The sequence below is a fragment of the Hetaerina americana genome, unplaced genomic scaffold (assembly GCF_022747635.1).
Source record: "Hetaerina americana unplaced genomic scaffold, ioHetAmer1.1.p SCAF_1, whole genome shotgun sequence".
Classification (NCBI taxonomy): Eukaryota; Metazoa; Arthropoda; class Insecta; order Odonata; family Calopterygidae; genus Hetaerina; species Hetaerina americana.
In genome coordinates, this window is record NW_027286069.1 from 63,050,978 (window position 1) to 63,195,156 (window position 144,179).

The window sequence follows — 144,179 nt, forward strand, 5'->3', positions numbered from 1 at the left end:
ACTTTCGGGTTCACGTTGGTAAAAAGATCTTTTACGTCAAAAGACACTAGAGTGCACTTTTTGTGAATTGTCATTCCCGAGAGCTTGTTCACCAAGTCCACTGAGTTTAACACACTGTACTTCGCAGAAAATTGAGACAAGTCTCTAAATAACACATTGAGTTTTTTCGCTAGCAGGTGGTTGGGGGAAGACACCCTTGAAACAACTGGTCTTATCGGAATGTCTTTCTTATGCACTTTCGGGAGTCCAAAAAATCTCGGAGCGGAAGGATTCATTTGGAAAAGTTGAAAAATTTCTGACCATTTAAACAGTCCCTCACAGGCTTTTAACTCTTTTTTGCACTCTTGTTGGAATTTAGGGGTGGGTGATGATGACGTGCCACGTCGAAACCTAGGTCGTCCGTCGAATAAATCTATGTGGAATTACAAAGTTTCTCCTTTCATTATGTTAAGTCGATTCCATGAAGTCACGCCTGAGACAACGAATTATCCCATAGATCTGGTAAGCGGCAACGAAGGATAAACATGGATACTCCATGTCTTAAAAAAAATCTTTTTACATTGGAATAAGAATTATCCCAAAATGGTGAACATTTAGAAAAAAATGCATGTGATATCTTAATTAAAAAGAAACTGATTGCACCAAAAACATATCGATTTCAAGCTGTTCTGTAATCATAGAAACAACAGATCGTAAAAATCAAATTAGAGTCAGACATTATGATAGAGAAAAAGATTCATCAGCTAAGATAATTACTCGGAAAGATAAGGAGTTCTGTTGGTATCCACGGCAATACAGGGGTTAATCGCACTATACGGAGTATATACGTATTTATTAGGATTCATCCTTTTTTACAACCTTTTGCTTGTTTTTCCCTGTCCCATTCACCGCTCGCCTCCACCACCGGCCACTCCTACGCAGATGCAGAAGAGGAGACACTCTCGCAGATAACCCAATGGCCCAGTGACCTCATAAACATCTGAGTTTCAGCGATTGACTGCTGTCGAAGGGCGGTATATTGGGCCAGGGGATTCGAGGAGAAGGCACAGGTCCATCTAAAGGCGCTTAATTGAGTAGGGCGAAAGAGGGAGTGCTGCGTATGATCAAGAAAGATTTCAGGAAGGAATAGGGGTCGCCGCCACTGGGAAGAGGGAACAGCTGCAGAAAAGAGCGAGATTTTTAATAATGCTTATATATATATATATATATATATATATATATATATATATATATATATATATATATATATATATATATATATATATATATAAGCAATCAACCCGAAGGTCGGTTTGGTAGGTGATGATAGAGTTCACCCAGTACTTAGCCCGACGGCGTGTGAAATTCACACATCAGGGTAGGGGGGCCAGTTCCTTTCCCTGTGCCGGTTATGGTTTCTCAGGAAGACCTGGTACCCGAGAAATCACATAGATTGCGTGGAACTGCAGGTGTCCAGAGTGGCTTGCCCGGGAATCGAACCCGGGACCCACCGGTCAGTAGTCCAACGCTCTACCCACTGGACTACCGCGACCCACATATATATATATATATATATATATATATATATATATATATATATATATATATATAACATATCTTCGAAATGGAACGCTCTTCGGCGACACACAAATATATAAAAACACAGATGTAGATTTTTAGAATATAGAGACACAAAGAAAGGACACTCACAATTTGTTATTTTACGTTTCGACAGCACGGCTGTCGTCTGAAGATTCTGAAGACGACAGCCGTGCTGTCGAAACGTAAAATAACAAATTGTGAGTGTCCTTTCTTTGTGTCTCTATATTCTAAAAACCTACATCTGTGTTTTTATATATTTATATATATATATATATATATATATATATATATATATATATATATATATATATATATATATATATATATAGACGTAGCTTTCGTAGACGTAACACGGAAGTGCCGAATAGTACAATACACAGTAACACACAATATAGATACACAAAAAAAGAACACTCACACGTATTTTCTTGATATTTCGACGGAAACAATCCGTCTTCCTCTGAAGATATAGAAGTCAAGGGCGGTATATAGTATTGGGCCAGGGGAATCGAGGAGAAGGCACAGGTCCATCTAAAGGCGCTTAATTGAGTAGGGCGAGAGACCGACCAATAACCAAGAGTATCTTCATTTCGACAGCTGCCACCCTTCTCATACAAAACACTCCATCCCCTTCTCACTCTCAGTCCGTGGCTTCCGTCTCCGCAACACCTCCTCTCAACAGAAATACATGGACCAGCTACATGACTCTCTCAGGAAATGTGGGTACCCTGAAAAACTACTGAACAGTAGAATTCTCAACTCGTCAACCCGATACACTCTTCTCCTCAAACCAAACCGCCCAAAATGCCATAATCTTATCACCACTTTCTTCCCCGGAACACACAAAATTAAACATTTGAAGCGTGACCTCTTCCCAATTATTAATAACAGCCAGTCCACATCACTTTTATTCCCACATTGTCCCTCCGTTTCGTTTAAACGTCCGTCGAACTTGCGAGACATCTTCAAGTCTACAAAACCAACTGCGAGCATCCCCGTCTCTTCCCCACCCCTATCCGTACCACGCAACCGCCCACGCTGCAAATGCTGCCATCTTCTAAGACCCTCCCCCACACCTAGTACCAACTCCCAACCAGTCGCCGCCTGCACCTCAAAAAACATTATATATCGCCTCTCCTGTAACTTCTGCCCTGCCTTCTACGTGGGCGAATACACGACCACCCTTTCCCTCCGCATGAATAGCCACCGCTATTACACCAAATCGCCCACCTTTCTTAGTTATCCCATCCCTACTCACACTGCTTCCCACAACCTATCTTTTGATGACTCCTTCTCCGTTTCGGTGATTGAAACCATTCCCAAACCTGCAAGTATCATAGAGGTGAGAACCCGCGATATGTCGCATACCTGGGTGTCCCAGTCATTTAAACCCCCCGGACTGAACCAAGCCCACTGAATGCATCCAATAGCTGCCTATATATCCCCTCCCACCCCCTTGTTAATTTCCTATTGGTCCCTTACTGCTCCTTCCCTAACCCCTCCCCCATGCATGCCCTCTCTGCTCTTCCCCGAGAACGCCATTCTGATGACGACGGGCGTGCCGTCGAAACGTCAAAACTACATATGAATGTCCTTCCTTTGTGTTTCTATGTTTTAAAAACCTGCATGTGTTTACATATAAATATATATTTTATGAATATAAAAAATGTATGTATATATATATATATTATTACATAAATATACATATTTATACATACATATTTTCACCATAAGGAACAGGGACACGATCGCATATGAAAGACAACACAAGAATTAAATTATAATCACTGCTCGATGCAGGACTGGCATGGTACAAGACGCATGCAGAAGCAGTTTTCCTACATTTGTAATCTTCTTCGATAGATAAATATAGTAAACATAAAAATGTACATGCCCTCATATGTGCATGTATGTGGCAGATACTACGCGCGCACACACAAGATTAGGAATGCATATGCATATATATAACAAGATACCCACGGAAATCATGACTTTTATTATTAAAATGTTAAAAAAAATCATCGGCATATATGCCGGATAGTGAGAAATGAACGATAGGAGATATAGAGGCGCGTAAGTTAGGTGTAGCAGACAGAAGGAGGAAGAGATTGATCTGGGAGTGGCAGATGGATCCTCTCTCCCTTCTTGCCACGGGCGAATTTGGATTTAATTGAAGGAGGGGACAGAAGAACTGGAGAGGTGAGGTGTCTTTGGCCACGGCGATCGGTGGAGAGGTATGTACGAGGATGTGGTGCCGGAGAGGCGGGGGAGTTCTTTATTATCCGAAGGGAATTATGATAATGATGGCTGGCATTAGGGATCCATGATAAAAGAATTCAGGCATTTCCTTGAGGCCTTATCATTAGTTTGATTATCTGATGAACTGCCGAGGGACATAGGGCCACGGGCACAAACGCAACGACTCCATACATTTGCGAGATGAGACCAACCCGAAATATTTGGGCGATGCTTATTTAAAGACTTGATCGTAGCACTGGTTTTATGCGGCGGTGGGGTCTCTTAATGATTCATAATGGAGTTTGAAACACAAAATATTTCAAACGTCAGTTCATATAAGGGCATAAAAGTATGTTATTTGACCGTATATATTAAAAAAATAAAAAACAAACACTAATTCACTATATTACAACCAGCTATTCGATTTCAAGGTAAATGAATATATTTTAGGCAAACATTTATTTTGCTGTTATGTATCTTTTGCATTAATTCTGTGAACTCATTATAACAGTAATTTAAGAACTTAAACAGATACGAAATGCGTTTACAAGAACTACGGCAACAGAGACCCATTTCTTAACATCATAATTAATTAATTAATTGGAAACCATTCAGTAACTTAAGAATTGGGGATTTCTACTTGGGTGAAAGGCTAAGTGAAACGCTAAACAATTTCATCATTACCTAAGGGAATAAAAATCCACCTATGTAATTGCATAGAATAGTTTAACAATCAAACATTGAGAATAAAATAAATATCTCCACGAAAGCTTAATATAAAGAAATATATGAGCATGTACGAAAAATTAAAATTATGATGTGCAATCTTAGAATTAATTTTATGAAGCACTTAAAACTCTGTACTTAAAACAAACATTGCACCGATCAACAGCATGTCATGATACTGAATTGGAATAAACGTTATATTAACTAATTTCAATATTTGTAATATGATATCTCCACCGTGAAGGTAATTATTTCGGATGTTGTTGTCGGTAAAAAATATTTCCGTTTGATATACACTCAATTCTGTAACCCTACTAGTCGAAGAAGTTAACCAGATTCATGATCCCGCTAGTCAAGAGAGAATAAGACGTTCTGGATTATATTGCAGTAGGAAGTAAAAGCAACTTAATAAGAAAATAATGAAGGGCGAAATGTATTTGAAAGTGCAAAACCATTTAAAAGTCCATGAGAATATGAAATTGTTTTCAGGGCCCATCTAAATGGGTAGTCAACTGATATCGATTAACTTCCTGGATCAATAATAGGCCAAGATAAAATTAAAACTTGGAGGACGTTGATTACGAGTAGATTTGTTCCGCAGCTTAGTACTTGATTTTGTCTTTATAAAATGTGTTCAGGCTAGGAATAATTCTGAAAAACTCATAAGCATACTTTAAAATCATCATCTAAAGCCAAAATTACATTTTAAAATATATCTTCTAGGTCTACTTCCAACTAAGCGTCTTCTATCAGCACATCAGAACTTGAAGTTTACTTATCTGTGAAGACAATAGGATAACCAGAATAGAGCACATATGCCCTCACTTCAGACAAACAATGCCGCTGAAAATAAAAAAAACAATTTACGGAGAAATTGCTATCAAATACTCTATTCGCATGAATACAATTTTGGTTCTGCTGCGCAAGATATGATTCCGACTACTCCTTCGATACCTTCTATCAACAAAAAAATTACCTGAGGTATGTACATTCCAGTCTTCTCTTTCTATCCCCCTCCATTTTTTTCACAAAACATTATAGCTATTCCCACCCTTCTGCCAAATTCTTATCTCCCTTTGGCCTCTTGTTTTCTTCCCTTTTCTGATACCGTACTTGGAAACACTGACGCGGCCGGCAGGGGCAAGATAACATGCTGTCCACGTTCAAGGGAAGCAAGAGCGTTTTTCGATATGCGTACTCAGGCAATGTTTTTCCTGAGAAATAAGCTAAGATTAAGAATATAGAACTTACATCAAGAAAGTGACGCGCAAAATGGATGGGAACAAGGATGGAGTTCGAATAACTATAAGTTTTCCTAGAGGGCACCATTAGACATCATGGCCAGCCAAATATTTCATGGTTCTGTGGAATCAGAATCGTTCAAACCGATAACTTCCCTCTCGTAGTCTACGTAAAATGGGGAAACAAGATACTTGAGTCATTAACACGCATTCTTAAGCTTATATATCCATTAAAAATATTATTTGACACTTACAATTACAATCCGAAACGTCTGAGAAAAATTCCTCTGAAGCATCAGTTCGATGGATTTGGAGAGACCGACATAAGAAACTCTATACGTGTAGGTTTTGATTATGCAATACGAGATTATATTCGTATTATAAAAAGAATATTAGCAATTAGATGTCGGTTTTAAAAGGGTTCTGAAAACAAATGCACGATGTGATGACGCAAAAAGATTTCGGCACAGCCTAAACAACTTTCTAAAAAATGCTCAATTCTTCAACTCTGCATACTTTTTATCACTCAAAATGCTTATTGCTTGCTTCCTTGCTTGCCCGGCATTCTATTTTTTATCGCGTACCCCAATATCGTGTTATTTATCAATTCCTCATCCACTTTTTCTAGTCATAAAATTCCTACGAACAGCAGCTTTCACTAAATTATCATGTAGGTTTTGGAAATACTTCCTAATGATTACAACGATATGAAGTCCGAGGCACAACTTCCTTCTATATTTTTTAATACACATTAGTATAATTCGGCTGGGCCATTACTCCAACATCCTTGGTCTTTTTTATTGTCTGCAGTGCAATTAACTATCTTGTTATCTAGTATTCCTCGATCCGAACAATCTTTTATAATGCTGCATTTCCTCTCTATTCCTTAGCATACCTATTAACTATTAGGTTTTTCCGTACACTATTTCAATTTCCCTGAGTCCCTTTCAATTCGATTGACGAATTTTCCACGTTATCTCTCAGAGATTATAGTTGGTATTGTTTCCCATGTTTAGGCACAGACAAATATTTAATTTTTCTCTACGGCACAACTCTTTCCCTCATTCCGTACCATTTCACGCATTCATACTCCTTCATTTTCTTCGTCTATCTACCCTCATCATTTCTTATGCAATCTAAGCCTTACGTATTTCTTTTCACATGTACCGAATTATTCATTATATTGAACCGTATACAAAATAAATAGTTAGAATCCTGGATGATATGATTTTCTTTCATAGGGTGCCATTTGATGAAACATGATGCCCCTTAAAGTAGTACCTCCTAAGTATGGAACTCGATTAAATGTTGGCAATTGCTTCGATAGCTCAACAGGTTAAGATCACCGGCCCAGCAAGTCGAAGATGTGTTCATATCCCTTTTCCGTGAATAAATTTCCTTGCGAAAGAATAGTATATGTTAACGGCAACAACGCTGAATGAGCCGTACGGCATCCTTCCAACGATGTGGCCGCTTATGCCAGAAGAAAAAACTGCTACCGCAATGTCCGATCTCGCACGAACAGTGTTCAAAGGCAATGATATGAGGAACGTCTTTGAACAGAACTCTGAGTGAATAGGACAGAGTTCTGCCCTTCTCTTCCTGGAGAAAGGTGGCTTGGGCAAACGAAAATTTGAAACCGAGTGAGTTTTTTTCTTTTTGTTTATTTCTGTATTTTTGTCTTTGTCCAGTAGTGCTAACTTCATATGCATTATTATTCATGTCCACGAGACTTTCACAAAAGTGTTATATATATATATATATATATATATATATATATATATATATACATATATATATGTATGTTTCTATGTGTGTGTGGGGGGGGGTTGCGGCAGTCCAGGGATGGAGTTTTGTACTAATAAACCAGAGGGCTCGGGTTCTTTTCCCGGGCAACCATGAATAAGCACCGTCAGCTCCAACTAAGCTATGTGCTTTTTCGAGTGCCAGATCTTCCTGGGAAATCATAACTGGTACAGGGAAAGGAACTGACCCTGATGTTGGAATTTGTGAATTTCACACGCCATTGGGCTTAGCATTGGGGGAACTCTATCATCAACTACCAAACTGACCTTCGGATAGATAACTGTGTCAATTGGTCATAAATAAATAAATATATATATATATATATATATATATATATATATATATATATACACACACACACACACACATATATATATATATATATGTGTGTGTGTGTGTATATATATCTAAACACAGATGTAGATTTTTAAACCAAAGAAACACAAAGAAAGGACACTCACATATGTCGTTTTGACGGTTCGACGGCGCGGCCGTCGTCTTCAGAATCGAAGACACTTCAGTTCGGCTTCTGAAGACGACGGCCCAGCCGTCGAAACGTCAAAACAACATATGTGAGTGTCCTTTCTTTGTGTTTCTATGGTTTAAACATCTATATATATCTACATATATATACATTTTCTAAACATGCATATATATATACATATATAAACAATTGTAGATTTTTAAACCATATATATATATATTTATTTATTTATATTGCGCTAAAACTTTGATATGGAGCGTAGCTATGTACGGTGCGGAAACGTGGTCATTGAAGCAGGAGGATAGACGTAGACTGGAGGCTTTTGAAATGTGGTTGTGGAGAAGAATGGAGAAGGTGAAATGGACAGAGAAGAAAACAAATGAGGAAGTACTTGGTATGGTGGGCGAAGAGAGAGGTTTGTAGGGAGAAATCCTATGGAGGCAGGAAAAGTGGATGAAGGGGGTGTTGACCGGCAGTGGGATGTCGAAGAATATGATAGAGGGGAGAATGTTGGGCAAAAGAGGAAAGGGAAGGAACAGGATAGGGATGTTGGACGGGATGAAGGGAGGAAGAAAGTACTCAGAGATGAGGAGGGACCTGATTTAGAGTAGGATGATGGATTTTGTGTTTTGTTAGGAGTAATAAAATATTTGTTTGGTAGTTGTGTCCATCCAAAAACCTAACTTAACCGGTAGATTACCTTAAAAAAAAAAAAAAAATATATATATATATATATATATATATATATATATATATATATATATATATATATATACACACACACATATATATACATACATACATACACGAGTGTATAGAGATGTACTTTCCAATGCCATGGGTACTTAGAAGTGATAAATATTTGCGGAGCCATAACATATTTTTTTTCTTATTTGAGGCGATTACAGAGAGGAGGCTCGGGATAGGGACGCTTTGTTTTTCACGCTTCTATAACCCCTAAGCCAAGTCTAACGTATGTTTGGCCGAGGGGTGATCGAAGTGAACATAGGCTGAGCGCTAGCATGCCAACCCACGATAATAGGCCGAGGGTGGGAAAAATATTTGTGGTAGCAACATTAGAGTCCGCTACATGGACCCTTCTCTTTCCCCACATGTATGATTGTCTGAGACGTCCCAGTTCTTCGTAGCCCGATCGCCTTGCAATTTTAGCTCCAGCTCCCGTAATGCTGTTTCGGAGGTGATGATGCGAAGGCTCTTCGTCGCCGTGGAATCAATGATCGCCCCGGGAATTACAAAAAAGAAAAAAAATACCGAGAGTCTCTATGCGTGAGGGAAGCGGGATAAGACTTGCTGCCACTTTTCATCCACACTTGCACGATCTGCCCATACCACAAGCACTCCCACAAGGGGACGCCGTTTCACTCCCACGCAAAAGATTCCGTAGGGGGAAGGGCCGAGTAGAACGGGTTGTAGGGGAGGATGCTCGGGAGCCGGAGGCGTTGGTTAGCTATATACCCACGCCGCGGAGAAAAAAGGAGAACACTCGAGAAGAGGGAAGGCATAGTTCGCGGCGTCCTCGTTGGGCGCCACGCAACGTCGCCGCAACTCCTCGGATCTGGTTTGAAAACAATCACGGGCGAGGAAGGGGAAGGAAGTTGTCGTCACATTTCCCACCACCGTCTCCCACCGCATCCCTAAAAAGGACCAAGATGGGAATGCTGTGACGAGGGGTTGATGTGGGGAGGTAAGATTGAGCGGGGGATGTAGCAGACCCCGAGGGGAGGGGACATGGGAAAAGACGGGAGCCTAGAAGGGTGGGAGGGTGAGTGGGCGGGCGGAGGGAGGATGGGGGTGGGAGAGACAACCGGATGACCAAGTAGTGGATGTAGGGGCGGCCGTCGGTTCTCTCCGCCGCAAAGAAGGTTCGTGAGGAGACGGCGACCTCCTGAGGAAAAGGAGACGTTTCAATCTACCATTCTAATTTCATCCCTGTCATACGAAACTAATTACGTCCCGTCTCTCCTTCCTCCAAATCCCGTTCCCGATCCTTTTAGGAGCCTTCACGCCTCAAAATTTCTCGACCTGACAGATGGATATCATGCACACATTCGAGTTTCGGAAGGGCAGAGAGAGTGGATCGGAGGGTATGGGATTGGGGAGAGGGCTGGTGAGGGAAGTGGCATATGCCTCTCTGCACTGGGAGTGAAGTTATGGAGATAAAAACGCCCTCACGCAGTCGCTGGACGTCATGAATGAAATCTTATCTCTCACGAGGATTGAGGGAGGGGGGTATTTGTAAGTGACTTTTCCAAAGCAATTCTACTGTGATTGTCCCTACTCCCTCTCCTCTCCGGCCCCTGAATCCCCGGCCCCGGCCTCTCGAGATGAATCCCTTCCTTATTTTTCCTTTTTTTATCGAATGGAAGTCATTTTGCGAGTGCATGCTATTAACATAGCCATCAGATTCTTCCCCGCGAACGTCGCTTGTACCCTTTGTTTCTCCCAACTCACTTACAAAACAGTACTGAGGAAGAAAACTCATTTTCTTATCGGCCCCAATGATCCCTGTGTGATCACTTGAGAAATTTTCTCAAATTTTAATGAGCCTATGCCGGGGAGTAGAAAGAAATGCACCCAAAAGCTATTCAAATGTGATTAAGGGCAATTTAGCCACTTGGGAAGCAAGTATTTTATTGGATATAATTCTTTTCAAGGCAGTTGCAAATTCTTCTTTTTCCTTGGTAACCATAACAAAAGAGTACAAGAATATGATAATGTGGGCAGTTAGTAGTTTAGTTGGTTGCGTGATGCGTTGTCCTCCGTTACAAGGTGCATGCACGACTCATTGGAGTTTGAACAGAAAAATAATATTGTTTGACTATACTGGCTGAAGAGAGTTTTTACTAAATAGGTATCAATTGGAAAAAATAATGAATTATTACGAGTGCACCTGTAAGACCTAGCATCTAGCCACCTTAGCGTAAACTTTTGAAGACAATGAAATACTAAGCGGTAATACAAAAGTAAATGAAATAATGAGGTATATCTCTGAGCAAGAAATACTATAACTTTCGTTTTATCGCGAAAATTTTAATTAATTGATTGATTCGTTGAGTTGAGCCATTGAGGCTCTCCTCCCTAATGCGTCGCAGTTAAAATACATATTTCACTGAGTGACAGGTTTATGATTTACGAACTGGGTGGAATAATGTCTAGTTAACTATGATTAATTGATGAAGGCTTGGATTTATCCCTAATTTAGATCGCGTGGGAACGGAACACTTTACGAAAGGTTAAAATCCACAGGGATTCAGGATAACTACGAGGATAGGATAACTCGTACTACACCTTTATTTCTTATTTAAATATTAATATTATCTACACGAAAAGAAATACCGCATGTTTTTATTCCAACTAATGACTTATATTCACCATCCACTGCTTTAATAAAAAATCTTGGGGATCGCTTCAGACGCTATTCCTCTGGTGTCTCCGATCTGATCTCCAAATATATTCCGATTATCTCTCGAATATAATAAAAATGTATTGCTTAAACCACAATGATAAGTCATAACCCTCATTGAGTATAAAGAAAAATAATTCTATGGCTTAAAATCTTTATCCTAAATTAATTACCTTTGACTTCGTTCATTCATTTCATTATCTTCACAATCGCTCTACATTTATTGGGCGACGCGGCACCTTCCGACCACGGAGAAAAATATTAATTATTTATTCTACTTCGACAGATACGAGCGCAAACTCAATAAATAGTGGCTGCGCTTTGGAAAATGCAGTTGCCAGGAAACTACAAACAAAACCACTAAACTCCCATCTCTCACTCACAAAAGAGCAGGACGACCGCAAATTTAGCAGCATTCAGGAGAATAATTCCACACCCAATTACCGCTAATTCTCTGCTTTCACTGTAATTTTAACTTTAAAAGCGTCACTCTCCTCTCGTGTCGACGAAACGGCATAACCAGACGGCATTTCTCCTCACGTCATTTGCCTCTTTTGCGCCGCCGCTCTGGGAAAACTGAGGATGCTCAATCAAACAAATTCAAGCGGGAGAACGGACCATGACCTAGGGGCTCAATATACACATTATTATTAATATACCGTAATCTTTGAGAATCAGTCGCCTTGCCATGCAATTCTGCATTAAATAAACGTAGATGCCACAATAGCATGAATAACAAGCCGTATAGAATTATACAAATATAGAATAATTTATTACTCAGAAGTTAACGCAGGATCACTTGAATTCAACTATTTATATAGCTCGCTGAAGGAGTTTTGCGCTGAAGTTGCGTTAGTTGATAATTCTTTGAGGGAAAATTTAGCTTGGATTGATAAAAGAAAACTGTCTTAGAAATGAAATAATTTTATATGAAAATTTATCCGTGGGTAGCAAAACAATAACTTGTCTCGCTCTTGTAGCAATACTGATATGCAAAATGGCCAATCCTAAGGATGAGTCAGATCTGAGTTATAGCGATGAGTGCTCGACTATCTTTTCGGGTATAAACACAGCACTAATGCACCAAACGCGACTTAAAAGAGACAGCTAGTAAGACTTACCGGTTTTACGAATCAAACTCTCAACTTATTAGGGCAAATAAAATAAAATCCGACCTTATGGTGCCATACGGCGCAAGAAATCTGTCGTAAAACCTCCCATTTATACTTCGTTCGGCCATACGATGTGATCTGGGGTCATCATAACCAGACACCGAGACACAAACGATCGAGATACACCCGTGACCTCTGTTCAGCGTCCTTACAATACAATGGAGTCATGCGAATGGTCAATTTATTTCTGGTTTGGAGAGGAGTCATTCTTAAACACGCACTACATCGGACGAACTGGTGGCTGAACCCCTAAACCATATCTTTGACACCCACAAAGAGTCGAGGGGGAGAGCGATTGCTAGAATGAGTAATAGCGAGAAGGAAAGAAGGATAGGAAAAGAAGCGGGGAGGGCGAAGGAAGTGGGAAAGAGGTCTATTTGCGTGGGTGGTGCGTGAGAGATGGCTGCTTGGGGTGAGAGGAAAGGGGAGAGGTTAAGGGGCGAGGGAATTCATAGGCAGATGGCACCGACCCGACTTCCGGTAGGGGTAAGCTAGCTATCCTCCTCCTCCCTTCCTACGCCCCCACAGTACTACGCGCCCTCCGCGCTCTCATACGTACACTGCCGAACTCACTGCGCACTCAAAGGTACCGGACGTAAATCAAGTTGAGAGAACACTCAATAACTTCGTACGCTGACATATTTACGTGTGCTGCTCTGGTTCCTCCCCACAGAATCTTGACTAAAGATGGCTTTATCATATAATAATTGCAAATAAGACCACAAACTTATTAAACTCAAGTTGTAGTTTTGAAAGTAAAGAGGAAACACCCAGAGTATTACATGAAATGAATGAACTTAAGAGTTATTAAATGAGGTGTGGTGAAATTTAATCGGCGAACCACGCTTTAATATGACCAGTTTGTGATACTTCTGCAATGAAAATAAATATAGGAGGATAGACGCAACCAATTGGTCGCAACTATATATTCAAGTTAAATTCAATTCGTATTGAATAACACTCGATTTCAACATAAGTTGGTAATTCAAAAGTAATACAAATATGGAGTACAAAAGGTAGCATTTTTTCCATAAAATCCTTAAGGATGATTTATTAGAAAAGTCAAATCTTAATGCCATGTAATGTTCGTAATGGCGGTTAATTTTCTGCGACGTTGCACAGTACTCTCTTACTTGTACCTCATTGAAGACCCCGTTTCGATTCCAGGTGGTTGCAGTATTTTTTATTAAACTCCGTATGGCCATTGAGGATACTTCAACTGCAATACTGCTTACTTCCATGAGGGCTTTAATATGCGTACGAGCGAACTACAGGGTACTTTTAGTAAAGAATAGGATAGCAATAAACGCGGCCCCGGCTACTCCTACTGTTTTTTGCCTCTTTTGGAGGGTTTATTACTGTAATCATTTTTAGCCGCGTCAAGCAAGTTCCCAAAATCATTAAATTATTAATTCATAAAAGTTGGAAATACAATTCATACTTGACTACAAGATGATCCACGAGCTCAGGATTTTGAGTTATTCATATCATCAACCATATGCACTTGCGTGCGTTTGAAAGGCAGTATGTGGACGAATAAAGCTTACACTGGGGGCCTAGGTCCCACTAAAAAGTCTCGTGGCCATAAAATATGGGTGGTAAATGGATTGCGAGCCGTGAAACTGGAGCCTGATCCTCGAGGAACGGAAGCCGGTATGAAGTGGACCTTTCTCTTCCGCTCAGTGCCCTTATTTTTTTGGCTGCTGGCACACGGAAGATGCCGCCGGGTCCACTGTCACGTGCCGACATGAACGACTGAAGGTTCTCTCCGCATGGAAGCAAGGGGGTGGTGCTTTAAATAATTGCCTATTAAAAGAAATATTTTACGGTCGAATAAATTTAACTCCTTTTAGTAAAGGCTTATGGTTCTCTTATGGGCTCTTTTAAGTAACCCGAGTGCCATAAATCTATTTAATTATCCGCTCGTAATCGTGGGCACGACTTAAAAAAGAACAAAATGTGTATCGCTCTTGTCTCTCCAGGCCCGCGGCCCACCCTCCGGTCCAAATTTCTCCCTTTTACTCACTCATGACTACCATAATTCTCCTCTACGAATAAAACAAAATATTCAAAAGCCTTCGTTATCGACCCTTCCTGGTTGGTCTTGATCCCAGGTACAGAATGTTCCCAGTGTCAGACGATGATAACTTAATCGATGCGATCTGCGCCGTGGAAAATAAATTTTTTTGCGAGAAATAGGAACACATTAAAAATGTTGCCACTCCATGAATTGTTGACCCTTGGATTCAAAGTTTTACCGAAGAAAATTTACCAAAATTTCAGTTTTTTTAATGTTTCGAATATTTCAGTTTCTTTTTATCAATTTTAGTACCCTAATCTTGAACGGGGTATTAATCAACACGAATCTCCTCAACAAAGCAAACTCTTAAGCAAATGACTGACAACGATTACATTATTTTTTTAGAAGCCGTAGATATTGCAGTCGTTCATTGTTCTCCTAATTTCTCCTTCATCTTATTTACAAAATAAAGTATCCTACATTCCTCTTCTTCTTCAGACATTGTAAATGCTTACCCATCAGCCACTAAATTATTAAATCTTCAGCAGATCCGCTGAGCTATTTGTCAACGAATCAAAATTCCATTATTCCGAGAGCGCACAAATTCAATGCAAAGGCACTGTGACAATGCCTCGCGACGCTGATATCTTCTGACCGGCACTTATATTGTAATAATTTCTGTTCACTCTGACACTCTTAACTTGGAATAGATAAAATACACAATAACATCGTCGGATCCATTTATTGGTAAAGGAGGGTTTCGTCTCCAATGAATTATTATCTAAAACAGCTTTGGTAAAACGCGAAGATAAATTTCAATGTTGACATTTTGGACAGTGAATGAATACGAACCAAACACAAGGAAATGCACATAGAAAAATGAAATAAAAACACTCCAGGAAGCTTTAAATATATCAATAGCTGACATATATATTCCACGTACATTTCACCAGGACAGTTACCAGCGAGAACAGTGAACAAAAAAAGCCGGAAGTCGGAAAAAATTGGCTTCCTCGTAACTTTTGTCACGGCTGCAATTTCTCAATGAACCATGAAGGCTGAACATACGCGACAGGAGTGATAGCGAACATTTTAAGAGCCGATATCAGACTTACGCCTTGAATATTAGAAGGCACATTTTTCTCCCGCCCCCGTGTGCCCCACAGCTAGTTCCCCTTCTCCGCTCATTTTTCTATAACATCCGCCACCGGCTCTCCCGCCTCCCACCGACCGCCCCCCCACCCGCCTCATTCCCTCCTCGCCTCTCCTTCCACCCTCTTCTTCCCCTCCTCCACCCACATATGCACACATTCACACACATGCAGCCTTGCCGCCGCGTCCTTCGCCCCCTCCTCCCTCAACCCTTTTCCCGCCTCACCACTTGCCCAACCCCCACTTCCCCCTTCCCGCCCTCCTCGAACACACTCCCTCCTTCCTGTCCTACGCGCCACACTGTCAGCCTTCGAATGTTATCTTTGCTGCCACACGGACCTTCCCCCCCAATCCACAACCTCCCCTCCGCCACACTCACCCCCATGCCCAGCCGCGCCTCCCCCTTCTCACATCTTTCCTCGTTCGAGTTCCTCCGCTCCCCTCCCCCTCAAAACCCCATTCCCGAACCTTCTCCACTCCCCTCGTCGATGTGTTGTCTCATCCCGGCGTCGTCCCACGGCTCCCTCCGACCTTATTGTATTTTATTTAGTTCCACCCTTGTTTGTTCCCTACTTCTCCTCCCCCCTGCCCATTGATACGTCTTAAAGAGTTCCATTCCATGCGAATCCCTCGAGATGACCTCTTCCACACGTGTATCGGACCGGATAGAGCCGATCGGATGTGGAGGGCTCCGATTCCCACCCCCGACGCGAGTGGCTGGGGAAGGAAGGTGAATGACACTGGTGGAAGGAGAGGCAGAGGCCGCGCCCATCAGTCTGGATCTGCAATGTTCTCTTTCCAATATCGACTATTAGAGATATATCTAGTAGGTGATGGCAGCGTGTAGGCCGGATATTTCCATCCCTACCGATATGTAGGGGGGGGATGGGTAGGAAATAAAATGAGTAATGAAAGACAACTATTCCACAATGGTGAGAAAATAGGGTATAAAGGTAAACATCCAATCCACGTTTTCTGGCTGCACATGGTGATTGTATTCCTATTGGTGTAGACGTTTTCAATTTGCCAAAGGCATAGTGAAGCATCATCGGCGATAAATTGGCTGAAGGCAATATATTTCATAATGTGCATACCATCGTACATCATATCAAAACTATTCATCAGTTTCTGGCGCATCGGTTCCTTCCGAGTCTCCATATCAACACGGCCGACACTACAACATCCCACAGCTCATTATGTGGACGAGAAGACGTATTTTATTGCTCTTGAGCCTGGCAGAGAGGGGATAGGGGAGTAGAATGATGATCCAGAAAGAGGGTAACACTATTCCCTCTTCTCTCACCTCCCTTGAACGCGGGCCTCGAAAAATTCCCTTCCTTCTCCTCGTCCACTGAGATATTGAACTCGAACTGAGGTTACTCATTTCAACAACAGAAAAAATGGTGAAAAGTTTAGAGAAATGAAGGTTAGGAATTAGGTTCAAAAAGTGAATGGAGATTCACTTTTTGAACATTTCTCAAAACATCTTATAAGAGAGGAGAAAGTTTGAATCTCTGGCTTCGGGATAAGCTGATATTTTTGATAGCGATAGAAAGTTGCACGCAAGGCTACTTCCATGGATATTGTAAAAAGTACCATTTGAAGGCCAAACGAAATTATCTATGTAGTGTTTCCGTGTGCATGACATTTACAATTTCACGAAATCAAATGGTAAATCCAACATTATTTAGGCATGCCGTCGCCCATTTTTTTCATTGCCATTAAACTTGAGAACAGATGGTTTAGGAAGAGATACTAACACTAAAATATGCGTGAATAAAAAACTCTTCATTAAGTAACATAAGAATTTTCGGTGATATTGATGAAAGTAAAATTATATGTCAGCATTTTAAAAGCAGAACAAACTATATCACAAAAGTTAGTTAAAGGAAAATAGCTTTGAACGATTTGAAAATTAAATGTTGGAGAACTTGCTTTTTTATTTTTTCTATAAAACACTGGTAGTGACTCTGAAACGGCAATTATAAATGAAGAATATCCACTTCACAATAGCGAGAAAATAGCAAATAAATATCCAACCCATATTTTAACGCTATGAATGGGGCATGGTTTCCCAATTGTTAAAGTTTTTTTCAATCTTTCAAAGGCAAAAGGTAAACTTAGAAAAGACGCTATGTCGAAGATTTTTGAGAGGAGCACGAGGATATCGTTTCACTGGATGCTATAATAGTCGACCGGTCAAAAGCCTTTGACAAAGTTGACCACGATCGCTTAATGCTTAAGATGGGCCAATTGCCACAACATACAGATGGAAGATAGCCCAAGAGATTTTATCCAATTCTTTTTGACCCAAGAGATATAATCTCTTGGGTCAAAAATTTCATGGAAGGTCGAACACAAAGGGTCAAATTAGGAGAAGTGTATTCTGAAAAAACAAGGGTAACATCGGGAGTCCCACAAGGAAGCGTACTTGGCCCGCTTTTGTTTTTAATCTATATAAATGAACTCCCAGTAAATATTAATTCTCAGATAAGAATTTTTGCAGACGAATGTATTATCTACAGGAAAGTCGAAAATGACAGTGACCGCGACATACTTGAAAGGGACATTAACAAAATGGCGGATTGGGTGACAGATAATGGGATGGATATAAATGTTAGAAAATACAAATCCATCACTTTTATTAACACGGTAAATGGAAACAATAGGGAATATAAATTCTCAGAAAATGTCATTCCTAGAAGTGATAGCTGCAAATACTTAGGTGTATGTTTAACCAAGGATTTAGGGTGGGGGCTAAACGTGGAGTACATTTTTAAGAAAGCTTTCAAAACTTGGGTGATGAGAAACCTCAAAGGGAGCGTTAAAGCAACTAAGGAAAAGGTGTATCAGACCCTGGTAAGACCAATTTTAGAGTACGCATCTCTTGCATGGGACCCTCATGAAGAAGGACATATCAAAAAACTGGAAAAGGAACAAAGAAAGGCTGCCCGATATGTACTGGGGAAGCATAGGAGGATGGAGAGCGTGTCTGACATGCTAACAACGCTGGGCTGGGAACCTCTACAAACTAGATGGAAAATAAGCTTAATATCTTAGGAAAGAGGCGGGGAACTCAAATTTTATAGGGAAAAATGACCACAAATTCAAGGTAATATTCCGGGCACAAGAACTAATAAAAAAGAATTTTATTTTATAAATAAAACAATTGTTGATTGGAACACCTCACCTGCAAAAATATTCGAGCCCTTTTATAACAGAGTGAATACTTTTAAGAAAATATGTAAGGGATATATGTAATAATTTGATTGATGTGTGGTGTAAAATTATATGTAACAGCTTAATTTTTTAAAATTTATCTTTTTTTTTCTTGCTGATTGATTGATGTTAATTAGATGGGGATTTTCTTGCTTTGTGAAAGAGATTTGTGTTTTGAAGTTCCCTTTAAGTGTGCTTTTGTTTGATGACTGATTTTACCTTTGTGATTATTTGGGACTTCTGTGCCACCTGACACTGTCTATCAGCACATGCGGAATTTTAATAATAATAATAAGGAACAGCACACGCACTATTCGAGGTTCCCTTGGGATAAAAGAGAGTCCTAAATGTTGTTGAAACTTGGTAGACCAAAATTCTGTGGCGTAAGAAACTTGTAGACGAGCTGTTGGTAAATGATGTAAATAATTTGAAGCGCTGTCTTCTACTTATGAATAAACATATGAAGTGAATATTTAAAATTTGAAAAAACTTACTTTAAGATGGTTAAAAGATGTGATTTTCTCTTTTTCGGCATCATCTGAAAACAAAAAAAATAACAGTTAAAAAATGAGAAGAAACAATATTAATCAAGACAAATAGAAACTGCTGCATATTGCCTTCAAAAAGATTTTTAAGAAGGCAAGCGTATACTTCTAAATTGTTAGTATAAAGCCTAAAAAATTCAATACGATACTAATACGCTTGTAAATTGTGTTGACTATTGACGAGGTCAGTATATTTCAAACCCCAATGAAACAGAGAGGCCAACTACCCTTCTATCTCTTTATTCTTTTTGAAATAAAATATTACCCTAAAAGTAGTCCGATGAATTTTAATTGAAAATTAATTAGTGCATTTGATGATGGATAGAAGAGATTCGATGGTAAATTCTGCACTTTATGCCATCCGCAAATACGCCACGAGGCAATTAGAATTGACACTTCGAAAGCCAAAATCCTTAAAAACGCTTATTGGTTATACTCAATATGTGCGTATTAACACGTAGGTACCTATTTTTCTTAGGGATTATACAGAAATTCTCGGGACTTTTTACCAACTTAAGTTGAATGAAGGGGACATTTTAAGTTAATTGAACAAGTAGACCAACAGAATTGCAGGTAATTGCCGTATTTTAAGTAGCAGTCACTCAATACCAAGAAAAAAATAAAATTATCACCGAAAACAAAATTATATTCTAAGTTGTCAAAGCCATCTAAAAGTTGTATCCTAAATGTACTGATAACACACACACATAAAAATTTGTACTCCACGAACAGCAAAAAAAGGTTTCACAATCACATTTTCTTACCATTACGAAGTAAATAGTTAATGTTAGCACTAGTAAATAAAGTACATATTATTATGCTACAGAACTTCTTCTCTAATTAGTCCACAGCTACAAGTGGTAACGCATCATATTCTACGAAATAATTGAGACGACATCACGAGTATACCTACCAAGTATCAGAATTTATGCCAGTTCCAAAATTTTCAATGATTCGACAACGCCTCAAGGTTGTTAAATACTAGGCATGAGGTAGTAGAGTACTTTATGTCCTTTCAGTCTCATAGCGCTACGTAAAAGAGGAATAAATGACACAGTGAGGGGGGAAAATGGTAATTAAAATGTATTATATAGACGTGAAGCATGTGGTGTACTTTCTCATTTTGATATGCAGTCGGGCCATAAAAATTCCTGGTGCATTATGCGGGCAGTGCGCACGGTGGAGACAAGCGGCGTGTGACGAGGCGACAGGGGAGCGAGCGTAAGCGTAGTCCAGAGATTGATGATTGGCGCGCGGCTCACTTGTTGGTCCATCGGTGCAGAAGACATGAGCCGTTATATCCGGCCACGTCACCGGGCACATCAATGGCGCCTAGGAATGTGAAAGGCGGAAGTTACGTCAGCTCATTCAATTTTCGACGCGCTGTGGGAATAAAATCGCGGAGTCCTTTCGCCCTTTTGAGAAGTTTAAACCATATTTTACGATCCCCGTGAGGAATCACAGAACAAAGAGACCACCACTTCATTAAACACTTTACTTCCAGTCCGTTAGTTTCATTAAAAGGATGTTGTGTGTCACTGTCACTACTGTTTCGTGCTTACGTTTTTTTTGCTATCCAGTTAATAGTAAATTGTTCCAGGGGAGAGACGCAAGCGCCACAGCATAGAAATTTTTCATAAAAGTAAAAACGAATTTAATGCGCAGGGGACGCGTATTGTTTTTTGCAGATTTGTTAGGATAATTTTATGTAATTAAGGCATTAACAGGGAAAAAATAGAATATTTTTCACGGCAGTGGGCTTTGAATGACGGAAATACCATTAAAGAAGAAAAATACATATTTAATTTAAATCAAACCTTTTATAATATGTAAATTTGGCTTGAATTACACAAATATTAACATGGCATTTTTTTCAATTCTATATTATTCCTTCTAAAATATCGAGGTTAATGATGCTTTATGCAGCATAAATATTGTATTAAGGATTAATGACTACATTTTAAGTGTCTCCTAAAGGTAATCAGTAGGGGAAATATGTGGTCAAAGTAAAGGATTAGCTAGAGTAGTGGTTCTGAAACTCGAGTTGCTAAAGGGGAGGCAAGAGGTTACGACAGGAAAGGCATCAACACATGTCAAAGAGAGATTCTGCATAGGAAAAATGAATTCATTTCAAATTTTTAATATTAATTCCAATTCCAACGACACTTCAAAATTATAATTGATCTGTTTCCTCTGATGTTTTACATGAACTGAGCTCTTGCTATAAAAATGTTTATTACTGTATCCACTGTTAATAAGCACTTCTGGTATAATTCTTAAACATATGCTTTACGTTCATCAAATTCCACAACTCTAACATAACATTCTTCCAGGTAATTAATAATAATCTTAATTCGACTGGGCTGGACTGGGCTAATTGGGCTGACGCGTGAAAATTTTTGTGTAGTTGTATTCAGAAAAAAATACATGAATACTTAAGCTGTGCTAGGTGGTTATAAAGAATGTTCTAAAATTAAAAACTGAAACAAAAATCCTCGCTGGTTCATGGTCAATCCATATTTCAGGGATTAACCGGAAGGGTAACTTAAGTTATGATGTTTAGGATTGGAAAATTGGATTGCCGATACGAATGTAGGCAGGTTAATGATTGAGGTAGGTACACTTAAGTCCAATCTGCGCAGGAGTGTCCAAAGTGTTATAGGTTACCGCTGACGATAGAATACTTCTATAAACATTACAGTCGTACATTAAGACAGTGTCAGAAGATCGGATCCAAATATTAAATGATATATGGACAAAGACTTAGAAACGGCATTATAAATTCTTCAACCACGGACATATTAACAATAAAAACCGACGATTGTGTCAAATTTCCAGAATTTAATCGAGAAACGACCAACCCCAGCCGCATTATTGCTCCAGATACATTATTGGGACGATTAGGAACAAACACTGTTGGGTCATCGAGGCTTTTTCTTCACCGCCCGTCTGTCTCCCCTGACAACCCGTTTTTCCAACGCAGTTCACACTTCCTGTCTCTCGAGCATGTGACAACTCTTTTCGATGGCTTCCTCCAATATTATAATTATTCGTGTTAGGCTACCGCCACGTTAAGAAATGACCACTATAATTATCTCTAGTTTGTATCTTTGCACAGCTCCTCGGCTACTCATGTCGTAGTCGCCTTGGTCAGGCTGATTGTTTCAGATTGATGAGAGGATGTTGTCGAATTAACAGAGTGAAAAAATAGTTCTCAGGTAGAATAGTTCTCAAGGAGAAAATATGGACGATATCTTAAATGATTCTTTTACTAGATAGCTTTATTCGTATTCTTTATTCGTAAGACAACCACTTCTGCGGATCGGTATCGGAATATATTACGTAATTCGTTAGCACAACTATACAACTATAAGAATGCATCATGTTTGCTGGTGGCAACTGGTGATTACAAGATTAAATTTTGCGACACCTGATTTTATCTCGCATTTACTCATTATAAACAAAGAAGTACGAGCATCAAGCCATAGGCAAGGCCTTAATGGGACACGAGGATATGGTGCCATTATTTCCACAATCTGTAGGCATTCCCCTTGGTTGCTTATTACGCTGTTATTCGTTGACTGGAGGTATCTGAGCTGCAAAAGTTCTATGCCGCGGTGAGAAGCTGGAGTGTCTTCCAGCCTAAGAATAACAACAAAACAAACGTTTTCACCAGTCCTCATTTCTCGGTGCACCGTTGACTGCCTATAGACTCTTGGAAAATCTAGTTTACGTCTAATGAATGACTAATGGAATAAGCTAGATTATTATTGTATCAAAACCTCATTTTGTGTTGAATTGTATCAAACTCTCTGAAAGAGAATGTCGCCACTAAAAATCTTTCGTGATTGTGAAAAATTGAGTTACTAAAGCTAAAATTTAATGTAAACAACGATCAAATTCAGTAAAATGTACACAATTGGACAATCGTATTGTAATTGCTTGATTCTAAATTATAGAATACCGTATTTCCTTAATCTATTGAAAGATAAAAAATATAATAACAGAAATAATCGTCCAGAAACAGTTTTCTCTAATGACAACGATTCCTCCACTCAGTTAAGTGCTGAAAAAAGGCACATCAACGTCATCGAGACACTGTTGTGCCTTTTAACGAGGAGAAGAGCTCGAGTATTCGAACGGAAGAGGCAGAAAGTTGGTTCCACAGTCTCTGGAGAATCTGGCCGATATTACATAGCATTAATTATCACCGTCTCCCTAAATCCACTCCGCATTAAAGCTCCGCTCGGAGCATATACTATATTTATTTTGTATACACGCACAAATCTCCCTACCGCCACGCTCTTCCGCACCTCACCCATTCCTCTTCTTCAGTCTGAGAGACCGGGGCTAGGCACGCCCGCCTCTTCACGCAGGATGCGATCTTTTCCCCTCCACCTCTTCTTTATCGACTCGCGTCTGAGAATTTTCGGAGGAAACAGGAAGTTAATCAGAATGGGAGTGGGGGAGGAGGGTTTAGGAGACTCACGTATTTCGGGACGAGACGGTAAGGAGGAGGAGTAAGAGGACAAGATTGCCCTCCGAGCCGCCTCACTCCCAGCACCGCCCACCCGACGACCGAGACGCGTAGGGGAGGTGAGCCCTCCACAGCCACCCACGCCCCTCCACACCACGACCGCCTTCCTTCCACCCCTCGCCCTGCTCCCTCGTCTCTCACTCTTATCTCCTCCTCTCCTTACGAAAGACTTAGCTGAGAAAAAAATGGGAATCTCTCGCGGGAAAGACGAAAATTTGGCTCTGGGGAAAGGTGAAGAGAGTTTCGGAACTGAAGGTTTAAATGTTGATGAAGGTTCGGCCCGGATTCTATTGCCGAGGTTTACGCAGCTTTAATGAATGCATAGTATTTTGATATGCTGTCTATGTATTAGGGCGCTCTCCATTTGTCACTCGAGACGTGTGTGCTATCCTGATTAAAATCTGAATGAAATTCTGAAAATAACATTAAAAACACGTCATCAGGTGGGTATAAATCCAAAAGTTTCTCCGTCATACTTCTTAAATCGTCTAATGTGTTTTTTTCAATAAGTCGCAGACGCTGCTGAGCGAATTGACGGGGAAAGAAATGCTCACTCTGAGAGAGAAATCAAAAAGAAAAAGAATTGAAACTATAGGCAATAATACCGAACAATTTTCGCCAACAAGAATAAAATTACTAGCTAACAGCGAACAGGTTTGGTGAGATGATATTTTTATGTTTTATGCCTATTCAAAATAACAGTACTAATTTGACAAACAATGCCGGTATTATAACTAAAAAGCTGACCAAAAACTTACCCTACACATCGTAATCCTTAAATGATGTAACGTGCTCACTGAGCCATACTCGGCCATATCATATAATGTGACTCATTGGTTACCAATTGCCAGAAATTAATAAGGATGGTTGAAGTTCCCATTTAAATTCTAGTTTTAGACCGAAATAACCGCGTATCGCCACTTCCCCTCACCACACTCGTGGGTTATAAATTCCTCACTAAGTGACCCCCAACACGGTTCAACACTATGCCACAGCACTCTAATCGCGATACATAGTTCGTCTCACCTTTCTCCCGAAGTTCCATCCCTTCTCATTCTCCTACCCGCAGGGAGCATTTCTGACCGTAGCAGCTCCCGCACCAAAAGGGGATAATTCCTCTAATCGGAAGAGGATAAGATTTGAAGACACTCAAATGAAGAAAGAGGTGTGCAGTTGAAGAGGGAGAGAGAGATGCTATGGTAAATAATGGAAGGAGTGTGAAAGGAGGTAAGAAAGAGATGCAGAGACGCATAAAAATGGAGAGGGAATCCGAGAGCCGACAGTGGGTGCACCCAACACCCTTTTAGCCTTCAAAATTTATTGGAGATGCAGGAGAAGGCCGCGCATAGGTCTCACGCGTCGGGTACAAAGAGTATGTGATCAGAGGACGTAGTTGAGGGTTCGTGAGGAGAGATAGGAATGACAGTGAATCTCGGGAAAGAAGAAATACTTTTAATAGGCGGGGCACACGAAAGGTGGCTTATAAGAAAGCTCCTTTTCGGTCATCTCCTTTATTTAGAGATAACTTTGCACAATTTAAAGGTTTTACAAACACAAATATACTGGATAATGAAATTTATCATCAGCTTTCTCCGCTAAAAATCATTACACGCATTTCCAAAAACATCACGGACAAATGAGAACGACGATTCAACATATGCAGTTGGTGTTATCAGGATGTATCTCTCATATTTCCCAACAATTTCGTTATTAGTGCTGTAAAATTTGAGCTCATGATTTTGACTAAAATAATTTTGGGATCTACAAGTTGATTGGTTAGTATCCTGATTTTTTCACATTATTTGATTATACTGTATAACTTGTTTTAACTTAGCATGGTCTTGTTGAAAAAATCAAATTCATTCCAATCTTACGGCGCAGAAATTTGAATAGATTAGGCACAAAAATTTGACGATTTCTTATACACCTTCCGAATATTTTTAATGTTCTATTCATTACTCTACATACTTTCCAATTCAAGAGACATTTTCTAATTACTAATTCAGTAATAATAAAAAATTACATCCACCAACCTATCACGCGTTTCTGAACAAGAGAAAATCGGGAATGAAATTTCTACTGAACGCGTGGAAATCAGGAACCACGACGGGAGATTGTTGATGAGGCCCCGAGAAATATCAAACTAAAAAATTCAGCTTCGGTTAATGAAAGCCAATTTCACTCAGAGATAACAGAAAAAACATATTTATTTGAAATTTCACTTTGATAAAAACTCCTTTCTCCCTCATGATCCATTGTTCCTCGTGTCTTCATCGCGTGGCTTTAAAGAACAATAGTAGATGTAATTCCTGCCTCCATATTTTGAAATTCTAATGTAACCTAATTAGTTTCGGATGGGATTTTTCCTATTTTATTCAGAAATATTCCTGGCTTAAGCATAAGGATACTGGTGATTTTAATCAGATTACTTTTTATAAACTGCTGCTTAGAATCCTCTTCCTTTTGGGGAGTCTGCGTTCCAGGAAAGTACTTCATATACCGTTGGCTGATGAAAGGGAGCCTTGTTTTTATTTTCCCTACGGACAGAAATTCATCGTTATAGATCTAGGAATAATTAGCTCTGTTTTTCAATACGTTTAAGCTCATGAAAAATGTAATGAAAAGAAATTACCTCTGCGATAATCGTCGAAAAGACATTCAAAGATTCACCAATTTGACGGGAAATAATATGGGAGAGACTTCTTCAGACAATCAGGCCGGAATTCAGCGCTTTGCCATTTCCCTTGCCTTCATATAGTTCTCTAAATGCAACCTGGGTACTTTCGGAATGATTCAGGAAGATTTTGCCGATTACATACAGATTTTAATCAATTGTACTAAGTAGTAGCATGAATTAATCTTCTAAAAATGGCGGTATCGTGATGTCAACCAAAAATAGCCTCTTGACATGGAATAACTAGGATACACTGAAAGAACATGATTTAATATATTTTAAGAGTTCCTACCGGAAACGGAAGCTTTGGAATCCGGAACAACCATCTAGCATTACCCAACGCTAGTCGAAAGCAGTAATTTTAGGGAGAAACGTTTCGGTAGCTCATGCATTTTGTGTTACTATGACTTATTGCATATTACTATGCATCGGAAATATCCTTTCTGACCAATTGATGAGACATTTTTCCGTAGACACCTTTCGAAATTGAGGCAGGTGTCATGACCCAAACTTGGCAAGTTTTATTTTCAAACTTGCGATAAATCTCACCGTGGAAAAATCAGCAGCTTCGTTACTCATAGTTTTTCCGATTTTATTTTCAGACCCACCTAGTGAAAACTCCATTCACCTTCTTGCTACTTTCTCAAGAGTTTCAATTTGTCTTTGTGGCAATGTGGTTGCTACCACCAAGGAATGAATTCTATTGAATTCGGTCGTTTTCACTTTTCGTGAATACGAAAAAAGGGCGTTCGGCATGACCGCGCAAAAAGTTAGTTTCATTACACAACCCTCCCGTCAAGATCCCGACTTCCCTCCGCCTGTTTGCACGTGAGAATGAGAAGGGAAGCAAGTAGTGTTTTCACTCGAAAGGAGCAAGCCGCATACATAAAACTACCATTAAGCCGTAAAAGACTTTAGCCGCACTTGTGCGCATCTCTTCCCTCCACTTGAAACCCATTTACGGCGGCGCAACTAGATCGCTTCTTTCACACTCTTAACGGCTCCCACCCCTTTCCCCATACACCGCCTGGCGCGCGTGAATGCAGTGAACAGCGCCCCGCGCGAGTGATTGGGCCGGAGGGAGCTGGAATGGGATATGGCTCGAATTCCTCGGAGGTGTCCGCAGATATATGCGCGAGCCGGATTGATTGGACGCGGGGAGGATGAGAATTGGTTGCACCTACGCGACGGGAATGCAGCTCGGAAACTTGCGCCATTTAACCGGATGGCCCTTTAACTCCTCTCTCTTCCATTTTTGCCCCATTCTTGTGCGCGTAGTTCTCTACAGCTCCGTTCTCCCCGGGGGGGGGGGGATTTCCCTGCCCCCACCATTAGCCCTCTTCCCGATATAATATTTTCCCAACTATTCTCTCTCCCCCGGTCCTCCAACCGAACCGAGGCTGATGGTTTTTGATTCGAAACCCGAGACTCAAATTGTTCCCCATGATTCTCCATCAGACACGCATGTCTACATTCAGATGAACGAATGTCAGAAATCAAAAACGCACAGGCTGTAATGAAGGTCACATCTACGAATGAAGACGTTTTAGAATACTTCAAATTCACTGAAAACGTTATTTATTAATGACACCCGAATTAGTAGTTGTACCTGAAAAGGCAAAAACATACAATTTATCTCTAAATCCTTTGGTTGAAAAGTTTCATTGAGTAGAAAAAGAGTCACGCGCGACATTTATAGACTAGACTATGACTAAACGTTGGGCAAGATTAAGGAAATTGTTAGTAGTTTATTAGGGAAATAATTCTGCCATATATATATATATATATATATATATATATATATATATATATATATATGTGTATCTATATTTGTATATATATATAAATAATAATGGACATACTTAGTATAAGTTACTTAGTATAAGTTATACCCTTTAAACTGCCATCTGGGGTGAATGGCAAGGTATCTGACGCCAGACTTCAATTGCGTAAATTTAAAAGTAACTGACGCATTTGTAAAAGAAATGGCAATTGACAAAATGATTTTTCCATTATGATTTCTGTGATGATTTAGTTGTTATTTGTGATCGCGAATTTGGTGAGACAACAACAAGAATTTATATCCATCAGCTGTAGACTCTCTTCCGCTAATATTTACCTGGATGATTCGTTCTGCCTATATGTATACGAGACATAGGTCTCGTACTGAGGGCTCCTAATATTTCTGTCGTTGCTCGAAGAAAACTCGAGAGCTACGCATTGACTTTGACATTACTAGCGCAAATGATAAAACTGCCGTTAGGTTGCAAGCGAAGATTACATTAAAATATGCTACCTTGAGCTATTTTCAATGACAACGTTTCACCTTATTCCCGTAAAACGTCGCGCATATATCTAGTATCGATTGCCACCGCTACCATCCCACATCCTACCCTACTTTTCCCCTTCAACAGGGAATACACTTTTCCTCGCCATTTTTCAACCCCTTCTCTCCTTATCCTTCATCCGCTTCTCTTCCTCTCCGACATCGCATTTTCGTACCATCGTCATGAGACTAGCATAGAAAGGGGTTCCTGCATGGTATATGTATGTGCGCACGTGCTACGAAGCACGTAGTCTCCGAAATAAAAAGTGGCGGACTGAGGACGCGACTGGTATAAAAAGGTTCTAGGCCAAAAGATGAAGTACTGAGGAAAGATAGGAAACAAAAAATAATGCGGAAAGGGAAAGTGGTGGATGGATAGGAGTGGAGTGGAAAAGACAGGCCAAGGGACAGAGAGGAAGACTGATAGATTGAAGCTACGCATATGTTTCCGGGGGAGAGATGTGGAGCTCCCGAGGAATTCCTTTGCCGAAGCAATATGGAGATGAAGAAATACGCTCGGATCGTGTGGGATCGAGGCGGAGGCCCTTGAAGAATATGCTGATCACTAGCGAGGATTGCGAGGCAAATATGGCTCTCCATGAATGATCACATGGGGAATAGCAAGACGGATGGATTCCAACTGAGTGCACCACGCGGTGGACGATACTGAGGGTCTAAAATGATTTCCCTTGTACTCTAGACCTCAAGGATTTCCTTATTCTACTGAGATGATGAATTATATAGCAACTAGTTTTATTCGAACGCCATTAGTAATTAGAGCTTTCTTTTAGTTTTCGGTATGTTTTAAAAAAATAGCTATGCGTAATGAATTTGACCTCGACCGTGGGAATGTAAGTATACTGAATAATGTATGGTAGTTCAGCCTTGAGAAACTCTCATGACAGGCATGTAGTGGCAAATCTAAGATTCCATGGGCATATAATCCACCAGAGATATGCGAAGAAATATAGAGGGGAACAGCTACCTTAAATATATTACTCCAGAGGCAAAAAGAGAGCGTTTTCTTTCTGCCTGAGTGGGATAAGCCGTAAAGGCAGCAATGGAATATAGGTTTATTCTAAGGGAGCAAATAGAGTCGCAGTGCGAGCTTGGATGTTCTATGTATTGAGATGTTCAATTTGATTTTGACTATGGCATTTATGTAAATTTTTTCCATAATACTATGAAAATATATAAGAAATATTGAATAACGATAATAATCAGCGAAGCATATAACATAATTAACCTAGCTAGTCGGATAATCGTACGACCCCCTATTCGAATCTTGTAGTAATTCGAATTCGAGGTAGTGGTGATTTAGTTTATAATGAGATTCTCTTGCGCGAGACGAAGATAATATTTTAATAACTGTGCATCTAAAACACGCGTCTTCAACTGCTAAGTTATCAATAGCCAAGAATACAAGGGCGGGGTGTGGGAAGTGGGGAGAGGGGCTGAACAGAGGACAGGTCTCCGTTAAATGTAGCAAAAAATTAAGTTATTCATCATTTATGATTAATACGGTGGTGTGACGTTCTATGGAATACTTACTGCTATGCAACGCTGGCCGCAATCGCCACAATGGTTAAAAGCAAAAGAAAAAGAGAGACCGAGAGCCCACCTTGTTCGTGTGCGTGTTAGAGCAGAATTATTCTTCCGTGACCCATTCAAGATTTTAATGACGTTTACAACCTGACCTCTTGTGTCAGGTAATGAGTGCACGGAGTCCAGCGAGTCGTAGTGAACCCCATGAGCCGCGTGAGTGGCAGGAAGCGAGGGCATGAATGGAAAAAAATAAAATGTGGCGAATGGACGCCAGAAGGCGCATGACGACGGGTTTTCCCATAAAGGTTGAACGCACATTTAAAGGTTAAAGTTTTTGCATTTGAATGAAAATACGTACGTTGGTTAATAAATGGGTAACTTGAGGTCAGAATACGCTTGCATAACATATAACAACTAAGTGACAATTACAAAAAAGTAATTTGACCAACGCTTTCAAACAGCTGGGGTAATGGGCTAGGAGAAATGCTCATTTTCAGATCCACTGAACCTTGAAAGGGAACTCAGTTAAGGATTAAACTATTTTGTATTTTAAAGAAGTAGCTGTAAGAGTTGGGAGGCTAATGTTTTCGACTGATAACACCAAAGACCAAGTTAAAATCCGGGAGATACCTTTGAACTTAACAGATAAACGAACACTGTAAATTTCCTGGTCACCAAAACATTCTGAGAAATCACAGGCTCACTTAATGTATAGCGTAATCAAGGATATATATAAGCTTGATTGGTATTACAAGACAGATTCAGAACTTATCAATAACAGAAGTTATTAAAATAAAGTTATAAATAGATTCGTACATCTACAGTGTAGTTAAATAGGAAAAAGAGAGGAATTATGTAATCTAGTTTCACTTCGATGATCATTATTTTTTAAATTATCACCCTATCTTCTCCGCTGGCATACACATGTCTCTTTGCGTTTGTCCGTCACTGATAAACTAATCGATCCCATATTTCATGAAGACGAAGAATGTAAACCAGGTATTTACAGAATTGGTTTAGCGTAGCATGGAAGTAGGCAGGAAATATTCCCCGATTCGGACGATGACCGCACAATAGTACTTCATATGGAAGACTAGAGAGGGGAAGTTTTTAGTGGATAACAAATGACATTAACCGGAGGATATCCGTTACTAAGTCTTTTGAAAACTATAGTGTAGAACACACTGAGACAAAAGAGATATACAGACGATATCGATTTCGATATAATACGAAGCGACAACAGATGAGGGACAGAAAGAATGATTCTGCAATCATATTTCCTAAAAGGGAAGGAAGAGAGAAGAGGTTATTTTTCCTAGTGTTCTGTAGTCAAAAATAGGATTTCCTTCCTTCGATCCTCTTCTATCAGCAGACCATTCAGTAAAGTTGACCACTTGATGTGATTCCCCACCGAAAACTTGCATTTGGTTATCAGGAAGGATTTTTGAGGAATTAAAGTCACATAAAGGGACTTTTACTTCTGAATAATGCTTAGTGATTCATTTCCACCACAATCCTACAAAAGCACCTACATATGTGGATTTATAAGAAATTCAGACCCTTGAACGATACTTCCAATGAAACGTAAAACCGAAGTCTCAGCAAAGATCAAAATTCTTTCGCCATTGTGTTATTTCTAAAAAAATCTCAATAGTAATCACATAGTCGCTATCACGAATAATGTGTACATCAGGAGCGAAGTCGGAAGTTAAAACGCAATGATGTCAAATGCGAGGAAATAATAAATGAAAAGTTTTTATAGCTACACCATGTGAAAAACCAATTTTAAGTACAACATGGATGACTTCGATTAATGAAACATGAAAATAATTCACCCGGTATTACACGCTGCAGCGTGTGGAGTTCACTCATCAACAGTAAAAAGGCATCCTTTGGACCCATTGATTCTTTGGACAGAAGCATTATCCTTTGCTAACTGAAGATACCTCGAAATATTTGTTATCCGGATAATCACACAATTTGATTTTAGTTGGACTTTGCGGAAGGTGTGCTATTAATTGTAAAAAGAAAGCTTTTGTCAGGTGCCGAATGCTCGAATACTTAACCGTCTATTATTGTCAAATACACTACCAAGAGGGGACGTGATGGTCAAGGTGGCAGAAGGGAGGGATTACCAGGTCCAGGTTAGATTCTCGGGCACGCATATGGGCACCCTCAGCTTCGCCCTAGTTGTGTGAACTTTCGGACACCAGAACATCGTATGAAACCGTAAGCAGAGCAAGGAAAGGAACTCCCGCCCCCCACCCTGATGTGTGAATTTCACACGCCGATGGGCGTTGTACTCACCAATCAAACCGACCTTCGGGATGAAAACTGAAGTTTTACGCTACCAATTACAACCATGCCTTCAAGATGTAAGAAAAATAGTTAAACGTTGGTTTTGCCACATGGATATGTGGCAGTGGTGATTTAAATGCAAGATAAAGTTTCTTGTTCTTCTCGGACTCGATTTAAAGCGTGTATCCTGAAGGTACATGGCATCCGTCCGTGGGAAAGTTGGATGGATGGTGATGCGTAGGCTCATTGTCGGTCAGCCCGACTAATTGTTATGCATTTTAATGATATATTGAACATATAACCTAAAAATCTCTCAGATCTTTTGCTAAACTAGAATTTGAGATTCACTGGGAATGAAGCAGTTATGTATGAGAACATGCAAACATCAGCAGGAGCAAATGCTCACATGCATAGATGATGAATTGCGCACGACAGAGCATTTCTAAAAAATAAGAAAAACCTAGAAAAGATGCTATTTAATATAGAGAAGGGGATAAAAAAGTAAAAATTTAAGGCGAATATGATTGAGACTAAGGTTCTCCAGTCAAAGTAGGGAAGATTCACGTAAGACTACAGAAAAACATTCTGAGACACATAGAGAAAAATACGAACAGCAGAGAAAAGAAGATTGGAGGCGATGGAAACACGGTGATATTAAAGATAGCAGAAAATGAACTTGAAAGGCAGTGTACGCAAGAAGAAGTACTTCAAAGAGTAGGTGAGAGAGAAGCCTATGGAGGACGTTTACTAGAAGAGGGAAATTGATTACGATAGAAATCTCCTGAAGCATGATAGTTTGATGAAGATCGCACTTGATGGAAAGATAGAGAGAAAGAATTATTGAGGAAGGTCTAGGATGAATAACGGGAAGCAGATAATTGAAACTTTCGGTGTAAGGAACTAAGAGGTAATAAAGAGTTTGGCTGGGAACAGCACAGTTATGAGATATGCTTCAAACCTTCGGATTAATAAACAGTGATAATGATTGTTCAACTTGTGTTAACATTTAAAGTAAGAAAAGAAAAAAAAGTTCATGATAGCAATATGTTTTAAGAACCAATATTCATTCAATTCCATTATTATTCTCCATCCCTTTCCTTTAGTTCCTTCATCTTTGCTAAACACCGTCAGATGGATTAACTTGAATTGCAGACGAAGAACATACTTGTATCGCTATTAATCAGCTGGGGATGCGACAAAGAGTAGACACGAAAAATTTTATTTAAACGAAGATAAATGAAGGTAGTTACAATATTTATTTTCTGCCCTTAGGGAGTAACCAAGGGGGTCTAACCCCCGTACAGACTTCATAAAGGCCCGACCACAGTTACTCTTGCCTACAACCACTGGCGTCATTATCTAGGTATTTCATCCTACACTCGGCTGCAGTCGCTCTCTCTTTAATGAAAAGGAATTAAAGCGAAAAAGATGACGCATACGAAACTCCAAATAATTTAACCCACCGGAATTCCCCCTCGAAATATCTTGGGAGCCACCAATTACTGATACTGCCTGTGAACGGGGAAGATGGAGAATAAAAAAAGGGCGGGAGAAGATGTCAGTGAGCGGGCGAAGGCAAATTGGCGTGAAATAGTTGCAGGTAAGCGCGGCAGAGGCGAAAAGAGACAGTGGAAGAGTAAATCACTCAGGCAGGAGAACTAAAGAGAAAGGCTGAGGACTAAGGGACGGCTGACAGTAAGTAGACTAGGAGGAAAAAGGAATATTAAGAGGAGAGAATTGAGGAATGAGGAAGGAAAAAAATAATTAAAAGCGGAATAGAGAGAGGGTAAAAGAGAAAGAGAGAAACGAAGCTCGCGAGTGCGGGAGAGATGATATTGTTCTGGGTTGGGCGTGTCCGGTGGCCTCCGTTATGGAATACAGGCGGGTACGGGTAGAGACGGAGAAAAGGTAAGGTAACTGCCGAGTTGGGCAGGGGAAAGGGGGAACGGTGGAGAGGTGGAATGGGGACATGAGCGAAAGGAAGAAGGAGAAAGACGGTAGGAGACAGCGGCTACTACACCCGCAAGCGAGCAAGACGCGCGACCGCAGTACGCACACAAACACATAAAGCTCAAAGCGGAACTGCGAATGCAAGGAGGGAGGGAAAGAAAGATATGGCCCGCAGGTCCTCCTTCGCCCCTGAAACACCCGCTCCTTACTTCCCTTCATTTAATTTCACCCCCCCGTGCGTTCTCCCTTCTTCCTTCCCTTCCCCCTTCGTCTCAACACGTGCGCACTCACATGCACGCACACGCGGGAGAGAAGGAACGGGGTACGTGCGCTGTGCTCCCCTCGGCCGGAGCCTGCCTGGTTGATGGCTCATTTCGAGTCGACTCCCAGGGAGGAGGAGAGAGAGTGTGGAGGGGGGTCGGAGAGACCATTACCGGAGATGCATGGTTTCCCTCTCTCCTCGCTCCCTACCCCTAGTAACCATCTCGTCTCCAGACTGCTTCCTCCTCCCTCCCTCCGCCCTTCTCGCTTCTCCTCTTCCCCGATTAAACCTCGGAGGGTCCCTCACTCTCTCTCTCTCCGTCTCGCCTACCTATTCCGCCTTCTCAAACCTCCTCTTTCCCCCACCCCCCATTCCGTCCGGACACCACACACCCACCCCCGGTCTCGCCCTCCGCGCGACACGGGGGATGGAGAGAGTGGATTGGAGCATTTAGAGAGCCTCTTTCTTGGTCGCATGGCTGCTGAGGAAGGAGACTGGGAGTCGGCGCGGAGCAACTTTCTCCACAGAGGCAAAAAAGGGACTATCTCATCCGGAAGGGTAGGAAAAAAAATGAACTTGATCTTGAGATGGATTTTCTACCATTTATCTACCTTACACTCAATCTGGATAAGTAGTCCCCAGAGGATGTTTCACCTCGGCAATTACAGTCACAACTATGTTCTGACGTTATATCATCATTAAAATGCAAAAGAATGAAAAAGATAAATCTGTCAAGTGGATTCGATGCGATAGTAGGGCAAATAATTCAGCTAATGAGTATTTCCAAGGCGAGTAGACTTAATTTTGATATTAGGTTTGACACTGCCCTTACCACACTTTAGGTGCCAGACACGATCATACCTGTAGCTGGATAACTTTAAAAGCCCGAGTCATTGATATTAATGGAAAGTGGATTGCAACTCTGCTGTCTTTTCTCTGAAAATGTAGTCAAGGTAGGTCAAGTGAGTACCACCATTGGCCACTGTGCTATCAATGCTATCAATCATATGGCTTAAAGTGCAGGAATAATAAATTAAAATAGATTATAGATTTTACAATGGTTGTTATATCTTCAAAGTGGACAGTGAAAATGATTTCGACGCCTTTTGTTTGATTTAATTTTTACAATAGCGTCGAATTTACGGATTTCCATGAATCACTTTTTATAGGAATTGTCTGATTGAAAAATCTACGTTCTGGTTATCGAGAGTTTAGCAATAATAGATTTTTTCACCGTATACCTACCTAACATGTATTGAAGGATATATTTACCCTCGAATTATTTTATTTTCATACGCTTGTTTTCCATATTACGTGTATTTGTATATACATCTGTTGACCAGATGATATGGTAATTAAGAATTTTTGGTGCAAAACTAATTCATCCAGTAGGAATATTAATACAATTAAATTTGAAAACCTAACAGTAGTCATAAACCTGTCACTTCCAGGATTCAAACCCGGACCCTCTGGGTGGGAAGCCAGTACGTTAGCCACCGCACCATCCCAATCCCCGTTCAATTCAGTTGCATTAGCTATATATTACAGTTTTCTAAGGCAATGATAGTAATCGAGATCAGAATTCACCTATCAGGCTTCTCTGGCATGAGAATTCCCTCCCAGCAGGAATTGAAATAATGAAAGCTTCCACAACATTTTTAGGATTGCATTACCGACTGGTTCAAAGACGTTTCCTCTTCGCTCTTCTTATAGAGTTCTACTATGTTACCGCTTGCCTATTAAGCTAAGTGCTAAAAAAGCTGAAAAGAAACGCCGGTCATGACGTGGGCTAGGATCTACTACGTAAGTTCCTCAGACGTTATACTGCATTCGTGGGTCAGTTGCGAATAGATGTATAGCAACCATCTTTTACGGCATCGCAAAGTAAGTTGATCCCACTTGTTAGGATTTGATGGTCTCTACTTTTATAAAAATCTCTGCTACGGCAAGATTAATTTTGCGTAGTTTAGATAATTCGCGATCGTAATGCATTGAATTAATTCCAACGTAATTTCACGCGTCGCTGCTGTGAACACCCCCTATGAAGGGTATTACAGAACAGTTAAAACTTTCAACATCAAACTTAAACAAGGAAATTTGGCGTCATAGTATTTCTAAAAAAATAAGGCAATTAAATCATATCGAGCGTGACAGAGCTGCTCTCATTTTGCCTCAAAAATGGATACAAAACGATGCATGAAATTATTATCAATATTCAATCAATTTTAAGCTCAACTTAGTTTTACAATGAGATACGTATGCCTACCAAACGTCCATACAGAGTGACGTATGTCATGGCAATTCAGTATGTGTGTACGTGTATCTGCTCTGGATACCCATCAATTATAATTTTGCACTCAAGGGGGCTCAGGAGGTTACAATAATTTTTCAGGGTTCCTTGGAGGTGGAAACCTTTTATTATCCGTGTGAGAGCACACAATAAAAATCAACAATTCATACCACTCGTACGTGCTGTGAGTAATTAGTACGATCTTTTACTATTCGAACAGTGAAGGTAATCTGAGCTAATATGAACGTCATAATTTTTTCCAGAAGTCAATGTGTGCATCTGACCTTAGTTATAGCTATTTTTATTAACGAAGAATGGGCAACTAACAGTTGTTGTGTGTGAAGGCATTAGTGTTGTTGCATCCTGCAATTACATATTGTTATATATATATTCAAGCATCCGTTTATACCGCACACTTTTATTATGTACACTTAATGAAACCATGATGCCTGATGAAACCATAGCAGAACAAATATTCTGCGATTCAACATTACTCACAGAGACGTTGGCGGAGCTTGAAGCCTAAGTTTCGTTCTGGCCACAAACGAACCTCATAATATGCAGTGAGTAATTGTAAAAAAATAGTCATTGATTCGTTGGTACTCAAGGCTTGAATAATTACGCACTAATCGAGTGTTTCCTAACCGAGCTGAGCTAGCAGTTACAAGTTATCAATTCGTCTGCCAATCGATCACAACCTGCTTCTGATTTTTCAGAAGCTTTTTCATTAATTGATCATGCCGCATGCCATCTCAGCTAACTTCTTTCATATTGCACAATCAACTGTATCAGGGAAAATTCCCACGCTTATAAATTGCTAAATTAAATGGCTCGCTTCCCGCTTTTTCAATGGGACTTGCATTTATCAATTATTGGCGTGAAAATATTATTATTTACTCAATGTCACAGCCTCGCTGCAATTTCTTACCGTTTACAATTTATGGGCCGTTGGCCAAAGAATATCTGTGAAACTCCCATCTGGCACGCCGAGGGACAGGGGACGATACTCTACAGTCTCCCGTTCCTATGCCACCGTGTATCCTTCTGCTTAATGAAACAATATCGATAAATCGATCTATGCTTATGACTTATTATTTCAGATTTGCCTCCACAAATGGGGGCGGCCGTACGACCTGGTTTTACGCTCAGCTAGCAGGATACCTTCGTTTGCTAGGGTGCACTGAAATATCTAGAAATTAGACAGATCGTAGTTTCCGCGCGTTATCGCCCCTAGTCAACCTCTTCTCCGCTCCGGTGTGATGCCTTTTTTTAGGTGACTCTTAATTATACCCTCCTATGGGCTACAACCTTGAGATGGTGGAAGGGCTTGCGTCCTAAGACCCCTAGAATTGCACTGGCGGGAGAATGAGGATAATAGCTCGAAGGGTAGGAGCCAGACGAAAAGTAATCTTCACAGTGTCTTTTCTTAAGTGAGTTGGTTGCAAAGGTATCGACACATGTGGGGGTGCCATTTCAGTGATGTTGTCATATTCAAAACACTATTGTTGAAGACAACGAGTAACCACCTAAATTATTTATCCCAATAAATGATGACGGAATAATATGAAAATTAATCCTGTTACGCCAGGTAGCAGAGGAGGAGCGTGGTCATCATCAACCTAGATTCTTGCACAGCCGCGCGGATAGTAGTAGAGAGGAAAGAGTCTAGCAGATGGGGGTATGATTTATACCTGTAGACATGCTACGCCTGAGGGAGGTGGAATGGCTATATAGCGAGTTTTATTTGAGCGAGTAATAGAGATAGTACCTACTGTACAGGCCTGTATATAGCGGAGCTGACAGTCAATGCGGGGTAGCGATAGTATACAATAGTATACTAGAGAAAATGGTCGTGAATGTGGAGCAGGTAAATGGCAAATTATTATTAGCAGAAAAGAGCGGGATTGTTCAATGTAGTTGTAACTGAGGCGCACATGCCCGAAATCAGTCGTACGGAGGATGACGCAGGTACCGTGCAAACGATCGGACGAAATGATTTGAAATGTCCATGGAAGAGCGCAATTGAAAGAGATGGAAAATTGGAATGCAGTGGCAGGTGGAGGGACAGAAGGGAGTGAGGTAGGAGAGCACAATTTAGGAGACACCAATGACCGCGGGGATAGAGCTGAATAGTTACGCAGGAGAATCATATTGCTTATGAATTAAACCTGGTTAAAACCCTCAGTAGAAGTTGGTACAAATCGAACATTCCGAGAGGTACCGGGGTATTAGAAATGGAGTCATATAATGTAAGGCGTAGATTTAACAATAGTGTGAACAGCCCACACAGTTTTTCGGGAGCAGATGCGGTTTCAGACCAATATTTACTGCACACCCATATTTCAAAAGCGTCCAATCTACGTCTATCCACCTGCTTCAATGACCACGTTTCCGCGCCGCACATACCTACGCTCCATATCAACGTTTCTCCCTCCTCCTTGTGAAAGCCTCTTTGCCAAGGGCAATTATTCTCCTTATGTCCCAACTACTTTGACCGTGTTGGTCAAAAACACTTTCGAGATACGTAAACTGTTCTACCTGCTCTAGTTTTTGCCCTCCTATTTCAAAGTTTAGCTTAGCCTATTTCTTCGCAGAAAATCGCATAACCTTTGTTTTATTAATATTGATTCTCATCCCACACCTGTCGCACTGAAATTCCAATTCACTAAGCAATGCTTGCAACCCCTTGGCTGACTGACAAACTAAAGCTTGATCATCAGCAAACCTAACTGATTTTACGAATTCCCTACCCACTTTCATTCCTACGTCCAGTTCTTCCCATGCCTCTTAAATCATTCCCTCTGCATACAAGTTGAACAGCAACGGCGACAATGGGCAACCCTGCCTTACACCCCTTCCTAACACTGCCCATCCGTACTACCCGTTCCCCACCCGCACCTGAGCAATCTGAGACATGTACAGGCTGCGGATTAGCCTCCTTTCCGTCCAATCTATTCCTATTTTCTCTAATATACCCATTAGTTTTTCCCAATTCGCTCTATTAAACGCTTTTTCGAAATCTACGAGACAGACACATACCTCCCGGTTGTGTTCTATATTCCTCTCTATTAATAATCTCATTACTGCAATGGCATCACGCGTCCCTCTCCCCTTCCTAAACCCAAACTGCTCATCCCCTAAGTAATCATTTGCCCTACTCTCTATCCTTTTGTTTATGATCCAGCGAACAACTTTAGCTGCGTGGGATATCAAACTTATTGTCCTGTAGTCCTCACAATATGTAGCCTTTCCCTTTTTCGGAATGGGAACTAAAACTGATTTCACAAAGTCTTCCGGCCAGATTCCTTCCTCAGAAATACTACGGAACAGCCCATATAGCCTCTTCCTCCCACATTTTTCTAAGCATTTTAAAAGTTCCACGGGATTGTTATCCACCCCCACGGCCTTATTCAGTTTCATCTCCCTTAATGCCCTTTCTATCTCATTGTTTAGTATGCCTGGACCTAAGCTATCTTCCACTACGTCATGTTCCTTTTCAATGTCTAACTTTGTTGGTGAAAGCTCTTTACTATACAGTTCTTCTATATATTCCTTCCATCTCTCTTGGATCTTTCCTGCGTCAACTAATACCTTACCCGCCTTATCTCATAGTCATAGATGGGTTGTGCTCAACCGATAGAGATGTAACTTCGGGCGTCCCCCAGGGAAGTGTAATAGGGCCTCTTCTGTTCTTAATATACATAAATGACTTAAGCACACACGTTAGTAGCAATCTAAGGTTATTTGCTGACGACACGGTGATATACAGGGAAATAAGGAGCCAACTAGATCGCGAGCTACTCTCTAGAGACTTAGACAATATCTCGGAATGGTGCAATAAATGGGGATTAACACTTAATATAGATAAATGCGCAGTTTTGAAATTTTGGAATGAAGGAACCGAGGAACAGGATATAAACTACAAAATAGAGGGTTCAGTATTGACTACGGCAAATCAAGTTAAATATTTGGGGGTTGTTCTAACACCACGCCTTTCATGGGGAGCACATATCAGGACAATATGCGGATCAGCTTTAAAGAAACTTGGCTTCGTTAAACGGGTGGTGGGGAAATGTAATGAAAAAGTTAAAGAGAGGTGTTATTTTGCTCTAGTTAGACCTCATTTGGAATATGCCGCAAGTATTTGGGATCCGTGGGAGAAAATTTGGCAAAAAGAATTAGATAAAGTCCAGAGAAAATCCGCTAGATTCGTTAAAAATTGTTATGATAAGAACACAAGTGTGACAGGTCTCTTAGGGGATTTAGGCTGGGAACCACTTGAAGTGCGGAGAGAACAAGCGAGGCTTAGACTTTTAGAAAGGTTCAGAACAAACGAGTTTAACTATGACACTGAAGGAGTTATAATGGCCCCACACTACGTAGGTAAATCAGACCACAAAGATAAAATAAGGGAGATAGATTCCAGTACAGATGGGTACAAATACTCATTCTTTCCCCGAAAAATCAGAAATCATAATAGTAAGAAACCGAAGTCACTTTAGAAGTATTAAAAACATTGAATTTACAAATTGGGACAAAATTAACCATTGCATAGATGTTAGGTATACTTTCAGGTGCATGTGTATGTAAGATGTAGTTTGAGTGTTTGCATGTGTGTGGGGTGTAAGTGTTCATGCATGAATGTATGCCATGTTTTTTTTGCATATATGATTTCGTGGTTATTGCATGCGGTTTTTTTTCTTTTTCTTTTGGGTGGTGTCCTAACACCCCCCGCCACACGCCCTTGCGGCGGCTTGCGGGGTATTAAGTAGATGTAGATGTAGATCTCTAACTGTTGACATAGATCTCCCTTTCTTACTTCCCGCTAAAAATTTAACTTCGCTGTACAGCGCACCAATTTCACCCTTCCTCAGCAGACTTTCCATATCCTCGCACTGCATCTTCCACCATGCTTCTTTTGCTTTATTTGTTGCCCGCCTCAAATTATTGTTTAATTCTTTGTACTTAATTTTGCCTAATTCTGTATTTACATTCTTCCATTTTCGCCGCTCATCCATCTTTGTAATCATCTCATCCATGATCCATGGTTTCCTAGTCCTAGCGTTAACGATTCCAATAGTGTCTTTTGCGGCTTTAGACAACCCTATTCCCATTTCCCATTTTTCTTCGATAGTACTTAGCTCTTTACCATCCTCCATGATTTCCTCTACCGCCTGTTTGTATTCCTTCCTTTTCAAACCATTTAATGCTTCTACATTCCATTTTCTAACTCGCCGCCCCTGCCTTATCTTTTTGAAACGTACGCTACATTTCATAACAACTAAATTGTGGTCTGAGTCCGCATCCGCTCCCGGAAAGTTGTGGGAATTTATCACACTGTTCCTAAACCTGTGTCTTACCAGGATATCATCTAGCTAATACCTTTCTGAGTCACCTGGCATTTTCCATGTATACCTGCGTCTTTTGTGGTGTCTAAACCAAGTGTTGGTGATGACTAGCCCCTGTCTCCTGCAGAACTCAACTGCTTTCTCCCCGCGGTCATTCCTCGTGCCTAAACCGTAGTCCCCGACCTCGTCACCATCTCTTCCTTCGCCTACCGTCACATTGCAATCCCCCATCACTATCAAATGTTTCCTTGCAGGAACACATGCGATTATGTCCTCTAACTGATCGTATATCCTATCGACCTCTTCTTCCTTATGATTGCTCGGTGGCATGTATACCTGAATAATAACCAAGTTCGTCGGTTCTGCTTTTATCTCTACTAGTAGTATTCTATCCGTTACCTGCTCTATGTTGACTATGCTTCTTCCTACCTCTTCATTTAATACTATGGCAACCCCTCGTTGGCTCTCGTCCCCGCCGCTGTATATTATTCCATATTTATCACTCCAATAATCCACGCTATCTTTCCATCTCACCTCGCATAGACCTAAAATATCTATATTTCCCCTTTCCATCTCTCGCTTAATATTCTCTGATTTTCCTGTCCTCGACATTTTCCTAACATTCCAAATTCCTTTTCGAACTAATTTGGTCTTCTTCTCCTGCGTCTTCTGTCCTGCTGCTGCTGGTTTTCACTTGCAAGGGTTTCGTGGGATGATGACCGCGGAAGCCTTGCCTCCCCCGCTGCCGGGCACGATACACGGTCAATCGGGCCGAGCCCAGTAGTTGCCAGGACTCAAAATCTCTGTATAGTCCATCATGTTAATCTTGGAAATGATAATTGAGGTGGTTTCCCGTTGCCTTCCTCAACAGTGTTTTTAACGTGACACCATCACTTACTGGCCGCCCCACTAGGGTCAGACGCCATTGCAGCCGCCTCACTGAGGAACAGACGCTGCGTGGGTTACCTTTCGTCTTGCTCCTAACCTTCGACCTATCTGGCAAGGGTGACCCAACCAGGAGCAATTATTATTACTCCCGCCAGCACAGCTCTAGGGGTGATCGGAACGCACAAGCCCTTCCACCACGTCAAGGTTGTAGTCCGGGGAGGGATATATATATATATATATATATATATATATATATATATATATATATATATATATATACATATAGTGGTTCGCGGTAGTCCAGTGGATAGAGCGTTGGACTGCTGACCGGAGGGTCCCGGGTTCCATTCCGGGGCAAGGCACTCTGGGCACCTGCAGCTCCGCCCAAGCTAAAGTTATTTTACGGGTACCAGGTCTTCCTAGGAAACCATAACCGGCACAGGGAAAGGAACTAGCCCCCCTACCCTGATGTGTGAATTTTCACACGCTGTATAGGGCTTAGTACTGGGTGAACTCTGCCATCACCTACTAAACCGACATTCTGGTTGATTACTGTGTTTATGGTTTATATTTTATATAAAGTGTGTGTGTGTGTGTGTGTGTGTGTATATATATATATATATATATATATATATATATATATATATATATATATATATATATATATATATATGTGTGTGTGTGTGTGTATATATATATATATATATATATGTGTGTGTGTGTATATATATAAAATTGCCAAAACAGGATAACACAATAAATGTGAAATGAAATTTAGAAAACTCAGTCTAGGGTAATTAAAATGTAGTTAATGCGAAGCATTACGCCCTCCTCCACAGAACGGAATCGATGGACTCCTTTTGCGGCGGGATTCCCCGCTTCCCTCCGACCCCCTCCCGTCTGTCGCCTCCCCACAAGCCCTTTTATTTCCCTCACTGATTCCCCTCGATTTGATCTCAACCCTCGCAATACACGTTCGTCCTCCTTTCACTCGCCCTACTCCCCCCATGGGCACACTACTCGGATCAACCACACCTCAACAGCCACCCTGTATGGCCTCCGAAAAATCCTACTGTACGTAATATACCATCCTAAATATGATCCCCAATTCCCTCCATCCCCGCTGCCTCGACCTCGCTCTCCAAACACTCCCTTCTCTGAGACAATCGAAAAGAGGCGACGAAATGCGGATAGGGCCTCCCAGCCTCCACCCGGGAGTGGTTCGTTTTATGCTAAAACCCTGGGCGCTCGGTCCCTGAAAAGAGCAGGATTACACGAAAAAATATGAATAGAGGCTCTCCTCGCGCTTTCCCTCCTCATCTTTCTTCGAGGAATGGTTTCCAGACCCTGATCTAAGAGACCCCGAACATATCTTTGCTTTCCTCCCCTTCTTCCTCGTTTTCCCTCCCTTTTGGCCTTCGGCGCTGTCCAATATCCTCGGAGAACCAACAACAAACGCAGCACTCCCAACAAACCACCTCGAAAGGAAAAATTCACAACGGCTCAACCCCCGAAATCTCATGCGCAAGCGGGAAAGGGAGGGCGCGGGTGAGTAAAAGATTCCGGGCTCCTCGAGGACTCCCTTTCCCCCGCCGCTAGTGCTCACGCACTCCGACCTCTTCCCTTTAAATCCACCCCGCAACCCACCTACGCCCTTCCCCCATCATCCTATTTTACTCACCAAAGTGAATTAGAAGGAGGGAAAAAATAAAAAAAGACCCCCACCACCACACCCTCGGATATCACCCGCCCAATAACGCCTCCTCCGTACAAGCTTTCTGATGTTATCGTTCCCCACTCCGAGGCCGACCTCCCGAAAGAAGAAAAAAAAACTTCCCAGGACGAGGCCAAGGGGCTAGAAATAAGAGGCGCATTCCATTTCTCATTCCTGGACCAGATGTCGCACTTTTTCGTCGGCTGGAGAGAGGGAGGGACTGCGTGGCGCTGGTGGGCCGGGGGTTGGAGGGGATGATGAGGTCGGGAGGTGGGGCATTGGGGTGCGTCGAAGAAATCCCGCTTCCGAAACTTGGGAATAGTTCTCCCACTCGCTCGGTGATCGAGAATGGCAATTTTATCCCATGGTTCCACCACAGGCCTTTCGCATTCAACTTCCTCCGCGAGCGTATTTAACTTCAAACATCGCAGGATAATGGAATATTAGGCTAGAGATTTCAATTTTCTTTGCCTGGTGTCTCTACATGTGGTGACATGAGCAGTGGTCCGCTCCAATTCACCGCCCCTTTCGCCGGAAATATTTTCAACCGTGATCGCCGATCGATATGAATCCCGACGGAAGAGTGGAAAGAGAAAGAGAGAGTTTACTGTGGACGAGGAAAACTTCCGAGTCTGAAGTTGACGTTCTCCAGGAAACAATAGCTTCGCGTGCACGCCATGGGATGATTCCAAATGTTAATTCTCCCGGCAGACTTTCAATTTCATTGGCTAACGAAAATGCGAGTCAATTATATGAAAATTAACTCCCCGCGGAAACCTCGTACGGAAAGTTGTACGCTTAGCCGGAATGAGTTTCTTTTCGCCGCGAGGTAGGAGGTTCGCAGAGTGGAAGGATGCAGGGACGGAAAGACAGGAGGGGTTCACGGCGAGCGTGGAAAGGGTTAGTGGGAAGTTATCTATGCTCCCTGGGACAAGGTAGCGGGTGGGGCTGGAAGAGAAAGGTCGAGGGAGAGAGATCCTGTGATGTTTCGGTGAGGGAAAACCCCTTGTGCACTGTAGTGAGAGAACAGGTCCCATTAATGCAAACTAGGGAGGAGGTCGTTTCATGCCTTCACGTCATGATTGTGGGATAGATCCATCTACGAGATCTACACCGTGAACCGCTGCAGGTGTATGCGAGTGTGGTTCGGAGCACGAAAAGTTGTTTAGATAGACTCGAAACGTGCATGGTGAGAAGAAGCGATACCATTACAAATGCAGTAAAGAAATTTGTGAATTATAACGAGAACAGTGAGTAAAAGGATTTTGAGGGGAATTTTGATTAGGATTGGATTTTGGATAGGAAGACTAAGAGGAAAAAATTCTTATGATCTACTCTTTCTCAAAATTCAATGAAATTCTAAACATCTCACGTTCTCTTTAGACTATTGGGCCATGAGGAGAGAGTAAAACGGTGAACCCGGGTGTTTCATTCATAGAAGATTATGTATTTTTCTGAAAATATACAGGAATGCATAGGTAAATTGATTCAAAAAGGAGAGAGCAGTTAATGACAGCTCTAACCAAACGTTAAAGGCATTATCGGCCCGAATCACTATGTATATTTCTATGCAACAATTTCAGAGTTTAAAAATCATTCGCCTTGACTGGGATTCGAACCCAGATCCCTCAATATCCGGTCGTGTGCTTTAGCCACTTAAGCTATCGAGGCGTCCTCTTAAATGGCTAAAGCACTCGACCGGATATTGAGGGATATGGGTTCGAATCCGTCGAGGCGAATGATTTTTAAACTCTGAAATTGTTGCATTGAAATGCAAATTAGCGGATGACTCCGTTAAAACTTACTGTTGCGGCATCTCCCGTAGTTTCTTTGGAATGTATATTTCTATTTGTCTATCATTAATTAAAAAGGACACGTGCTACAAGTAGACAGCCTAAGGGTACACGGAAGTCACACGGAAGGTACTCATCCTATATAAAATCATCACGATAGATCTCAATAAAATATGTAAATTATTTTCTTTTACCAACGCACGAAGAATCAAACAGTGAGTCTTAGGTAATATTATTTCAAATCTATAATATTGCGGTGCTATAAGTTGGTGCTGAGTTAATATTAAGGAGTTATGCTTGAATTATGCGACAAATTTTGAAAGAAGTTGACGGAACACCTTTATCGGTTATGATATTCTTTTTTTATTGAAACAAGCAGCCCGCAGTAAGGGCATAAACGAGCAAAGAAGGGAGGAAGAAAGATACTCCCCACCGGCCGGCTTCTATATAAAAGCCTCTGCTGTGCAAAAATGTGCACCCAGCATTGCTGTTGGCGAGCATTCCGCTGGTGGCTAGCTACTTTATATAAATTGTACAAGCCGTAGGACGCGTAATGGGTAAAAATTAAATGCCGAACCTTTTATAACACTATTCGGAATTATTAGCGATAGCAAAAAGGTTAAGGTCAAACGATTATACAGGATTATATACGACTTCGATGGAAATCTCTGATGACGACAAGAATAAGAAGGACACCGAAATTCGGACGAACGATATTAGATATTAACTATCTGGAAAGGTGGACGAAGTATTCCATATCGTTTTATAAATTCATAATATTGAATCCGTGGCATTATTTCAATATTAGTTTGGTGCGAAGTGCAAACCTAATGGTGAATACGTTCATGCAACAATTTCAAAGTGTTTAAATGCATATTAGCGGATCATTCCTTTAAAAGTTACTGGTGCGGCATATCCCGCAGTTTCTTGGAATTTGGTGAATACATGTCCAAAATTCAATCTTTGCGGGCAGAGGTTGCTCGACTAGTATCGAAAAACACAGGAGTCGTTCCCGGGTCCCATTATCACCGGGGTGAGGGTGCAGAACTCTCCCTCTACCAATAAAGTTCTGGCGTGGGAAAGCTGACAAGTCGTTTGTGTCTCGGCAGATTCAACATTTTGCTAAAATTCGTTTCACTGAAAAGGGGTATGCCCACAACAATGATCTTAAGTCCCTTAACCTATTCAACAAGGAAGGGCGTCCAAAAGTGGTAAAAGCGCTGACTCACTGAATTGTGCAGGAGTTGAAAAAGAATTTTGGTGCTAGTTAGACCGTTAAAAGATCAGCCATAGATTATTTTATCTGTCTCGTGTTCTCCCACGTCATCACCAACCAGAAGATGAAAGTCTCGCATGCACGAGTGCATATGATTGCATGGAATGTTTTGGAGAACGATTTCAGATGCACCCCCTTAAGGTAAAAATGGGAATGGGAAATATCAGAGGGCTGATGAAGATAGAAGTACGAGGGGAACCGAGAGAGGGGAGAAATGAACAGAATAAAATATAAATCCACCGCGACTCTCTGCTTCGTTTGAGATTTGAGGGGTTCAGACGTATATCCATGAAGCCTTGAGGGATAAACATCCTAAATGAATAGCCTGGTAAAACACCACCGTCCAATCACCTGGCCCTGACATTTACGATGTCATTTTATAAGAGACCTTACAATAAAATCAACACTGCAATATTAATTTTCAGTATGCATTCAACGCATATCTATCCAGTATGCTTAATCTTATTCCGTAAATTTAGCTAGCTCTATAAGCAATTTTGTTGTACTTGCTAAACTTTCTTCGAGCGGCATTCAAGTAATATCGAAGCAAGTGCAAAAAGAATAAAACTAAAGAAAAATCACCATTTCGCCAAAGCAAGGGCTTCCAGCACTATTTTTAGGGGAGGGGGTGGTCGAAGGGGTGTAATTTTATGAAGAGTTCACTCAAGCGTGACAGAATGCGAGAGTGAAGGAGAGGAGGGGAATCAAAATTTCTGAAAAAAAAAATTTCTTCATGAATGTTACGGAATATGTTTTGATGAGTGCGCGCATGCTTGCGCGCGTGTGTGTGTGTGTGTGTGAGAGAGAGAGAGAGAGAGAGAGAGAGAGAGAGAGAAAGAGAGACAGACAGACATATTTAGAGTGGTGAAACGGACTCATTTCACGAAAACTTAGAAACGTCTGAGTGTAATAATCAATGTTAATCGCTCCAGTTTAATTCTTCAAGGCCCTATTGTGGCCAACATATAAATTCAATGAATATGGTATTCTGACCGAATCGTCACAAGTAGATGCATACTTGTAAAACTGAGGAAGCTCTTAATTTTGTTTGTGATCAACTTTCTGGCTCGTCAGCCGTCACCCACAGCGTTGCCAAATAGTCGATGATAACAGAGCGTGTTGGATAATGCGAAATATCAGGGAACAACTCGAGGTGTGCACATTATAATAAAAATAGTATGCAAAGTTACTGCGGCAAAAGTTGACATAATAATACAGAGCTATGAAAGGCTTTGAGTGGTCATTAAATTTCTCTGGCCGACGAATTAAATTTTGACTTCTATCTGACTCCTAAGAAAGTACCTTTTTTCATCTTTATAATTGTTTAATTAAAACATTAATTCATAAAAAATAAATTTTCAAATATTTATGCGCAGATTTGGCCTGCTCTTTTGTTTGGCCTGCTGGTTATTCTCTGAAAACTTCGGAGTTTTCTCGTGAACCGTTCCATATCAATTTTCTTATCAGTATTTGCATGTCAATTTCCTTATTAGTGCCCACCTTCACATAAAAATGCGGTATTTTCTTGCTTATTTGGTTTCGTTATGAGAGAGTCATTCACTGCTTCTAAAAGTAAAGAATTTGCTCGAAAGTATGCTAAAAATTTTTTAAAAAATCGGTTGTCAACTTCCTTATTTCAATTTGATTGGCATTCATTCAGTTCTTAAAAAAAGATTTATTCACCCACGTTAGGAAGACTAATTCTCGGACAAAATAGGATTGTGCATTATTTTTGAGAATCCCAGTTCTAATTATAACGCTTGAAGGCTTAAATGTTCTCCGTCAGGGCAGGTAGTTCAGTTCAGCTCCAACCTTCTAAATTATTTAACCCAGCTCGCCGCTCGGAATAAACGAGCGAATGGGCTTGGCACATGCGCTAAACGAGGGCGAACTTCGCTTTCCTATTCGACGGCGATTGATAAGAGGACGGCGACGGAGGAAATGAATGATTGCGTCCGCATGATAGGGCGATTTAAAAAAAACGAAAACATGGCGAACTCTGAGACGTAGTAAGTGAATGCCCGCGACGAAAGTTGTCAATGACCTTGGCCGTGGGAGAGTTCAGGCGAGTGAGAGGGGGAGAGAAGGAAAGGGAGTGGGGGTCAGATAGGAAAAGAAAAGGAAGAAGAGTAGGGGATGACATAAGGAGGGGTTGAGTGAATTCTTTCGAGAAATGAGAGGAGTAGGAGGGGAAGTTGATGGAGGAGGGGAGAACAGGGGGAAGACCTTGGATTTCCCTATAGGGAATGAGGGAGATATGCACCGTCTCTCTTTCTCTCTAACACACACAATATCATGAGAATTCGCAGGCAAGGGGGTGTTGTTTGTCCTTGAGTTTTCGCTAGCAAGTATTCTACCACCAAAGCTCAGGAAATCAAGCACATATTTATAGTTGATATTTTAGCAATACCTAATAAAAGATATTAAACCTGAATGCACCCTTGTCGTGCCTTAAAATCCATGCTGAAATCAATTAGACTCTGTCATTAAGCTTCTCGTGCTTTATCCTCTTGATCTATCTCTTGTGACATGATTGAAAGATGACTTCAGCTTTCATGGTATTATATGTAAAAATGGAGTGAAAATAATGTCCGCGAGTCTCGCTTTTAGAATTTGATACAAACTCAACTAAAAGCTCCGTATGTGCAGTGCCAGCGCGCACAATGGTATATTTGCACGCCGTTTGTCCACCTGAGGACAGTTTCTCAGTTACTTTATATAGATTAGATTTGCTACTCTTAACTCTAGATTTGACGAACTTTGCCTAAAAATGTAGGCTTTTCCAACCCTTCGTAACTTCTGTCGCCTTCGACAATTGTAATTCCCTTGGGAATAGGCTTATCGACCCCAACGCGATTATCGGGTGTCCTTGGGCCACAGGATCCCCTAAAAACAGTTGCCAATGTAAAAAAAACCTTTCTAAACCACACTATGAATCGTATATACAATTCTAAAGAAGCAGATAAAGTGTGATTAAAAACTTCTGAATGTACAAAATATATGCAATTAATTCTATATGTATACTAGTGGTCTTATGAAATAGATCCCTGAATAGTCTTGGTTAGAACATTAGCAGGGTTATAGTATTCTATTTTAGTGTCCATACCGGTAGAAAACCTTCTCCTCTTCAACTTTATTTTAAATTTGGCGAATAATTAAATCACATGGGTTTAATTAGCTTCATTTGATATGCAAGGATGAGGGAAAACCTGCACATTTTTCTGCGCTAAAACAATTGATCAACGAGGATTACGTGTGGATTAAAATGTTGTCATACCCAATTGCCTGCGTGCCATTTGTCCAGCTGTCTTACGTCCAGGCCCACCACCGTTGCCTCCTTAATGCGTCGCAATAAAACTGAAAAATCATATTCCTCCCGTAAAATCCCGTGGTTTGCAAAAGAAGAATGATAACTATTGACTTCAGGCTGCTCTTGACATGTCGTAGCCATCGATCTTAGTTGGTTCGGGCTCCGCTGACATGGTAGTTGCGCCCGCTTTGTAACCATAAATCACACTTCGTCACCAGTAATGACGTTGAAGGGGAAATAATGACCATTTCTGACCTGCGGTTTTAGTTACATGTCGATTTCAAGTAAATATAGGTTCAGCTCATCAGTCTGGAGACTTGGAAAAAAGTAAGCTCTATTCCACCATGTCTTAAGACGCCAATAAAATGCGTTGGTATGCCCAAACCTAAAATACCTCAAAAGTCATGAAATACGATTCAAAATACCTAAAAGATAACTTCAAGCACTTAATGTATCATGATTTTCTTTCTGGCTTTTAGCTGTTTTGAAGGGCGACCCATTCTTTTGGTGGCTTTTGGGTGGCACCGCATTTCCAGAAAGGTCAGTTCCCCCAGATATGATGAGAAGCTAAATGCAATTAGCCTTTGAGCGTACGTTTAATAGTTTCGATAGCATACATAAGTCGATGTAAGTTGTATCAAATTCCAAATTCTTGGCTCGGATAAATGTAACGAGATAAAATTCCATTTTATCTTTCGCGTAAAATTTCTTTATCTTTCGAAATATGATTCCTATCATAGAGAGTATCTATACTGTCGAAAACAGCGTTTGATGGCCGAAGACAGGGTGAGTAACTGAAGTAAGCACTTCTGAAATCTGAGAACCTCAAGCGAAATGAATTATCTCCTGCGGACACAAAAAAATATGTTATCATTGGATGATGAGAATGTTAACATTGGTTGGAGAGAAGAAGATGAAAAGCGGTAACAGAGAATTAAAAAATTCAATTTTATGGTGGGAAAAGGAGATAATCGGGCGTGAGGGAAAGCCATTTAATGACACGGGTCTCCAATTGTGATCGTCGACGTCGTTCGCAACCACTCGCTTCGGAAGAAAGGGCAAATAGAGTCGAAGGTGGAAAGTTGGTGGGGGCGACAGTCAGGGGTGATTGCGGAGATCGGTGAGCCTGGTCGCAGATGTTAAATCGAACGAAAAGAGGGAAAGTTTAGCTCCATTGGAGACTAGTTCGGGCTCCTGCCGTTCCTAAGAAGTTTCACGCCGCCGTGACGTACTTGTATTCCATTCCATTCCATCCGGAGGTCTCCTAGGCCTCCGGATCGCTCCTCGCATCTCGTTCCTTTTACGCAAAGGAACGATAATAATGAAACAAGTCACAAATGAAATTACTAGAGGAAGCGGTCTTTGCCATGTTAACAAGGGTTATATGAAAAAGAGTAACGACAACCATTTTTCAGGCAAAGTAATAGATGAATTTAAAGCCTACAGTGATTAATGTTCATTATTTGATGCGTGTCCGCATGAAAACTATTTAATTTAATTACCATTTCACAATTTAATCAGATAAGGACCCAGATGTGAACTATTTTTGGCTATCATCTTGATTATAGGTCTTCATGTCAGATAATTTTCAGGGATTAAAGAAGGTGCAACGAAAGCTCAAATAGTGCTGTCATTTTTTTCTTTTCTTGACACCCTTTCGTACTTCTATTTCAGTAACCAGCGGACTGCGGGCTGTTTTCTTTATTTTGAACCTTTTAGGTTGGTTGAGACGGAAAATATCACTCCCGTGTCTATTTAAGTATGCCTCGAAGTTGGTATTGTTACTCTCTGAATTATTACCGAAAGTTCCTATTTAATACTTAATATTTGCTAGAGTATTTCAACGGTGCCAATGATATTTCTTTCCCGTGTCACAACAATAGAAATCATTCCAAAAAAACATTTTTCTGTGTTTCTATTTTACATTCGCGATCTTTCAATCTAATTCCTGATAATAACGCTGGAACCGCTCTTATTCCCGCAAAAGCTAGTCCATAGTAGCGGCTTATTTCGCTTTCTTGTTTTCCATTCACTCCCGCCATCCCCTTTACAGAAAGTTTCTTCCTTTATATGCAATTCTTTCAAATATGCAAACTATGCCACCATTCTCACACAAAATTTAGCATTAAATTTTCTGTCTCTTAAGTAAATTCCCAACCCTTGACTTCCAGATAAGCCACATAGGAAGCGTGCAGTGAATCTATAAGCAACCAACGAAAGTAAATTCGAGCTACTTAACTGATATAAAAAATGCCAAATGCTTAAAGCACTGGGCTTCATGATATCCTAAACATGTAAATAGTGTTCAATAACATTTGACCAGCTCAATAAAAGTATACGAAATAAAGAGGGACTTTTTCAGTGGAGTTCCGATGAAGATAATTTTAAATTCAAACAAATCTATGCTTTATGATATTCATGGTGTAGACTATCATTAGAAAGTCAATTAAAGGGACTCGTTATCGTTGAACTTAAACTTTATTCCTCATGAGTCATAAGAAAATGCTCCAGGGCTAAATTTCATTTGAATAATAGAAAATATGGGAGGTGAAGCACATTTTTCAAGCTATCTTTTGTCTTCTAAATTGATTTTTGCCTCGACAGTACGAATCTCGTACACATGCTAGTGATTGTACAATATTTCCATGAATTACTTAACACATTTCTATATTAAGAGAAAAAAGAGCGCGGCTTTTAATGACTCAAGCTATAACTTTTCGTAGTGAAGATTCACTTGGCAGCTCAGACTAGAGAATATTACTGGAATGAAAGAATTATGAGCTGACCAACGCTTTCTCAATCCTCATCCATTTATTTCTCCTTAATTTGCTAGGATAAATACGCATATTATACGTTACCAATTTATTAACTCCAAACCAAAAATACCTAATGCGTAGAACCATTATTTATGAGGATGTACTTAATAATTTAGTAATGAAATCCTTAAATCACCTCTCGGCCCGTGTTTTTTTATCACAAGCACTCACATCCAACCGGCTGAAAATAAGAGAGAGTACAAACGTACATTCTCTTGCAACTTAAATCTGAAAAAAACCCCTATCACTCCTAGGTTTATTTAATTCACTCTTATTTCCTACTCTCCAAAGGTCATATCTCCCAAACAAGGCTTCAGCGTGCCTCTTTTCGACAGCGGCGCGATCTTGCGATTCCGAAAACACGCCGAGAACATCTATGCGGAGAGGCAAGGAGAAGGAGACGAATAACCACTCGAAGAAAGAGGAGTTATCGGGATCTCTCCCACGTTTTCCGCGGCAACCGGGCGGACGTATATAGTGAGTGAGGGGACATGTATCTCGGGCGGTAGTCACGCGGAACACACATACACAAAGAAAACTCGGGTTCGAGGAGAAATTATGTCTCTCAGAAGGTGGGCGCGAGTTGTCACTTCAAGAAGGCGTGGGAGAGTGCAGCGCACAGCTATGTGGAGCAAAAACCATAAATAAATCATTTACCGTCAATTTTTCCTTAATCAAGGTAGCAAAAATGATATAATTGGCTTTCGGATGGCCATTTAGCAAGAAAATGTTCACGAGCTCGTAGCTAGAGCTTATTCCATATTTCTGGAGAGATGTATCGTCCACGACGGTGAATGTATGGATGAATATTGACATATAATGATGCTGCCGGAAGCATACATTTCTTAAAATTGAAACTATAATCAACTACAGTGAAACAACTACAGATAGAAATTTTTGAACATATAACCCATCCGATTAAATCTTCACGTTGTAGCTAGCTCCCCGAGTGGAAAGTTCACCTTGGAAGAAAAATAAATCACATGGCAAGTTATTTTGTGGTCGTAAATTACTGTATAGTGCTATTTAAACGAAAGTATATGGCGTAATATTGATTTGTCTATTGGTTTATTTTGTGCTAGGTACGATTTAGTACCCAACCACGAAGTGTCTTTATCATTGACACATGAATCGGAAGCCTAATTAGCTGTAGCCCTCCCTCCTTACCGATCCAACGCTAATCTTTATGCCTTTACGACAATTTTTACTAAGTCCCCCATTTTTGCTATGCATTTGTCATTTACTCTTTCTCTAGGAAACTTTTATTCTATTTTCTCCTCTGCTTTACCAATGGTATACTATACACATTAGTCACTTAAAATGAGCTATCATAATCAGGAGCATAGAATTATCTTGTTGTAAATTCAAAGGTTATTTCATTAAAAAAATTGTTGTCTGTGTAGTAAAACTCGTGATGAGTGTTCTTATTCAGAAACATGGCAAGTTACATATGGAATCATCTCGGTTGTATTCGCGTCATTTTGTTGCGCCTTAAACTATTGAATGGATAGAACCTAAGCACATCGGAACTTTTTCGAAGGATATTCGTCCTTTTTTCAGTTTAGCTCTTAAAAACTATCGAATAAAATTCATGGAATATTATTAAGCAACAAACAGGCATTAATGCGAGCCATTAAATCCCGTCTTTTATAATCCGCAAAAATATTCAAGTTTTAAAACCAGCTGAACTTGCTAATTACTTCAATAATAAATGTTTCCAGGCTGGAGAAAGCACTATTTCACCAATACACAACATGATAACGTTCAAATTTAGTATTTCTCTCACTATCAGACTATAAAGAAGTTGAAGAAATCACATATTTTCAAAACAAGCAAATGTTTTTTGTAGGGTGTGATGGAGTACCTATACCGAGCTGAACTGGCAGCCAAGATTATTCCTCAACCCCTCACTGACATTTTTCACTTGTCACTTTCCAGAGATCTCTTTCCCAGCATACTGAAAACTGCTTTGATATTACCAGTTCGCAAAAAAGAATCGCACATTCAAGAAGAAACTTAAAGACGAGCTTCAATCCTTTTCTGTTTTCTCTAAGATTAAAAAAACTATATTATACAATCGTCCTGTTAACTATTTAGGTCCCTGTAATCTGTGACATTTTATCAGCATGGCTTTATAAATGAAAAGGCAATCAGAACTGCAGCTTTCAACAAATGAAATCATTTGAGTACTTTTAATCGGAGAGAGAAAATAGAGATTTTTTTACTTATCGAAAGTATTTGATACCTTAGATTATATCATTCTCTAGCCCAAATTTGCTTTGGAATAAACGTCAATACTTTATCCTGGATCAGATCTTACCAATACACCGTAAACAAATGGTTCAGATAGATCGCATTCATAAGTCTGATATCAACCCTGCTAGGTCTAGTGTAGTTCATAGAAATAGTGAGGTACCTCGAGGCTCAATGCTAGGCTTACTTTTATTTTATTCACTGACGACGTAAAAGTAATGGTAAATGCTCCCTTCAGTACCCAAGTAAGGCCAATATTTACGAAAGCAAAATCATTGGTCCTGCCATATACACATGTATGCGTTGCTCCTAACTTGTAAAAAAGAATCGATATCTGTTTTGTTCATTCTACTTGGCATAGTCATTTTAACACGTGGGAGAGATGGTGCACCGGAAAAATTAACCATTCACTATATTAAAGATAGGACCTTACCCCTCAGCCTCACTAAGTTGTAACGAAATGACCAAAAAAAGAAGCACAGTGGGTGTGCTTTCAAACTTAAACTTCACAAGCTGTCACACCTCAAATCTTACTACAGTGTAGGTGAATTCTTGGGTAAAAATTGTGACAATGGTATTTTCCCTGCTGTTAACAATCAACTCTGAATATTACTGTTTTGTGTATTCTCTCCTCATGTTTGCTGACCATGTTTTGTCATGTTTTTGACCAACGGAACAATATTATTATGACTGCACTTGAATTCTTTTTTCACAAACGTGGAACGAATAATGAATAACAATAGTCATTATTTTTCAATTTTAAATGTCTGTAATGTTGTAATGCACTGCCATTGGCATTAGCCAAAAAGGAATTTTCCTCACACATGTTCTCTCAAAGGTTCTTCAACTCATCCTACGTAGAAAAATTCTCGTGCGTACCTTGCTCCGGAGATTGTGTGAATCAGTTAGTGACCATTTCTAAGACGTGCTGAAGCCGCAGCAAGGTGTGCAGACTCTTTCGGCAGATGAATACAACACCCAAAAAAAGGTGGAGGTCCTAAGAGTAGGGTCGGGGTCAGCATGGGCAGGAGGCATTTATTTTCTCCAGCCATTACTCCATTCCGGGTACGAGAGTTTCCGTTTCAGGGTATTTTTTTCGCACGCTTGTCTATCTTGACGTTTATATTACGTGGAGGGGAACAAAAAGAACCGAGTGTCGACCTTCTACGGCCACAAGGAAAATAAACACACAAGAAATAAACACAAAAGAACGACATCTGACGGAGAGGAAGAGGGCGAAAAGGAAAGCCATCACCCTCTTACGCGTGTGGGAGAAGTGCGCGGACTGCAACAGAGGTGACATCATTGCTAAGACGGAGTAGGAAAAATGAACGAGGAGGATAAGGAACCAGGAAGAAAGCAGCCGAGTGAGAAAGATGCCATCATGGACTGTTGCGTGGATACAGAGAGAGATTTGTGGATACACATCCATGGAGCTTTTTCATTTCAAGTCCATTTTCATTTGACTTTGCTTAGGAGACGGACAATCTAGAACCATATTACCTCGTACTCATAATTTACCTACATGTCAAGTCGAACGCGACACAGTTGCGAGTTAGAATGCATGCTATCGAATAAGAAGTAAAGTGTTGTTCTGGTTCAAAGAGCCATAGAATTTTAGCAATATTTAGTCGGACTGAACTGCGAAAAATTTAATGTGAGATGAGATTTTTCATATCAAGGAGTAATTCAGCGCAAGCCGCAAGATTACAAAGTAAATGCCATGATAAAGTTGTCTTAGATAAAAAGCATACAACAGTAAAATTTAGATGCAATATTTAATAATAGAACTACCAGTTTACGGGGAAAATAAGAGGTGTTAATTTTTACTTCCGTAAGAGCAATGACTGGAGCACCAACCCTTCCTTTGAAATTGATTGTCTTCCTTCTATAAATATTTTCAACCACCTTCCATCTAGGCAATAGAGAAGACCAGCTTCCCCATTATTCTCCTATACCATTATATAAGCTTCAGTTGACGATTCGTTCACGCAAAATCAAAGTTTCAATGCAGCGAATTGCTCTTTGCGTGTTACATTCATCGTTACCATTGGCGAACTGAATATAGTATATCTCCTAATAAATTATGCGGATATAAAAATTATTTTCACTCTTTTTTGAGCCACTCTCGTACATGAGATCTTCGCAAGACCCAGCCATGTTGGGTATTACGTCATGTATATAAGGTAACGATAAAATATGCTGGTGATGAAATCGCTAACTATTTTCTCAAAAACGTCTTAGTAGTAGTTATTCGGGGAGGCGACCGATTGCTTTTGGTATTTGCGATATTAGGGAAAAGTAGAAGTAGGATTGCCAGGGAATAGGGGAAGGTTGGATAGAAACCTGTGTCGGCATTGACATACACCTAAAGAAAGCACCAAAAGATTCACACTTAAACATCCACCCGACAGATAGCGTTTTCCACTCGCAGTGCTCTCCATAGTCAGCCAAATAGGGATGGAGACACCTATGAACAATTCTTTTACCGCCGGTATTCGAACTTTCTCCTCATATAATACCTATCCTGCAGAATCGCCTAAGAAATTTTAGTAAAAAGACATCCAACCAAGTTCCTAGAAACACTGCCACATTACAACCTCCCTCAAGTTGTCTGTGACTGCGTAGGAGATGGTCTTTATGAATCTCCAAAGAGCGCTGGAATTAATAACATCATCCTAGCGGGGGAGAAATCACAACTTCAGGTGGGAAAATAAAAAAATCATTCAATCCTTCAGCTGCTGATCAGAATTCGCGAAAGGTTTGAACTCCATTGGCATCAATACACTGTGAAATTGAAACGATGAAAATGAGTGTTTTGATCCATTGATGGCAGCCTTAGCGAAATGAACAGGCATCTCAAGATTATGCCAGCATAAAACCCAGTTACGCTTCTTTTCAATTTTTACATAGCTTTATACATATTATCTAATAGCTGATATCTGCTGTTCCGAACCCGAACACAGGTGCAAAGGGGAGGGATATACATAGTAAAGCGAGAGGCATTTGAATGGAATCCGGAGGGAAGTAAGTGAGTGGGGGAGGAGGTAAGAGGTGGTCGGAGGTCTAGTAAGAGGTTGGCAGGAGCAGAAAGGGAGAGAGAAGAAGTGGAGGGGCGACGGTGGGAGTGTAGAGTGGGGGAGAGGAGGGTGGCTGGTCGAATTCCTTGCAAGTCAGTGACCTGTATGACTGGGGGGCGAATTGTGCGTCACGACTCCTTGGATATGTAAAGCTACAGAAGGCTTTAAACGGACGGCATGCATCGGTGTCGGCAGAATCGGCGATATTTTTCAAATTCCGGGCCGATGGTGACGGGAAGGGGGAGATGGCGAGGAAGCAGGGAGAGAGAGAGAGGGCCAACATAGCGATTTGCATTTAATTTCGACCTCCGATTCCCAATTCTGCTCGCCGTTTTCTTCTGAGTTATAGTCCCCACGGGTTATATTTCCTTAACGGTATCAGTACTTCAGGAAAACATATATTGTACTAACGCATAATAATGGCGAAATTTTAAATCAGAGCATGCCAACAGTTGCATTTAAATATTTATAGAGCGTGCGATAAAAATGAATAAATAAGTGCAGAAAATGATAGGTCATTCTTCACGTGAAGGATGACGCAGAAGGAAGGCAATCATTTCTGTCACAGCTCACGGTCATTAATTCAACCGTAGGCTCACATCACGGGTTTTCTTTATCTCAATTATAATTTGGGTCTAATATATTTTAAGTTTTCGCTCAGGAATTTATTTATTTTAAACTAATATTAAATTTAATAGTAAATAAAGGAAGAGAAAAAATAAAGTGAACGTTTGTGTAGACGTTCTCTAATGTATCTGACCAGAGTTGATTCACCACCAGGAGAATAGATTTCCGCCATTTACCCTAATTATAATGCAGTACTTTTAAAAAAGGTATACGCAAGTGTAAAAGGGCGGGCATTCTTTTGAGGAAGTATTCATTTATTTATGTCTTTTAAAACCTTGAAGGTCACGAAGGAATTAATAATACTGGTTTAATAGGAGAAGTCACTTGGTACCAAGATCCTATGAAATTCGTACATGAGATGAGAAATGAGTTTATTTCCTAGTACTGCCTCCGGATGCCCAGAAAGATCTGATGCCCAAAAAATCTTTAGTTAAATTAGTGGGGCAAAAATGCACAAGGCATCAAACCTGGGCCATTTAGTTAGTACCCGAACACTCTTCTGCCGTTATTCAATATTTTTAACTTTTCGGGTAATACATTGAACATGTTTCTCTTCATGAAAAATTCCTTGATCTAACTCATAGTTTGTCATCAATAATTTATGGAGAGCGAATTGCAATTTGGCCAGGTTAGTCACTGAAACTCACACTCATAAGCCAATAGATATGGATAGCGGTGACGAATTACGGATTGTATGTATGTGTTAATGAGAAAGACGCAGGAGTAGGAGAAGGTGGTCTGAGGAGCATAAACATAAATAACACCAATTTGACGAAACCCGCAGATCCATTAAATTTTTGTAATAATGATATATCAATATTTCGAACTAAAAACTGATAGCAAAAATAAATTGCCCGTTTATGCAAAGATCACAACAGTTTTATCCACAGCAAATATTGTCACTTGTAATTTTATACCTCCGGGATTATATCCTGGATTTTAATTTAAGATCCGCCACCAGCACATGCACTATCCATGAAACTTAGAAAGAAAATCAGAGCGCGCATGCACACGATTGTTCATTTAGATACAATTTTAGAAGAAAATACTACAATTTATCATTTCTCATTTAGAAGAACATTATTAAATTTAGCTTGACAAATTAATGTCACCTAATAACGCTGCAACGAACCCGTGATTGTGAATGAGACTAAGACATTTACTTACGCATTTTTTAATGTAAACTGCTCCCAACCAACCCGGTAACTTCTACCAGAGGAATGCAGAGGTTTTGTGCGAATATATTAGTCCACTAGCAGTATAGAAATATGTAGGATATTTTTGTAATCTACTACTTAAGGTATGTTCGTTAAACTTAGCTTTCCTCATCCTCCTCATCACCTTTGTTCTACTTACATCGATTCTCATCCCATACCCATCACACTCATTTTCTAATGCAGTCAGCAGGGACTGCAATCCCTTGGCTGATTGGCCAAAGTCTGATGATCCACCACCCTAACTGATTTTATGAACCCTCTACGACTTTCATTCATATTTTTAGTTCCTCCCACGCCATTTTTATCATTTCCTCCACATATATTTTGACAAGCACTGGTGATAATGCACACCCCTGTCTCCATTCTCTTCCTAACACTGTCCACTCGGCTCTCGATTCGCCACACGCCCCTGGGCAGTTATGTACATACGTGTATACAGGTTACGGGTAACCTACTCCTATTTTCTGCAATAAATGCATTACTTCGACCACACTTACTACATATACGCATTCGAGAAATATACAAAACAAAAAAAACATCCTGATTGTGGTCTATGCTCCTTTCTATTAGTGATCTAATTGTTGCTGTGGAAATACGTGTCCCTCTTAACTTCATGAAGTAAAACTGTTCATCCCCCAAGTGCTAGAAATATTTGAAAAGTAAGGGTTGTCTTCTTTTGCTTAAATATTGGCGCGTGAGAACAAAGTGTTACGCATGCTACGCTATCTATTGATTGTTTCCGAAGCCACTGAAGTTATTGTCTTGATTTAGCAGTCATTTTCCTGTTGGTGAATGCAGATAACATTGTCAGTGAAAAGCGTTGCTCCCGCCATTTGCGAAGTGCATACTGTAATTCGATTACGTGGCCAAAAAGATCATCCACTTCCCAAATTCATCGGAAGTTGTGCCTTGTTTATGGGCCTACAGCAATAAGCGAAGGAGATGGTTAGAAAATGATGCCAACGCCTCAAAAATGGTCGCAAAACGTGCGTGATCAAGAGCGGAGAGGTAGGCGCAGTATCCGGCCCAATTAAATCATTCAAAAAGTCGACCAAGTACTGCGATCTACGAGTAATTGGCGATTAGTCTTCTGGCTGATGGATTCCTTCTTGTTGGACGCACTGTCATTTACACGATTGTTAAAAATAAGCTTGTATATCACAAATTGTGGGCAAGGTAGGCACCGAAAATAATAACCGACCAACACAAAGAGCGAAGGATGTTGAGCCGCGTTTTCTGACCGCTACCGACAGTCCCAACCTGCATCTAGCGACTAATTTCTACTCTTGCACTTGAAACAGTGGCTTGGTGGACCACGGTCAGAAGACAATGAGGTACTCAAGACCGCCGTTGTCAACTGGTTCAATTCCCAGGCGGCGAACCTCAATGCTAAGGGATCAAAGAAACTGAGCGGCCTTACGAAAAGTGTTTAGAAGTGAACGGCGATTATGTGGAAAAGTGAAGAAGTCTTGTAGGAAACTAAACCCACCAATAAAATCTTTTTCTAATGAATGCATTTTTTAAAATGATCAAACGGACCTACCTTACAAAATAACTCTCGTAATCATAAGCTCTCCTCTCCTTCATTTTATTAATCCCATGTATCTCTTTGCTTTGAGTGAAATCAAAGATATTGTTCTATCTTTGCTCACATACGACCTATCCCAATTTTTGGGATAGGAACTAACAATGATCTGACGAAATATTACGGCTAAATTCCTTCCATATAAATGCTGCAAAGTAGCCCATAACAACTCTTCTTTCAACGTTTTCCTAAACTATAAAGTAGTTCCGCAAGAATGTGATCCATCCCCACGGGCTAATGAGATTTCAATTCCATTGTTGCCTTTTTCATCTCACGATATAGAACACCTGAAGCTATACTATTCGAATCTACGGCATATTCTCTTTCTAGATCTATGCATTCTGGTAAAATATCCTTACCATATATCCTCTATGCATTATTTCCATCTTTTTTTAATGTTTCCTGATTCAATTAGTAATTTTTCTGCCGTAACTTAAATAGTGTGCACAGAATTTCCCGTCTTACTCCTTCCTCTATTAAGCAACAATTTCACCCTTTTTTCATAAAATTTCCATGACTTTGCACTTCTTCTTCCAAGGTAAATCTTTTGCCCTATGTGTTTCCCCGCTTGGTTTATTATTTATCTCCGTGTATTTCCATCTACCTAATTCTCGGTATGAACTCTTACATTTTCTACTCTCGGATCTCTTTCTAATTATCTCGTCCGTAATCCATGCTCTCCGGGCTCTTGTCCTAATTATTGTTCCTATAGCTCCCTTAATCTCCATTTTTATAAGTTACCATATTTATCCTAATGTATCTCCCTTTCCTCACTTATAATCTTCTCTATTGCTTCCTACTACTCCTTTCTTTTAATTCCGGTTAGTGCTTCTACATTCCATTTCCCCACCCGTCTTCCCTGAGTTATCCTCTTGAATCTGACTTTTCACTTCATTAATACTAAATAATGATCTGAATCCTTATCCGCTCCAGGGAAACTGCGCGAAAAAATCATGCTTTTCCGAAATCTGTGTCTAACGGATATCTGCGAGCGTTTTCCACGAACATCTAGGTCTACACTGGTGGACATGCGAGCTTTTCCTTGGCGATTATACCCTCCCCCCGGCAGAATTCTAATTCTTTCTCCCCACGGTCATTTCTCATTCCTAAACTGTAGTTTCTCACCCCACTCTCAACTCATCCCTCGCCCATAACTGAATTCAAATGCCCCATGAATTTTAAAGATTTCCTCCCAGGGATACACTCGCTTGAATCCACTGATCGATTGTAAAAAACCATAAACACAGTAATCGACCCGAAGGTCGGTTTTGTAGGTGATGGCGGAGTTCACCCAGTACTAAGCCCTATACGGCGTGTGAAATTCACACTTCAGGGTAGGGGGGCCAGTTCCTTTCCCTGTGCCGGTTATGGTATCCCAGGAAGATCTGGTTCCCGAAAAATCACTTTTTCGAAGAAAAAAGAAAAAATTCGAAGAAAAACCCATTATTGTATGATATAGATATGTATGCTTTAGTGTACGTGGTAGGTATTTATGCATTGGCACACACATATATACTTATAGTCACACTATAAAAAAAACCATAAACACAGTAATCAACCCGAAGGTCGGTTTGGTAGGTGATGGTAGAGTTCACCCAGTACTAAGCCCGATGGCATGTGAAATTCACACATCAGGGTAGAGGGGCCAGTTCCTTTCCCTGTGCCGGTTATGGTTTCCCAGGAAGACCTGGCACCCGAAAAATCACTTTAGCTTGGGTGGAGCTGCAGGGGCTCAGAGTGCCTTGCCCGGGAATCGAACCCGGGACCCTCCGGTCAGCAGTCCAACGCAATCCACATCGTTTGTATATCCTATTTATTCCTACCAAATTTTTGTCATGTAAACTGATTAATGACCAATTTTGTTGTTTCAGCTATTACCTCTGCCGTCTTTTACCATACATTAGTCTATGATTAACCCTCCAATAATCCCTATTTTCCTTCCATCCCAACTCGGATAGCCCTAAAATATCTATATATTCTCTTTCCATTTCCCGCTTCATTTTCATAATTTTCCTAACATGATCCTATCATTCCTAGTCTCTATTCTAACTGGTTAAGCTCTATTCTGTCTTCTTTGTGGCTGCTGTCGGTTCCGCTATACAAGGATATCGCGTGACGACAACCGCGGAAGCCGCTCTCCCGCTGCCGGATTTGACTAACGGCCCAGGAGGACGTGCACCGTAGTTACCAGTATTCATTTTCTTTCCTGTGTCCATCATGATGTTATGGGATAAATAATTGAGGCGATTTCCCATTTCCTTCCTCGATAGTGTTTTAAAAATGGCACCATCCATAGCAAGACATAACCACAGCAATGAACCCAAAGGCTAGTCTTATATGTGAGAATAGAGCTCATACAAGCACAACGGTAAGGGGAATACACGCATCATGGTACGGCGGCCTGTCCCTTTCCATTCTGCGCTTGTGATTTCTCAGGAAGATCCGATACTCGAAATATTGACCAGATTGTGTGAAGATAGACTGCCCAAAACTGCCCCCGTGAATCGAATTCTCCAGGCCGTAGATCAGGCTCTAACCACTGGACTACACATGCACATGTAGGATATAACCTGGATTAAGTCTATAAGGTAGGACGATACGAATATCTCATATGCTAAATTTAAGTAACATATGACGACATTTTGAATAATGTTTATTGAAAGGACGTTTTCCATTTTATTTTGCACCAATAAATAGGGATAAAAAAGCAAGTAATAAAGTTAAAAAATAATACGAAGTACAAGTAACCAAATTCACGACAAATGGGGATGCTATATGAAGCTTATGCCTCATTCGACTTATTTTTCAAAATAAAAGTGAAATTCGTATTTATCTCAGCATGATACTACATTGTTTTGCAAAATCACTGACACATTCGCTCATGCCAACATATGAAGGATTAAAAAATGTCATATATACCTTATAATAGAATAAAAAAGATGAGATTATGTCAATATTTTTCTTCTTCAAACTACAAATGGAGTGTCCAATAACTAAATAAAAAATAGGAAGAACTTTTTTAAACTTATAATCATAGAATATATGTATGACAACGATTCAAACAATGCTGATGTAGGATCTATTACCAATATATAACAAATGATTCCATTTTTTTCGTAAATTAAGAGTCCAAAATTATCATCCTATAACTACTCATCTAGTTCAAAGCACGCTTAAGTTAATTTTCAGACATTTTTTTCTCTTCCATAGTAAGCAATGACATTTTTACTATTAAGAAATTGATAATAAACATGTCTAAACTAGCATTAAAAATGGCAATAAGAGTGAATTCCTTTTGTAACACCACTGCGTATTCCAAAAAAAACTGTAGAATCAATCAACAAGATTTGCAATTAGCAGTTAATTCCTCATTCCAGGGCGTGGATTTTTCTCCGCGGCAATTTCCGCGAAATGACGTGAAGGGAATCCCTAAGGGAATCGAAAATAAAAACAATCTCCGATTCTCACAACAATGAATACACCGTGCCATGAAAGAGGTACATTATCACGGAAAATTCGTCAACATTTATTCAGCAATCTTAAGTCTTTCTGAGGAGGGGAGCGATCGTATCCGGCATGAAAAATTGAGCAGGCTGAGAAAAAGTGAGCGGTAGAGATGGAGGGATTGAGAGAAGTAATAAGATGATCGAGCAAAGAAATAGGAAAAGGGGGTGAGCTTCTAGACATGTTTAAGCCTTTCGCGAAGATGGCACGTGATTGCTTGGGGAAATCGGAAAAACGGAGTCGAGAAGCACCAAGAAGAGAGAGGAAGAGAGAGGAGGATTGAGTGTGAGGTTTTTCCGCCGAAGGAGAAATGGACAATGGGCAACACTAGACGAATGATTGAGTGACCCGAGAGGGGAATGGGTTCGGGAGTGGAATAGATGGGTGGCATACTAAGGGCGTAGGCAGTGGAGGGACCAAGGGGTCAGGACGGTGAGGTTTCAGGAGGAGAAAGGTGGGGATGCGGAAGGGGGCCTGTGTTGCGGCCGCATGAGGCGGGGGATTATGGGGAAGATGGGATGCTGAGGGTGATGTAAAGGGGGTGAGGGTTTGTATGAGGGTACGTCGAGAGCGAAAAGGGGAAGCAAGGGGGAAAGCCATGGGCAATGCTGGGGGATGGTTTTTGGGATGACGCACGTATTTTCTGGAGGGGTGAAAAATTGGAGATGGATACATGGCGTTTCTTCCGCCCCCCTCCCCGGTTCTCCGAGCTGGCCACCAAACCCCTCAGCTCTCGCCATCCAATCCTTCCGTCACACCCTCCCCCTACTTGTTCGTCCGATACACGCACACCTACGAAATGGGGCAGTTCCCATTTGGATGAGGCCGAGGAGTAAGAGAGTCGGAAAAGGGCGCGCGAGGGGGGAAAAAGTGGGGCGGGTTCGGTGGATGGAGGGAACCCCGAATTTGTTGGGGAGTGTGGAGGATGACCGAGCGGGCGGGAAGAAAATAGGAAGGCCGTACGGATCCTCTTCCCCACTTATAATCTAGATGCGAGGAAACAGGGAACAGAACCCTTTCGTACTGCGACCGTGCGCCTATTTAATCACGTTTTCTAGATGTATATATACGTGACGGCGAATGCTACGCTAAGGTTCTGCGTACTATGATTCCTAAAACTTCCTCGGCCAGTTGCTAGGAAAAGATGTACGCCCTTTACGGTCCATTCAAAATAGAGAGAATGAAACAAATATAACGTTTTTGATGTAGAATGATATCAGTGGTTGTCGGTGTTCCATAAATAAACTAATTGCTTATTGAAGAATCAGCAATTTAAAAAACAAAAGCTTTTGGATTAAAAACATAATAATAGTTCCTGTGTATCTAGAGAGGCAGTCACAATTTAAGTAAAGATTAACAGCTATTTAGATTAATGGGTGCCTTGACAGCGAGGGCCAATTTGTTGTTTGATTTGAAATGATTGCCCAACCACAGATTAAGGAGGTTGCCAAAATGTTCGCCCACAGAACCAAAAAGAAAATATTAATTTCCTACCAAGGAATAATTAATTTAATCTTCTTTATAAGTTCAACGAATAAACAATTCTCTTGTAGGACAGCTTGAAGCTTTAATGCAAAATTGTTGTAACTAAATAACTCACTACAAAATAATATCACTAATATGTAGCAATATAATTATTTCTGCTTCATTATTGCCTTAATACGCAGCATTAGGTATAGTATTGCTTTCATAAAAAATACGATTTCAGGATTGCAATAGAGATTTGGGTCACATATCCCCTGAACACCTAAAACCATATCCAGAATAATGCATGTAAATGTGTCCGAGTGTATGTATGTGCTAGGTTTCTTGTGGAAACGATTTTACATAACTGAATAACTTGAACTCCATGAAAATGTATCTTTCACCACTATATCAAGTAGGTTAACTGATTTTACTTTGCCCAAAATACATGTAACGGGATTCATGGTTTCGGCTGTTCTTCTTTGTCAGTGGTGTCGCCAGGAAAAAGTAATTTGAAAAAAATTGGAAAATATAAAAACTATTTTTTACGGAGGCATCGTCACAAAAATCATTTAGATAGAGCGGGATGCCTGAAAATATTTTTTTATTAAAACATGAGTTTCCATGAAGCATATTTCATTTTTCTCATCCGTAAGATCTTTAAAATGAACTCGGTGGTTAGCATATTGAACCTTTAAGGATAACTGCTGACATTTTCTCATTCCGTTAACCATTGATCATGCCTCTCACAAAATATTTATAAACAGCTGCTTAGCGTTTTTTAGTTCTTTTGATTACGAGTCACCATTAAAAATACATCTTTGTTTCTCCGACATACATCCAGATCTTTCTCCTAAATAGCAGTTCCGAATCCGATACCGAATCCAGTTCCGATTGGAAGAAAAGAGATTTCTAAAAAACTACGCTGTTCAGAGTAAACTAGGAAGTAAAGAGGAGATTTTTTCGAGACTATTTCTTCCTTATTCGTTGCACAGACCCAAAGGAAAAAAATGATTAAGCCTCAAATAATAATGGGAAAAGATAACGTTAACTACTGATGTCTCCCTTATCTGAGTTCATAAAATGGAAAACTGTATTGAGAAAGTAATGTGCTGGCCACATCTTATTTTTTATAATATTAATTTTGAGCTTTAAAATACTTTGACTCCGAAATAGAAATAATAAAGATTATGTGCCATATCATTCTTTACGGCAATTTTTTCATTTTAAATACAGTAGGAATGCATGAAAATAGACGAAATAGTTGTAAACTGAATGAATTGTCATTACTAGTCACGAAGAATATCAAAAAAGGATTATGAGTCCATAACGTTATGCCGCTAGCGACGCATACATAGATCAGCTTTAAATATATCCGGATGAAATCCCATTATATTGAAAGTAATTGCAAAACAATGTCGAAATGCTACACTAACTTTCGCATCAGACCACTTTGCCCTCAATCAAAATATGCACACACCCCATACACCCTGTTAAAAGAATATAACGGAAATATGATGTCGTAAAAGCCTCCTCAGAAAAGTGGATAACGAAAAGCGGAAAAATGCTGGCGTACCAAATCCAGAGGAGTACCGAAATCGATTGCTACTGGACATGCCGTACCTGTACTCACGCAACTGTGCATGACCTCGATGCAATCCGTATGGCGTTGAAAGAACACTGGGTAATACCTACGCCACTACCGGCTTGTGCTTGTTGAAGATCATTGAACAGACAACGAGGTTAGTAAACAAACATTTCCCTTACTGGGGGTCGAACCCCTGGTACTGCCCTCGTCACTTCCTGGGAGGATAAAGGGATCGAAAGAGAGAGAGAGAGCCAATCAGCCCTCGGCACTTAATAGGCTACTAGGGGAGCCCCTGGATGAATGAGCAGCCGTCGCTGGTAGATACGCCACCCACATACACATGCGCATGTGATGGGACGGACGCTTAGGGAGGACGGAATGGGGATGGATGGGAAACGAATTTATGCGGACTCCCGCCGGGATTAGGAGCGACAACGGAACTGGGTTGAAGAAGAAGTCGTACACTCTGCGTAGGTGTCCTAGTTAAAGGGGTTCTGCTCCCTAGCGGAGGAGGAAGCTTGGGAGGGGAGGGGGGCTGAGGCGGGAGGGAAAAGTGTAGGGATGAGTTGAGAGAATGTTGCTGCAGCGAGCGGACAGCATCGCCGCTTGTCCGAACAGGGATCTGTAGCGTATGTGTATCATTTCAAGTATTGGTACATTCACTACTTTCCCCGCAAGGACATTTAGCGAGCGAGTTGATAAAATTAGGAGCGTAAGAAAGACCTAATGAGTAAAACAACTCCTCTCGCCAAATTAGTGCCAACATACACCCGCTAACGGACGATCAGGAAGTTTAGTACATAAAGAAAAAACGTAGGGTAGTTACAGATAAAACAGTCTAAAGGAATGTGAAGGCGAGAAATAAGATGAATAATAGGAGAAAAAATAAATAATTTTCACGATCCGGCATCGTTAAGGAAAAAAGAGAGTAACACTAAGGAATAAAGTTAGAAATATACGCGCGATAAACATAAAATACATAAGAAGAAGGAAAAGAACTTAATTCAGTTGATCGAAGGAGAATAGTATATTGAACGAAGGACAACTCAAGACGAAGTACATATATCATCGATTCAGGAGCTTAATTTCACGTTTGAGAGTTTGGTATCCCTGGTATTTTAACTTTCCATAAAAACTTGAGTGCACTTTAAAAAGATACATCGCCAAGGACGGCAGAAAATATTTATTCGAACAAATGCAATTCATATCCATTCGGTATTAATAATCTCTTACATATTTCATTTCAGTGAGAAACCTGATTTACATAAAGAAAATTCGAGATTTTCGTATTTCTTCTCCTTATTTTTACGAGGCATTGTTTCTACTTCAAATGATTAAACGAAGAAAATGCGCAACGATTATTTTCTATCCACATCAGTAGCCAGCTGCCTACAGAAATATTGGTACAGAGTGCGTAAAGAAACAGCTGCGAGGGACAGGAGGGAAACTGACAGAGACGGGAGCGAGCGAGAGTTAGGATGGGGGTAAGTGCGATCCTAGTGGTTACCCATGAGGGGGATAAGAAGGAGGAAGTCTGCAGAGAGGGAGGGATGAGAGCGGAAGAATGAGATCGAAGAAGTGGCGCAGTGATGAGATTATGCACGGAATAATTCGATTCGCGTCTCTGTGGGCTGTCTTAGGGTCGGAGGGGAGAGACGGAGAGACAATTCGGAGAGCGGGGTGCAATTCGGAGAGGAGGAGGTGGATTCGAGGGGGAGGGAGCGGAAGCCCGAGGGAGATGAAAAAGAATGAGGGTGACGGAAAAGGGAGCAACGGGTAAGTGGGCGAGAATGGTCTCTTGGGAAGAGGAAGGAAGGAGGGAGGTAATTGCGGCGGCATCGAATTGCGTGCGACGGTGGTCGCTGAATCCAGAAATTGTCACATCATGCAGAACGTATCCCATTTCATACTGGTTATATCCTGGATTGACGACAATGAGAAAATATCTTCAATATTAACTCCAGTATCAAGGGTCAATGTCGACCGAATATTGTTCACATTTGAGCCCTGAAATACCAGTTTCTCAAATCAATAAAGACTGCGTCAATGTGAATCGCATTAAAAGTGTTTCAATGCTTCGTCCCCACTCACAGACCTATGTTTACGTCATCGTCGCGAGTGAACTCTTGTAGAAATGGCGCATTACATTACTTCACCGGTTGAGACAGCTGTGATTGCGACATTTAGATTCTCGATAAGAATTAAATAATCAACGCGATAGGGCGTAATGGCCCACCAAAACCCAAAAATTCCAAAACATACTACCTTGATCAAAAAGTTCCCGGAATAACCACCGTGTGGCGCTCCCATCGTTCCGATTTGAGTTCTGTTTTTTTTGTTAAATTGGTACATCTGTTGTTGATATTCCCTTTAAATCTTAGTGTCATAACTTGACATTTGCAAAAGTTACGTAGCCAAGAGTACATCAATCTCTGTGTGTGTTGGCGATTTTTTACAATTTCAGAAATGGATTTAAATTTGCAACAACGAACTTGTATTAAATTTTGCGTAAAAAACGGATTTAGTGGCGCACGGAAGTTGGAAATGTTGGAAAAGTGTTTCGGCAACGATTCTCTAAAAAAACGGTCGTTTACCAGTGGCACGAGGGGTTCAGAAGTGGTCGTGAGTCAATCGAAGATGATGAACGCAGTGGCAGACCATCGACATCGAAAGTCGCTGAAAAAATTGATAAAGTAAAAGAAATGTTGGTCAATAACCGCAAATTAACCATCAGAGAAATAGCGGAGGACTTGAACATTGCCTATGGATCCGCCCAAGACATTGTGGTTAATGATTTGGGTTTCCGTCGTGTAGCAGCAAAGTTGGTGCCGAAAGACCTCAATTTCATGCAAAAAAGAGACCGTGTTGACGTCGCAAAAGACATGATTTGCGAGGCTGAATCCGATCCCACATTCATCAAAAGGATCATTACTGGAGACGAGACGTGGGTTTATGAGTACGACACGCAATCCAGACATCAGGCAAGTGAATGGCGTTCACCAAATGAGCCGAGACCAAAAAAACCACGTCGTTTTCAGTCAAAAAAGAAGGCAATGCTGACGGTTTTCATGGATTACAACGGTGTAGTGCATCATGAATTTTTGCCAGAAGGCCAGACAGTAAACAAAGAGTATTATTTGGGCGTTATGAGACGTTTGCGTGAAGCAATTCGCCGAAAGAGACCAGAAATGTGGGCAGAAAACTCGTGGATTTTGCACCATGATAACGCACCGTCGCACAGTGCTATCATTATTCGTAATTTTTTGACGAAAAATGCAACAAATACCATCCAACAGCCACCGAATTCACCTGATTTGGCTCCCTGTGACTTCTTTCTGTTCAATCGAGTTAAAAACCATTACGGGGAACGCGTTTTAGCAGCCGAGAGGAAGTAATGGAAAAATCGCAGGAAGCACTGATGGACATACCGAAAACCGACCGTAACTTTTGCAAATGTCAAGTTATGACACTAAGATTTAAAGGGAATATCAACAACAGATGTACCAATTTAACAAAAAAACAGAACTCAAATCGGAACGATGGGAGCGCCACACGGTGGTTATTCCGGGAACTTTTTGATCAAGGTAGTATAGTATCTAATCTAAAGATACTATCTAATAAAAAACGAAGCTGATCAATGGAAAATATACTATCAAAGGAATACGTAAAAAGGTCTCAATTCATACTGCTGGCGACTGCTTTCCTTCTAACGAGTGGTAGTGGGAATATTTTGCATATCTATATATTGCTATTATATCTTTATAGAAAGTTTCAAATTTTTTCTCTGGTCTCGTATACAACTCTTTTTCACTTTTAAATGGTCGTTTAAGGCCAATTAGCTTTAACTCTTCTCAGAGGTAGGAATGACATATCATTCCAAGTAATTCTAAATTAATGCGCAAAAACTGGGCGCAAGTCTCTAAAAAATTTGTGTATTGAATAAAACAAAAACATTAAAATTTGGTAAATTAAGATCAGATAGCCATATTTTCGTTATTGCTACAAAAATGTCTTAAGAGTCAATATTTTTATTTACATTTAATTATCTTTCGAATGAACACCAAAAATGCCTTATTTCTTAATGGTGCATTATGTGCCATAAAAATTTACTAGCACTTGTGTAAGCACTGTATTCACTGTGACTTTATTAAAAGTGCCTAAGTTCAGAATTAAGAATGCTTGAGTTCGAGTGGAGAAAAAGTTACAAAATGATTTTGATATTCTAATTGATGGCGTTACTGGCGCTTTAATGTTTTAATTAAATTAATTTTACAGTCTTAAGTATGATATAATTTGAAACTATCGCATAAGGTAGTATAGATTAAATTAAGTTTAGAAATAAAAATACATCTTCTTCTAGATTAAAACAGAGTTCATTTTTTCAGCGTTAAAACAGCGTTCAACTTTTCTATTAATATTGTCATTTATTCGACGCAGAATCCGCACACTAATAATTCCTGTGACACGACACAACTCACTGCTGATAAGCCATTAATACTTCATAAAACGTGTTCTAGAGAATCATGCCGACTATTTGTATCTTTACAATCTCTCCTCCTCTTCGTACACCAGTGCTCCTATGGAGAACGGCGGATAAATCTCGGAACGCCCCCGCTATATCAACCGCAAAGTCCTTACTTCGCATTAAAATCTTTCTCTCCTTTCCTAAAATATACCTCTCCCATGCCTCAATCTCTACGCTTCTCCTTTCGACATCATCTCACTGTTATCCTTAAGTGTTCTCTTGAAAACTTTCCCATATTTGCTATGGCGGGAAACCTAAGCTCCCAATCGACGAGTGAAAAGAAATCATTTCTAACTGTAATTAGCAATGAGGAGACAGCCATTCACGCAAAAATTAAAGGTTTTGACCAACAAGGTGAAAGAAACCAGAAAATTGTATGTACCGTTCTCAAAGAAAATATTTAATTCACAGAGGAAGCCTAGTCGAATCCGTCTGCGCTTCATCCTGTGACTTGAGAATTTAATCCGCGTTAAAGGTTTGTCTTCCTTAACTAATCCTATCATTCAAAGCGTCCATTTACGAAGGTTTTATCTGTTATTTAAAATCTTACTCCTGCTAAAAGAATGAAACATAGGTTCTAACGTTTTTCAGCACAATCATTCGGAGCACAAAATTTGACTTAGGACGTAAATAGATCAAGTAGGCGAGTAGGTACATCAATTAATGTCCATTTACAACACGCCTGCGTCGTCTTAATCCCATTAAGATGAGGTCCCATAAACAATAAAGTAAAAGATAAATACGAGTTTTATGACATGTGATATGAGTTATATAATTCATGAATTTGGGCCAACATATACATTTATGTGCTAGTGAGCAATTACATCAAAACAAAGGAGCTGCTTTCAGATGACGATAACCGAAAATTTTCATTTGGTTGAAAGAAATACTGCAACTACATTTTGGACAGTAGTTAAAACTTCATGAAATCTAATCGCCTTTATTTACTTTGTTCAAAAGTAGGAAAACTACGTATGATATATTCCAATTGTTTACACCGTTCCCAGCAAGTGAACGCAATAGCGTTTAATACAATTTTATCACATAATTTTCATCCACAAATATGGTTGCTAGATCCCTCTATAACGGTATGTGTGATGGAGTGATTACAGACGAGGGTAGAAGGAGATTGATAAGACAGGGTTTAGTTGGCGGAAGAGAAGGTTGAACAGACCACTCGATGTAATGCAAAATTAAGTATGACAGTACCAAATCCAAATCACTGCGATCATCGTATGCCTTGATCCCAACTTTATCACTTCTATTATTAAGTCGTTTTGGGGAAGGATTCCAATAAAGGTTCAAATTATGCCCTTGTGATTCTTAGCGTAGGTTTTTCTGATATACCGATCCTCCTAGTCCGCATTCATATTGTTTCTCTCTTTATTTTCTTCCAAATGCGATTTAAGGACAATTATTGAAATTTATACCTAGTCTCTAATATTCATCATCCAAGATTATATCGCAATCATTCATATACGATGGCACAAAATTCACAAACACAACTGGAACTACGTTAAGTATCAGCAACAATTATCAAAGATCCTTTTTTGCAGTCTTAAATTCTTTTCACATTCACTAGAATGTACACAACAAAGTACCACACGTCCCCTTCGAAACTCGTAAGATAGACGTATACCTACATCTTGTTTGACACTTTAACTTTCTTTTATTGGTACCAAGTCATTTTATGTGCCAATTTATTAAATCGGTAAGCATTAGTAAAGTAAATTACAACATTAAGGAATGAAAACTACATTATGTTTCTTTTTTAAGTAACATCTCTTAAATATCCTGACACAGTTTTCTATTTAACTCATTAAAATTAAATATTTCGGAAGTCTCTCAGTAATTCGGGAAGCCGTTGGCGAAAACACATCTTGGTTTCATCATCAAAAACGTCGAAGGACAGAGGAGACATTTACTAAAGATACCATGCCTAGAAAACAATACCGCCCTGAGAAAAATATCATCTTGGATCTTCAGGCGACAGCAACACGTAAAAGAGAAAAAAAGGACACGAGAAAAGGGATACATACCCTCTGCCTGTGAAATCGAATTTCTCGCCTTTCTCTTGAGAATGCCCTCCTGTAGGTTTTTCCCGGACTCTCAGATGAGAATCAGGATGCGACCATCATCAGGAGGACGAGGAGCGGTGGGAAAGAAGGAAGGAAGAAGGGGGTATTGCCTGGAGAGGGGCTGAGGGAGGGAAGGGACGACGACGCACAGAGGAGGGGGCGCAGGGGGTGTGGGCGTCGGTGTTGGGAATATCCAAAGATCGAGTGGGCGTGCTGAACCACTGCAGGGGCGAAGCAGAACCCACTCCTCCATCGCCAATTCACTCTCTCCCTTAACCGCCCCCCCCACCAAACTTTCCCGATCAGCCCCAACCACCCGAAACTCCGTGCTAACTGCTCGACTTCCCGCAATCCCCTAACCCACCCTCCACCATCTCCTCCTAAAGGGTAAGCCCTCCCCTGCCCTTACTCCCGCCTCTCTCCCGCTCCTGAAGGAGATCATTCCCATTCTCTCCTGCACAGGGTCGTCAGTCAAACGGAAGGGAAGGGGAGAGGGGTGGTTTTGCGGTATTAGGGGGGGGCGAGGGGACGGTCGGGAGGGGATGGTGGGTGGAGGGAGGGTCAAGACAATTCGGCCCCTTCTCTCCTTCACTCTTTCTTGTCTTTCACACTCACCCAAACTATACCCAGATCACGCACGCCCTGTAAATTTCGTAGAGAGTGGAAGGAAGAGCAAGGTGTGAGGAAATGGCGAGGGATGGGGAGGAGTAAGGGAGAGATAGAAGGCACTATGGGCGATCGAGGACTGGCCGAGAAGATGGTAGAGGCGGAAGACACATGACCGTCGGGATGGATCGAAAAAAAAACACTTTTTGGGCTTCTAATTCTCGAGGGCGTAAAGCATTACCAAAATACCTTCAGCACCCTATAATGACCGTGAAAAATTGCATTGAGACCAATATTACAATGCTCCAACGCCCTTAATGTCACACTTCACCGTCTCAAAAGAGCATCTTCATATTGACCAACAAATCGATATTTTGTGACAATGAGTTAAGGAGACCAGTCACTTAGGAAATCGTGGCGATTTGATTATGAAACAAATCAGAATCAGTCAAAGAGTGTCGTGACTAAAATATATAGTTTCCTCCTGTTTTAATGGTGACAGTTAAGTGTTAAGAGGTTCTGTGTCGCAGTGAAAAGCTTTTCCAAAGATGAGTATTCTCCATGAACTCTGACGGCGATCACGCCTATTGATATAATGCAGGGTCCCAATTTCCTTTAGTTCGGAAATGATACCAATATCTCTGAGTAAACGTCATTGCATTTATTCTGTGGTTTATTCATAAGTGCGAATATAATCAAGCTACCGAAGAGGGTATCAAGAGAAAACACATGCGTAGAACCAACTTTGACAATAACCGCGAAAATTACTCGTATTTTACACACACTTTTAATTTGGCACAACTAGTTTCAACGCATAGGCGTCATCCTCAGGTACTGGAGGGAAACTCCTAGGGAGTGAGGGCAGGGGAAGGCTCACCCTAGTTACCTGAGGATGACGCCTATTGGTTGAAACTAGTTGTACCAAATAAAAAGTATGTGGTATTCCTCTTTCATTCAAGATGAATTTCCACGTGGTTAAATCAAATACCACCGGGTGTATTAGATATATTTTCTTGAGACAAAGAAAAACTTCTTTAGAAGACAGCGTAGCGTTAAATAACGTCAAGGTACATGAAGTTACTACATCCACCAGATGGATTTCATTGATAAAAGTTTACAGTGAAGCTACAAGTACGGCTGAGAGGTAAAAATGACCAAACAATATCAGCATGTAAAATTAGACGCTTTCATGTTAGAAACTTGCACATTTCATATGAGAAAGCGTCGTGTGACTGTTAATATAAAAAAAGAAAAGGAGAAATAAATGTCGTTCTTTTCTAATCCAAATGTAACAAATGAGGGAAACTTTGGCCGATTAATATACGAGTATGGGTACGAAGCTTCTATAAACCATAATCATGTTTGGCAAATAATGTGAACCACTGTAAGAGTTTATATAAAAGAGGGTATATTTTGATGTCAGGATGCCTGAACCGGACGATGTGATGGTCAAGCAATGAGGACGTGGATGAACATTTCTGCATGCACATTTTGATTTGTGGCTGCCAAGAGAATACATACGTAATCACGAAAAAGTTTGTAGCTAGAAGAATCGATTGGAGTGCTACGACGATACGAACTTCAAGATTTATGGCAAGTGATGACGATAATGAATTATAATAAGTAAATATCAATTTGGATATATGGATTAAACACTGCGGTAAACAGCAAATAGAGAAAGAACTCTAAAACATTTGAATACCTGTCTCAGGCAAGTCCTCAACTGATATTCCAGATGTCGAGTGTTCGGGTTCCAATTGGGTGGGTGCTATTCCCAGATGCTTTTTTCGTTCATTATAACTGATGAAATGAAAATAATTTGAGATCAAATTCTTTAAAATAAAATATGCGCCTACGAAGGTGTTACTCGTGCGAATCAAATACAATATTAGCAATCGATTTGGGATTTAATTCGGTAAGTAACATCTAACAGTAGAAAATGGTTACTAGCGGAAATTCGAGAAAAATTAATCAGGAGCATGACCAAACCAACTGGCCTTGTGGCGCGCATTACGCATGAAATACTATATCTCTGCGGAATGGTGAAATTTCCCCGAAAATTAGATGGAGATATTAAATCATTTTACTGGACAGAATTATACTCTTCCACGAATCCAAAGATCAATCCGTTAGATAACACCAACTTTCTTCTAGATAGGGTGGCCCTAAATACAAACTACAGAGAACTTTCATCATCAACGGAATTATCAACTGCTGACAGGATAAAATGACTTATGGGTCAGCCACAGGAGTTATCATCGCTAATTGAATTGTAAGACCCAGAAACACACCCGACCGTTGACTAGTTACGAAACGATTTTCATCGATTGGAAAACCGAATCGATTCTAGTTGGTGACAAACGTGGGTCTACTCGTACTCGTATAAAAAAATCATCATAGCTGTTGCAATGATAGCAACCCTGAGACAAATCGAACAAAGCATAAAAAAGTGAGCCGATTAACAGTACAATTTCTACGACTTGATGTAACTAATGGAAATCAAAAAAACGGCTAATAGAAGCGGATTCTCCATTTAGATGCTACAGTCGCTATGGATAAATAACTTATGTTGATGTGGGCCCGATAATTGTAAAAATTGACTCTCAAGTCGACTCTTGTTCAAGTCAGTTATGTCAGTCTTGGTCAAGTTCAACAGTTATGTTTGATCAGTTCGTGGGCGAGGAACATTTTGATTTAAAATACTGGCTGTAATGGTTTACCCTATTTTTTTCTAGTTTCCTATGCACTAAATTCATTTATCATGAGTGGGATTCATTTTTATCTAAATTGTAAAGGATATAGTAACAGGATGATTTTCATCTTGCACTTTTGACGGAGAAACTATGTTTGCAGTAAAATAAGGGCGTGATTAGTCTCCCGTAAATCCTACCAATAAATATATTACCAGCATTTAAAATCAAGCTTAACCAACACATAATACCATACATCCTAAAATAATAAACTCCGCCCACATGAACGGTGTTCGGAATGTTCACGGACCTTAGTGTCGACTCATCTTCCGCATGGGCTCTATTTTCTTCAGACTGATAAAATCTAAACAAATGGGCAAGTAAAAAATTTAAAACCTAAAATTTTAGTCAAAAGTATAATTCAAATTATACTCATCATCAAAGGGTAATCTACTTCTTAAAAGTAGGTTTGGGACGATCCCCAACAACTGTTATGCGCTAAGCATAGCGTTATAGTAATTCTATTATTTGCTACTATTATACAATCAATAAACGTTAAAATTTTTATCATTTTCCCGAAATGTATATAAAAAAGATATTGCATAAAATAAGGCTGTCAGGCAAACGAGGTCGTCACAAACACTATTTGATATCAGGACATGCTGTTCAAAGCGCTTTGAGACTACAGGAACCGAAGACCATCGGAAAATGGATATTCTGCCGGGCGCTTGTTTCAAAGTTAGTGCTGCAGTGGGGGATATTATTTGATCGAAATGAAATTTCACGGGGTCATTTTAGGCTATCAAAGATTTCCCACACTCTGATGATACCTACACCGAAAAAAGTGCTTGGACCACAAACGATTGATCTTGATGTATTCTGGAAACGGTGATGTGCGGAGTATGTTTCGTTTGACCAGTTAGGGCAGGCAGCTACGACGGGCCCCGATGAATAGGAGCACAATGATCTCTCTAAGAGAAAATCAAGGACTGGGATGGAGTTTTGAATGGATGGCGCCACTTTTTTCACGGATGACATGAGGATTCAGGTATGATTAATATGGTCACTGCTACTATGTAATACACCCTAGAGATATGGTACATTATTTATATTTCTCATTATTTCTGAATTACCGCATTCCAGATTTTGGTTTGCCTTGTAGTCAATAAAAACACGTTTATTGAGAGATGGCAGTGCAGAAATGACTGGTCATAAATTTTAAATGCCTCTATGAAATTAAATTTTAAATGCCTCTAAAAATTAAAACCTCTATGAAACATACTGGTGTCTCTCTTTCAATAACATTGTGAAGTGAAAACGGCGAAAGGGAGAATCACAAGGCTAAATGCGTTAATTTCATGAAATGATAACGTGAAAATGAATACTCTTGTAGCGTGTGAGGAACAAAATAACACCCGCCTTTAATTTCAGATTAATATAGAAAGAATAACGTTCATAGACTATTCTTTTAAAGGCCTTATTAGGTGTATAGAATTTATCAGAAAAGTTGGTATTTAGTATTTTCTACTATCATTGTACTCTTAAAACACACATGATATATTACCTAAACTTGAACATTAAAAAAAATAAAATGTTAAACCAGGATTTACAAATTAAAATTTATGAAAAAATTTTATTTCAAATATTTTAAGTAATATTCTAATCGCTGACCTTTTTCCGGCGATTGGAACTATTTTATACGAAAATATGTTAAGGTTAATGAACCGATTAATATATAGAATAGTTTTCATTGATGCGCAGTTAGACAAAGCAAATATAACATAATAAAGACGAAAAGGGTGGAGTTTTAAAATAAAAAAGTCCCGGCTGGCATAGGTTATTAAAACATAACCTCCTTCGCCGTAAGTTATTTCTCGCTTTATGAAATTTCTCGGGCTTTGAGAATTTCTAAGAATTGTGGTTATATTATTACGGATAATTTTCATGCCAATTAAACCGTTAAACAGAAATCAACACTCTCTAAGTTATTCAGAAAAGTATTCGATATTTAACAGTATATACATATTCGAGGAAGGCGGGTTCTTCTTGTCCCGTTTTCCATGTTTCCATGTTTCCATGCTTCCATTACACAACACGATTAGAAACTACCATAGATATGCGAACAGCAGATTTATAGCCAGAATTTTATTAGAAATGAGGCCGGCGTCCGAAAGTATTTGTTTGGCCCAAAAGATTTGCGTAAACTAACAAGTCTTCGAGATTATTTTTCATTTACATAATTGGGAAAGCTTTCTTTCGGTTGTATCTCTCAAAACACTAAAGAGCGTGACCACCGGCGGCAGCTGCAAATAACTTTAGACGCCAGGTAGGGTGCCACGGTAGATAGGCGACGGCCAGCGCTGTTGGGCAGGTTCAGGTTAATTCGATGCATCTGCTAGCCGTCGTTCCATGGCGATACTCACTTCGAAGAATGAGAGCCAGCGGGGCGATGGGAGAGAAGTTTGATGGTGGCAAGACCAAGAGCCTATTAGTGGAAATGCTTGAACAATAAAGAGAAAAATTTTGATGAATAGGGTACTGATGGCGTAATCTGTCAAGCATTTTTTTCATCCAAACTCCTACAAATAATCAAAATAAATTCTAGGAAAGCAATTTCAATGGAAGTGAGAGCCACCTAAATTTACTGGAAAGCCTTGAGGAATTTTCAAACAGACGTTTGAAGTGCCAGCAGGTGCAGAATTTTAGTGGAGACGGATAAAGAGCAACCACCTTGCATATTACACAAGGATATTTCTGTTATTTTCTAAATTTATGACGATAAGGAAGTAACGCACTGAGACAATAATGGATATCCCGCATGATAAGATACAAATAGATAATGAGGTTAATTGGGCGAAATTTCGAGCATTAAGTGATTGAGTGATAGTAAGTTACTAGATGGATATTATAATGATAGCATACATCTACTATTGCCAAATTAAAAGAAGTGAATTAAAATGTCTCTCAGTGTGTCCTGGGCGTTTGCGAGTATCACTGCCGGGGAATGGAATTCCGAAAAAGTGTAATATTTGATACTAATCTTTCCTCGAGTGAATTAGTTTTCAAATATCATCCTATCTTGCCGTTTATTCCGCAACTATAGATAACAGGTAAGTGCGGATAACAGAGAGCTACTCTACCTTTACCCTACGTTTTCGACGATCTATACCTGCAATAAGGTATCCGGATCCCCATAAAAACGACGGCGGAATGCGTAGTAGAAGAGAAGGAATTAATATTCTCATTTGCCTGATAGCAGCAACTTCAATGAATGGAGTAAAATATAATAGCGTTCTCAAACTTTGCTCTAGAGAAATAGGTTTCTCGCCATAACTCCGCTGAGTAAAGATTACACGGTTCTCGGGTGCCCACCGCATGGTACGATGATCACCGACCTCAAAAGCATGATGCTTGATGTCTGCTGTCAGCAAACAAAAACAAACGCCGTTGATGATTATTCATCAAAATAATGTATCTCGCATCTGCAACACGCAGCAGAAGTCTTCGTGCCAACTCTTATGGCTAATTAGCATATGAATCTTCGGTCAGGTCGAATTCTGGCATTAGATTTTCTTCTTAATTGAAAGAATTCGAAGTTCAACTTCCATATATAGTTATTTGTACAGATTTTAACAGAGTGATGAAATCAAAGAAACGCTACGCGATAATGTTAGATATTCAGGCTTAAGGAATACAACTGGATGGGAAGAATTCCAGGCTGTAATATTTCATGCGCAGAGTCATTTTAAAACACTGAAAAATTGACATGCATCTCATTTACTTCAACCATGAATCAATAAAATGACTATTTGCTGATGCCTGTAAACGTATATTATAATGCAAAAATTAATTATAACGAAAAATATTCACACTCCAATGAATTTAAACAATTTTGAGCGAATAACAGGAAATAAGATTTAGATGATGTAATAGCGTGTATTAATTATTATACATCTACTAGACATCTCAAACCATCGATAGGCTTGCTATGGCATCATGGCTTCGAGTCACTTACAGCCGTAAATTTCAAGAATAAAGAATACCACGACGATCTACGGACATAGCAGGAGAAAAGTAGAAGAGAATTACCGCAAAAAAAGATTGCTGGGAAAGAATAAGAGAATGAAATGCACTTGATCATGGAATCGTCACTTTCCTTTATGAATCGTGAAGAAGATGCCAACCGATTCAATATTATACTTTCCGAATATCTACCAAAAGTTGAAAAGGAATTTCGATATGGCTGGAGAATACAGAACGAAGCCCACACCGGAAGTTGTCTCATTGGAAACTTCCGGGATGGGGACATTCTAGTGTTTATATGCGTGCGTTTATGTGTGTTTGTGCACGAGGGAGGGCAGAGGAGACAGAGAGAGAGTTGGGTAATAGGATGGGGACCACGTAGACGGAAACCAAAGTCGAAACGATTGTGATGATGATGTACGTCTGTTTGAACATCATGACCACAGAGCATCGTCCTATGTTCACTATTTGCGTTCATCTACGTTTGGAAATCGATATTGGCGGTAGGGGTCTGGCATTTGACAGGGCAGAAGTCCAAAATACTGACACAGTACACAACATGAGACGATAGAAGAATATTTTTAAGTGAGCTGTGAACAAACATTTTAGATCTCAGCATTCAACAACAATACGAACTCGTTGAATTTCGCTTAAAAGAAAAGTCAAATTATCGGCATCGTTTATAATTTCATACCCGTTTCATTTTGTCCCTGGAATGGCGCATAACCCGTCCCAACGAAAAGTTTAAGCATCGCTACGTATTGACACATTATACACAATCAACAAAATGAGGAATTTCCTCTTTTGAAATTAACAGACGTTATCTGGCATAGAAAGACATTGTTTCTAAAAGGATAATTCTCAGACTTGACCAAACTCTCCATTTCCAGCACCACAATACCAAATTTCGTGACTTGGGCGGGCGTATTTCGCTTAAGTTGCTTTTTAGATTTCGCCTGCTCTAGTTTCCTCTATTAATTTTGGATTCCGAATACTTATCTTCCCCGCTTTTGGATGCTAATAACCTGAATTTACGCAGGTTTACGCATATGCTGAAAAAGACAATTTTTACATGACTCGATGTTTCTAAAATTGATATTCCCCAATATCCTCCCTAGAGGCCGAATAGGAATCGACATAATGGAATTAAATAAGAAAGAATCGAAATGAAAGCTATAAAATCTTGTGGTGTTATAACGGAGTTTGGGGTCTCCCGACGCAAGATAATCACGTGCAAGCAACAATTATATTCATTCGCAGCTATGAAGTGAAAATAGGCTGAATCGTGCGAAGTCATTAAAGTTAATTTACTGGAATATGGAAATAACCTAGAGCAAGAGGTACTGATGCTGTGTTGAGCAAGTTCACGACGATCTATTAGAGGTTTTAGAGTCTAAAACTGTCTAATTCTCTAATCTGTAGACTTCCAATTTAAAGGCTAATACCATTATGCATAGAGCGGAAACTTAAGTTTTGTTCGTTTCGAACAGGGTTTATTTCCGAAGAACTATATTTTTAATTTAATATCATTTTAGTTTTCAGGTTTATCTTAACGCACAAGGCATGGGCGTAAAGAGGAAATATTTGCAGCAGTGGAAATTGCTTAAGGCCTTAACTAAATACTTTTTAATATATGTATTTAAAGAAAGAATATTAATTAGTGGCTATCATTAGGTTTAATACAATTCCATTTGGAGCTGTTATTGCACTTAAAACTATTAAATACGAGGCTACAGATATTAAATTATCATATGAATATTTTAGTTTGAGAAACTTCAAGCAAAGAATATTTACTGAATTATAAATAATGAACACTGCGATGCGCTACTTTACTAACTGATCTTGAAATATAATGGAGTGGTTCCATAGTTGATTTAAGAAAGCTCTCGGTTAATGTACGACGAATGCAATTTAGTAATTTACAAATGAAAACGGCGCAGGGGTTGAATTTTTGTCAATTTCACGCGTTTCTAATTTTTTTAAGGATGTATATTTTTCCAATTTTTTCCTGATCGAGCATTAAAAACAGATGATTTACTTAATCTTCTGACATGGATCCCTTCCTCCAACATTTTTCATCGATCGCGATAGAACGGCAAAACGAAGATTTGCAGCAGTAAATGTGTTTCCTGGTCCATATTACCTAATTCCAAATACATCGTATTTTCTAGGAATATTTTTCGTCAAACATCTACTAGCGCATGAATAGCTACGTCTACGAAAACGATTCGAGGAAACTTATTTTGTTATTTTATCCAAATACTTATTATTGTTTTGAGATGACCAGAGAAAATTTCCAGGTTATTTCTCTTAATTTTTTAAAATAAAACATTGTGTGGAATATCTACCATAAAAATGACTTAGTTTCAATTCAAAACCGGCTAACGCACACAGCAGTTGGAGAATGAAATTGTTATTGAATGTATCAAATCGCCCAGGCTGGATACAATGAATATGAGAAAAATAAAAGTTCCAATATTATCCATTGGACGATAAATGTCCGAGATGAGAATTCCTAGATTAGCACATCTATATTATGTAGCGCAAACTTATTTAGCTATCCCCTTTTCCGTACATATACATGTACATATAATCTATCGAATGAAACGGAATAAAAGTAAGCGATAGCGGAAAGAAAAAATGATTCATACTTCACACCCTTACAAATGCGAATATTTAATTCATACCGTGAAAAAATCTCTGAGTAAAACATGATTATAAATTTCATATTAATGGGGGGAATTCTTCAAACTGTCGCTATCATAAAAGAGAAAATTCCTAGGGAAATTTTATATGGTAAAACAGATTATATGGCTGATATGGTTGAGTTCACTTCCCGATCTTCTGAGGCAGGTGTTTCAAGAAAATATTTCCCGTTTTATGTTTCAAGTTTAGCCATGTTTTCATATCGTTAAATGTGAGTGAACTTTATGGGCCAGTATTGAATTTGAGTTACTGACAATAAAGGTTTCTACAATTTTGTCTTTTACGCGAAATAAACATAAGATAACAGTAAATAATAGCAGTTCCTTTTCTAATATATCGTAAGATTATTCGAGCATCATTTTCTTATCCAGGCACGAGTTTACTGACCCCGTTAATACCTGGCATTCTTGAACAGCTGCATTTCATATTATTCCAAAAGAGACGAATATTCTCCGATTTTCTCTCACTGACTACTTATTCTATGAACTGATCCGTTTTTCCACGTTTCAGGTATTAAAAATATTCTAAGAATAGGAAAAATATATATCAATGGGCATATGTAGAAATTATCATAGCATTACAAATTTAGTAATATGGAATATTACCTGCCGGAAGAAAAGAGAATCGAGTAGGAAGTAACAAGGTAGAGGGTGTCAGAAATAGTACGGGTAAATTGGGAAATAAATTACGCGTAGTATTGAGAAGAAAAACTAAGGAGCACCTGATAGTAAAGTTACACTCGGAAGGGGTGAATAAAAATTTATAAATAACACAAACATTTTTATCCCAGCATAGCGAAGAAAAAAGTTCACATCAAATGCGCTACCCTCGTAGAGCGCGCGCCACGTCACGATTTATATGAGTCCCTCCGGCCATTGTCCGATTGCTTAATTGTGGCACGAGAGGAATATTAACGGCACGCTAAAAGGAGGAATTAATTACCTTACTTATGTTGCTGAAGTATGATATATTATCGCCGCGCTTAAGTCGATGCCGAGGGAGGAAAATAAATCCATTCGCACGAAGATTAAAAGGAAAAGGAAGAGGTTCTACTGAGGAGGAGAGAAAAAAAATTAACTCGGCCCCGCCTCGATTGCAACCGAATGGTGCGGAGCGCGGCTCCGTCACCTGGTGCCCGTACTCTGCAGTTCCCCGTTGCCATTTCGCGATCCTCGACACGCGATGGCGATTCGGAGAAGCGGAGGGCCTCTAATTCAGCGATAGATGGTGTGGTGGTCTGGGGAGGTTTTCAGCGGATTTAGAAAGGTAGAAGGGCTGGGAGGGGATTCCGGGGATTGGGGGAGGGAGAGGGAGATTTGCGGGAGCGGAAAGAAGAGATTAAGAGGGCCTACCGCGGTACTACAGTTTACCTGCTCGGTAATGTCATCATCATTAATAACCATCAATCCTAGGATTTGTTTCGTGAAGCCCACCTCTCGACTCTTTCATCGGTTAATTCCTTCACGTGTTCATATTTCTGCTCTTTCATGTCTTCCATTACTCGCTTTATACATCGCATCCGAGGTGTCCCTTGATAGTTCTCGCCGTTTAATTTTACTTATGCAACAGCCTTCGGTGAATGGCATCGTACCTCAAGATATATTGCCGCTACTTCGCCACAAATAGGAGAAAATTCGTTGCGCACTATCAGTAACTATAAAACTCAAGGAAACAGGAACTATTACTCAAATTATCTGAAAGATAATACGAGTAGTTAATATTCATATTGGTTTCGGATGTAGCCTCGGCCTGCTTCATTTTAAGTTTCCGAGAAAAATTCGAACATGTCATGAAAATGAAGAAGAGGAATATTGAGAAATAACCGAGGGTAGAATGTTGTAAAAGGGAGAATATTAGATAAGCATAGAAAATACGATGACTGAATGGAATAGTGGGGGTAGGACCTAAATATAACCGAATCTAAAGAAGGAAGTTATAAAGAAATTGCTAGAATCGATATTCAATTATGTTACTTGTACGAAATCCAAGCTGGACTTGTGAAGTCTATCTAGTAAATAGCAAACGCGTAAACAAACAATTAACATTTCGAAACATTCAATGTACAGAAGAGTGTCTTAGGTAGAGGAAAGGGACGTGGAGCTTCGTGGCAGGCACGTAAGAGGAGCATATGAAAGGGTCAAAAAGCGGCAATTAGCTCCTTATTCTCCAATTAAAGCGAAAGTTACATCCCCTCAGCGAAATTGTCGAGAGAACGCCTTAGCTGCCAGTCATTATTAAAGCTCCAAATTTGTAAGAAGGAACAAGTTGAGAGTCACTTGAGTCCTCATGCTAAGAGATTTACAGGTAAGCTATCTTCCAAACGTCTTGGTGTTTGCTGGCGAGTCGACACTTTGTCTTCCGTATTGAACAAACTCCTAAAAAGTGTTAAAATCTGGACAGGATAACCAATAAAGATTTTTGAATTTATTAATATTATATTAATTTGAAAACTATACACACGTACTTTTATTATTTTATGGAATGGCGCCAAACCAAATGGATGGAGATATAGGCAATTAATGCATCATGGAGAATCCTCGTATACCTTCTCCAGTCGAGGCTAAAAGAGGATCTTTGAACTCCGTTCAATGGTCTCGAATAGCTAACATGGCCGCGTAGTAAATATGATTTGTATGATACCGTAAGCTGAATTTGAAGAAATTAATGTAATACTTGTTATCAAATATAAAAAATTGAGATCTCCAGGAGTAAATATTCAACATTTCATTTATGACTTCAGTTTATAGAGTAGTTTAGTTTACTAATGATTACCTTTATTTATTTTTAATTTTCTCATTGTAATTTGGCTCCTCTTATGGTTGCCAGAGAAATCAAAAAGTGGCAATAATGAAGATATAGAAACACTGTGAGCGTTACATTCAAAATAAAGAATTTCTATATTCACACTTTAAATTAAGCAACCATATTAAATGCTGAAATCACTTTAATTTATTATTACATTAACTACAATAATTAAGTAATTGAAAAAGGAAGGTAGAACAAGAAGTTTAATCTAATACCTACTTATGGAACGTGTTACAAAAAGTACAAAATCTCTAGTTTCGTCATAAATTAAAAATTGAGAGTAATTTGTGTACTATGTCTGTCGAAAGGAAGAAATATGTTCCCACAGCATACGAGTCTTACTCACAAAAGGAGATCAAAGTTTCTAAAAGAGCCATTTTAAATTGACATGTACGAAACCATTAAAAATATAGGAGTAAGAGAAATATTGAAATTTCGTGAATATTACTGCAAAAGTTACAGCCAAAACCTCGGAAAGGGAAAATTCCAATTTTCATTCTTAGCCCAATTACTTGCTAATGAGGTTAACGGACACAGTCACGGAGCATGCAAAAATATTTTTCTATGTGTGTATGTGCTTATATAAATATTATATCACATGCACAAACAGGCATCATATATATATATATATATATATACACATATATATATATATATATAGTATATATATATATATATATATATATATATATATACTTGTATAATAATCTTCATGTGACTTTATCTTGAAATAAAACCTGCTGCTATTAAAAAGATAAATCTACTATGGAAAATACGCCAGGCGATGGGATCACAAACCGTTTGGTATCAAAGTCCAATTGGACATTTCCATCCACGAAACTCGACAGATGTCTGGAGAGAGCGAGAAAGAGGGAGAGAGAGCTGAGGGGGAGGGAGAATACAAAAGAGGGAGAGAATTTTCGGACTGATTGTCTGTCCCCCTTGGTCAATATGATATGTGTGGCCAACCTTGGCGCTGGCGGTTGGGAAGCCAAAGGTGGATCTTGAGGAAACGCACGAGCCAAAGAATAAGTGATAGCAATAATGGGAAACAAGTGGCCCCCCTGGGGGCTGGCACGCGTCCCAGAGCCGCCGAGAGGACCGGGAGGAGCAAAAAAAAACAATCAATTTGAGAAAGCGGGAGTGGGAGGAGGAAGGAAGACGACGAGAAGGCTGAGAGGAAAGAGGAGGATAGATTTGGAGAAAGGGAAGATGCGTTTTTTTTCTCCCTCTCACTCTCCATTCGCCCCTGTTAACTGTAAATACACACCGACGACCACCTGCTCGGAGGGAAAAAAGGGAAGAGGGGGGAAGGGCTGTCACCGGAGAGTGAGGGAGTGGGAGTAGGCCGAGGAGACGCAAAGAGATTTTCTATCTGCCTCACACTCTATTTACACGGGGGGGGGGAGTTTTTTTAAAGCACGGCGAAGGTGGAGGATGGAGTTGGGGAGAACCTAATGTGGATACGTTCGAGAGAAAGGTGGAGGGGGAAGAAGTAGGTGGCAAGGGGGTATGGGTGGAAACGGGGATTAGATGGGGGAGGGAGACCTGGAGAAAGGGTCAAGGTGGGAGAGCTGTTTCGGAAAAGTCTGCACCTGGTCGCATTGGGATGAGGAGTGGTAGTGCCGCGGTGGAAGGGGAAGGCTCCCCGATGGAGCGGAAGTGAGGAGGGGAGGAGGTGGGAGTGAGGGGGGGGAGAAAAAGGAAGAAAGGTTGGCGCGGGCTGGTGCGGGGGAAATGGAGGCGAGAGAAGGGAGTCTGATGGCGGCAGACTTCCTCCACCCTCCTATCCCGTGTCTGCCGAGGTGCCGATGGAAAAAATATATTTCTTGAAAAATATGATTGAGCGGCTGTCGTCGGCGGAACGATGCCTACCTATCATGCCACGAGGATGCGCAAGTATGACCCCTCTGCAAAATAGCCGCCCTTATGCGGACATGATGTGGTTAATGAGCGTGGAGAGTGGGTATTAAAAGAAAAGGGAGGGAAGAAGGGAGTAGCCAAGGCGGGACAAGGTGGACGGATACTCATGGGCCCCTTCCTTTTCCTATCCATTCATTCGAGAGCTCGTATTCAAAGGAATTCGACCGACAATGACTTTTACCGTCCTACGGCTGAATGCGAATACAATACAGGTTATGCGCAGGGCATATTGTGATCAATAACTGTCATTGGATGAATGAATGCGCAGCACTTAAAACATTTTAGGCTGATGAGTATTTGACTTCCAGAATATTAAATGGGGAATCCGATTTGTAAGCTGTCAATGGGAATTTGTCGGGGAGACGTTGCAGGGATTGAAATGGACGATCACAATTTAGAAGAGAAATTATAGGTGCAATGCACGAGGATGGGAATGACCGAGGAATCTCCGAAGAGTTAGCTGCCAGGTATGCTGGACTGAAATGCTAGTTGATTCGCCAGGTAACACATATTAAGTATAGTGAGTTGAATGGAATTCTCTAAAGCTGCAAAATATGAATTCAAAACTGTGTCATTTTGCGAAAAGCACTTAACTATATTTTTCAAGTTTACACGTCGCTCTTTGTTTTCTGAAAATTGTGTACACTCATGGCCTTTTTATATTTCTAAATATCAGCTATCTCAATCATAAAATTTAAAAATCACATACCATCGACCTTTAAAAGTAAATGCCTTGTTATATCATTATCTAGAACTGAAACAATGAATACTTGACGAAATGTTAGAAATTTCAAAAGTTAATTTCAATACCAAAATACGATTTATTTCAATTTACATAAAACCTTGGAACACGGAAGAGATGATTATAAACATGGATGGGAGAAGAAAATAGAGAATACGAACACAGGTTATGCTAGCAGAAGAAAGTACACATGCTGGGAATAAGGAAGTTTTAAAAATTAAATCATAAATTGAAACAAGCAACAAATAAACCAAAAGAAGCATGGTATAAGACGCAGTGCGAAAATATGAATTTCAGTAGAAGGGTGTAATTGGTTCGCTACACAGGAATTTTAAATCACAATCAGGAAGTACGAAGGGAAGAACTGTACTAACAGTTAGAGATAAGTCGGGTAAGATAATAGTTGAAAGAGAAAAGATCAAAGAGAGATGGAAGGAATATGTAGAAGAACAGTATGGCAAAGAACTTTGGCCAACAGAGTTAGATATAGAAAGAGAACATGACGTAGAGGAAGATAGCGAAGGCATTAAGGGTGATGAAATCGAATAAGGCAGTGGGGTTAGACAACATTCCTGCAGAACTACTAAAAGATTTAGGGAAATGTGGTAGAAAGAAACCATACGGACTGATTCATAAAATCTATGAGAAAGGAATCTTGCCGGAAGACTTGGTGAGATCAGCGTTAGTTCCTATTCCGAAAAAGGTAAAGGCTACATCATGTGAGGACTACAGAACAATAAGTTTGATATCCCACGCAGCTAAAGTTGTTCTCAGGATCATAAACAAAAGGATAGAGAGTAGGGCAAATGATTACTTACGGGATGATCAGTTTGGGTTTAGGAAGGGGAGAGGTACGCGTGATGCTATTGCAGTAATGAGATTATTAATCGAGAGGACTAGAGAATACAATCAGGACGTATCATCCTTCGATGCATAACCTTGTTTCGTTAAAAATCCGCTGCACAACGAAAGCGTAAATAAACGAAAGTATAAATTTGGTTTCGAATCGAATGATTACGTGAATAAGTGATTTTTGTTTTTTTTGCCATGGTCATTTTTGGCGCCGTTTAAGATCTTTCGACGGAAATATAAAAAAATATTTATATCACATGAATCTTGACCATCTATATAAGCAAACATTCTTTTCATTGCCTTTATTTAAATCGCATCAAAATTGAGTTAACATTACTCACAGTTACAATATTGGGTCCATAACTTAATTGATTTGCGATATTACTTATATAGCTGAAATATAATTTATTAAGTATCTTCATATTAATGGCGTATTGCGAAACCTGACTGACCATCATAATGGAGGTTGTAGCTTTTCGTGAAGAGAGGTTTACCCGGGGATTGGGTTGATTGATACCTTGGCTAGGATCCTCTCTTCCAGACGGTCCGTGTTCGAGTACCGGCATTGCAGAATTTTTCACTACTTAGGTGCTATGTGGAGAACACTTCTATTGGAGTACCCTGAATGTCTGATGGGACGTTAAATTGGCGCATTTCGTTAAAGGTTGGCTGATTATGACGCCGGATTTCGCTCTAACCTTCTTTAACCATTCCCTGAAAATCCTACCGCCACCACCTATCCTCAATGGAATAAATGGCATTAGCTGTTGACTCCCCTAATAACTACTACTGGCACAAGGGTGGCAAAAGTTATTTACGAAATTATAATCAATCAATATACAATAAAAATTAGCCTTTATGTCTCAAAAAAATCATTATAAACGTGGCGGATAGTTGGCAGCTAAGAATCAAAGGATCGTTTAAGCTAAGGAACCATAAAAAATTCAGAATGTTACGGCTAAGGCGCAAGTTTTCCTACACGACGAGATACGTATTTGAAGTTCCTGAAAAATTAACCAATAAGGTAATTGCGCAACATACATTTGCCATACTAAGCACATTTTTAAATGACTTTATTAAACGAGTTTTTAAAATAACTGACTTAAAATAACTCTGATATTTTAAATAATGATTTCTAAAGAAATATTATTGCCGTCCATAATGACCATGTGGAACAAAATATTTTAAGGTAAATCTGTGGAAATACTAGTATGTAAACTGTAATTATAAAAACGTCCAACGGATAAAACTCTATTCGGAGATACTTTCACTTTTTTTAATTTTCTTACTACTGCTACGACTTATGAATAATCTAAGCAATTTTCCAAATATTTAAATCCCTAAGCCATATTAAAGCCCTCAACATATGGAAAAGAATTTTGAATCAAAAGTGAGAGAAATTCTTGATTAAATTAAAAAATCTGCAGGTTATGTTTTAATAACTGGTGCAATAGATACGTATAATAGGTACTTTGATGTGCAAGCATAGTTTTATTGGGGCTTCTCGGTATCACGAACTACCTTTTTTAAAGCTCCACCTCTTTATCGGCAGTAGTTTGGGCCTAGGTTTAGCATGCTAATGGGAAATTTTGTGATCTCGATAAAAAATTATAGAAATTCAAGGCCAATTCCAAGGCCAAAAGGCGAAAGGTATGAATGTAGTTCAATCGGATTCCCAGCTGGGTCAGGTAATCAGCGGCAAACGTTTCGTCGGCTAACTCTGCCATCATCCTCAGGGGTTCGAGTCCCTGAGTACTCGAGCACTCGAAGCCCAGAGGACGGTGTCGGAGTTAGCCGTCGCCACGTTGGCCGCTGATTGCCTTTTCGCCCTCTTACGGAGTGCGGCCCGTGTGGCGTCCTCTTACAGAGTTTACTGAAACATTTAACTTAGAGCAGCAATCAACCATTTACGAGAAGAGGTTTTATTAGATGAACGCTCAGGAATCACCTGAGCTGTAGATTATTCTAAAGCCAAACCAAGAATGATCATATTTAGGAAACGGCGACTTTGAGATCAATCTATTCAGCTTAATAATGGTTTTCGCGCAATCAAGAAAGTGAAGAAAACGGTAGATAGCAGAGGAAAGAGGGGGGCTACACCTAAGGATAAAAGTGGAAAAAATTATATTCCTCAAAAATTCATTGAACGTAGGGCTCGTTCACTTGGCGAAGACCTGTGAAAACGTGGAGTGGAACACGGCGTTGGAAATAATCGCCATGTATTACAACGAGAGTAGAGTAATATACCGACTGTACGACCCTAGTCATCATAAGGATGAGAGACGGAAAAACTGAAGGAAAATAAATAAAGTAGTTAGAAAAAGGTAACATATCTCATCGAAACTGGTACATACTCGGAAGAGGAAATTAAAGAAGCGCAAGCAATAGGCATGAAAGGAATTATGGTGAATGGGGAAGAAATCGAAACACTCCATTTCACTGACGACACCGAAATAATGACGGCGAATCCAGAAAACTGTAGACATCATCGACCGCAAATGACAAAGAATTTGGAGATAAAAACGTGAAATTATGGCTAAAAAATGCAGTCTAGTTTTCGGAAGAGAAAAAATATAGGACATTTTTGCCTCAAGAGATGAAATGCTAGAATAAATGCTTCCACCTACTTCGGAAGTGCTGAAATATGGGATGGGAGTAGCATTACAGATATGGCGTTCAAGCTAAAAAGGCGTTTGAAATGAAGAGGTGATTAATAATATGTTAATGAAGATTCCAGATGAGTACGAGTGAAAGCATCCTTGTGGGTTATGGCACTGTATGCAAAATTAGAAAAATAGACAAGAGAAGAAGTCAGGTCTTCGAAACTTGGTGCTGGAGGCGATAACTGACGAGTAAATAGCCATATAATGGAAGGAATTATGACATAGGTATGCAACGATTGGAAGAGGAAAAAACCGCATGGATTACGACAAGTAAAAGAAGAACCAGATGGATTGGGTACACCTTGAGGTATAATGGACCCGCTGAAAGATATACTACCTTGATCAAAAAGTTCCCGGAATAACCACCGTGTGGCGCTCCCATCGTTCCGATTTGAGTTCTGTTTTTTTTGTTAAATTGGTACATATGTTGTTGATATTCCCTTTAAATCTTAGTGTCATAACTTGACATTTGCAAAAGGTACGTAGCCAAGAGTACATCTATCTCTGTGTGTGTTGGCGATTTTTTACAATTTCAGAAATGGATTTAAATTTGCAACAACGAACTTGTATTAAATTTTGCGTAAAAAACGGATTTAGTGGCGCACGGACGTTGGAAATGTTGGAAAAGTGTTTCGGCAACGATTCTCTAAAAAAAACGGTCGTTTACCAGTGGCACGAGCTGTTCAGAAGTGGTCGTGAGTCAATCGAAGATGATGAACGCAGTGGCAGACCATCGACATCGAAAGTCGGTGAAAAAATTGATAAAGTAAAAGAAATGTTGGTCAATAACCGCAAATTAACCATCAGAGAAATAGCGGAGGACTTGAACATTGCCTATGGATCCGCCCAAGACATTGTGGTTAATGATTTGGGTTTCCGTCGTGTAGCAGCAAAGTTGGTTCCAAAAGACCTCAATTTCATGCAAAAAAGAGACCGTGTTGACGTCGCAAAAGACATGATTTGCGACAGAAGTAGTACAGAAGAAATTGCTCCATAAGGAAAACCAAGGGGTAAATATGCAGGCCAAGTAATTAGCGATGGTAGGTAAAAGACGTATCAGGACTTAAATAAATTAGTATTACAACTAGAAGAGTGAAGGCCTGCAGTCTACCAACTTTCGGAAAGAAATACCGTTGATAATGCATTTGAAAAGAAAAATAAATAAGTAGGCAAGTAAGAAATCGAAGAAATTTCTTCGAAGGGATGGTTTGTACCCTTTAAGATAGTGCTGATGGTCAGCACTACCCTTTAAATCCTTAACCTTAACCATAAGTGTGCAATTTCAAAGTCAAGCAAATACTAGGTTCACAACAGCCTTTACTCATTAAAGAAAGCACCCAAGACAATACAGCCATATGGGGAGTGAATTCCGCATCTGAGTTAGTCCAGCAATCGAGAAGATTTGATTTACGATGATCGTGAAGATAAAATATTAAAGAACTCTAGATTTGAGTTTTAAATTGGGTCACCACAATGCTATTTTTCCTAGATAAAAATTCTTTTTCTCAAATTGCGCACCTCCTGCATGGATAATGTTATATACCTGTTTCGGATTTCTATCTAGATCGAGATCCTTATGTGAATTTTACATTAAGGTAATTGGGCTTAAATAGACATACAAATCACTTGATTTCCTTTCATAACAAGCTGTAATATCGAAAATTATAAAAATATCTTTATTATTTTAATAGCCTTAACACTCTGATTGCATGATATTGATACCTACACGATCCTGAGCCACATTAATAAAGCTAGAATGAGAAACGAATCAAAACTATTTTTCCGCCTACTTGTTTGAAAGCAGTGATCATAGCTCTCTTTCCATTAATGCTTAGCCAAAAATAATCTCTTCTCCATTAGCACATATGGCCATACCAGTTCTATCCGGCAAAACGTTAACGTCACATATTCCGCACCTACAGTGAAAATAAAAAGAATGGAGGAGTTACAATGATTTGAAATGGTACGGCACAAAAAGAAGAAAATTATTAGAAGCATCCGACATTCACAAGCCATATGCTTCTGATGATCTTAACCCTTGAAACCATTTCTCGCATACCCATTTGCACCCCATTTAATACGATTACTGGCTCTTCCCAAGAAAATCCTTTCCCAGCACTTTGGCCATGATTCCGATAAGTTGTATTTTCCACACCCAAACTGAAAACTTGGCCTTGACGGACTGTACCTGATTATAACTTGAAGTATGTCGTCACGATGGTTGGAAAAAAACAAATTTACGCTAATTTACATATTGGATGGCCACGAATACATCCAGAGACCGTAAATCGCTTTAAGCTAGCGTTCGTATATGTGTTACATGGCTAGTGGGATCTGAAAATTTAGTCGGCACTATTTTACAAATGGCGCCATACATGTCCATACCTGACGCAGGCAGGCATTACGAAACCCAAGGTCTGCAGCGAGGAAAGACGTTCGGGAGACGAGGGGAAGAAATCGATAGCTATTTTCCCCATACTCGGCAATCACTTTCGGGAATCTTGCACGGACGGGAGCGGAGGGGGAAGTCGAAAGGTAACGGGAAGGGGAATTTGGGGAGAGAAGGAAGAGAATGAGGGAAAGGGCGGGGGGGGGGCGCTGCGGCTCCGTTTTCCTTCCGCCTTGAAAGATAAGGGTATCGACGCCTCGTGCATAGAGTTGGAGGGAAGTGGGGGTGGGGTAGAGAGGTAGGAGGAGAGGTGGGGGTGTTTGGCAGGAGTCGTGAGATAGAGGGATGGAGGACGGAAAAGTGGAGGAGAAAGGAAAGGGCTGGAAAGGGCACGAAGGTGAAAAAATTCCATTTTTTCAATGTCACCGGCTCCTTCCTTCCCGATCACTTCCGCCCAACCCTTCCCTTTCCTGAAGGCACTCACGTGGTGTCTGGAAAGGGTGGCGGGAAAGGGATGGAAGGACCAAAATGCTCGGGGGAGGGGAATCCCTTTTCCTAACCATCCCAAACCCCACCCCACCATAATGATCCGCACACACACAAAGATATGGATCCGCTGCACGATAGGGCGATGGCTTATTGCCGGACTTGCACCACATGAGGACCAATCAAAGAGAGGCTGAATTGTGGTGTGGATGGAGAAAAGAAGCGAAACTAAAGGAAGAATACAAAGAAAGAATGTGCATGATGGTATAAGGTGAAAACGAGTTTTCCATGAGTTGAGGTGTAGAGTAACCAAAGGAGTAGAGCTTGTCACGCACAGTTGTGCAAATACACGTAGATAGTGACGCCGCCGCGCTCTTCCGCCGCATCCCAACGGAGAAAAATGGGCTACTTACTCTTTCAAGCTTTCCGTCGGCAAAGTCAATTACGCCAATCGCGGAAGAATTGTGTAACAGCGAAATCGGGGTCACATTCCTGTAGCATTACGGTGTAAACATTTCTTCGGGAGAGTAAAAAATTTCAAATAATTCTAATGGCAAAATTATAAATTCAAAAGTAAGTGAAACATCGAACATTGACCACGAGTAGTAAAGTTCATAGGAAAGGTTGGATCCGAAGAGACTTAACACGTTTGAAAGGCTAAACGTACAAGGAATCGGTGACTATTAATCCTCATTTATTGCCAATATCCGCCGATAGAAAGGTTTTTCTTAGCATAAATTACGGCATCCATATATTTACTGTGGCGACTGCAGTACTTTACAGCAAGCAATTTATGAACTTAAAACCAAAGAGAATAAGCTGGAAAACAAAATTAAAAAATATTTCACTTTATCAGTAAAGGGACTACAGCGATATTAGCTTCTTCTAAGGCGAAATGCAGGTTTTTAGCACCTGTCCCACAAAGTACGCGTAAGTTCAGGGGGAGGTTAAGGAATTGTTCAAAGATCAAGTAGGAGTTCTTGTCAAAAACTTTCACAAGGTAGAGTCGAAAATACTGCTATCCTTCTTCTATTTATTTAGAGCATTGCTGACTTTTTTACATAACCATTTGATGCACAATGGAACTAGTCACTGCAGTGAAGTGATGACAAAAAGTGCAAAAAAGATACTGCGAAAACAAGCACGAACCTGTTTCCCGTTTTTTACGTGGGGTTTATAGTTTCCAACGGGTAGCTGGTGCTGCCGTCAGGGGAGCAGGACATTAATTAGGCATTTCCAGAATAAAGAACAACGCAGGGCAATTCCCGCGACTCTCGAGCAAAAACCGCCAGCTACTCCAACATGAGCATCGTCTAACAAAATCCAAACTTTTAGCCACTCAAGCCCGGGCGGACTTGACAGGGGCCGCCTCTTCACCGTCCTCTGCCGCCGCCGCCGCGCCCTCCGCCTCTCTCCCCCGGGCGCATCCGAACAACGAGAGAAGAACGCACTCAGGCCGCCGCGGCCTCTCCAAAACCCCTCTCTCCACCCCTGCTCATCTCCCGCCGGCTCCGGTGAAACGACCGTCGCGGGAGTTGGGCAGGGCGTGGGAGGCAACTGTGTAATGAGGACTGGGGAGGGAAAGCTCTCCTTTCTCCGTCCTCGGGTAACGGGCTGGAAGAGGGAAAGGAAAGTAGTCGAAAGGAGAAGTGAAGGGGAACGAATGGAACGGAATGGAGAATGATGAAGGCCTGAAAAGTGAGAATGCGGTGAGATGAGCAATGAGCATGTTCTGGGTGATTCTTAAGCGCGGGTGTATTTAAGAGCAGGTGTATGTCGTTGTGTTCACCTTTAATATGGCGATATTGGGACAAGATTAGTTTGGCAGGTCGGGCGGCGCATTGTATTTCTGTTAGAGACGAAATACAGAAAGTGCAAAAAAACATTTGAGGATATAATGCAATATACATATTAGTTTTACCCAATTCACTCTATCAAACGCCTGTTCGAAATCTACGAAACAGGAAAATACTGATTAATGATACAATTCCTGATCGTATTCTATATTCCTCTCGATTAGTGATCTCATTAATGCATTGGCATCGCGCGTGCCTCTCCCTTCCTAAACTCACACTGATAATATCCCCTAAGTAATATTTTTCCCTATTTTCTATCCTTTTCTTGATGATCCTGAGAACAACTTTAGCTGCGTGGGAAATCAAACTTATTGTTCTGTAGTCTTCACATGATGGAGCCTTTACATTTTTTGGAATAGGAACTAACACCGATAGTTTATTGACTAACTATAATCCATATAGACTCTTCCTCCTGCATTTTCCAAAACCTTTTGTTAGTTCCGCAGGAATGTTGTCCACCCCCACGGCCTCATTTGATTTCATCTCCCTTAATTCCCTTTCTATCTCAGCGGCATAAGCTATATTCCTCTACGTCATGATCTCTTTCTATATCTAACTTTGTTGGCCTAAGTTTTTTACCATACAGTTCTTCTATATATTCCTTCCATCCTTCTTTGATCTTTTCTGTTTCAACTACAAGGTGTAATAAAAAAAATATTAGATTTATTTTATTCTGCGATAACCCTTGAACGGATCGAAACGAGACATAGTGCGCCATGTAGCGACAGATCTGACGACTAAAACGAGAGGTGTTGCGTTTGTTTACGTCGAGTCGTTATGCAACAACAGTGGTACGTGTCTTAACCTGTTCGTCGCCGCGTGCAACGGCAGCAATGATTGTCTTGTATTATCTAACCCGGCTTATCTCTAACTGTTAGCACAGATCTTCCCTTATTCATTCCCGTTTGTGATTTAACCTTTGCTGTATAGCACACCAATTTCACCCTTCCTCTCCAAACTTTCCAAATCCTCACACTGCGTCTTCCAGCATGCTTCTTTTGTTTTATTTGTTGCCCGCTTGTTAGCCAAATCCAAAACAACCTGTCTCCAATATTCACAGAGATACATAGTATAAGTGGAAGGAGCAGCAATTTTTACCTGTGTTAGGCACCAAATTTTTTTAGCGAATGAGCTATTAAAACAGCCTCGCCAGCTGAAAAATCAGCGTGTTGAAAAGAGTTAAAACATTAGTGTAGGAGGAACGAGGCTGGTGAGCATACGAGGTCTGTTAAAAAAGTATCGCCAATTTTGAATTTCCGCGGGTTACGCAAATTTGATTTTCGATTTTTTTGTGGCGTTATGTTGGTACTTATGTCTGCTGACCAGAGGGGCCCGGGTTCGATATAATAATAATTTTTGCACAAAAACACAAAAGTCGCGATACTTTTTGAACAGACCTCGTAGTCAAGGTGTGCGGGAGAGGAGGTGAGCGAGGCAGGAAGACGGAGGAAGGAAGGATCGGGGGGAAGTGTTTGAGGAGAAAGAGAGAGAGAGGACGTGGAGGAGCAATTTTGGCGGCAAGATTCACATGGACTACGAAGGTGGGGGAAAGAGTAGAGTGGACTGGGGAAGGAGGAAAGGAAGAGTTACACAACTGCCTTCCTCATCGGGCTTATATGCCATAGTAACATGATATTTCCACTCCACTTTGACACATTTTATTTACATGATCTGAATCAAGTGCGTTTCTGGGGCAGGTGCGATGGTGTACGCACACTAAGGAAAGGTGAACGTCGCATCTTGGCTCTAGCCACACTTATAATCTTAAAAACATTTCTAGTAATAGGAAATTATGGAATAAACTCAAGTGGCTTAAACAAGAAAACGGTCAATATCTATTTTTTTTACTATGATCCATTTGAATCGAGTGATTTTCAAAAGGGATTTTTTTAATTGTATCGTTACAAAATATCATAGCCCTACGCCAAGCTCTACGTTTAACTCGAACACCCATTTAACACAGTCTTAAACATTCCATAGACAATCGAAAAGCTCTGCATCCATCTCTCCAGTGAGAGATCAATAAAATTATCCCAATTATAATGTCTGCAATAATCCCAAAATAAGGATATTATAATAGTTTTTAAGGGTCGCGGTAGTTTTTTTATGGTTAATAGTTTTTAAATATCCTCAGGTAAATATCCTATCCTATTTAAAAATTCCTTAACCGGTAGATTACCTAATAATAATTTAAAAATTCAATGTCGATGAGGTTGCTAAATAAGGCCAATTTCCTTAAATATGCCATTGAAGTCTTTGATTTGCTTTTTTTGCCTTCTCCCATTAGGAAACTGGTATATATCATGAAATAAACCATAAAAATATTTTTCAGTAGGAGTAATATACAAAATATCATTCCGATGGTGCTTCAAAAGAAAATTATACGGAGATATATAAGTAATAATTCTTCAACATATATATTGAAATTGTATTAAGCATACAGGGGAAAAAGAGAACAAGGGAACCTGATGACCACTAGCTATTAGAGAGTGACAATGACGAACGCAAAGAAATTCTGGTCTAGGACATATTGTCTGAAATACATAAATATGAAAAATGTTGTCGAAAATTAATTTAAATGAATAATAAGTTCAATGTTTTGAATTCCAGGCAAGATAAAACTCATTTACCACATATTCAGATATGGTAAGCTTTCGTCATATATAACTCAAATTTCTGTACACTTGTCCAATGAAAAAAATTAAGATGACGAAGAAACTACACAGAAAAATGTTAAAGGTTAACGTTAATATACATATCTCGTACAGATTACAATAAAATTAACAAATTATTCAAAAAATTATATTTTAAATATATTATAGAATGCCAGGAAGTGAGGAGAGGAAGCTAGTGGATTTTATGGAGGAACAAATGCTCATAAAATTATATGGCAATTAATTGTAAAAGATTGTATCATAAATCTACCAGAGCGATTTCCCGTGCGTTGAGTCACTACGTGCGGGGGATAACCCAGGAAAAAAAAGTTTAATCCGAGCATTAAATATTCACATATTTATAACAGTAGAACAGTATATATGCATGTACTATTTATGCATTGAAAAAAAACATACCGATTAATTAATCGAAAATATTAGAAATTGTAGTTTCAGGGAACAAAAATAAGTAACAGGGAATGCTATCCGATGGCTGATGTGAGAAATTCAACGTTGAGCGAAAACGGCCATATCATACGCGACGCGTGGGAGGGCGCATTGCCATGGCGGAATTATCTGCCACTCACCCCTCTCATGAGACTCCGGCCTTTGGCGAAGAACGGCGTCCTCCGACCACTTCAAGACTGTGGCGTGGGAGGGCGCATTGCCATGGCGGAATTATCTGCCACTCACCCCTCTCATGAGACTCCGGCCTTTGGCGAAGAACGGCGTCCTCCGACCACTTCAAGACTCGGTAGAAGTTTTTCTGACTGATTTTCTGGCCTAGTAGAGCGAAGCGAAAAAATGGTAGAGCCAGGCGAATCCATGGTATGCAATTTCTCCGTGGTTCAAAATAAAAGTCACAATTGTCATGACATCACTGCGACTCTATCCTGCTTTCCTGTGTTTGGGAGATTTCCGAGTTTTCCTCTTGGAAAGTTAGCCGTCGGTTTTTTTGGTAATAAAACACGCAACTAATTATCAATTTTACTTTTTTCGCGTTTGATGAACTTCACCAATTCAATAAAAGCTTAAACGCAGACTCATTTTCCATCTTCTGAGAGGAAGTTAGGCAAAAATTTGTTGAAACGCGTCTTACGCCCAAACCTTCATCTGAGCCACTCGTAAGGAACAGACTTAAATGTCTTTTATATCTTCAGTATCTTCAGTTAACTCACGAATTGTGTTTTGGTGAGTTTCTTATAAACGCAACTGTGCAAACTACTTCGATAACCTTTCACTTTAGTCGGTTTTAGACTATGCTAAACTTTCTGCACTCTAACAGCGTTGAGTGCTACCTTTAAAAAGGTTAACCATATGTCTTAAATGACCCATGCAAATCTCCCCATACAATTCCTGAATATGCTCACCTGCATATCTGCAAGTGTTGGACATACACCGATGTGGACGCGTTGATCGTCTTTTTTCTTAATCAACGATAGACAAACAGCTCAACGTAAGAGACAACTTAGCACCACTGAATATGAATCGTATAAGCATTGAATATGCTAACTGCAGCACATATGTAAGAGGTACCTGAATGTCTTGCCATAATAATACAATTTCTGAGGTAAGGCCTACACCATAGATAGATTTCTAAAGAACACGAGGTGTTTTCCCAAGTTTTCCCGTAAAATGGACCAGATCCTCCAGCGAAATACATCAATGATGTGGGCGGAAGGGGGATGTGAGGGATCATTTAAAATGATAGTAGCGAGGGCAGGGAGGAGGGCGAAGCGTTTAATGGAGACGACCGAGTAGCAAGAGGGCGGGAACGTGTGCGAGGAAAAGGAGAGGTGGGGCCAAGGGATAGGAAGGGGCGATAAATGGCAAAACGGAGGAGGAACCACGCCGAGGCTGGGCGGGATGGGATGGAGAAAGCGGAGGAAATGTGAGTGAGGGTGAGACCGAGAGGGAAAATAGCGCGAGCTGTGTGGGGTTGGGTGCGGGAGCTCTGGGAGCAATTAAAACTGAATGGGGTGCCTTAAAACCGCTATGCGGGAGGTAAGGGTACACTTGTAAGGGTAAGGGAGTGAGCGGAAAAAAGAGAAAAGGAGGGAGAAACAAGCGAAGAGGCGAATGCGGCATGGAAACGGAAATGCTGTTCCGATTGTGCTCCTGGGCGCCCGCTAGGTTTGTTTTTCTCTCGAGGGGATAATATTTTTGCGGAATATCTGGTTATCGAGTCAAGTTCCTCTAGCCTGACTCGAAGTGGGCCATTAACTTTTAATCGATAAACGCCTCTGGGAAGGAGCAAATTTCTCGGGTCGGGCTATGGAAGCAGATTTGTGTCAACGAAAACAGATTAAGTGTTTGACAGCCTCCTTGGGAATGTCTCGTGGAAAACTTAATCGTTATGCCCTCGATGCCATCCATCCTAGAGCATCTTTTTATTTCCACTAATTCAGAATTTCAAATTGACAAATGTGTCTGGTCTTGTAAAATGTGATTCTAAACGTGACGCGTCGTTTAATTGGAAGTGATACTTGATTAGCTTAGTCGAATGACCCCATTCAATATGATTAGGCTGATTTGTCCTCTTATTTAATATGGAACTTAATTAATATGCAATTTAGCGAACTAAAAGTAAAAAAAAACCAATGGTAAATATCAATTTGAATAGCAGGTTATATTTAAGTATATAATAATTTCAAATGTTTTTGACGTAATCCAGTTGAATGTCTTTCACAAATATGATATAAAAGTTACCAGTCTGAAGTATATTATAGCTGTACACTCCACATTCACAGCTATACACACACTGTACATTCAACTTGCTTTAGTTTCATAGCTCAATTTGTGATACTGTGACAGCATTTCTTGAACCATCCTACGCTCTGTATTAGTTATTCATGATTTTTATAGATAATACTGGATTTTTGTACATAATATTGTATACCGACAAAACAATATTTTCCATTTTCTTGAGTCGGTTCCATTTGTTTCTTTGGTGTGTATGGGTTGAGGAAAAAGTGATTATCGACACCTAATCCAACAAAAAGCCGAGACTTGAGAAAAATGTAATCCCAAAAATAATGAATAAAGTCAAAATAAAACATTGCAATTCCAAATATAAAATAAACTTTAATGCAACCTATGTTTCACTGCAGTGCAGCATCATCAGGCTGATGATATGAGAAACATAGGTCGCATTCAACCTAATTTTTATTTGGAATTAAAACGTTTTATTTTTACGTTATTAATCAAGGAACAATTCCACAAAGCTAGGCCTGAAGTGATTAATTACCCAAAAATAATTTTCACAGCTCCACTAAATAATAAAAATCACAGTGCAGGGTATTATAGATGCAACAGTGACTCCTAAGGGCGTAATTAATATATAAGGCTAAGTACGGTTTAATATGCATGGAGAGCATATATCCGTACTCATGGGAACTTTCACCATTAATTAATGTTTTTTTACCATTACGCGAAGCTTTCCTCAGCATTATTTAGTTTTGTAAAGGTCTTTTCACTTCACTTCTTTAGAAAAATAAATAACGTATGCATGCGTAGGTATTTTAATTTCTTCCTAAAATAGCTTGTATATTTAAGGGAATTAGATTTTATTCCACTTTCCCATACTTTCATGAAAATTTTCATGCCAAAAACATTTATACTGAACAACGCCTGAGGCAGTACATTTAGAATTACCAGATAATACTTCATTATTCATACCAACCGCAGAGTGCGCTAAATAAATTCTTCTGGAGGATCAACATTTTTGTAAACGTCTATGTCTAAAGAAGGAAGTGCTGTTTAGCTTAAACATAGACTAAAGCTGAACTGCTATGGATGATTTGGAGATGACAGGATATAACAGGAGAACCGTGGTGCTACTGAAAGGTGATTGTATTAAACAAATAATAATTATTATTTAGAATATTTTGAACCTGAGATAACCATTTAAGCTCTTTCACATAAAGTATATGACGGAAAACCGTCATATACGTCATATAAAAGGTACCTAATTGATTAGCACAATGTCATATTAGTGTATTACCCTGAAAATGAGCCCATAAACTTCTTCTTAGACTATATATATCACAAAAACTTAGACGAAGCCTGAGGATAACGCGTCAATAATCAGATAGAAAGTTCTTTCCGACGATTTAATGATAGCCATCAGGGTAAAGGAGATTTAAAAAAAATTGAAATGCATTATTTTTAATACCGTAGAATGCATATAAAGCAGCAACGAGAGAGGGAGAATCGTGAATAATTACTTAAATAATATAAAGTACTACATGGTAGTGGCGTTTTAGTTTACTCCCGGGTAAATCCCCAACTGCTTCACTTCAAATAAAGGAAGAGTGCTTGCGGATGGAGTGGCGGACATAAAAGGAAACCATATCGTCGCCAAGGAATATCATGCGTGGCTCGGAGATTCAGGACTGGATAGGTTCAGTTTTTTACCATAGCATTCCGACGGCGGCTAGCCCGGCTGACCGGCTGGCCGACGAGGCTGTATTACATTAGAGTTGTTCCTTCCTCGTAAGCTCACGTAGAACCATCGCCATCAAATTAATTACTGTGGCGATTTTTTTCAAGACCTCAAGAACAAAAATTAATCAGTCGTCCATGATGAACGAAACAGAGAGACGTCACAATCGCATCTTTTCAATAAAACGCGTCAAAACTAGGGTTAACGGAAATATCAGTCGGGAGAGGAAAAGGGACCTTACGAAGAAATCAATCAAAATATTTTCCTGGAATACAATATATGTAAGTTGCCAATGAAAATAGCCGGAAGTGTAATTTCAGGAGAATGTATTTAAATTAACTTTTGGTCTTTCTCACACATTGGATAAAATAATTACACTATGCGCTCGTACTGATACAACGCCTAAGCTACAACGTACGTAATACTCGAAGCGCATAACTTACCGCACCATGTTTATCAGGGCTTTCAATATTTGTGTAAACGCACATGCGATTGCCCTTCCGCCCGTTAATTTTTAGGTGAAGATGAAGGCATAACAAAATGATAATGCTGTAAAATGTATATATTAATTAAAAACAGCGACAAAAACTTTATGCTAGTTGAATTTTTTCAACATTTGAGAAAAGTATATACTGTAGTAATTACTAATTCAAAATTCTAAAACTAGTGATTTTGATTAATTAGTGGAACTATCATTGTATCGACCCTTATGACCCATCGAGCCCGAAAAAGAAAAAAAAAACTATGTCTCAAGCAGCAGCTGAAAATGTTACTCGTTGAGTCCTCAATAGTCGAATCAATAAATACTCGCGGGATGCTAGGTTACCTTGCTTGAAGTGCTTCACTATTCATGACTGTCTCCCAATGTTACGCTACTTAAGTGTACTTCATGAGATTGAGCCAATATTTACCTCATGATGAAACCCGATAGCGTACTTATTTTTCACATTTGACCGTTTCCCGCTGTTTGAGGTAATCTGGACGACATTAATTCGATTTTCCTGCTACATTTCATAGTGTTGATGAACAAGGTATTCAAGAATCCAAGGTAATCAATAGTTTCAGTTCATTATAAGAGAAAAAGCACTATTTCGTGCTTAAAAGTCAATACTTTATACAAGCTTGTCCGTAGCTGTAGGAATCAATAACGTAAGAAGATGAATGGACGAACATTTAGAAAAAATTCATTTTTGCTAGCATTCCACTCAGCTTCGTGTTAACTGTAAATAAGGGCACACTTTTGAATATTTTTGATTCGCTTCTATTGCAAAAGACAAATACGGCAATTAACGCATGTAAGAAATAGATTTCAAAGAAAACATACCCTTTAGTTAATGAATATGATAATTTTGCAGTCTTGACTCATTTTTAATTCAACAGTCAATGAAAAATTTTTACGAAGTCGTCATTAGATGTTTAAAAAACCAGATTCCCCAAGAAACTTTCAGAGATTAAAAAATAGTTACGGATTTTAATATTCTCTTGAGTTATCTCTGTTCGTTGTTGATTTTCTTTAAAGTAATTGAAATTTGTTAGCGTGGCCTCCAAAACACAAATAAGCGTCTTCTTTAAAAGATTTTTAAAGATTGAGAGTGAAAGACATGACTCATATTCGTCAGATTTTCGTCGGTAATATTACATATATAATGAATTGAAAATTTTTCGCATCAAAATTTTCATAGAGAAGCCTCATGAAACAATTATCCATTTTTTAGGAAAAATCTGCAAATTACAAGAATAATTTCGATTGTTGGGAAATTGACGCGAAGTGTGCACGAACGAATTTATCTGGTCAATCAAATATTTCTAGACCCCATCACCAAATATGCTCTTGTCTACCGGAAACCAATTTTCTCTTCCTACATAAATACGGTAGGCCGAGGAAACTGAAATCCAAGAACTTAAGGCGAACGATTTCTTATTTTTCCCACCAGCCGCGGCGACAGTTAGTCTACTTTTGCTTACGTATAATGAACCTACTCAACATGGCCATGAGATGGCCCACATGTCGGTAACAAATTACCTCATTTCTATTGAGTTCATGGAAGCAAGTATTCATTTCAGTTGATGAAGATATTTTCTCCCTCCGAGGTTGATGATGCTAAGCAGAAACCGCTTGCAAACGTTTCCCGGGCTTCGTGTCGTCCAGTCTCTTCACTCGCGCAATAACTATTTACAAGGCGTGATCAAAAAAAGATCGGACTAATTTTATTTGGCGCAAACCACTCAACGGATCGAAACGAGACACAGTGCGCCATCTGACGACTAAAACGAGAGGTGTTGTGTTTGTTTACGTCGAGTCGTTACGTAGCAACAGCGGTACGTGTCTTAACCTGTTCGACGCCGCGTGCAACGGTAGCAATAAAGGAGCAAGAGGAACTGCGTGTGTGCGCGTAATTTTCTTTCAAACTTGGCAAAAGTGCTACGGAGACATTTGGAATGATTCACCAAGCCTTTGTTGGTGAAGCTATGAGTCAAAGCCTATGTGTTTTGATTGGTACAGTCGTCTTAAATCAGGCAGAACCGCGAAAGATGAAGATTCGTGAACGGGGCGGCCCTACACTTCGACAGACCGCAACCATGTCAAATTGGTGAACGATTTGGTGCTGGCAAATCGCCGTTTAACTATTAGGGAGATAGGCAAGGAAGTGAACATTAGTTTTGGATCCTGTGAGACAATTTTGGCAGATATTTTGGGCATGACGCGCGTCGCATCAAAATTCTTCCCGCGGGTGCAGACTGATGAATATAGACAAAAATGTGTGGACATTTATCAGGAGCCACTGGATTAATGCCGACTCAGAGTTTCTTAAAACCTTCTTTTTGTTACCAAAGTTAAAATCAACGTTGAAAGGTCGCCGATTCGAGTCAATTGCAGGCATTAAAACTAATTGTACGGCGGACCTGCAGAGGATCCCTAAGGTGGTTTACCAGGCTGGGTTCGAGAGCTGGAAGAAACGTTGACATAGGTGTGTCGTCGGCCAAGGCATATACTTTGAGGGCGACAAGTTCGATTAAGCTGTATCCGTCGAAATAAACAATTAATAAAATCACTCCCGTCTTTTTTTAATCCCACCTTGTGACGATGATTTTATCATTTTTTTAATTTAATCAAGTTAATCCATCCAGATTACTTTTCAAAGGTAAACTTTCTCTCCAGATTTCCTTTCGCAATATTTAGATATTCCCTTAAAAATGTCAAAAACAGTATAATGGCTATCACAGAACAGCCATGCGAAAAAATGGCTGCTCTGAGAAAAAGGGCACTGTCTTACTTGGTGGAAGTCTTTGACACTAGGCCTAAATGAGGGAAGACTATCTTAAATTTGGAGATTCCACAAGGATTTTTATTTTGCTGGACTATAGTTATGTGACAAGGTAACTTAACCTGTTTTGGACTTGATAATGTTGCCTTGCGACAAAACAATGGTCGAGCAAAATGAAAATTTTAGTGGAATCTGCAAAGTTCATCTTTCATCATTTAAGCCTAGCGAAAAAAATTGGCCTTCAATCTAAATTATTTATATAGAGAGCCTTTGAAACATACATTTTTGGTTTTTCAGAGGGAACAGGGAATAGGGAACTTAAAGGTGCTTTTAAGTGAGTTTTTAAATATTAAAATAGGTGGATACATGTAAATATTGTATGAAATGCTATTAAAACCGTAATCTCTTGGATTATTTAAGCGGCAACGCAAAGCTAAAGCAGTGCAGCAGTGTTTATCCACTCTCATTGGTGTCATATGTCTGAGGCACTGCAAGCCCCTGGCCCATTCACGTAACTCTCTGAAGAAGTTTGATGACTTCACTTTTAGACTGAGGGGGGCGAAAAACGATGTTTTGCCACATTAATTTCCGTTAGAAGTAATATCCAAAACTGAAATTCCTCACGCCTTTCAAAGAAAAAATACTAAATACGTATAATACCATTAGTAAGAAATAAAAATTATTTGAAGGCCTTAATGAACCTACCATTAAGTAGACAAAGACGATGCTTACGTTCGTCACTTACCAGTGGGTCATTCCCTCTTTGCCGTTATAAAATATGCGAATTATTAATTGAAAATATATAATGCAGAAATATTAAATTTCTTAAAACCTGTTTCTTGTACAGACACTCACCTTTTAGGGGAACGGGGAAATGGTAAATATATAAATAATACAAATTGCTGAACTGGATGAAATATAGCCACTTGTTACAATCGTGTAGAAATCATATCAGTGATAGCAAACCCGTCATCATGAATAAATAAGCGAGTAATAAAAGACCTGATTGAGTTAACATTTTCTTGGAGCCAACAATGCCGCGGATAAACATGTTGATGCCATAATTGGAAAAGGTACTCTAAATATGATGGATGCATCACTCGAAAGCTTCTAAAACGAGATGAAAAATGACTGCAGGAGGCCCGGTTATATACCTGCCATCTTACACAACGTCTATAGATATAGACAAATCAGCAAGTGATGAAAATTATGCTACACTATCTAACCATTTTTACCAGAAGAATCTGTACCTGAAACTGCACCCTGCAAACAATTCTTGTGAATGCATAACTGCTACCAGGAATATATCACATCACCGACAAGTGCAGAATTTCCTTATACAGGATCCTGTATATACAGTCAACTCAAAACTTGGTAAAGTAAGTAAGCTCAATTCACAAATTACATAAACCTAAGAATATAACAGGATTAGTTTTGAATTTTATCGAATCATACAAAAGGTAAGTTCGCCACCGCAATAAGGCAGGTATCACAGCCGCGAGCCTGACCCAAGGTGTTCACCTGGGTGTTGAGGGAACTGTGCTAGCCTCCAACAGTGCCACCCAGCGGCCGCATTCTTAACCTACAATTTTTCCAAATCTAGAGTAACGCCAGCAGAAAAATTCTTCCAATACCTCTCGAAATTTTTCCACAAGTTTTCACGTAGCGCTGTAAACACTATGATCTCACCCTTTCGTAAAACGACACTTTTGTTAGAATTATGGAGAGAGAGCAGAACGTAACTGTGATTATTCACGATGCAAATCATGATATATATATATATATATATATATATATATATATATATATATATATATATATATATACAGAAACAGATATAAGGAAAAGGGATAGGAACACATATAAAATGTAAATTACGTTTCCTCGATAGCTCAAGTGGTTAAGAGCATCCGCCCGGCAAGTGGAAAGATCCGAGGTTCGAGTCCCGGTCAAGGAAATATTTTTACTCTTGTGATCCGTTCGATTCCGCCTTCCCCACCTTTATTGTGTTCGTCCTTTATATGTGTTCCTATCCCTTTTCCTTATATCTGTTTCTGTATATATGAGTATTTATTCGCCGTTTGGTGGGATTTCGTGTTTGAATGTGTGTGTATATATATATATATATATATATATATATATATATATTCCAAAAAATTACCCAAACGAAACGGCACCAAGGGAGCGCCCTCCTATTTTTTAGCTTAGCTTTTTCCTTTCAGGAAAATCCCATTACCTTTGTTTTATTAATATTGATTCTTACCCCATATCTATCGCACTGAATTTCCAATTCACTCAGCAACGCTTTCAACCCCTTGGCGACTGAAAAACAAGACCTTGGTATTCAGCAAATCAAACTAATTTTACGAATTCCCCTCCAACTTGCATGCCTACCTCCAGTTCTTCCTACGTCTCTATAATCTTTTCCTCCACATGCACGTAGCACCGATTACAATGGACAACACTGCCTTTCACCTCTTCCTAACAATGCGCATCAGGACTCTCGTTCTCCACTCGCCCCTGAGCAGTCTGAGTATTGCAAATTAGCCTCCTGTCCCTCCAATATATTCCTATTTTCTGCAATGTACTAGAGAGTTTTTCCCAATTCACTCTATCAAACGCCTTTTCGAAATCAACGACACAGGAAAATACGTCCTGATTGTATTATCTGGCCCTTTCGATTGATGATCTCATTACTGCAATGGCATCACGCGTGCTTATCCCCTTCCTAAACCCAAACTGATAATCCCCTAAGTAATCGTTTAACCTGCTCCTTATCCTTTTTTGATGATCCTGAGAACAACTTTAGCTGCGTGGGATATCAAACTTATTGTTCTGTAGTCCTCACATGATGTAGCCTTTACTTTTTTCGGAATACGAACTAACATTGATTTCACAAAGCCTTCCGGCTAGATTCCTTCCTCATAGATACTACGAATCAGTCCAAATAGACTCTTCCTCGCACATTTGCCTAAATTATTTAGTATTTCCGCAGGAATGTTGTTTACCCCCACGGCCTTATTTGATTTCATCTCCCTTAATGCTCTTTCCATCTCATCGTCGAGGATGCCTGGACCTAAGCTATCTATCATCATCTATGTCATAATACTTTTCTATGCCTAAGCTTGTTGGCCTAAAGTGTTTAACCTACAGTTCCTCTATTTATTCCTTCCGTCTATCTTGGATCCTTACTGTTTTAACAATTATGTTACCCGACTTAACTTAGTGTTGCCACAGATCTGCCATTCTTTCTTCCCAATGGTGATTTAACCTTACTGTATAGCTCACTAATTTCACCCTTCCTCAGCAAAACTTTCTATATTCTCGTACTGCGTCTTCCACCGTGCGTCTTTTGCTTTATTTGTTGCCCGTATCAATTTATTATTTAACTCTTTCCACTACCTTTTGCCTAATTCTCTTTACATTATTCCATTTTCTTCTCGAATCTATCTTTCTAATCATTTCATCCGTTATCCTTGTCCTTTTGCCATTAGCAGTTCCCAAAGTTTCTTTTGCGACGTCGATATCCCTTTCTTGATACATTTCCATTTTCATTCGATAGCACTAAGCCCTTGTCCGTCATCCATGATTTTCTCTACAGCCTGCTGTTACACCTCCCTTATTAATGCATTTATATTCCATTTGATAATCCGTCGCCCCTGCCTTATCTTTTTGAAACGGACGCTACATTTCATAACAACTAAATTGTGGTCGGAGTCCGCATCCACTCCCGGGAACCTGTGCGAATTTATCACACTTTTCCTAAACCTCTGTCCAGAACATAATCTAGCTGATACCTTTCTGAGTCACCTGGCATTTTCCATGTATACCTGCGCCTTTTGTGGTTTCTAAACCAAGTATTGGAGATGACTAACTCCTGTCTCCTGCAGAGCTCAACTACTTTCTCCCCGCGGTCATTCCTCGTGCCTAAACCGTAGTCCCCGACCTCGTTACCATCTCTTCCTTCGCCTATCGTCGCATTCCAATCCCCATCACTATCAAATGTTTCCCTGCAGGAACACACGCGATTATGTCCTCAAACTGATTGTATATCCTATCGACCTTTTCCTCCGTATGGTTGCTCGGTGGCATGTATACTTGAATAATAACCAAGTCCGTTGGTTCTGCTTTTATCTCTACCAATAATATTCTATCCGCTTCTTGTTCTATGCTTACAACGCTTCTTCCTACCTCTTTATTCAATATTATGGCAACCCGTCGTTGCCTCACATCCCCGCCGCTGTCTACTTTTCTATAACAATCACTATAGTGATCCCCGCTGTATTTCCACCTCACCTCGCATAAAACTAAAATATCTATATTTCCTCTTTCCATTTCTCCCTTAATATTTATTAATTTTCCTGTCCTCAGCACAAGTTCCTCTTCTAACTGATTTGGCCTTCTTCTTCTGCGTCTTCGGTCCTGCTGATGTCGGTTTTCTTTTGCGAGGGTTTCGTGAGATGACGCCCGCCGTAGCTTTGCCTTTCCCGGTGCCGGGCACGACACACGGCCGATTGGGCCGAGCCCCGTAGTTGCCAGGACTCAAAATCTCAAAATTGTCCATCATTTAAATTATGGGAATTATAATTGAGGTGGTTTCCCGTTGCCTTCCTCAACAGTGTTTTTAACGTGACACCATCACTTACTGGCCGCCCCACTGGGGTCAGACGCCATTGCAGCGGCCTCACTGAGGAACAGACGCTGCGTGGACTACCTTTCGTCTGGCTCCTAACCTTCGACCTATGTGCTGAATACCAAGGTCTTGTTTTTCAGTCGCCAAGGGGTTGAAAGCGTTGCTGAGTGAATTGGAAATTCAGTGCGATAGATATGGGGTAAGAATCAATATTAATAAAACAAAGGTAATGGGATTTTCCTGAAAGGAAAAAGCTAAGCTAAAAAATAGGAGGGCAAAAACTAGACCAGGTAGAACAGTTTACGTATCTCGGAAGTGTTGTCGCATGGTTGGCGCTATCATTGGTGGGAGCGCAGCACAGAATGAGACAGTAGTATTCGGTTTATGAGTTTTTATCTGACCCTTTTCAAGATATGGGATTCAGGCACCGGGGAGTAGGGACGAGCGAGCGGGGAAAGGCCGGGCGCTTCTGGTGTGGTCGTAGGCTCGACCGAAGGACTCAGAGGCAGGGTATCCGGTGAGGAATGGGTCCCTGCTCCAGAGCAGTTTCTTGCAAGGGCTCTTGCGTAGCCCTTACACTGCGCCTTTCCAGCCTCCAAGGCTACTAAGGCGGGAAGAATTCTTCTGCGTTGTCAGTCGTTTGATTTATTCCCGCTCAGAGCAGCCTTGGCTTCTTCTTTGCCGGAAGGGTGTCTTGCTCGTCTTGGGATGCTATGGGGCGCTTGTAGCGGTCCCATGGCCAGACCCTTATGTCGCCAACCCGGCGAAGGTCCCTGCTCCAGGATCGTCTCGCTTTATAAGGCAAGCGCCTTCGGGGGGAGGAATGACTTCAAAGTGGCTACATTATAGCAACAAGGGAATTGGGTAGCGGACATTGCCTTGTCTTGGTTTCCGAGAACCCCGCACTACATCACCATACATTGTCTCGTATGCTGGGGGGTAGTCCTTGGGAGAGTTAACCGATAGTGAGGGTTTCCGAAACCCACACTACAGTACGAACCAGGTCGAAACAATTAACACTTCGAATCACAGCTCAAGTGAGCTGATTTTACGTTCAATATTTTTTCCTGTTAAGTCAATCTTGGCTAATGACAATTAAGTCTCACAAAAAAGTTAGGCTATAGAGAATATTAAACTTTCAGCTATTTCAAAGCAAATATTTACACAGGAGGTCGTCGGTCACTACTTTCAATTGCTGAATTAATATGCAGGAATCCAGATGTTTTGAACTACGAACCAAAAAAGGCATTACTTATTTACTTATTTTGCCACTGCCAGCAGCACAATAAGGTACACACTTCTTGAACGGCAAAGTTGCATCACTTCAAGCAGGTAATTATTATACTGCAAATCGGAAAAAAATCATTGACCTTTGCGTGTTAACGAGATACTTTAGTGTAACCATTAATTAACACATGAAAGTATTTCAAGATATAATATCGAGAGAGAGAAAAAAAAGGCCAGTAATTGAAAGAGCGCAGCAATACCATAGAACCTAGTGTTAGGTACATAGTTGTAGGAAAATGAGGAAAGGGCAGGCACAGGATGGCGGATGCTGGGCGGGATGAAGGGAGGAAGAGTGTACTCAGAGATGAAGAGGGACTTGATGTACAGTAGGTTGCTGAATTGTGTTTTGTTAGGAGTCACAAAATATTTATTTGGTAGTTGTGTCCATCCAAAACCTATCTTCACCCTTAGATTACTTCATAATAATAATTTGCGAGGGAAAAACGTTTAGTAGAGGTTTACACGGATTCCTTTTCTGTATGAATGCTAGAAATTATGAACTGCCAAACAACTTTCCAAGGTCCATAGTTCATGTAGTACGTTTAGCCGGCGATAAAATAAATTAGTTCAATATATCTTAGTCTTTATTTATATCCTGGTATATTCCATTATTTCAGTTTTTACGTTTATTTCTTACGTAGAAATTGTGACAGGTGAAAGAAATATCAATTTCATGATTATGCTCAAGTGGAATTCGCGAGTAGAATGTTTGGCTACTTGTATGCTTCAAAATACCCATCAAGGAAACTTGTTGCATTGAGTTTCCTTTAGAGCTACTTTAAGGTCTTTCCCAACGGTAGTAGACATTTTTTCCGGACAGACGAACGGACGGACGAGCGGCCGGTCCGTGGCATAAGTTTGCTCCCAGTCTTTGCGGAGTGCGGATCGGTCGTTTGGGAAACCTCTATTAAGTGACCTCATTACGCCCCGTCATGAACCGGGTATTGGGACAGTGTTACACCATCAAATTTTGCGTGAAACTGAGAAAAACCGGGAAAGAGGCTCATGACAAGCTCAAGGCAGCTTATGGTGATAACGCCATAGGTAGATTGGGTTTTTTTGAGTGACATAAGTAGTTTCGGTAGCGTTGAGAAGATGTTGTAGACGCCGAACGTTGAGGACGCCCTTCGACCTCACAAAGGGACGAAATTCTTGCTATTGTGAAAGAATTGTTGGACAGGGATCGCAGATTAAGTGTTCGCATGGTTTCTGATGCACTTGGCATCCCTAAATGTGATGTTCATCAACCAGTGACCTAAGGCACGAGCATGAGATAGGTGTGCGCCCAGTTAGTTCCGCGAATGCCTTCGGCCGAACAAACGGAAACTCTCACGCGGATCTGCCAAGAGCTTCTAGACCATGTGGTTTGGGTTCTGATTTTTCATATAATTCTCAGCGAGACTTCTCCCTCTTCCCCCGCCTCAAATACGTGATGTAAAGACGTAACCACGGCTCGGTGGAAGCGTTAAAACAGGCTGTGACGAAGGAGCTAAGGAAAATGCCGGGCGCCACCTTCCAGAATACGCATGAAGCGTGGAAAACCTGCTGGTAGCGGTATGCGGACGCACGAAGGTGCGTGCTACTTCGAAGACTTTTAAGTGAATGTATTAATTATGGCTATAATTATTTTTTCATCGACTTAGTCCTACTACGTTTAGGACAGACCTTGTGTATCCGACAAATGCAGGGAAAATCTTAAATCTGCTCGAAATTGACAAACTAATGTTCGAGCATCGACGTCCTTAGAGGATCCAAAAACGCCACCGAGAAGACGCGTAGAAGAAAGCAGAAGTTTAGGAAGTTGAGAATGAGAGGAGGGCACTGGAAAGAGGCAGCGTGCGTGAGAGGACGTGTGCGTCGCGTAGGGGAGAATGGAACGAGGGATGGGAGAGGAGGAGAGAAGGGAGCCAGTATGCAGACGCGGCAGCTGCCACAAAGAGGGAAGAGGAGGAATGAAAAGGACACGCAAGTCCAGGCACGCACGCCTGTGCCCGGGGATGGGTGGGAAAGGGACGACGAGGAGGGATCGGAATAGGGGGATGTGAGGAAACGGAAGGGAACGAGAAAAAAAATGAAACTTAAAAACGGGGATATCCGTGGTAGAGGCATCCGCGGTTAAAGCGCCTCTGCTGAATGTTGCCTGTGTGTGAGAGAGATGATACGAGCGTCCGCGTTGGAGGGACTCGTGGCACTAATAGTGGCGCATGGACACGCTTCTTTTCCCGTGACGGCGCTTCCGTGACGAGTGGATGGAAGAGAAAAAGAAGGAGGCGCCGAGAGAAGAGGTAGGGTTTCCGTTTTTTTCTGCGTGAACGACTGAGCCTTCCATTCCCTGGACACGGCCGCCATTTCCCCAAGGGATAAGGGCCCCCACGCCATCGCGGCCGTCAGTGTTCATATATGATGGCGGGTGGAAAGAGAGAGAGAGAGAGGATGAAGGAAGTAATGCCATCTCTGGAGGAAAGGTGAAGCTACATTCCCCTCCTCCCAAAACCAAACCCCCGTCAACCCCTCCCTCCCCCAATCCACTCCATCTCATCCCATTCCCCCTTCCCGACCGTATTTCCCAGCTTCTCACCCCCCCCCTTCCCGCTTCCATCGCTGTCAGCCCCAGCCGCGTCGGAGCGGAGGGTAGAACGGGGGGAGGGTCGGAGGGGGCGAGTGCGACTGGAGGCTTGGGAGGGAGCGGGAAAAGGGGCGAGGGATGTTGATAAACACGAGCCCGACTGAAGGGAGCCGAGCGGCTTTGGTCGGGTAGCTGGGCGCGACTCACCCTCGGCGTGGGTCGAGGACCTATTGGCTCAATTTTCCCCGAAATAGTGCGATGGAAACGCGATCTTAGGAAAATTAGGCGGTCGATCAAGGAGGAATGATCTAAACTCCCAAAATGAGGCACTTAGTCACGCCTGATCACGATCCATACTCTGGGGCCAAGAGTGGACTGACTTGGAGATCAACGTCATACGAACTCGGGCTGTAATTTTTTTAAAACGTAGGAGACGTGGCTTCCACTGGCAAGAGAATAGTTGAAGATTGAGATTGATGAGTCGATGATTAATACGGCGCCAAAGGAGGGTGTTGCCGGGTGAATTTTGTGTCAAGAGATAAGATCGGAAACATGTGGAGGAATGAAAATTTGGCGGGGAGGAGTGAGTGCGCGAGGAAATGAAACATGGTCGCCCGGTGCTAACAGCAGTGTCGCCAGGGAGCAAAATTAAAATGTTCGGCGGCGTATAGCATCGAAGGGAAGGGAAACCACGCTGCGAGCATACGTCAAAAATAGTAGGTACCAAAAACAATGCGCCGATCGTTTTCAATTTTCATAAAGGTTAATAATTTATTTCCATTTTCGCCAATAAATATGAAACGAGGAATGCCATAAAGTTCTTTAGTATCTGTGGGATGGAACATTAAGATTTCCTCTTCGCTATCTTCCAAAAATCAATTGCATTCTCTGATCGAGTTTAAGACTGCGCACGTTTTTTTTCATGCTAAAACCGCTTACATAATATAATTGATTGCATTGGATATCATATGTGCAACAGAAATCTCCACTGAAAGCGATGCCTTGGTAGTTTCATTTTTGGCGTGAATTCGGCTCGCCTCGTGATCTGTCTCCTGGCAAAGACAGGGTGTGGCCTGCTTTGAGCTTTCATTTTATGAAGGTCTGATTCATCTCAGTTCAATAAATTTCTTTTAGGCTTTGAGTGAAAAGCCGAAATCATCCATCTACATTAAATTCTAATCTCCACGACGCGCACAGATGATGATGGAAAATATTATTACTGAAATAGGTTTGGCGCCCCATATCACAAATATTTTCCTTTCAGAAAATCTGAAGCAAAGAATCACCGTTATGAACAGAGAGGCGTATGTTATAATAGATTCAAGAAAATCTTAAACGATGTGTGAATGTATAAAGATATTAACGAGTAAAGTTACCTCCCACATCCATCGCAAATCTTGCCGCATTAAAACTGTTTTCCCTGGATTTTTCCTTCATCTGAGGCCACACAGGTCTTAGCCGGTGGGTAAACAGTTTACCTCGTGGGAGAGGAGCTCAGGAAACTTGTTCCTTTGAATTCTAATCGCAATTTTATAAGTATTATTGTTTTGTCTTCTCGTTTCCTGGACTGGGAAAATTCATTCACTAATTCCCTAAAATCTAGTTCACTTAATAAAATTTTTTACCTCCGGCGCAACTTTATGATGCTTTACTAACTTCACTGACTTTATGATGACGTTCGACGTCGAAACCTGGGTCGTATTTTTAAATGAAGTGTGTGGAATTACAGAGTCAATAATTTCATTTTATTTCACTATTTAACTTAGCTGGACCGCGATAAAAAACTGCGCCTTTCAAAGTGACAGTATAGCTGAAGTTAAAGACATATCAATCAATGCCGTGGCTGCTATCTATTGTAATAGTGATTTGGACACGTTTTAGACCGTCATAATTGAAAAAGATGGCTCTATCCTTTCCTGGTATCCTTTCCACTTACAGACGTCCATAGCCATTTAATTTTATTTTATTAAGTGAGAGTGTACTTAAAAGTGGATTTCAATCTTTAAAGGACTTAATATATTTGTTTTAACATTTGTGAAACTGGAACAGAAAAAATAGATGATTGATTGTTATAGATGTGTTAATAAAACATTGATCCTTTTCTCTGTCAACCAAGGAAGATCTTTTCCTTGAAAACTTGAATAAATATTTTTCATATCCATACTAAAAAGAAAGAAAGACTCGTACTTTTCCACAGATTTTATTATGTGTATGATTTATATTTATAATAAAATCTGTGGAAAAGTACGAGTCTTTCTTTCTTTTTAGTATGGATATTAAATACTTCCACGAAGTGAAGCCTGAGACAATAGAAAATATTTTTCAGTTTGCTTCAAGGTGAAGATAATTTTTCCTGACTGATGCTAAGCCGTAATCTTTGGTGAACAGCTATTATTGAATTCCAGTTTTCTCACAAACAATATGTACCCCATCAACTCCAAATGTGTAGATAAACCAGGCGAACTGTTGTCAAAAGATATAGTGCAAATTGGCGATACTTAGAAATACTTGAGTGCTATCAGGTGTCTAAATACATGGATCCAAAACCTGACCAGTTTGACGCGAAAAATTGATGCGTCTGGCCCATTATTTTATCCATGACTACTTCAAATAAAACTTGTTTCTTTAGGTGAAGGTTATTGAGCCCTGCGAGAAGAGATTTCAAATAATCGGTGACAACTGTTATCGAATTGGTAGCTGGACATATAGCGGTAATTGCCATATCTGGTCCGTTAGTTATTAGCTCTATGAAAAATTCCCCCGGTCGTTGCCCCGCGCGCGCTGTATTGACGCTAGCGAGAGCGGCTGCAAGAGCGACCCCGCTGGAGGTACCCCAGTACGTAGCGAGGGACCCAAGCCTTCGGACACCACCCACCATGCCGCCTGCACACGCCGCCTCGACCCCCTCTCGTATTCGTACTCTCCCTTCGGCTCTGGGCGATAATTGACGCCACTCACGCACTTCCAAAGAATGAGATAGGCGTGAGAATTAGGAAAGAAAAATATAGGTGGAGGGTAGAAGAAGAGGAGTCGAGGGAGACGCTCGTTTGCGCGGCGGGAGAGGACTTGTCCGAGTCCGCTGACTGCAGAAAGGAAGGAAGGGGCTTGGAGACAGAGGGAGGCTAGCGGCAACATAAGCTACGAGGGCAGCTGCCTGTCCAAGGGGAGGAGGTCAGCCCATCCCTCCGTGCCCCTCCGGGCGCCCGCTTCAACTATCGGCATTCCAGAATGACCCTACCGCGTCCATTTGAGTGAGTGTGCAAGATGGGGGAAGGGAGGGATGGTTGGGCCTTTGTGTGTGCCAGGAAAAAACCAACGCCGTGTCCCTCTCTATCTCTTCGCACTCGAGGGGCCGAACTCACCCTCCTCCCCGAGCAGTCTCCGTCCCATTTTACGTAGAAGTCCTTTACGACCGTGGAGTTCTAGCCACACGTCCCCCGATCTCATTTTTCACTTCATTTCTTCATCCTCTTCTCCCCTCTTATGTGCACATTCCAATATGTATGCATGGACATATCTCCTGCTCTCCCTTATCCTTTCATCTCTTCCCCTTTTTCCGCCTGTTTCCGTTACCTTAGGATTTTTTTATAACTTTCCACGAGCAACCGATGAAAGCTCTCGAGCTCGGACGTAAGTTTTCATTACATTCATTCGCGTCAATCCATGTTGAATAATTACTCTTTAATATTCTGTCTACAAATATCTTCCTTACGCGTGTTGATATATTTTAGTAATTCGCATGGCGATATAAATATAAGTAGTATCCAAAAATATATTAATTTCTCCAAAGTAAAGTATATTTTTACGACTATTTCTTGCAACACTTGAATTTCTACCTTCGGAATCTTCCAAGCTTTTCATCGTATTTTCCACCTCCTATTCTTACACTTTTGTTTCTACGAATTCCTCTTCCTTTCCCTTACTTCTTTCCATATCTCACTCATTCTTTCTTTTCACTCCGTCTTTCCATTTTCTCACCGCCCCTGACATGCAGGGATACTCAACCCTTTCCCCACTCTCTTCTCTTCACAGCTTCCTTTCTGCTACTCTTCAGTTCCTCCCTTCTTTTTTTACCGACTCCATTACTTCCTCCTCCAATCTACCTCCTTCCAATTCCCCGCCCTTCTTTCAACCCTTATTCTTACCATTTTTTACCCGATTCTTGCTATCTTCTGGAGCAAAATTGTTGAAAATTTTACTTTTATTGAAAAAAGCATAATCCCAGACAAAGTGTAGTTAAACATCATCGAGTTCATGGATTGTAGGCTTTCTGGGTACTCCTATTCCTAAAATGACCGTAATTTGTCCTTGCAATTGATCATTACACTGAAAAGGACATTTTCTTTTTTGAGTATTTCATATTTCAATTAGACTCCCTTATGCATTAAAGAATATTCACCTAAGTACCGGTGGATAAATAAATAACTATATCGAATGAATTTTCTCGATTTTTAGAAATACTATATTTAGAAATGTTTGCCGTAAATATTATCTTTTAAGAAAAATGAATACGGAAATCATGAAAACATACCAATGGTTTTATCTTATATTCAAAGTTTCACTAGACTAGATTGTTTTAATTTGTGCTAGTGAATAATATTACTAGCGAATGTTAGATCAGAGTAAACAAATCATCTTTCTAGTTTTACGCAGAATATTTTATTTGTAAACACATACGCAATGCACATGTGTTTGCAACACAAACTCCAATGCTGCCAAATTAGATACTGTAACGGTAGAACGTACTAATTTTACGACGCACATTTTTAACTAGGGTTCAAACCTAAAAGAAGGGGAGACCGCTATCTAGGACCAGTGGTAAGTGAGAAATAATATCAAAAGCGAATTTTCGAAAGGAAGAATGTAGAGACATACTTTTTCCGCGCGTCAAGATTTATAATTATTGCGGCCAAATCACTAATGGGAAATTAAAATTCGCGTACGAGCCTATTGCTAAAACATTATCTATGAATATTTACGTACGCCATTATTATGGAGCTACATTATTTACATTCTAAATCAGGGAATTCTGAAAAATGAGTAGGCATATTAAGTTAAAAACTAAGTTTACTATTATTTATGGCATAATATGAGGTTAACTGGGAGTTTGAAAATATATCACACAGTAACTATGGACAGCATATTACGCTCTTTGCACTTCTGACCTCCTCAAAGTAATTATCGCGAAGCAACATATTTGTAGCAATCAAAACTAAATTAAAAATTGTCTCTATATACTTATTACTTACTTCAATAAAGACCAGAAGAATGACTTCAGATGGCTTTTAAAATATTTCATTGGTTGATGGTATGAAGTATTAATCTAATTTTCTTTTTACGCTGGTTACTTGTAGTTTTCGTCGTTTCCTCGACAAAACTGCTCCTCATAATGGCATCCTGAAAAATTAAGGGGTATTCATAATTAAATTTTAATTTTTTATGCAATGAAATGTCCGTTGGCATGATTTTTAAGAATTCTTCTTTTTTAGAAATCTTTGAAAATCAATTCTCTACTGGGAAATGATCATTTTTCTCACCTAGTATGATTAAAATCTCTTGTTACATGCATTGACTGAGAACATACAGGTATATTACCTCTATACTTCATTATTTTGATGATGAGTTGTGAGTGATTCTTCATGGAGCTAGTTAACATCAATTGTTACATCACTTGTAAAAATTAGGGTTGTAAATTTGTATTTAAGGGAATAAATGAAATCAATTTGTTATCAGAGGTTTTCCAATTAATTTAATGGAAGAAAAGCAGTAATTTTCCTAAGAAACTGGTAACTAAAATCATTTTCACGTTAAGCCTATAGGAAATTTTGACCAAAGAACAAAATAATCTAATTATATCCTAACATATTAGTTCAACGGGAAAACTTATGAAACATATTTACATAGAAATTGCTCCTGCAATTTTAAAAATTCCATATTTGTAAATATTCTCAAGTTTTACGAGTACCCAAGAAACAAATAAAATAACACAATAAATGGGCACTTCTGGTTCGTCAATTTTGGCCAATATCTATTCCAATTTCGTACTTCTATTGCGACTGTTATAAAGAAAATTTATTTATTTTTCTAATTAACATTTTTAGAGTTTTCGTGCCAGAGAAGACCAAATGAAGCTCTGACAGGAAAATGATCAAAACGTAGTCAGAGGAATTACGATATGTATGTGTAATTGTGAATTTCAGAAAACCTTTTCCTGAGTCAATGTGTTTCGAATCCAGTACATTCCCCATTCATTCCTACATACGGAGATCGCTTTAGATTTTAACTTCAGAACCTTGTATTCACTAGCCGTGGGTTTCCTTTCTGTATCTTCAAGTCGGCAGTTACTTTGCTTTGCGACAACACCGCTGGTCCTTTGCAGCATTCCTGCGCCATTCCACTACCTCCCTCACTGTTATTCATCCTATTTCGTTCACTTCAGTTGCTTTGGGTTTCTCACCTCATCCCTCCCTCACATATTTCATACAGTTTTTTTCTTTCCCAATGCTATTCTTCCCTCGAGTATTATAGAGGAGGGTCGGAGTCATACGACAACCAGCCTTGGGGCATGAAAAATGGTTTCGAATAGAGTATTTGAACAGTTACTATGCTCAAAGTATAATTTCCATCGTTGTATTTTTGATACTCTACTGATAGTATTATAGTAACATTTCGTTATAAAATGTAGCTTCTACGAACTCATTGCAATTTAATCGGACGCATGAGGACCGGCCCTGGATAGCTTCCACCAACTCCCAAAGAGTGAGTATTGATCGTTTTCATGTCCTTCAGTTTGATTTCCTCCCAGAACCTTCATTTATCTCTGCTCTAACCCCAATTTCACTATTTATACTTGGCCGCTATCTTTCTTCTCATCCCAGTTTACTCCATTTTCCTTCCAAGATCCTTCTCTGCACCACAATTTCTCTTTCTTAGATTCTCTTTTTTTAGTTTTTGGTTTCCTCTCTCTGCCTCTACAATCTTCTACCCTTCCCATCTCTTCTCCTCCCCTTTTCCGTTCGCGTCCTTCCTTCGCCATATGTCTCCCTGGCCCAAGAATTTCATATAAGGGGTTTCATCCCTTTGAATTCTCCTCACGTCTTCGTTCCTCTCCTCCCAAAATCTCATTCCCTTGGAATTGCGTGAAAATGTATTTTTAATGGGCGGTTAAGTGACAAGTTGGATGTTGGGTGACACAAAAATTTGAGAGGTGAGTGTTCGGGTATGTGCGCTTATTGCTGTATTTACATAGAGAGTGGTAATTCACCTCTGTATAATGCATAAGTGATTCCGTACCACTGGGTTACTTAACGCACAAAGTAACCACACCCGTTTTGAGGTGAAACTTGGTGGCGTCGTTTTTTTGACTATGTGGATCATCTTTAATGTTATGAATGAATTTTATTGGGAGGGTAATGTAACCACAGGTGAAGAAGAATTTTTGATGACTTAATGAAGTACATTTACCAAGTTGTACTCGATAATGTGGGTTCCGCACAGTTTTATTTATTGGATCCTAAATATAGTTGGTCTTAAAAATGGAAAATCGACATTTAAACGCACAAGAAATTCGACAGCTATGTAAATATACTGAGATTAAAATTAACACACATTCACGGTTCCAGAAGTTTCATCTAAAGGTAAACTAAAAGAACATTTTACAAGAGTATTTAGACTTGCTGCAGCAGCAGCAAGAGAAATGCTAATTGATACTGCTTCATGTTCGATGGAATTTTGGTGTAACTAAACGGTGATATAACTGAAATACACAAAAAACCGAAGTTTTAAATATAGGTGCTGTCAATACAAAGCTGCTAATGAACTGATTAATGCCAAGTTAGGCAGGGCCCCATTTCACCAGATAGTTTTATGTTGTATTGTCCTATCTGCCCCGGGAATCAATTATCTCCTGTGATTTATACGCCTGCGTGAAATTTTACAGCGCGAATGACCTTAGGCATCATACACCTGATGTCAACATGGTGCCATAATTTTATTGTGGAATCATAAGTCCTTCATGTAATACAGAAGAGATATACATGTACTCTCTCGAGAGGTCACGTATTATTCATGTTCTACGATTAGTTTACAAACTGAGAGCATTTTTTTTCCACCAGACCCAACAGGATGTGACATATGAAACAGCCAGAATGTCCCTATACTAAGCATTACAATGGGGCACTATAACATCAAGAATTACCGCCGGGGGAAGCGTAATGGCCTCACCGCTCTTTAAAATGGGGCATTGGCTGTCGGCGTATTTTAAGTTTTAACTCAGGAGATCTCTCGAGTAGAAGTCCTTTATGCGGAGCACTAACCCAAACATCACTCTTTTAAAAGGTTCAAGATATCGCGGGCTAATGCCGAGAGGTGGAGTCCAACGCACGCACGTCTATACGTATTTTTTATATGAATTCTTTCCCATTCCCCTCTCTAGTCTCCCCCACTCTCCAAGAAGTGTTTTTCCCGGCCTCCATTCCCTCACACACCCCCTCTCATTTCTGCCATCTCCCTCGACGCTCCCTTCCTACCCGCCATTCCCACCTTGCGTAACGCCTCCAAATAAAGAGTTCGCGATAACCCCTCGCCACATCCATCGTCGCCTCCACCAGGTTTCCTCTCCCTTCCCTCAATTCCCGCCCATCACAACTAGACCGCCCCAAAAACCTTCAATGTAAACATTCCCGCGCGAGGACCGCAAACAATATTCCGGGGTCGGATATATTCAAGCTGCGGTGACAATTTCAAACGATCTCTCTCGCTCGCTAGCCTATCCGGGATTTTTCCCGTGCCCAGGGGTCCTGTGATGCCAACAGACCCAATCTCTCGCCCTCCATTCCCGCTCAGAGTATTATTCCCCATTGTCCATTCCGGGAGAAATGTAGGAGAGTGTAAGAGGTATACATTTAATGTACAATTTCAAATTAAATTTCTATTCTAAATATATTCTATTGTTTCAGGCTTCACTTCGTGGAAGTAATTGATATCCATTATTGAAATAGAAAGAAAGACTCGTACTTTTCCACAGATTTTATTATACGGCACGACGCGTTTCACCGACTTGCGGCATCATCAGGTACAAAAAAAAATTCTATTCTAAATACCCAAACGACTATTTCATTTCTAATACCCTGAGGTTAAATTTTATCCACGTCAGTTCTTCCATTAAAGACAATATTCTTTTAAATCATTATTTTAAACCAATATTTCTGCATCATTTGCAGACTGCAGCCTCAACGGTTGATTCTTCTTCCTTGTACGTGAAGGTCTGACTCTTTTTTTCATTGCTTCATTTCTGCTTTAAAAAATTGGTATGGTTGCAGATACGTCTACATACTTTTCGGTTTTTTCATTATCCATGCATCTTCTTTGCACAGGACGAAATGCATAACTGTCATTAATTCTTGCATTCTTCCGATTGTTTGAAATTCATTATTCTATATTTTCGATTATTCTTAAATCACTCAGAATAATCGGAATCCTGCTTAGTTTTATCAAAAGTCATCTCCGAAAGAACGACGTCAATAAAATCTGGCGGGTCTGTTTCTTTTTTAATTACATTGTTTCTCCGAAAGTGAAATTGATCGTCGTCGAGGAAATCTTTTGTATTTCCTTGCATCTTGCTGTCAACATTCACGCATGAACTTTAGATAAGTATACATAAAAATAATTGTTATCACAGCTTTCACTTGCATACCTACCTTTTTGGATACGGGAACAATCAACCCCTTTAAATTTTTCCAGTGTAAAATAGCCCGAAATCATTTCTAACTATCAGTTTTATCTAGAATAATATTTAAACCTTCTACGGGAACTCAGATTCAAATGCCATACCTCCCCATAAATTTTGCAGTTTAGTATCAAATAGCGATCTAAATATGGGAAATTTTCTTTCGTCTTTTATTCTCTCATGCGTAAATTATTTTATACAATTATTTGTCACGATAAACTTTTGCAGACTTCTTTACAGGACATTTTCCCTTTTTCAATTTCCGTCTATTTACTCAATGCGTTTTAAACCAAAAGTTGTAAATTGTTTGAAGTGACCGCTTTAGCATTACAGGCTACGTTTACTTTTCCCTGTTACAAACCAGCTTTCAATGCCCTCCATAAGTTCTTCCTTCTGTAATATCTTTCAAAACTTATATAATCTATTGCCGAAGAAGAGTGCATACATATTTTAAGGGAAATTCAAGTCCTACCCAGTTGAAGGCAGACGGATTATATTTCCAGAAATTTAAGACTTAAGAAATCCCCTCAGAAATAAAGAAATTTCAAAACTTATGCTACCTAGACGCGTAGCTGATTTATCGAAAGCTTCAAAAGATTTTGTGTGACAATCCACTTCAGCTTTCGAGTCCAAGATTACGGGAATTACTTTATTATTAATTATAAATATTCTATATGTGTCTAAACCATAATTGACACCGATGTCGGAGTTCTGAGGATGATGAAAAAAATATATAACATATAATATTGGATACTTCTCATTCTGTTTCTCCCACCGCTACCCTTATTTGTGAAGCCGCATTCATGCACAGGTTTCTAAGGCAATTCCTCCTGTCGAGTAATTTATGTTGCAATGCTTGAATTAATGTTTTGAAATATACTCAGCCAAAAGCCATCTTAATAACTACGAAATAAATACAAATACCATTTTTCTAAAATATATTTTCTTGAAAATAACTTGAATTGGAGGGTGAGTGATTTACTATGGTCTCATCGAAATCAATTATAAAATGCACACAAATTTAGGCTCAGGCTTCAAAAATAAGAATTTCGAGAAATCCCCCGTACTCCCTTCAGTCTAATTCCAGACGCGAGTGTTTCTTTCGTCTCCTTTCCAATAGCTTTTAGGCCTCTTCATATCCCTCTCTGGAGAGCATGGGTGGTAATAAATAACTGTTGACGCGATGTTAAAGGGGAAGCGATACCATTATACCTATCACGTCTAGACAATCTGCAGCTCACGTCGGCGGCTTCCCTTCGAGGGAGTGAAGACAAGCGCGCCACGCGTATGTACAGCCTAGTGGGAGCGTCACTCTTTCTCTAAGCCCACTATTATTTCCGGAATCTTATGTAGGCAGCTTGTTTACGAGTTTAGACCTAGTAGGCAGTTGGCATCTAGCATTCAGGTTGCTGGATTAAAAAAAATTGGAACTAGATACAAAATATATCCACCTCTTATAAAAACAGATGCAGAGTCTAAAAATCTTAAGTCTGTTAAGTTCAACGACCCCTGCGGACAATATATTTTTCCCACAGTCTTCTATGATACTCTCAATGCAATAACTCGCTGAAATAACCCTAAAATGTCTCCCACATTAATAACTGAAAGGCTAAATAAAAGAACTGTATATTCAATTCAACTCTTTGAGCATTCACGAGTTTCCCGCGTTCGCCTTGAGGCTCGGCACTGTAGCAGTTGGAATTCAACAGGCGAGTCATCTCCGTTGGAGTACTCAAAACAGCTGTTTAGAATTTTTTGAGTTATGAAATAATAATCCGATAGGAAAGTCATTCAGAATGCATGTTCTCTGGAGCTCCCATTTGGGTTCAAGCGAACTTCGCAGTCACTCGCACGCTTCGCTAGGGTGAGGAGTACTCTTTGGCACAGGTTTAGAGGGAGGGAAGTCGGAACTCAGAGCTTGAGTGCCTACAGCAAAGAGAGATAGTGTGCGTGTGAGAGAGAGGGGGGAGGAAGGTTGACTGTACGGGGGAAGAAACTGACAGCCGCACTTAACTTGTCCACTTTAGGGGGCTTACAAGGTGACGACAGGTTGCCGCACACTTTTCGCACACTGGTTGTAAAAACAACCCACGGTGGAAATTTCCACTGTGACAACAGTCCACTTACATAGTGCCATCAATAGACAGCCGGATAAACCTCCTCTTAAGCTGTTGAGGCTAGAATTGAGAACGACAAAAATACCATTATAGCGCCCTAGAATGTAATGCCCTATATTTTTTTTAACGAAGAAACAGCAGCAGGGACTTCGTCACGTACACATTTATAAGGTGTCTGGGAGGCAGTTAGGTAAGATGATTGAGATTGTTTGTATCGAAAATACTTCTCATGAGCAAGAAATATTTATGTGATTGTATCAATATTTACGGTTGTGTGGCTTGGGTTAAGTAACGCAAAAGCAATAACGCCGTTATCGAAATGTGTAAATTCAAAAGCAAGGTAAACATAAATTACCACAGATAATGGGCAAAAAAATAAACATGAAAGTGATGTTTCTCATGGAATAGCGTTATCGTTTCTGTGTACTAATTAAGAATATTCGGAAAATCTCATGTAGAAAGAATAGAACATTTATCCAGGGAACCAAGTGGACTCCATTTTTTTACAATTTGCTTTGAATTTTTTTAGGGAGGATAGGATTATTTCCTGAGAAATTCCCCGGCATTAATCATGGTCCGTATTCTACTCGCACCTTCAACTAACATATCTCACGAACTTCTCAATTCTGTGAGTTTCATCTTTCAGAGAGGCAAAGAAACATCATTTTGCATCCATCTTATTTCGAATTAAATACGTCTAAGTATATCTGTTTCCCAAATTAAACCCCATATATGGAATACGTTACCAAGAATCGTTCTCATGCTTTGACAAATAATTAAAAAAGGATGTAATACGAAAACAGTACTCGAAGCAGTAAAACCTTACTTTCTTTCAAATAGCCATCAGAATGACATTATTGAGCTTACGTATGCCATTGACTGGCAAGGTGATTAATATACGAGTCAAAATACCCCATGATTGAAAAAATATGGTATATAACAGGTATTACCTGAATTCCGCATTTTAAGGTTTTTACATGATTATGTTCCCGAAACTTGGGCCCACAGCTTTCTCTAACACACCTGATGACAGGTTTTGGTCAGTTTAGAAACATAAAACGAAAACTTAATAGGCCAAACGTACGATGTTTTATGCCAATCTTTTCTCACTATAGATTTGCAATTGTTGCGATAATTCAATTCTACATTAATATTAACTATTTGATCATGGCGCATGAATTCGGAGTTACCGATATACTGGTACACTGTAATGTAAAAATAGATGATTCCTATAAATTACATACTCTATCACCTAAATTATTAGCGACATAAAATGATTGCCAGAAATAAATTAAGATTGGATTTAATTCGAAAAACGTAGCTCCATGCTTCTCATTCATAAATAAGTTTGAAGAAAAATGCTCAAAACTTGAAGTTCATATCGATTAATTTATCAAGGAATTGAGCATTTTTAACAAAAAGGAATTAATATATTCATCAATAATAGTTTGAGAAATATTTTCCGTGACCGCTATTTATAGTGTTATTATGGCTGATATTGCTGGTAGCCCCTGGCCAAGAGCGCGAACTCCGTGAGGCGGTTTCCCTTAAAATGAATTACTTCCGTACGATGTCTTGCACGCATACACAAGCTGTTCCATTGTTAATGTATTAAGATAGTCAGACTGAGCGGCACGAATTCCCTAATGGCCACCAAAGAGATCATTGTACTTCTCGTAATTGTCAGATGGAAGGGTAATGGGAACCGGCACGTCAAAATGAATAGCTTATTTTCGCCTTGAAAAATTACAATTATCAGTTTTATGCCATCGTTTCAGGAAGATAATAGTGGCATAAATAAATCGAGTATTTAATCATAAAATCATTCTTTGTGATGGTTTTTGAAAAAGAAGTAGATCAATGAGTTCACTAGAAAACTGCAACCAATAGGCATGCTTACTTGGTTCCATCGTGATAAAATATCTAAGCCACTCTAGCCCTACAAACTTCATGGTCGCTTGGCCAAAAATCTCAAGATTCCCAAGACTCTCCTATTCGTTTGTTGTCTCAGGCGTAACTTTGTGGAATTTGCATAACATATTGAAATGTAATGAAATAATTGACTTTGTAATTCCACACACTTTATTTAAAAACACACGACCCAGGTTTCGACGTTGAACGTCATCATCAGGTGGTCCTCATAGAAGCACGCTGGCTATATATACCTTCTGATCATAGGAGGGGGGGGTTGGTCAGAGAGGGAGGTCGGAGGGGTAAAAAGGTTACAATGTAGCTGGGAAGAAAAGAGAATTACATTTTTGATTTAGAAGAGTGGTAGGTCTAGGAGTGGGGAGTGGGAGGGATACAAAATTTCGTTGGCAAGATCATCTTTCCAACGGACACATTTCAAAATTTCTAACTGCTCCAAAGCATCGAGCCTTTGACCTTTTTCTTCAAAATGAATAATTTTTGTCACAAAGTCCCTTTTGTGATCACTTTCGATGAGGTGTTTTGCAAAGAGGGATGTTATGTTCTTATTTTTTACACATGTTTGGTGTTCTTTAATCCTTTCTTTAAATTTCCGTCTCTCCTATTCGTTTATTCGATGGAATAAAACATCATTGCATTATCTTCCGAGCGATTTTTGACGACAGGCTGAAAAGAATGACGAAAACGACAAAAACCGCACTTTCTCGGAGGAGGGTGGGTATACGAGCTCGTACATGCTCGCGAAAGACAGCCCCAGCGAGTTCGTAATTCGAATAAAAACATTCCAGATAAGGCGTGCGAGCCAGCGAGGGGGATAATCCTTATCTCAGATCATTTACCCACCTCGACCCCTCCCCTCCTTCTCTCCTCCCTCATCTCTCTGCTCCTCCTTGGGCCTAAAATGGGATAAAGCGCAGCTTATCATTAGCCATTTGCGACATTTGTGCCCCGCCTTAATCCCATTCGCACAGTCGAGAGATCCCACTCCGATATGATTGGGCGTCGTCGGATTGTACCTCTTTCAACGTGCGTGATATACCTCGCGACGCATTGTCGATTGTGCCAGCGGGGTGCCTGCAATAGAAGTGGTTGGTTGTGTGCGTGCAGGCTGAGTGTGTTCGGAAAAGAGCGGCTGCGAGAGGCGGCCGGGGGTGCGGAGGGAGGGCGCGAGAGGGCAGTCAAGGGAGGGGGGAAGGGAATGCGCTAGGGGAAAGATGTACGGGGATGGCGGGAGGGAGAGGCGGCAGGGTATTGAGAGGACGAGCAAACCAAGGGTCCGCTTAAGGGGACGTGAATCGTGGAGGAGTGGGAGGAGGGGACTTGCTCCAGCATCTGCGTGGCCACTCCGAACCACGTTCAACAATAGACCCTGGAATGAAGTCAGTCGCTTTCCTTCGGTGAAATTTAGGGACTGGCCAATTGTGCTCTACCTTGGGTGTGTAAGGGGTGTAGGGGTCATCCCTAATCTTCGCAGCTCTAACAAGAAAGCGGGAAACTTCATGGCTAATAACAGAATGCTTGAGAGCAGAAGTGGACCTGGTGTACTACAGTCAAGTTCGGAAAAGGCTATTCAAGTTATAATAACCTTTTTAAGGCCAGTTAAACAGCTATTAAATGTTAAGTGAGAGAAGCAAGCCAAGCTAAATTCGACGTGTCTATAGTATATCAAAACTTAGGATTCGGGACTAGCCTGTTAGAGTCATTTTCGCCAATAAATATTGCACAAATTGTCTTAAGAAAACAATTTCTTCTTGCTTCTCTATGATATATTAACTTATACATTTCATACATTAAACTGTGCACATACTATACATATTCTGAGAAAATGAAATAATTTAAGTTTTTTATTATTAGTTGGTATTTTACCGTGGAGGATAAGTTTTGGATGGAGAGTGATAATTATCAACGCCTCTCCTAAAAAAAAATTTTGAAGACTACAATGAAGCATTCTTTGATTCCGCATACTTCCCTCCTCCCTTCATTCCGTCCAATATGCCTATGATAGTGAAGTCTTCGCGGGTTTTTCACCGGGTCAGAGATCCAGCCGCCAAAGTTTCGATGACGGTTGTAGCGATCGAAACGTTAACAGCTGAAACTCTGACCCGGTGGAAAACGCGCGAAGACTTCACTGGAGCGGTACGTTTAGAAAAAACGGTATTTCTACGCCAGCCTAATGTCCTCTTAATCACAGTCTTCAACATCACATAGCCAATCAAAGTGCTCGGCATCTACCTTCCCTGCCTCCTTTGGAGTACCACCAAAAACCTCTGTCCTCCCAACCATGCTTTGGTTTTTCTCGTAAAATTTTCCTTTCTGCCCGTTTCAGCTTTTTCATCCTTCTTCACACCCGCATTTCAACAGCCTCCAATATTCGCTTAACATCGCTTCAACAATGTTGTTTCCGCCCGATACAAAACCTTATCCAAGTTTTAAAAAGTCCTTACTTGACATCTTTATTCATCGTCCCTGCCATCAAGTTCCAGCTCCTTGTAAAAGCTCCTTTACCAATGCAATAATTCTTCTAAAAGTTCCTACAAATTTGGCCACGGCCCAAAGCCTTGACAAAATAGGCAAACTGCTCTCCTTAATCTAGTTTTTATTCTACTATCTTCCTTTCTTCTTCTTTCTCGAAAATATCTTTGTTTTGTTTACATTGATTCTCATCCAATACCAACAAACTGATTTTCAAATGCACTTAGTAATGCTTTAAACCTATTTCTTGACTGGCTAACTAAAGTTTGATCATTTGCAAATAAATAATTTTATGAATTCTCCACCGACTTTCATTTCCCATCACCCGTTTTTCGCCTGCCTCTCTTGTACCATTACCTCCAAATGTACATACGTCGAAAAGCCCAGGTGGTAATGGATACCCTAGTCTAACCCTTCTTCCTGAGATATCTGTGACAAATACAGGTTGTGGATAGGTCTCCTATCCCTCCAATACAGGTACACTCCTATTCCCGGGAATACATTCATTACTTCTTACCAACTCATTATGTCAAACGCTTTTCACAATATACGAAATATACAACTACATCCTGATTGCGTTCTTTATTCCTCTCTATTAGTGACTATTCTTTATTCTCTATTAGTGACTTCATTATTGCTATGGCATCACGCGTGCCTCTCCTCTTCCTGAATTAAAATTGATCAGCTCCTAAGAAATCTTTTACCTCCTCTCCACCCTCTTATTTATGCTCCCAAGTATCAATATCCACATACGAAATCACACCTATTTTCTATAGTCCTCACATATGGCTGATTTCTCGTTTTTTGGTCGGAAACTAACACTAATCTAAAGAATTCTTCCAGCCAAATTCCTCCATAACAAATGCCACAATACACCGTCGTTAATATCTACAAATGTGGCTATAAAAACTCTTCTCTCCAAATTTTCCTAAATTCTTAGGTAGTTCTGCGGGAATGTTATAATCCCCCCATGGTCTTGTTTGATTTCAATTCCCTTAATACCTTTTCTAACTCGCAATCTTGTATGCCAGGACATTAGCTATCCTAATCTAAGTCATATTCTCCTCCTAAGTCTAAACTTGCTGGTCTAATTTCCATATCATATACGAGTAGGCCTTCCATATATTCTTTCCATTTTTCTTGAATCTTCCCTTGTTCAATTAGTTATTTTCTTGCCGTATCTTTAAAAGTACGCACGGATACTTACTGACAGTGTTTTTGTCTTCCTTTACTGCGCACCAATTTCACCCGTACCTGTAAACTTTCCATACCCTCGTACTGCGTCTTCCACCATGCTTCTTTCGCCCCATTAGTTTCCCGACTCAGCTTATTATCAATGTCCTCGAACTTCCTTCTGTCTAATTAATTTAAAATTCTTCCACTTCCAGCTCTTTTCCATCTTCTTAATCATCTCGCCCGTAATCCGCGGTTATGTTGTCCTTTTCCTATTTTTAACCCGTAGTTTCGTTTGCGAATGTCGATATACCTTTTTTATGCGGACCCATTTTTCTTCTACTATATTCTATCCTTCTCCCTATCCTCACTCATTATTTTCTGTATTTTGTTCCTTATACTCCTTTATATTTGTCCATTTTAATGCTGCTACATTCCATTTCCTCAACTGTCTTCCCATATTTCTTCTCTTTAATCTGTCGTTACACTTCATCAGTACTAAATTATAATCTGCATACGCATATGTTCCCGGGAAACGGTACGAATGAATCACGCTATTCATAAATATGTCCTTACACACATTATGTTGCGACTAATATCTTTCTCAATCCCCGGCCTTTTACATGTTTCTTTGGTATTTGATTATTTTGGTATTCAAAGCTAGAATTTGTTATCATTAAACCTTGTGTCTCGCGGAACGATAATTCTTTGTCTTCGCGGTTTTCCTCGTCGTAAGAAAGTCCCCTATCTCACTACCACCTTTCTTATTGCCTACCGTCGCGTTCCAACCCCCCGTTAATGTACGAGGGTCATCCGGAAAGTAGTACCCGTTCGTGAAATAAAGACACAAAAGTAAATATTAACAAACATAAAAAATTTTATTTGAAAGAGGATACTTTAAACTACTTCTCAACATAATCTCCAAGCAAATTAAGGCATTTGTCATAACGTGTGACAAATTTCTGTATTCCTGCTGCATAGTCCTTCGCCGCCAGCTCATTGAGATACGCGAGGGACCCATCTTGCACAAATTTTTGCATAATGCAGATGGTGTTTAACAATTTCATGAACAATTGTTCGAGAAACATTGGGAAAATGCTCACAGATGTCATCAATTGTGACGCGCCGATCGTTCCTCACGAATTCGTCAACTGAGCTCACCAGTTGGTCTGTAATGACAGACGGTCTCCCCGAACGCTCATCGTCGTGTGTGTTCCCCCTCCCCATGTTGAAGTTGCGACACCACCGCCGAACAGACGACTCGTCCATTACATTGTCTCCATACACCTCCTTTAATTGGCGATGAATATCACATGGGCGAACGTTTCTTGCATTGAGGAATTTAATCACTGCCCTCACTTCACAACTGGCGGCGTTCTCAATTTTTTTAAACATTGTAAACAATCACAGAAACAACACAGGCAATGCTAGCGTCACGCAACTTGGCTCAGAGAAGGCAGACAAGCCACTGAAGCTATCTGACCTCGTCCAGCGGCTACTCGCGTCGTCAGCACTTCATGCGGCACGAACGGGTACTACTTTCCGGATGACCCTCGTATAATGTTTATTTGCAGGAACACACGCAAATATTTCCTCTAGTTGATCATATACCCAGTCTATTTCTTCCTACATTTGATCACTTGTTACTATGTAGACCTGAATAATGACCATCGTCATTAGGTTAGCTTTTGCTTCTGCCAATAGTAGTCTAATACGCGCCTGCTCTAGGTTTACTACGCTACTTCCTACCTTTTTGTTCAATACTATTGCTACTCCTAGCTGTGTCTCTTCCCCTCCGCTGTATAATACTTTATAATTATCGCTCCAGTAATTCCCGCTTTTCTTCCATCTCACCTCGTACAACCCGAAAATATCTGTTTTTCCTCTTTCAAACTCCCACTTATTTCTTAATTTCCCTGACCTCAACATCGCCCTTGCATTCCAATCCCTATCCTAACTGTTTCAGTCCTCTTAACGTGCCTTCTGCGTCGCCACTACCACTCTCGGAAAGATTTCATGATATGATGACCGCGGAAACATTGCCTCTCCCTTTGCCGGGCACGAGGCACGGCCAAGTGGGCTGAGTCCCGTAGTTGCCTGTACTTATACTGAAATCTATCAATGTTTCCTGGGATAATTAATTGAAGTGATTTCTCTTTGCCATCCTCAATAGTGTTTTTAACGTGACATCATCACTGAAATGCCCGCCCCCTTGTAACAGACGCCTTTGCAGCCGCCTCCCAGACAGGAGCAGACAAAGCGATGACTAACTTTCGCGTGGCTCCTTATCTTCGACCCATCTTCATGGGTGACCCTCCCAGGAGCATTTATCACTACTCCTGTCAGCATGGCTCTAGTGGTCATCAGAACGCGAAGGCCTTACACCATGTAGTCCTCGAAGAGGATCGTTCAATATATGAAATGTTTTAAATATCATTGATTGATATAAACGATCGGCCAAGATGGCCATCCAACATTTACGTCTTTAAGAAGATAGGGGACTTCACCTTCACATAGAGATACGATTTATAATTGCAAATCAATGACAATAAAATACAAACTCAATAGACCGATAACAATTAATATGCGTGAATTCCATAATGCAGTGTGCAGCAAGTAGTGTTAGGAAATCATTATTACTCTCAATAAATTAAACGCTAGCATCCAATGCCTTACGTCGGTACACATTTTGCAAGATACCTGAAAAGTAATTCACGAAAAACGAAATCACCTAACCGCGAGAGGTTTGCGCATCAATCTACAAATCACAATTTAGTTTAGACCCTAAGTCCTTGAATGATTATGACCGTAACAGTAGTAATGGATATTGTGTGGAAATTCCGCATTTTTAGATTGAAGGCTATTAGTAAAGGTGAATGCAGTGCGAAATTTAACGAAAGTTTCGGGGGTTGAAAAACAATTTGGAAGAATATTTTAGTGGTCATCACAAAATATTTATGGTCATGTAATATATTATGGCCATTACATTTACACCGTTGCACGGGAAAAATTATTGTTTAAAACTTTTTTCCACCAATCAAGAAGGAATTTCACAACGTTGAGGCTGCAAGGAAAGAAATCAAAGAGTACATTTGCCATTTGTTTCTAAATACTTCAGACTTTCGTAGCACGAGGTGAGAAAGAAATCAAGGTTTGAATCACGAAAATAGTGAGTAAGGCAAATTTAGGTGATTTTGGACGTATAACTTAGCAGTCATCAGCCATACACAATACTCAGCTGGTTTGCAGCATAAATTACTCTCCCCATAAATTCCAAGACATTTACTGAAACTACGAATCAGCATAAGTAAAATAGTTAAACGTTGGAATTATGAAATGATTTGTCCGTAAATTGCGATGTAAATTAAATATATATCGATAACACAGGCAGCCTATAAAAAAATTATTACATATGAGATGAAGAAAGATCAATTTGGATCTCGTGTTGGTGAAAAGTATAAGGTCTGTATAAATTAACAAATAGGAAGGAAGTAGAAGTATGTCTTTGGCTAAAAATACGCTATCATGCATACGGATGTTCTTCCGTAAGTCTTCATATCTACCAGGGAAAGGGATTTGTATCCCTTTCCCTGGTACATGTAAAGACTTACGAAATAAATTGAAACTTATAAATAAAATAAAACCTGTTCATCTGATTCGAATAGAGATATTTACACTTAAACACCCGTCGAATGGAAACAAACTCAAGAATCTACGATGCAAGAAGAGGTGGGTTCATACTTCATAATATATCGTATCAATTTTGGTTAAACAACGAATCAAAATTGACCATCAACACTGAATCAAAGTTTTAAGCGGAAGGCTAACCAGAACCAGTTGGTCGTGAACTTCTACAATTCCGGAGCACAAGTAAAAAAATCAAGGTTTGAAAGAGAAATATAGTGAAGAGAGCACCCTTACCAGTATGTATAATAAGTCATCATTTTTATGCACGATTCTGATGCTCACATAAGTCCGTCTTTATTCAACTGACATTGACATGCATATGACTTTAGAACACCCATAACGAATTCTCTATGCAATCAGAATAAGAAAATTTCTCAATTATTGGTATTAGTGCTTTTCATGTAATACAATTAACAATCTAGAAGGAAAATGTGTGTGCTGAAAATTCATAGGCATTTAGGTATTGGAACGAATTTGTCAAAGAATAGGTCTACAAAAACTGATTATTTAAATTCAAAAATATTTTGTTACATTTTTTAATAGATCTTCAGGAATTAGGGGATATTTTTTTTATTTTAACCTGGACCAAATACGAAAAAAATTCCCTCATAACCCCTGTCATGCGTTCAGGAAAAAATACAGGTACCTATACCTATGGAAATACGATCATTATTCATAATGAAAAAAAGCTTATGCATTTCCAAAATTTAATTTGTTAGCCTCATGACGCGTTTCACTAAACTGTTGTATACTTATCTTCAACGTGACTGGGTTACTGCCACGAAGACACACGTGGTTATTTTGATTATTAAAAGTTTTATTGATAAGAAGGTAGACGAGTGAAATTTACTAACATCACAGCTATGAAGATAAAATAAAAGGGTTCTTTAAAAAGAAGAAGTACGCATGTATTAATGGAATTTAACATCCCATAGTAAAAATACCCACTAAAGGTGGATGCTAGAAGCACTAACAATGTACAAGTTGAATGAAGAGTGCACGTTAAAGTAAAATTTTAATTATTAAAGTGATATAATTTCTAAAATTAGCCGCGGTTATCAAAACATTTTACGCTTTCATTCAGCGCAAAAGGTGCTATTGCTTTCAAATGAACTGGCTTTATAATTGCAGAGGTGAGCAATAATCACAAAATTCGAATGATTACAATTATATTTGAAACCATCCGTCGGTGTTTATCTCACGAATGAAACATTAAATACGTCATTTCATTAAACAATTGTCACAATTTCCTAGCTTATTGACTATAGTTTCCACTTCCTTCTCTGTAATATTGAAACAATACCTACGGAATACAGAACGGAAACATGCTTGTAGAAGTTAATCTACTTCACATGCAATGCAAAATTTGATCAGTAAAATTTCGCATAGTCTCTTTGAATAGCAAGTGATTTTTTACACTCGAAAATACCGATCGAGAAAAAATAAAATTTAAATTTGTGTATAAAATAAAAAGGAAATTTCTCAATAACTGCTTTCAGTGTTCTCAATGCATAATATATGAAGGTGTTCAAAGTTTCATGCATCTGATTGAAGGCCTCAAAAATGTAATTATGCAACATTGTTTTGTTTTTAGAAATAAATAGTGATTAAGATATCCCAAAACACATTAATTCACATATCTCTCATATTAATTTACTGTATGGAAGTCCACAAGTCTCATTATGATACGTATCTAAGGTTAATGTTTGGAGAGAAACCATTTTGCATAATATTAAAGCTAGTAAGACAGAATGACCCCAAGCTTGTTCCTCTGCCTCCTTACCTTCAGCTTCATAATTTAATTTACTCGAAGTATCTTTAATCGAGGAAAGTTCTCCCATATCTTCGACCTATGGGAAGGATACACAATGGCGACACGTTAGCCAAGGAACAGTGGAGTCCAACCGCTTTGCAAAAAGCCGTCGAAGAGGTACGTGCATGCATAAAGCTTTATTCCTCAGTCCATACGCGAACTCAACCTTTTCATGCTAGGGAGCTGAACTGGGAACTGATTCGATCGACACGGGCACAAGGAGGCGAGAGGAGAGAATAAAAGAGGAATTGTACTTGAGAAAACTCGGAGGAGACGCAGGTGGAGGGCGGAGGGGCAAAGAAGAAACGGAGGGAGAGGGAGCAAGGGAGAGTTAGAGAGAGAGGACCCGACGGCGGAGCAATGGAGATGGGAGTATGGAAGGATGGCAAGGATTAGGTCAGGGCGGGAGTTAGGCCAGGGAGTAGTAACCTCTCCCCTTCCCATTTTCGATAGAAGCCGGAACAAAAGCACTGTGAAGTTCCAGTGCTTCGGGAGTTGGGGAAAGCAGATGTTCTTTTCTGACGCCATCAAACGGCCTATGACGCCTCACACTCCTCCCCACTCAACATCCCTCCTCCGTTCCTCATCCTTCGTTTTTCGCTTCTTCGCCCTACTCCTCCGCTCCTCCTTCCATTCTTCTCGCCCCCTCTCATCCTCGGTCCACCATTCCTTCCTCCCATCCCCCGCTCGCCTCCCCGTTTTTGTCCAATTTTCACCCCTTCCATGTGCTAACCAATCCGGCATTATAACACGCGCTCGTCCCCCCCCCCTCCTCCGTGCGGTTCCTCTTCGCCTCCTGCGAAAACCCTTACTCAAACCTTCTATGCGTGTTGCTGCGCCCGAACATTCCCACCTCGGTATCACCCATCTTACATACCCTACCTCCACATTTGACCCCTTACCTATAGCGCCCGCCTCACAAATCCAACATCTTCCCACTCTCCTCTTCTTCCTCCTGTTCGCATTGCTCGAAAGTTCTTCTCATCTCCACCTTACCGCCCTGCCTCCCCTTCTCTCCCATCGCGTCAACAGCACTTTCCGATCAAGGGAACATCCGCTCCCCCTTCCCCGCTATCGTGAGCCTCTCCCCCTCCTCACGCCATTGAATCCATTCACCTATATATCCATTCCCTTTTGCCGCCAGGCCATTCCCAACTGGTGCAACTCAGAATTAGTGAGGCGTTCAGTTAGTGAGGAACAGCTCAAAATGAACGATTTATTCAGCCTATTTCCACGCCGCAAGCAAACGGGCCCCTAACACCTCGCGCAATCCGCCGCAAGGGAGAGGGGAAAAGAATTAGGACATCAGCCATGATGAATCTTAAATTCAACAAAAATATGTGCAAAGTAACCATGTTTTAATGTGTGTTTCTGTTTTTTCCGAGGCCGTAAATTGTCTGAGGGAAGAGCGCCTACTTGAACCGTACAGACGGCATTTGATCCCTCTTATTTTGTCACTATTGCTTGCCTGACCACTCAGTGAGGGTTGGCACGCCGTCGGTATCCTAAAAAATAAAAACGACCGATTCGGTCAGAGGTTTTATATAGCATTGATTCCTCTGGTAGGTAGAATTTATTTCCCAATAATACTTATCAATATTATACATAAATTTAATTTAAATAAACCTACGACGACATACTATCAACTGAGGGTCGTAGCGTTAGTTCGTACGAGTTGAGTGGTACACGGTGAATGTCTGGCTCTCTAGCTGGTGAGTTTCAGCTTAAATTATTAATAATTGATTGAATTAACTACATTTCTGTTTGTATAGCCAGTAAGAGGTTATACTGACAGCACTGAACCAATTTCCTTCCTTTTATTTTGCCAATTTTGTGTCATTCATAAAATCCTAAAATAAAAAAAATGACCATTCGAAGGGATTTTTCCAGAAGGTGACGACATCTCAAAGAACTCTTCCCATAAATATTGATTGCTCCAGGAACTAATTTCGGATATGCGAAACAATTGAGAAAGACAGTAGTGCATATTACCGAGGAGCCTTCGATTTTAACGTCCTCGCGCACAACCTCTTCTCATTCTCTCGTGCGTCTTACGGTTTGGCATGAAGACGCCACCCGGCAATTTTTCCGAGAGAGCGGAATTTCACGATCGA